A 117,383-nucleotide genomic window follows, 5' to 3' on the forward strand; every position below is an offset into this window, starting at 1 on the left:
AAATTTCAAAAAATTACTTTGTTGTATGTGAAGTGGGTCCCTTTATGTTACCAGTAATGTAATGTTTTTATTACCATTGTTTTAAGTCCCAACTCTTTGAATTATACAGGCTTTATCCCGCTTCTTGCACATATTCCATTAAGATATATGTAAATGGTTTATTAAGATATGAATGAGCACCAGGTTCGAGGTTTGGCACCTACACCATAATAGGGCCAAAAATCACGTTTTTTCATGGTTTAACTTTATTTCAATGGTCCACTTTAGACATTCTACTAACTATAAGTAACTGCAACTACATGTCAACATTAAAGTATTAGTAGAGACTGTTGGGTTATGGTTAGTGGACATTTACTTGCTAAGTTACTTATAGTCAGTAGAATGTCTATTTGGGAACCATCAAAATAAAGTGTTGGCAGATATTAAGCAGACAGTCTACTAATACTCTAATCATAATGACTGATGATAGTTGACATGTATTTGCAAAGTAACTTACAGTTAGTAGTATTCACAAACAGAATAACTATAAGATGGGGACCATAAAAACAAAGTGTTAGCAGATATTAAGCAGACAGTCTGTACTAATTTTCTACTGACTGGTAGTTGCAAGGTTACTTTTAGTTAGTAGATTGTTTAAAGTGGACATTGGCAGCCATTCAAAAGTACCTATGAAATCTGATGAAAAAATATTCAGCAAAAAAAAAAAAAACAGAAGTTGCAAATAATTAATTATATTATAGTATATATTTTGCCAGTGCCTGATTAATTTGAGACTGAGGACTTTCTTTTTTCCCTATCTGCTAGCTTTGCTATTAGCTCATGGTAATTGCTAGTCTATGATGTCTGTGTAGTCATGATGGCACTGCCTGAACAAGAGCAAAGATGGCATCAAGCACACCATGCACTGTACAAGGAATGGGAATGCTAAGGGTTATTTCTGTCCAGGTATTATCGACCTTGAAAACGGCACCTCTCTATTTGTTCTTCCATCTCTACAGGGACATGTGCGACCGTGTCGCCGCCTCCGGTCTAAGTTCGTCCGAACTTCCTCCATTTTAGCAAGGGAGAAGAGAAAGGACTAGTGCAAAGGGCTTGGCGGCAGATGTTCGGAGGATGAAATGTCCAGGGGCTGTGGCAACACATCAAACTCCTTTTCTTCCCCTTGTCAGTGTGAGGAGCTCCCATCATAGTGCGCAGTGTGTGTCCTGGCATGGGCGCTGGAACAGGGCTCACCCCCGCGCGGACACCAAGGACACGCTGCTTACCTTGGATGAAAGCTCGCACGGGCCTCTCGCATGCGGGCGCTGGAAGAAAATCCCTCAGCGGCGTGACCCCACCGTACTCCCCTAACCGACGGGTCCCATCCAGCGCTTATGAAATCATGGGTAACACGCAGGGTGGGGAGAAGCCCATAAAAAAGCAGCACACCCCAAATTAAAGCAAGGTTCAGTAATAATTGTTCAAGGTCATTTTGACCATTAGAGAACATTGGAAAGGAATCATGGGAAGCGTGTGAACGTCCTGCCCAGGTGAGGCAGTGTTCCCAGAGCTGCGGTTGCCCTGGTGATTCCCGGGGAACTGGGCGACCCTGCGGGATCGCTACGTGTTTATTTTCTTTCATTCTGAGGTGGAAAAATCCCACCTGGGGCCGCTGGACAGGCTCTCTCAGCTGGCAGCGCTTTTCCCAGTTCTGGCGTCAGCGCGTTGTAGCACCTTGTAACCACAATGTGGTTTTTAACGAGAGGAACACTAGAGTTCACGGAAAACACACACTATATGCTTTTAAAAACCAACGTCATTTTGGACAATCATAAAAATGTGTTGTGAAATTTATAACCTGATTATAATTTAATACTTTTTTTTAATTAAAATATCACACCAAAATAATACTTTTTTTTTTTTTTTTTTTTTATTGACTTTGGGGTTCATGTAGTCTTTTATTTTTGCTGCAGTTGACGTTCACACACATCGAGGTAAAGGCTTTATGAAGCCCAAGTGGCAAGTGTAATGGTTTTTCTCCATCAGGTGCACAACTCAACTAAAACCACTATAAAGCTCCCTGATGACTATAGATTCAGATGCAGATACTGACAAGGGGAAAGTCTTGTAGATGTTGATGACTTGATTTACATTCATACGTATTTTTATTTATTTATTGCATCTAAGTTATGGTATTCCGAAAATTCACACAGACAAGGACATGAATGCACCACTTTTATGGTAAATATGCTTGAATTAAAAGTCATTTTAATATTTTTGTGATATTTTAAAGTAAAAATGTCTAGGGGGTGTAACTTCACAAAGATTTTAAACAGATTTTTTCACAGATTTAAAAAATATTGTCAAAAACTTTGACAGTAGTTTGACGTTATTTCCTAAAGCGAGTTTAAATATTTTAAAACATATGATTATTATTTAAAAAAAGATTTGGTTCAGGTTTTCATATATTCATAATTCAAGATGTTTATGACATGCTTTGTAGTTAAGATGTGAAGTAATATTTATTAAGTGCAAGGAAAATATTTTATCATTAATATTTAATATATTACTTGACTGTTAAAATACTTTAAAGTAGAGTATATATGGTGCATGTGTTTTAAACGACTTTTTTTTTATATATATATATATCTTTGACATTCTTATTTGTCACTGATCCACAAGCAAAATTTTTGCCCAAATTAATAAAACATTTTAAAAGCTGAATGTTCCGCTTTGGGAAATAAACAAGAACTCTAAGGCCTGGGGCGGGTTGCATAAACCTCTAAGACTAGTCTTACAAGTTAGACATCAATTTATTTTCTTTAAGACGGTTCATAGCTTTTTTAAATCAGTTACATAAAACCGTAGATAAGCCTACTTTGATACCGAAAACTAAGACTGACTGCCCCTGACTAACTAGGTCATACTAGAACTTAAGACACTGTCTTAACATTATGGCTATGTTTATGCAACCGGCCGCTGGTTTCACAGCAGGGCTTAGATTAAGCCAGGGGTAGACTTTAGTTAAATTTGGACATTTAAGTATAGCTTTTTTAAACGTGCATTAGAAAAAAAAAAACATTACTAGATTGCATCTTGTGACAAAACAATAGAATATAAGACAGTTCAAACATGCATTTTAGCCTGGGACTAGGCTTAAATCGTGTCTGTGAAACCAGGTATATGCCTAATATATAACAAGTATATACCCAATAATTGTGTGTGTGTGTGTGTCTTCTGTTTGATGTGAAGAAGTCTTTGGTGCTAATGATAAGGTAAATAAAATGCCCAACATGTAAAGCAACTATTTGTCCAGACAATGTAAACGTGATAATTGGGGCTTTGTGAACAGCTCTACGGTGCGTCTGATTGGCTTTACAGAACATCCAAAACCAGCATGCGGCTGCTTATCATTGCAGGGATCTTATCATAACGGATTCGTCTGTAAGCGTATGCAGTCCTCAAAACCTCACGGCAGGTTGTATTTGAGCAATTAGCATTGACTTTTCCCTTGAGAGGAAAAAAGCATCTTTTCAAGTAATGAATCAATTAGTACACAAAGCATAATAGCTCTGAAGAATGGAATTGTGGAAGTTTTGGAGAATGTGGTGCTCAGAGGGAATCTAGTGTGACGAGAATCACCGCTGGAGGAACCATGACAAAGTCCTTTCGACATGGGAGTTAGACCCCTTTACTAGAGGATGGTTATCAGTGAATTATGATTTAAATTTCAGTCTGTTTTACACACAAAGCTGTCATATGACCTCACAAGGCTTTAAATATATATAAAGCATAATATTACATATTTAAAGCTACAATATGTAAGATTTTTGTAATAAAATATCCAAAAAAATCACTTGCACAGTGTGATATCGTGCAGTTGTGTACTTACAATATCCCAAAAGTTCCCAAAGATTTTTAATTTCAGAGAAATTCCAATTTTAAATAATGGCTCATCCCTGTCGCCCTGTCCCACTTGTCGCCTGTCAATGACGTAATATCCGCGTTATCCCTGGTTTCCGCTCGTACTGCCATAGTAACCATGGCGACAGACGTGGACAACTGCGTTACGTCTAGCGGCACGCTCACGTAGTGAGGATCGATCACGAGGAAACGAGGATCAATATCAGCGTGGCGTTTTCGAGATGCCGAGAGCTCCACGTCCGCGACAAACTTAGACTTGACAGAGACGCGAAAAAACAACAACTGACCTGTGGGAGTATTATTCTGCACTTGCGAGTAGTTCGGTAGAATTAAATGTCCTTATTTCTTTATATCCGCGCCCTGCTTCATACCACAGTCATGTTAAAAACATCAATGTATTCACTCATCTTTATAAAATTGTTTATTTATTTGATTTACTTTGATTTACTTATCTTCATGCTGTCCCAAACCAGATGACTTTTTTCTTCTATACCTCAAAAGAATACATTTTGAGTAGTAGTTTCGGTGCATTTGTGTCCACTGTAAAGCTCGAAATTCTCCATTCATTGCATTTGTATGAAAAAGTTTCTCCTTTTGGTTTTCACGGAAGCAATAAAGTCCTAGAGGTTTGGAACAACACAAAGGTGAGTAAATGATACCAAAAATGTTCATCTGTTTGTGAACTAACCGTTTAAGACTAACTAGCAGTCTGTCCGTGTCCGCACACCAGATCGGTGCTGTTCACGTTTTGACATTCTCCTGTAAGTGCCCACACGGGGCTCAGGAAGCCTCCACTTGTCTTTGGCCTCATTAACGGGGCAGAGTTGTTTTTCTGTGGCAGAGGGCAAAGAAAAGAAGCCGTAAATGTGAGCTGTACAGATGTTTTAACGTTCTGCAACAGCAACAGTGAGGCAGACTAAATCAGACATCTGCAATGCATTTGAGCTGGATCTCTAGCCTTCAGACAACCCTTCATCATCCACCGCTTCGCACCTGTGAAGGAGACTCACGCATATATATACACAGACCTGTGTGGGTGCATGATATAAATGATAACATACAGTAAGAGTTACTGATTCTGTGTCACAGATTTCTTTTGATGCTTAATTGGAAACAACAGGCTTGATTTCAACAAAATAGTGCAGCGCTGCATTGTGCAATAGACCCATTCATGTTCCCGAAAGAAGGGATCAGAACGAGGCCGATCACACAGCTGAGCTCCAGGCACATATGAAAGTGCTTTGAGTCAGTTATCTATACGGCCACATGGAATAAGAACTCCAAAGAAAGTTCCACAGATTTCCAAAGATTTGGAATTCCTGGCAAATTTCTGCACATACATATCTTTGTGTGTTTGTTTATTAAAGAGTCTTTCATCATGCTTTAAGCTATACCAAATAGAGTGTAGTCCTCTCAGCTCTGTATATAACATTTATCATATTTAAATATATCACATGAAATGGCTTGACGAGCCAGTTTTCTTTCCCATGATATAATTACCGTTCATCTGCAGGTGGCCATCTGATAAATTTATGATAATATAACGAAATATTTGCAATTATTTAATAATTATGAATATTATATGCTTTTTACCTCGGTGAAGTTCAAGCCTCGACTAGCAGGGAATAACTGAGCCATGCTAACCAGAGTGTGGTGTTGATGTATTTCCTATTGAAAAAAGAAGTCTGAGTGAGACATATCGTTTAAAAAAATAGCTAATAGCCACTAGCTTTGAGTTCAAATAGATACACCTACACCTAGCTACATCCTATCTTTCAAATGAGGTAAAATTTCTCAGTATCAAAAAAAAAATCCCAAACGTGCTAATTGTGTGATGAAGTTGTATGTTCTTAACAGAAAATAAAAGCAAATTACTATTAAAAACGTAACAAAACTTACCAAAGTCTGTGTCCTGTTGTTAAACTCTCTCACAGCAGGTGAAATAATAGCAAAGAGGACCTTCAGTGACAGCTGACTTGAAGCTGCCTGATTTTTTTAAATGTTTTCAGAAATTTCTGGCAGAAGTAGGAACGTGTGAAATCTTTTTTACATTTATAAAACTAACCTCTTCCTTCTGTCAGGGCACCAAAGTAATTTTTCTTTTAAAGTGTTTTTTTTTTTCTTTTCTTTTCTTAAATCTATATGAAGTACTGAGAGGCCTGAAGACATTAGAATCTAGGGATCATCTCAAAGTAGAAATGTTAAGATTTTCAAAACTACTTTGTGCCGTCAATGTCTGAAAGATATATTATGTAGAGGGGATACTGAGTCCCAAAATGTGTTAAAATAAGGGTTTCCTCTGCTGCTGTAAAAGCCCAAATTATGTATAAGCATAACTGTTGCCTTGTTTGAGAAAGGTTATTGCTAAGTGACTCTTGGCTTTGCTGTGCCCATTTCATTCCCTTTGCGTGCAAAACTTAATTAGCATTGGAATATCTTTTACCCTGTTAACACTGAAGAAACAGAAACCAGAAGAAAATATCAAGGAGCAGTTTAAAGGTGCACTCAGTACTTTTTTTCCTCATTAAAAATGTTTTACACATAAGTGCATGAATAATACTTTTGATTAATACCATTATAATGACGTTCACTCATATGAGATATGAATGATGCAGACGTTGGCTTCAATTAAAATGTTTAACATCCCAAAAATTACACACTTCAAATTTAAAGAATGACCAAATGAATGAAAAGGTATGTTTGTTAATCAGTTAATTTGGTTTAATGTAGAATAACAAATATTAAGTTAGTATGCAGTAACTCATTTCCATATTAAATGGACAAAATTATCATTATATGTGAATGACCGTGACCTTGAAATATTATCAGCATGTAATTGCGACTTGGACTGCACTGCACAACTCAAATTTGAAACATTTCCCAGATTTTTCACACACGTGTTTCTGATCACAGTTCATATTCATGAACGCAGACCCTACGGTGTGACAGGAAATGTCTAAAAAGGGAAAAAGAGACCCAAAAGGCCAGTTTCTCTTGTCAGCAGTTCTTTATGGTGTGATATATGGAGGTCAGTAAGTCTTTGATACTTTCTCACCATTCAGAAGTGCAGGGAGGTCCCGTCGAAGGGTCCGGGGACAGTTCTCATTGTCAGCGGTTCTGGACAGACTGCCCACATCAAATAGGCCTAGATCAATTTTAAGAGTTGTTCTGCTCAGCAATGTTCCCTAATTTTTTTTTTTTTTTATTGCTGAGCAAATCATATTTTTATTGGTAGCCTACTCTTCTAAGTACCAGACCCAAGCAGTTCGTGCTGTGCCAACTAAAGACTTTTGGAGAGTTTCAGAGCAATAACTTTTGTAACAAGATCTCAAATATATATACTTGTGTATTATTGTGTAGATGTGTATTATTTAACAACTAATTACATGAAAATTTTTATGTATTTAATATTTGTGTATTTTATTTATATTTCTATAACATAATATATAGTATATATCTGAGATCTTATTTTTTAAGTTATTGCTACTATATATATATAATTACACACACAATATCTATATATTCTTATAATTTTTACTTATAATGATTTATATAATGTTAATACATTTTATTTATATTTGTATAATATGTTATAATAATATTTTGTGTTGGAATAAGACCCAAAATATACATATATACATATATTTAATGGTAGACATGGTAAACATTTGAAGGTAGCTCTATCGCCCCCTCGAGTAACAATATGTTAAAACCAGAAGCATAGAGTAGTAGAGTATGTTTTGTAGAGTAAGTTTTGGGCCACAAGTGTTGTGTGTCTCCACATAAAACTTCTCACAGCTTAAATTCTATACTCAGAATAAATAAAAATGCAATATGGAACACTATAAACCCGAATAAGTTGACAAAACTCAACAAAACAAATTGAGGTAATCAGTTACATCAAATTTTTTAAGTAAAAAAAAAAATCAGAACTGGTAGAATTTTATTTTGTACTTTTAATTGCTCTTAACTTGAGTATAGAGTAAGAAACCTAAAATTATCATGTAATCTCAATTTAAATATTTTGAGTAGTGGAAACTTGGCTAGATTTAACTTGCTAATTCAGTAAATGCTAACTTGCTAATTGGTGACAGTGCTTTGGTAGCATTAGCATAGCATAGCAATTGCTGAATGAGTACTTCAGTATACAATGTATATATATATATATATATATATATATATATCTGTTTTCAAACCAAACTCATGCTCCACTTGTCACATGATGGTAACACCCCCCCCCCCCCCCCCCCCCAAAAAAAAACACCACATAACAGTAACTCTTCTAAATTAGCATAGTAAAACATTAAACACTACTAAATCTCCCAATTTAACATTAATCTTGCACAAAAAAACATTATATAACACTTAATTTTAGCATTTACTCTCCCTTTAATGTGCCATGGCAAAGCATGCTGGGAAATACTGTAGAAACCCAAGCCTAGTTTCAGGTCAGTTTAAGTTTGTCTAAATTAAAATAAACAAGTTCATAAAACTCAAAACAATAAAACAATTCAGATCACCTAAAATGTGTCAGTTTGGTGAACTCAAAAGAAAAAGAAAGTTCTAAGTGCTCATAAAAGTTAATTTGACCAAACTAATTTGTGTAATTTAAGTCTAAACCCTTCTCAAACCAAATAATTATTTTGAACATCAGGGTTTATAGTGAATTTAAATCCTGTCTATCCATTCAGAACTAGATTTTACAAAAAAAAAAGTATCTCCTTGCTGTGCAGATTTTCTTTTGGTCTACAGTATATGGAAGCAACATCAGATCATCGACTTAGAGGGATCACTTTTGCTCATCGTCATAAAATGAATTTATCAGCAATTCTTTCCCTTCTCATGAATAATGGATGTCAAACTGCTCAGTAATGGTGCGTAAGCTGATTTTAAATGGAGAAACTGTAGTCAGGCCTCACTGAAGTGCTCCTCTGGTAGTCATTACAGGCCTGTTTTGTGAAGTCAGTGATATGTTTTGGGGAAACTGGCCATCGGTTTGACGCAGGGCCAGATGCTGAATGAGCAGAGACGTCCCCCCCCCCCTCCCAGCAGCTCTAGAGAAACGGAAACAGGAGATTTACATTGCCGCTATGTTGTTTGATGGCTCCCACATGTCGCATAATTTCAACAAGTTAAAATATGAGGGCAGCAGGACAGACTGATTGTGGGAGCATTTCATTAGCCTCGGTTACAGTGGCTCTTACCATAAGATCCACAAGCCAAGACAGGCTGGTCAATTTATGTCACAATAAATAATCCATTTCATGTTAATTCTCCCATAAACCCCCTGCCTGTGATTACGACGACCCTTCACGTACATAAATTTGTTGCAGAGTAATTTTTCTTTGGCCAGCACATCCGACAGCATGACATAACATGGGTCAGCACTCACTGGATAGATTGCCTATAGCAGTGGCTCTCAAACCATGGGTCGCAGGTCTGTTCTGAGAAAGTCAAAAAAACTTTCTATTTGCGAATAATACATCTAACCAGATAATCATGATGATGTTGACACCAATGATGCATCCAATCAAAGCTAACATGGACAGGTGTGACACGCCCTCAACCACAAAAGCCATTAACAAGCCATATAATTCATAATTAATTCATATTATTTATGTATAATATATTTTAAAATATATTATTTTATATTAACAAAATAGGCAGAGGAAGTCATAAAAGTCACGATGAAACGGAAGTAGCGACAGATCTTATCTTCCATATTGTTATGTGTACTGAGTGTTACAGTTTATTATAAAAAGTAGGGCGGGGACTTGGTTTTATGTGTCAGTTATTGATTGGATGTTGAAATATGGGGGAAGATGAACATGAGCTTGCAGAGACTAAATGATTGGAGAAGTCCTGCATAAGTCACAAGAGAGAACTATTTTATATTTTGCTTAAACATTACGAGGTCAATTAATAAATAAATGAATAAATAGAAACTGAAACATCTGCATGGACGATTTGTTCACTGTAAAATCAATAACATGCATTTAGAGGGTGGAATTTCATTTAATGCCGACCAATGTTATTTCATTGATTTATATCTTTTCATTGTCATATATGATTGATAGCCTACTGTTGTTTTTGTTAATATGTTAAAATAGAATGTATTTTTATATTTTCACTTGAATTCTAGTTAGTTTTACTGATTTTGTTGTGTTTGTGTCATTTTTACAGTTTTTTTTTTATATATATTTTATATATGTATGTATGTATGTATATATATATATATATGTGTGTGTGTGTGTGTATATATATATATATATATAAATTAAAAACTTTTATGTTAGATGCGTTTAATCAATTTGACAGCACTAGTTTTTAGTACTTCAAGTTAAACTAAAGGAAAATGAGAATTTTTTTGCTGAAATAAAATAAAAATAATAAAAAAATTCTCTTTTTTTTTGGTTATATTTTAATTCAGTCAACATTTAGTTTCAAGTAAAAAAATAATTGTTATGGTTTTAGTTAATAATAAATACGTTGATGCCAACTTTAAACTTGAAAATGGTAAAGGCTACAAAGTTACGTTTTCTATAGAATAACGGGCACTGACGAATCATGCACAATAAGAGCAGGAACATGCATTACAAAAAGTAAACAGTGTCAAATACATTTCATGTTCCTTTAAAACTCTCTTACAGTATGTTTTTTTGTGGTATTTGTGGGCACTCTCTGTTGCAGTCTGTACCTGTGCTGGTGGACGTGGGGTCAGCAGCAGCTCTCAGGAGTGAGTCTGTAGGACTCTATTACTGTAGATTACGGGGCCCTATACTGACCCGCAGCATCGAGAAGCATAAACAGAGACTCTCTCTCTTTCCCTGACAGCAGGAATGCTTCACAAATCTAGTTTGGACTGGCTCCAGGTCTGCTCTCTATCCAGGGACCAATGGCCAAAGGAAGACGAGGGGAGTTTTCAGGTCAGGAAACCCGCTTGAAAACAGTCATTGTCTTTTTGTAATTCCCAAATGTGTTGTAGAAATTACACATTTTAACCTTAAATAAGTACAAATGGTCAGTTTTGATTTCAGAGCAGTCCGCAACCTCTTAATAAGGACGCTGTGACACTTGCGTGTAAATACAAATAAATACATGTCACACTCGAATAAGATTAAACATCTTTACTTGAACCGAAACACAGTGAAGAATTGTTCTCGTTTGTCTTGGAAGACAGAATGTCTGTTTACAGATCTAATGACATTGACAATGCATACAAATATAACATGGACATGTCATCAGCCAGATGTGTTTAACAACAGAGTTATAGACCGATGGACTCTGAAGCATTATGTACAGTTTGTAGCAGTTTCCATTGCATGACACTTTAAATGCAACGTCTTCCCAAGAATGACATTTAAGACCAAGCATATCTAAGAGAGAACAGAACTACAGGAATTATCACGTAAAATGCTTTATCTTTTTTTTTTTTTAAATGAACATCATTCAGAAAGCCCAACAGCTTGTTTTCGTCGTCCACGATAATGTTACACTCCTAGTCTTGGATCATCTTGATGTCTTTGTGCTTCTGCCAAAAGGATTCTCTCTCTCTTTCTTTCTCTCTCTCTCTCTCTCCGACCACACTGTTCATTGTTCTTCCGAAGAACGTTTAAACCTCCTGAGGGGGATATTCAGCGGAGCTGCTGTTCGTGATGAGAGTGTGTTTGTTGCCTTTGTACGCAGAGAGCATCATGTCAAAGCACACTGGCATCTCCGTGGCTCTCCACCTCGACGGCGCTAGAATAATATTCCTCCCTCCCGTTCATCCCTTCCCACTTTGATGGGCAAACGCTGCCCGACACTCGCCAACCCTTTCCCAACAAGTATACAAAGCAATGTCAAACCAACATTTTGTTTGTGCAAAGGCAACATTTTGTTTATGAGAATAGAACAACAATAAAACTTAAAGCAACAACTAAAAAAAAAAAAACAGTCTCAGCCAAAAATGAAAAACAAAACAAAAAAAAGTACAATAGTGCAATTTTTCAGATTCATGACCCTCTTCTCCTCCTCGGGCTTGTCCGTGTGGTTTTTCCGATGACAGTTAGTGGCGGCTCCGTCTCGTGTTGCTCCTGCCTGAGTTTGCTCGGCTCTGCTCACGCAAAAGCTGGTCCCAGCGCTGGCAAACACATAAAACATTAGTCACTTCCCATTGCCCTCTGCATCAGGGGCCTCTTTCCATACGCTCATTCAAAGGCTCTACAGTGTTATATTTTCTGTCAGCTGGTCAGAGGCATAGAACCCAGAAATTAACAATACTTTATTCCATGCCAAAGTTTGCAGAATAAAAACATATGTCCTATAAAATCTAGAAAGGAAATGTTTTTCTTCTGCAATCTTTGATTTCATTTTGAAAAGTATGTAAATATACTGTATATATATATATATATATATATATATATTCACATACAGTTTGTTAGATTTTAATAGATTTTTTTAAATAATTTTCAAAAAGAAGTCAAAGTTTGCAGAAGAAAAATATATTTACATGCTAGATATTGTGTCCACAAAAACTGCATATATGTAATACTTTGGTATGTATTTTTATGTATGTATGCATATATATGTATAGAGTCGAGAAATACATACATACATATATATTATAGTATATTTATTATATAATACATTATATTATATAAAAAATAAGTTTGTTAGGTTTGAAATTATAAAAGTATTTGGATATTTTTTGATATATTTTCTGGTTGTGAAATCTCTATACCTGTGGTTACTTTCTTAGGATACTTGAGTGACCTTGAGGAGAACTGACTTCACTCATCCACTAAAAATCACCTTCAGGCCGGTTGATTAAAATGTATTGAGCAAAACAAAGTATCAGCAAGCATCATTTGATTGCAGATCCTACATGCACTGACATTTCGATATTTCAAACTTAAGTATCTAAACAGTTTTTGGGCCGCTCTGTGTTTTGGCCGGCGTATGTTATTTCCATGCGTTCATATCATGTACCTTCACTTTCCGTCCCATTTTGTCTTTCCACTTCTGTGCAATGGATCCGTCAATGAGCAGCAGTCTGTTGGAGAAATGATTGATTGTGACAGCAGGAATATAATCCACAATATCCGATCAATCACATCAATCAAGCTTTACCTGGACCTTTCCTCGTTTTCATAACCCATGATGATGTATTCCTCATTGGCTGCTAGTGGAGGACACAGACACCCAGAGTTGTAATAAAGAGTGACGATGTCTCGAGGGATGTTGACCAGAGAAGACTTCAGAACGTCTTTGACCTCCACGATGGCGCTCAGGTCATGATTTCTAGTCTTTATTTCTTTCACTCTTGCCCGGATGACTGCAAAGAGAAACAGTGAAAGCGTGAAAGCGAAAACTTTTAACTTGCTGTTAAGGAAAGAAAGAGAATGTGTAAGAAATACAAAGCAAAAAAACAAAGCAGTTTGAGACTTTCGAGAAAGTCCTTACCATAATTGTAATTGTTCTTTGAATATGTCTTTTGAACAAGTCTCACAGACTTGCATTTGCACCGATCTGTAAAAGTAAAGGTATTATATTTATTTATTTTATATCTAAAGAGCAAAATAGACTATACAACACTTATATGCTATCTAATATTCATTCTGAATTATGCACTAAAACAAAAAAACAAAAAAAATATGCATATAAATACTGTAAACAGTAATGATGCTTAAATAGTATACCATTAGCTCCTTTGCAGTTGGCATTGTGTGAATCCATCGGGAAGTCTGGGTTTCCCTCTGTACAAGAACCAGAACTGAGTTTAGTGTTCAACTTGCATTTCATTCTTTTATCAAGTTTCTAGATATTTATTCTAAAATAAACCTCTTTAAATCTGCAATATTAAACACATTTTCAAAACAAAATATCAAAATAATTCTTACCAGGATTACATTTTGAAGGGTCTTGATAGTAAGGATTATCTTTAGGGAAGAAATGTTCAAGGATTATTTTCACGGAATTTCACTGATGGTAATGATTACAGATATTAGAAACAATAATACAGTAAATATTATAAACTATTCATACAATTAATAATCACTCAATTACTTAAATATAGGGTGAATCCATGTAAACCGAGCCACTCTGGAGACTGAGATGACTGCCAAAAGTGCTGAATTCACCTTTCAATGTATATAATATAATATAATATAATAAAGTATATAAATATAATATAAACTGGTCCACTTTTTGACATTGAAACTACAAACAAATGTGCTCCAATTTACCTGAGCTCATCCTATATATGAATAATAATAACAATTATCATAATATTTACACATTACATAGGCTACTATGCATACAATAAAATCTGTATCTACATTATATAAGTACATTTATAAAGGATAAATTTGTGTACATTTTGCCACTGAGATGACTGTCAAAAGAATCCCAATTTACCTGAATTTTCCGTATATAAAAATAATAATACATAGAATAAATAAATAAATAGCATAAATCATAAATGACCTGGCCCCTCTGCCTTGACTATGGCCTCAGGTGAGATGCAGACTCCTCGGTCGTACACGGGCAGCTCCTCGCAGGCCAGACTCTCCGGCCACGTATGGTTGTACTTCTTCATGACCGGCTCGCAGCCGCACTTGGCCCGCTCGCACACGGACTTGCAGGGCTTGATGGGGTCGTGCTGGAAATCGATGGTGCATATGGGCGCGTACATGGCGCATAGGAAGAACAGCAGGTCCGGGCTGCACTGGGTGCCCAGGAGCCCTTCAAACTGCTCGATGGCGAGCACGGCGTTGGCCTGCGTGCTGTGATGAAGGTGGTTGGGCATCTTGGTCATGTTCCACGGCATGGACCTGCACATGGGGATGCGGATGGGCTCGCAGGACGCGGCCGAGGTGCCTCGGGGGATCTCCAGAAGACAGGCGATGGCCAGGACGCAGATGAACATCTCGTAGGAAAACATCTTTTTGTGTGTGTGTGTGTGTGATAAAAAAAAAAACACAATTGAGAGAAGAAGCTAGTTATGATTCACCAAGGACATGCGGAGATCTTCTGGAGAGCTGGAGACTCTTGCGCGTAAAAGCTCCCCAAAACAAAGTTTCTCAAACTAACTTCGCCATACTGAAGTATTGCATCAAAAACACGGATAAGGGGATCTCATCGTTTTAAACTCTCGCTGAAATGGAGGTGAAAAAAATATATTTAAAAAATTCTCTCGTGGAAACGGTGACGAGATGAGTCGAGCTAGGCTACTGGATGAGTCGTTGGGTTCCTCGCTTCAGGAGCGCGCGCTGGTGAACTGATCTCTCCTCCAGCTCCTGCTGACAGAAAGCGACTGGAGGAGGAGGAATAAGAGGGGAGGAGGTGGGCTGGGGACAAGAAGAAGCACCTCCTTCTCCATCACTTCAGTCTCCTGTTGCGCCATTAAACATACGACTGTTGACTTACTGCTGCCGTAAATTACTTTAGCCACGATAAAAGCGCTATTTGAACAAGTAAAATAGTACACAAATAGAGTTGTGGACATAAGGTGGTGTTAATTTAAAGGCAGACTTCTAATAAACATCGGGCTGTGTTTATTATAGGGAACTACAATAAGGTAAAAGCAATTAGAACTCACACTTTGCATGTTCTTGTAGTCCATTTACAAAAGTAGGCTACGTGCTGATAACGTTAGGCTTAATGAACTGATGTTTTCGCATATGTAAGCCATAGGAATGTTTGACATAATAAAATATGGAGACATTTCTAAAGCGCCAATAAAATTGCATCATGATAAAAATATTAAGGGCACAAATTTTCATTAAAATCTTATTCATCCGTTTAATCAACTCGTTGGCTATAACCTACCTGAAGGCTAATTTGCCAAGGAATGTTTTTAGCAAAGCAGTGTTTGTTTTCTGAGTACAATGAGTGTGTTGCTAATGTGTTGTGATTGTTTAACATTCATTTCGCGTTTTATAACATAAAGTACACATTCATACCTCAGACATGATTTTTGAAAAATTCTAGTTGCTAGCAAGTTCCTAACGTTACAGAAAAACTACAACTACCATAAGGATGTGAGTACATGATCAGACAGCCGTTTATAGTCTTTTTTAGCAGCATCTCTGTATATGACTGATGTTGCGCAACAAAATGAGAAAGAATCTTCAAGAAATGTTAATTTACTAAAATCGAAAAACTGCTATGCTAAACAATTTTTTTTTAGAAACTCCTGAGGGAACTCATCGCGCGAAAGTACCTTGCTAAGTCTCTTCTAGGTTTTAGGCTTGTAAAGAGCTCTATTAAGCAAATTAACGAAGTGATATCTATCCACCAGAAGATATAACCCCTGACATAGTGTCACTGTGCACCAAATATATCAAAATGTTATGCGAGGTAGACAATCTACTAGAAAAGCTTTAGCAAATCGTTATGCATGCACAGCGCTTAATTAAAAATGTACTGTCATCACACCCGAGGAAATATGATTTTTTTTCCCCCTCAGCAGCAACATAATAATTTGGTTTTATCTCTACGCCAAAAAGGGTCACATACAATTTAAATGTGAAGCTAAAAAGCCTAAACAAAAGGTGGAAACAAGTCCTTAAAAGTAAATATACAGCCTTTTAAAACATCTGCACAAACCCTGTGCCCTTTGCCTCAAGTTTATGTGAGAAGATTTAGATGAGCAGCCTGTGATCAAAGAATTTCAGCAATGTTCTTACAGCTTGGGCAAAAACAGAATAGTAAAATGCTGGTTTTAGAAGCCATTTTTCATTTTCCTGCATAATACGTCAAAAATCACACATGCTACTGGTTTCAGGGTTCCCACTCTGTTCACACATCAAGAAGAATCTGTTAAATAACTTATATTATAAAATTATTATAAAAAGTATCGACTCTGATATTTCATCAGAAACCTGCTGGCTGTAATTATGATATAAAAAAAATATATACATTTATATCACTAAACAGCATTAAAGTGGACCAGTCAAACGGCATATGACCTGATGTTTATTCATGTTATGGAAGATACATTGTCATTTCCAAAAAATCCAAAACATATAAAACCAGTTAAGGGAGAGGAAGGGGAAACAACTGATAAACATTCAATAAATATGTAAGAATGTTTATTATAGCTCACAGACAGGTACAATGGAGTGTCAATGAAAGTTAGTTAAAAAATTATACTATGCTTTGTACAAACAACACTAGGTTGCTTTTATACCATGTAGTTATGCACAATTCTGCCTTTTCAATCCAAATGAGATGTTATATCTATTAATTTGGCAAGTATGTCAAAGGAACACAAAGTGTAATGAAAATCAATGCAAATTCACAGGGAGGGAGAGAGAGAGAAAGCACGCAGTAACCCACACAGATTAGATCTAGAACAACATCAAAAAAAGAATCACTGTTTCATAGAGGCATCTGTCATCGTAACAAGCATTTAGCATGATGTATGAGTTTTTAACAATTCACCCCTGCCCTCCCCCCACATCCCACCACACACAATTCACTATTTAATGTGTTTGTTTCCATGTTTAACCATTGCAAATTAAAACACAAACCAAAAAAAAAAAAAAAAAAAAGAAGAAAAAAAAAGAAGAAAAAAGGTAATTAGTGTCACTAGTCCCTGGGATCAAATTTGATTACTGTAAGTGGACAATAATCAAATAATTTTTTCCTTTTTTTTTCCTTAATTCAGTGTTATAAAAGATTTGATCCCATTAAAAGTCTTGAACTGGTAAGACTATAACATTGGAGAATCCTACGGAGGAATATGGAATGAGGGTTGAAGTATCCGCCCCTCGAGTGCTCTTCGCACAGGAACTCTTATGCAGAAGACGACACAGACTGCTTGTATACGGCATGGTAGGCGTTCCGGAGCAGGACGTATGGGAAGCAGGATTCCAAGAGGTCCATGGTGAGGAATGGTGATTCTTGAACGATCTAGACAAAAACAATCACTTTCAGAACAGATCTCAGGGTGATTGGGATGTTCTGCTGAAACTGACACATGTGGGCTCAGTCTGATAAAAAAAAAAAAAAAAAAAAAACTCCTAGCTTTCCATTACAGCCTAATTCAGTGCATCCTGCAGATTACGCTTCAAAGAGTGAAGAATCCCACGGACAAATCCCACACAAGCCTTACAGATCAAAAGAGCTGTGTGACTCTCACATACAAACAACAGAAACAGCCCTTAGCACATTTTCCCAGTCATCAGATGCTTATGGACTAAAGATGGAAATATGGAGCGCAACAAAGTTGCTGCCCACTTTTTCAGTTGGCTTGGTTCTCTGAAGTATTTTTCCCCATAAATTTTTTCCATCGGGATTTCAAAACAATCTTTAGTTCTAAGCCTTGAACCAAACCAATTCGCTGTGAGATCAATCATAATATTACAGCATTTGGTTCAAACCAACAAAGTATATGAAAACAAGACAGACAAGACTGTTCTTCATATCATTTCTGAGGGAATGAACTACTTATCCCACAAAGCACTGCAACTTTACGATATAAAACTAGCGACTTTAGTCACTGATAAGCATAAAAACTATTTCAATTTACTGAATTTTTTTTTAAAGCTTCTTATGCTCAACAAGGCTGCATTTATTTGATTAAAAATAATAATAATAGTGTTAAATATTATTAAAATCGTATTTTTCTATTTGAATACATTTTAAAATGTAATTAATTCCTGTGATGCAAAGCTGATTTTCAGTATCATTACTCCAGTCTTCAGTGTCACATGATCCTCCAGAAATGCTCCATTCTATTATGCTAAGAAACATTTATTATTTTATTAATACTGAAAACAGTTCTGCAACTTAATATTTTCCTGGAAACTGTGATATATTTTTCCAGGATTCTTTGATGAATAGAAACAACAGCATTTTTGAAATAGATTATTTTCCCCCAAATGAATGTAGTTTGAAGTGTAGGGAAAACCGACTTAATCCCATCATTTGTCAGGCTGTGATTTCTGTTTAGTTGGTAACATAAATGGGTGCGTTTCCAGAAAGCATCATTAGCCAACTATGGTCGCAAGTTCTGTCGTCACAAACAGTTCAGCGATTTGCCATTTCTCAAAACCATAGTTTCCAACGAACATTCCCAAACCGTGTTACTACAGTTTCGGGAAACAGTTGAGACTAGATGCCTCTTCAACATCTATGCATTTCTGCATCGTACTATGGTAGTTAATCAGCGAGTTACATCGGAGAGTGGAATTCTCTTTAGGATTATGGCCAGTGTAATTCTTCACCATGAATTTGGCAATTAATTATTATTTTTTTAATTACACTGCACAATTACAGACGTATATATCACATATCATTGAAAAGTCTGTCTTGAAAGATTAATACGTGATCATTAAAAATGTATGTTTCTGTCTATGGAGAAAATGATTTTCACTTCTGCAACTCCACTGTTGCACACCATCATGAAGCGCTCTCTCTTTAGGATTCACTCACCATATCCAGAAGCAGGTAAACAGACTCCCTGTTCCGTGTAGTGGTTTTATCCGTCTCCTGTCCAATCTTCAGCAGGCTGGAGGAGGCGAGCTGGGGAAGAATTACAGGATTTTATTTAGCTGCAAAATCCCACAGTGAGTATTTATTGTTGACATGTTAATGTAAATGGCATGTTGTAGAGTAAAAGTATTGAACAGAAACACCTTTAAGCCAGGATTTAGGACAATTACAGCTAATACTGTTACTTACGGCAAGGAACTCTTTTAGGCGATCCTCTATGCTGCCCTTGTGGATAGTGAACAGAGCAGCGGCAATCTGGTTTATCGCTTTAGCCAGACAGTGAATGTTGTTGCAGTGACCTTAAAAGATTTATAGAGAGTTAACACACACGATAAATGTCATGCACATTAAAACGCGTCGTTCCAGCGGACCGCAGTTCAAACAGCACAGATATAATCTGATTTCATTCGCAGCGGTTCAGCGCGAGTCTGAAATGCAAAAATTGGTACCTTCTATTGCGGGACTGTACTGTGACATCACGTTGCTGGCCAGGGTCGGCATGGAAACGGCCACGAAGACCATCAACAGGCAGGCGATCTTGTACTCTTCCTCTGGGCTAATATTTTCTGTTACAAACAAGAAGAATCGAGTTCATGAATTTTCCTTAAGGTAACCTCGGGAGGAGTACTGATGTGTTGCCATTGCGAGACAGCAGGGAAATTGCAGCGATTACATTTCTCTCTTTGGACGGTGTCTGAAAATCTCCGTGAAGAGCCAAGACAAACGGCACTAATGTCCAAAAAGTGAACTCTTATTTATGTTATTAGCGCAACAGCATTTGTGTGTGATTCAATTAAGTCTAGTTTTAGTTGACTCGCTATTTAGATAGTAAACAGAAGACGTTTGGATTTAACCATCAGGGGAATAGAACAACAACATCGGAGCTGGCCAAGAGGCCCTGGAGGCTCTGGGCTGCTCTGAGAAAATGAAAGCTGTTCACCGGAGAGCTTTGCTCAATTGGAGAGACTGCTGTGCGGTATGAGGTGTTTAAAGTGCACAAGGCCCTTCTCAGGAAGCGGATTCCTCGAACGGGCTCTAATGCCTGATGAAGGTTTGATAAGCAATGCTGGACAAATGCATCTGAAAACAGTAGTGTGACTGAAGCTACTTGACAATATGACAAGATAATTTTAAGTATAACATAATATATAATAAGTTTAATATACGAGTTTAATGATAACTTTAGTGCAATGTAGTGCAATTATAATTTTACATTTGCTCCTATTCAAAAGTTTGGGCTTGGTAAGATTTTATAATATTTTAATTGTTTTTATATTTTATTGTTATTTGATCAAAAATACAGTAAAAAAAAAAAAAAAAGACCTGTGAATTATTATTGCAATTTAAAACTACATTTTTAAATATATTAAAATAGAAAACTGTTATCTATTCCTGTGATGCAAAGCTGAATTTTTAGCATCATAACTCCAGTCTTATGAAGGGTCACATGATGCTTCAGAAATCATTCTAATATGCTGATTTCTTATTATTTCATTATCGATGATGGCTTGTGCTGCTTGATATTTTTGTGTAAACCGTAAAACAGTGTTTTTTTCCAGCTTTGATGAATAGAAAGTTCAAAAGAATTTAATTGAGATACAAATCTTTTTGTAAAATTATAAATGACTTAAGTGTCACTTTTGTTCAATTTAATGCATCCTTGCTAAATAAAATGATTAATTTTAATAAAATTACTAATTAATAAAAAAAAAATATTACTGATCTCAAACTTCCAGATGGTAGTGTATACCTAATACCTTTTTGAACAAATTAATAATAGTTCATGTATTAAGAACAAGCATGGAAAACCAATTGCACATAAGTATATTTAGACAAAATAAACGAACAAAAACTAAAAACATCCTAATTCATAGAACCGAGTCAAAAACAATAGTGACAAACAGCAGCATTTATCTAAATATTTCCCATTAAACAACAAATCAATACATTTTTCAATCAATACATGTCACAAACTGACATTGCCTCAGTTTGCTTGGCTGTAAAGCTGCATTAGTAAACCAAAAAACACATATTTACACAAAAAAAGGAGCGTTTCTGGTAAAGTGACGCTGTTTCGAAAAGAGCTGAGTACTGTCACATGTCACTTTTAGTTAGCTACTCCTCAACACTGAAAACAGCTCTCATGAGACACTAAAGGGCAGATCTGCTATGCACATATATTTTTTATTATTTTTAACTCTTGAGGTTATGGTTAAGATAGGCCTGGCCATGTGAGGTTTTAAACTTTCTTGTGAAATCATTCACCGCAGAAATAATAAGACATGGTGAACTGATACTGTGACCAACGTGAACATGGGTGTGGATGTAATGCATGTTTTTGAGTGTGTATTATAGTGTGAGGTTACACCGTAATCACAGTGCAAGCGAGCATCCTAACGCTGAAGTACTTGACCAGATTGATATAAAGCATGTGATACCACTTAACGTTTCAGCACAAACCAAACAATTTTTTTTTTTTTTTTTTTTTTTTACAGCCAGCTAGCTTGCATCCAAGGTCTTAATACAGGGATTTCTGGTAAATCATTTGGCATAAAATGGTCTTTAGATGTGAGCACCAAAGTGCACTTTGGAAAAAGAATTCCTGTTCAACTTTTCTTTCAAGTGTGCGCACACCGACGTCACACTTTGCTAACTACGTATTTTGTGGCAAATGCTGATGAAAGGAGCAATCCAAAAGTGGACGTTCACTGTTCAAACAAATCTAGAACAAAAACACCTGATGCATATCTACACTTTCTTAAGAGGCCAAAACCAAAGAACTTCCCTTGGTAAAGGGATTTAACAGTTGCAATCTGGGATCAAAATGGCCTGATGTGCATTGCCATTTTGAATGGTCTGAAATAAATGATTTGTGCGCTATATTCAAAGTAGTGAAGAATAATTTAGTCGAAGACCTTTTTTTCCACGACTAAGACGAGAAGACACCAACGTCATTAAACGAAAACTGTGACAATATCGTTGTCGAAAAAAGACGTGACTTAAATGTAGTTAAAAAATAAAAACTTCAATCAAAATCACTTTGTTTTTGTCAAATAAAAGAGATGACAAAACATCACAGACCGTTTTTAACAAGCCGCTACGAGCTTTCATGCTTACGACTGCCAGATTTCAAGAATTTAAATCCCCCAATCAGAGCTTTTTTATTAAAAGAACACGTTTTCTACCCGGTGTTTTAATTAATATTTGCAATCTGGCAACCACGCACACGCTCTCTTTCTACACTGCGAAAGAAGCATGGATGATCTGAAAACACAAACCAGTTAGCTGCTTTTAGCGAGCTCCAATTAATATTTCCTGCTTAAATGAAACCTCTGTCTGACAATACAGTCTTTTTTGCTGTTATTTTAATAGAAAAAACATTAACATAATTTGGAATAATTGGACTACTAGGAATTTCACTGTTTTAATTTTTGAGACCAGTAGGCCTATAGGCTATGAAAAATAACCTAATAAATGAGGAAACTAGATGAGGTAAAATAAACGATGCGTATGGGTTGACATTCTCTTGATTTGTGCTTATAGGTGAGAGTGCAATAATCCTACTGAAATGTAAAAGTACATTTCTATTTATTATAATAGATTATAATGTTGAGCAAAATTATTGGGATTATCAATTTAAACATTATGCGGCTTGACGAAAAGGTGACTAGGATTATAGTGACTAAAACTAGACTAAAATGCTCAGACATTTAGTCAACTAAAACTAGACTAAACAAAAACCGGAGAAGGTTGACTAAATATGATAAAAAAGTGACTAAATTGAAAATAGCTGACAAAATTAACACTAATTCCCAGCCTTTAAAAGCCATTTGATATACATGAACAAATGATTGTGTGAGTAAATGGGTTGAAATTTCAATTATCATTCACTGAGAATAATTTTTCACATAAACGTTCTTACTGACCCCAAACTTTTGAAAGCTATATTGATGCAAAAAAAAAAAAAGAAAAGAAAAAAAGGATTGCATCTGGGATCAAAATGGCCTGATGTGCATTGCCATTTCAAATGGTCTTAAACAACTTACCAGACTTCTGGGAAGACAGAGCCACTACAAGAGCAGGGTCGATCTCACAGGGCAGGCCTGCGGCAGAAGACAGCTCATACACGTTCATGGCAACCTGAGAAAAAGGAGAATTTCAGGTCCAGCGGCCCATTGTTACTGCCAACAGCAAGCCTCAAAGTCACCTACCTTCATGTCAGTTTCACGAGGAATGTGGTCTTTGAAGTCTTCCACGGAGCTCACCAGGAAGGGAATGTGGCAGGACAGCACCTGGAGAAAAGGACACATCTGTGATTAGAGCTCATTTGTGCAACAACCTTTCCAAACAAAGGAATAGCTAACTGTCGACCTCAACCTCATTCCAGTGCCATATTATTTTCTGTCTTCCTTCAAACACGAAAGTCAGAAGAATGTCTGAGCTGCTTGTTTCCTTACAATAAAAGTTGATAGTGATTTATGCCGCCAAGCTCCAAAAAGTACACAAAAACATAAATTATACTCTATATTACTATATTCCAACAAGTCTTCTAAAATCATATGATATATATGAACATATGATTGTAAATGGGCAAAAAAAATTCAATTATCTTTTAACATCTCATTGATTCAAACTACACATTCAAACTTGTCATGTGACACGTGACAACCAAACCTGATGCATCTTCAGGTGACATTTGAATCATTGTAATTTTAGCATAATTTATACACTATTATAGAATTTATTAATATTATAAATTAGCTTTCATTTTAATATTTTTCATTTTAATTTAATTTTAAATTAGTTTAGTTTTTAATTTTTTAATAATTATATTATGGGCTTTATATATATATATATATATATATATATATATATATATATATATATATATATATATATATATATACACACACACACATACACACATACATATACATACATATATATATATATATATATATATATACACACACATATACATATACATACATACATATATTTCTAAAGCCCATAATATAATTATTAAAAAATGATATATAATATATATAATTATATATATAAAACTAATAAAATGGTCTGTAATAAAATTTTGCTTTAATTTATTTTATTTTAGTTTTAGTTTGTTTAATGGTAGTACTTAGTTAGTTAGCTGCAAAGGCAACATTTCTAATTTTCATTCAAGTTTTTCAACTAATAATACATTTCGTTTTATTTCAGCTTTATTTGTATGGACAAAAATTATTTTTAATAGTGTTAGTTTAAGTTAATAACACTGATTTGAATATATAAGAATGCAAATGAAATTTGAGAACTTCAAGAAGCTCTGTTCATCACACAAAGACATCACATGACATCAAAAGTCTTTGAGTTTAGTCATATGGACTACTTAGAGTGTACTCACACTAGGCACGGTTGCCTTGTGCGCGATTGTCCCCCCTCCCCCCTCCCTCGCTGGCCTGCACTCACAAATTAATTAAGTTCATTTGAAAGTGTACTGTCCAAGTTGTAATAGAAGATGTTTGCTGTCGTAATGATGACAGTAGTGCACAGCTGTTGCATGCTCCGTCGCTATTAGCGATCGGTACCGCACCCGAGCCCAACTGAACCGTGCTCTGGTCCACCTCGTCCAAGCAGGCCATGGAAGGTTAAATGAACTGCGCCCGGGCACGGTATGGAGCGATCAGACCAGGAGCGAACGAACCAGACTTTGGGGGTCAAACGCGCACGGGCACGGTTCAGATCACCTAGTGTGAGCACACCCTTATATGCTGCTTTTTTGTCCTTTTTGGAGCTTGGTTGTACAAATCACTACCTGCATTATGGAAAAATAGCAGCTTGAACATTTTACTTAACATCTCCTTCTGTGTTTCATGGTAGAAAAAAGTAATACAGCTTTGGAATTAGCAAGATCTCAGCTCTGAGATGTACACCATCCCTCCGTTGAATTGAAGTGCTGCCCACGTGAGCGTGAGAGAAACAAGACGAGACATCTGCATTACAACTCACATCTCTGAGAGCTTCCTGAGCCAGAGAGCGGAACGACAAAATCACACCGATGATGGTCATCCGTTTCAGCACGCTGTCAACCGCTACAGAAATAGAAGACAAGTCTTATTAATAACTTCCAAAAATAGGACATTTTGGTCCTTTAGAACCACTAAAAATAGGTCTGCAGGTGGTGTGTATATGGGCCACATTCCTCAGACGGGATTTTTAAATTCCTGCTCACATTTGAGCTTAGTAATACATGATTGTATGAGGATAAGCCATAACAAATACCATAAATAGCTCTCTGTAGAGGGTCCTGTCTGCCATGGGGAGTGCTGGGTGGGTGTTATTACAAATCATACCATGAAATTCCAAACAGCTATTGTCTAATACAGTGCTTCTCAATCTGTGGTAAGTGGACATGACTGGAAATGTATTTTTTCATTTTTTATATTCTAATAAAAATGCCCTCTTTTTTTTCTGACCTTGCCTCACAATATTATGACTCTAAAACTATGTCAAAATGTAAGTCTTCTCTTATTCAAATTAATTCTGGCCAAAAACTGCCACTCTGACAGAGAGAAAAGTGACATACAAAGTGACCAAACACAGTTTGCTTTGTTTTTACATGCTGTTCATGGGCAGATTCACCTGAACTGGATCAGCGAAAAAAAATAAAGGAATTTAGTTTTCTATTGCATTTAGTGTTGAAATTATTTATTTACAAAAATGTAATGTGATGCATTTTTTTCAGGATGCTTTTATTTTCACTATTGACCAATTTATTGCATCCTTGCTGAATAAAAGTATGAATTACAAAAAATATAGTCTTACTGACCCTAAGCTTTTGAAGTTAGTGTATATAATTAAAAGTCCCACAATGGATACTCACATGAGAGCCGCTTAAAGAGTGCTGCCATATGGTCCGGCTTGTCGAAACTGGTCCTCATCTGGGTCAGAACCTCCACATTGTCCACCACAAGTTTCTGTAATGGCAACAAAAGACGTATGATGAATAAGGAACCTACATGCATCTTAAAAGGCATTGCAATCTAACAACAGCATTTATGACCATGTTGATTACCAGAAAATATTTTGAATGTGATAGTTGGCACAAACTGTCGATTTAACTTAACTCTGAACCCAGAACATTACTTTTAACACCAAAGCCGAACAATTTTGAACAGTAGCTGCATGAAATCACCTGAGATGGGAACTGTGAAGAAATGCAAGAGCACGAGTTTGCATGTCAACAAACGATTTGCGTAATTTGAGCTCTAAGAGAAAACATATTTCACGTTAAAGTCCTTTGGTGAACATGGCGCAGAATAGAAATGCAAAATAAACCATTTCACTCCCCAGCTGATTGTGAGTCAGATAGGAAACTTGGTTCTTTTTCCTCCAAATTACTTTCAGCTGAGGGAGAGAAGTTTGCAAGTTAAAAACCTGTGTTCACACACTTTGGTTGGCTCTTGTTTCTCAAGAAACTTTTATAAATGCAGAAGGCTGTTTCAATTACATACATCATGCATTTGCAAACCTGCTACCATTATTGAAGAAAATATATTGGAAAAAAAAAGAAAAGAAAAAAACTAAGAGGAAAAAAAAAAGTTCATTCCTACATCATTATGTCAGGGAGTGCAAACAATACACCATTCATACTTCATGAGGAAGGCTTTGCCTTCAATGTAATCAAAGTAGGATTTGGTTCAGGTTTGATCATAGTTGCAGTTAATCCATCATTGCTGACAGCTCTTAGTTGTCGTTGTCTAAATGTTATCCAATAACTGAGGGGAAGTGCTACCTAAACACTGTTCCCGGTAAGCAGGCCCACATGGAATCTGTGGCTGCAGAAATCCATAGAAAGCTCTTCAGATTTATGTAATATTGGAACATCCATCATTCACAAAGAAAAGTAACTATCTTTTTGTACGACCAATAAAACCATTATTTTTGCAGCTTCAGCACATTAGAGATGGGGTCGGCAACCTATTGATGGCACGTGAGCAAAAGCAAGAGAGGTGTTTGTATTTCATTCAGATAAAGTACCTCATACCTACATACAGATCTACATTTTGAGGTAATCATGCCTCATAGTAACACAGCTTGTTATATTAAAGTAGGAGTTATACATACTATTAAAGTATGAGAATTAAACTGCGCAAGTCAATGAAAGCGCGCAGCTCTGACACACCATTAGCGTGACTGTGCATCACGTGCACACAAGTTACTGACTGACAGCACATGTCAAGTCAAGTCAAGTCATCTTCATTTATATAGCGCTTTTAACAACGTAGATTGTTTCAAAGCAGCTTCACAGAGATAAGCGTATAATTTAAGGTAACAGAGATTGTTTTGGCTTTATAGCAGAGTTAAGTTATTTTCCATCTAAAGTTAGTTTTGATTGATTTGCTTCCGTCGCGACGATCATTTGTTATTAAATGAACATAGTCAATGCTGTAAATTTCGGAGATATTCAACCAAGTATACTGAGTCCACATTACATTATTATATGTTCCACACACATTGAAATGACTGTGATGCATGTGGAAACACCGTTCATGTGTACCTGGTCACTTCATGTGTTTTCTCTGACAGAAATAGAGAGCATTTTTTCACATTCCAGATGAAATTGGACAAAATGCATCTGGTTGTTGAAGCCACAAATGTATATTTTATTCCTCCTAATATGGTAAAAGCTAGACATGCGAGAGCGTGTTATAACGGCTCCCGGTACCCGGTATTGCGGTCTTTGATCTTAAAATTAGCTGATGATAAATAAATTAAGCTAATTTCTTGCTTAAATTGCCATGAACTCTGTTAAATTTGCATATAGCGGGGGGAATTGAAGATTAGATTTATATTAGTTCTGCGGACACACAAGTTACGTTGCCTAATGTAAATGGAAAAACACATGAATGACCAGGTGCAAATAGGCCCATTGGAAATCTGTTCTTCAAAGTCTAATTTAAACCTGAAAACAAACAAACTATAGAATTTTGAAAAAAGGAAAAAAATTTATGAAAAATTGCTTCAGAAATATTTAAGGTTCAGCACTGTTTCTATGTAAGCCATTACGAATATTTAAAATATGTTTATGTGGGGTGGGGGGTTGTGGGCACAGTGATCAACTCAGAAACTTGAAAATGGCACTTCATGACAAAAAGGATGCCAACCCTATTAATATTAAATAAATAACTTTATTAAATAAATTAATACAATTCCACAAATTCAGTCTGGGCATGCCGGTGAGTCAAAGTGACTGTGGGAATCACTGTTTAACATGTTGTTGAAAAGAGGATCAGGCAGTCTTCAACAGAGAACTGTGCTTCTGAACACTTTCAGAGGAAGGCAAACAAGTTGGAACAGTGACAAGCCTAATGATGTGACCTTTCACCTCAGAGACCCCTATCGCTCACCTTGAGTTCGGCCACCTGGGAAGAGATGTGCCACATGAGGCTCTCGCTGAGAAACTTCATCCCGTATGGACCCAGCAGCTCAGACAGTGAGCGCATTTCTGAGAGACAAAGTCAAGAACGTTTAGATGTGCTATGGCAGTTTGAGTGTGAAAATAATCACATCCATCTGAAGAAAACATTGTGGAATGTTTCTAAACAAGGAAATCTTTTATTCAATGTGGCATGTTTTTTTCCCCTCACCAGATATGTCGGAATACTCCTCTGCATTGAAGGTGAGCTCATTCTCTGTGGGCAAGTTGACGAAGGCCTTCATGGCAGGAAAGTAAGCGATGTGACCGTTGCTAACCTGCCGCAGTAGAGTCTCCAGATACCTGTGCACAGATTAAGACCAAACCAATGTTTCACTTTAAGGTAGTGGTCTCACACTCAGCTCTTGAGAGGGCCACTGTCCTGTAGAGTTTAGCTCCCATGCTAATTAAACACACCTGAACCAGCTAATCAAGGTCTTCAGGATCACTAGAAACTTTCAGGCAGGTGAGTTGGAGCTGGTTGGAGCTGAAAGGCCCAGATATACTCACAGCGAAGGTCTTTTTTGTTCTTCGTTTAAGGGTAAAAAGAAGTTCAAAATACCTTTGCAGCGGTATACTGTTAGCGAACATCCCGACGCTGCCTACGCTGCTGAGAGCGGCATTTAGATGAATTTGTAAATGTGCAGCGCGCTTTCGTCACAATAACCAAATAAACACAACAAAAATGACAGAAGTAAAAAACAGCAGTTTAGAAAACATCTGTTCATAGATGCCTGCACAAGCTCTGTAATTTGGCACTCCAGTCAAGTAAAGTCATGTTTATTTATATGGCACCTAATACAATAGATTGCTTTAAACCAAACAGCTTTACAGTATTTAAGATGAAAAACATGAAATGAACCGGAAAAGATAATTTAAAAAAAGGCGGAGCCCCAAAGCGCATCTACCTATTACGCAATCCCCACGGAACAATGGTAGTTCAAGGTATTTACCAGTCGGAGCAATCTTTTCCGGAAAGAGGAAAAGTTCAGTTCACTCTTCGACTTCGCTTGAAGCATATCGGGGCCTCGTGTCTGACCTCGACGGATTGAACGAGGAGGAGCCCCAGAGCACACCTATTTATAACTTAATCGCCACGGACCAATGGTATTTACCAGCCAGAGCGGACTTTTCCAGAAATTTCGATTTGGCAAGTCATTTCAAAACTTTGTTTTGGCCTAATTTTGTTCGAAATGACACCACACCAATTCAATTTCACTTGAAGTATACTGGGGCCTTTAGAGCATCATGTTGTTAGCTTGACAACATGCTAATGTCAAATCTCTGTTTAAATTAAGTCAAAGCATTGAGTTAGGGTTGCCATTTGTTTCTGCCTATGTAGAGTGCTCTAAATCGGTCACTTAAGAGGTTCTATTTCAGTTGAGATGCTGTCTAAGCAGCAGCCTATGTAGGCAGTATACTTGGTTTTGGAACAGAGCCATTCATCCTAAAAGCAAAAGTTAAAGGGGTGGTATAATGCCCTTTTCACAAGATGTAAAAAGTATTTGATGTCCCCAGAGTGTGTATGTGAAGTTTTAGCTCAAAATACCCCACAAATATTTTTATATAGCATGTTAAAATTGTCAATTTTTGAGGGTGAGCAAAAACGCACCGTTTTGTGTCTGTTACTTTAAATGCAAATGAGCTGCTGCTCCCAGCACAGAGGGCGGAGCTTCAACAGCTTGTGTGCTTTTACCTCACACAGACATGCACTAAAAATTTCTACAACTTTTAGCCTTTTATGTTCAAACCGGATTCAGACAATGATGGAGAGACTCGAGAAGAAGTGACAACATGTAGAATGCAACAGGACGTTTCTGAATGGTTAGTTGATGAATTTATGTAGCTTATGTGTAGTTATCTTCTAGTCATTGATTAGCATATTCTGTCATGATAATCTATAAATTGTGTTCTGGGGGCGGGGTTTATGTAAATTTTAGGGTTGGTGATGTCACTAACCCGGGAGGAATGTTGTGTAGTCTCTACCAGCCGTTTGTTGTAGTCCTTAAAAAGCGATTTCTTTAAAAACAAATATCTCCCTTTGCTTTGAACTTTGAGCATTGTAACTTTGCAGATGTTGTCTATGCTCAAACAGCAACTTTGCACACTAACTAAAAAAGTGAATTTTCAAGCATTCAAGCATTGACATAGTCTCACCAGTTGGTGTAGAGGCTGGTGATGGTTGGTTCTCCATGGCTGTCCAGGTGTTGAGTCTGCTGCAGCAGCACATTGTTGAATACTCTGGTGATGTCAATCTGCACATAATTCTCAATGGATTGCAACACTGTCATGTAGGCCCGCACGCTGGTGAGCAGCTCTGATGGTTTGGCGATCTCCTGTGTGGCCTGGTTGTACATGGTCATCCCAACTATGGACCTGAGTGACAGTTACAGACACAGAACGAAAGTTAAAAAATCTGGTTTTATTGTGCATGATTAATCGATGCATGTAATTCTAAAGGAACAAAGTGTTTGTTCTCTTAATGTTTTATCAAAACGTATCTTGCGTCGGAAACAACATTAATGCTGATGTATACAAGACCAAGCAGGAAGAAAACAAAATAATAGCCTAATAATAATCATTTAAAAACAATAAATCAATACAATCGAATGAACAATCAAATAATAAAAAAATCCAATGGATAAAATCCTGCCTTACAAAATTTCCTACTAAATATGCAGTTATAAATAATAAACAATAATACAACATAAGTAGAATATTTCCAAACAAAATAGGATATTATATTACAAAAAATGTAGAGAAAATACAAAGAACAAAGAAATCTGTGGCAGCTGGTTTCTTTGGAATAACATGCACCAATTAATCATGCGCAGTAAGACCTGGAATATACTGTATGTTAAGAAAGTAAACGGGGTCAATTTGGACTTGGTTATGTGGTGTTGTTTGGAGAGCAATGGTGGCCACCATAAACAGATCCATAACAACAACATATTCTTTTAATGCTTTGACCTGAATCAAGGCTATTTACCCAATCAGATGGAAATGGGTAATAACAGCACATGGTTGGGTGGTGAGATCTGCTAACAGGGCCTCTCATTGCTGAGAAGCACGGCCACATGAGGGGTTCACAGCCCGGGAGAGAGGGGCCAGCCAATGCATCGGCGTCAGAGTTTTGAGTCCAACAGTGGAAAATACCTGTTTTTCCTCTGCCCAATGTTTATTTAGTTGGACAAGCTCTATTCTGGAACAGTGTCAAATATCATGCTAACCCAAACTCTCAACGCTAGTCCAATAAATTACACAAATCGAACAATAAACCCAAGAGGCTCTTTAAGCCGTTGAGTTCTCAGCTTAATTAATAAGGGAGAGTTGGAAGACAATTTTCCCTCACATAAAACGCAACAGTAACTCTCCCCTATGAGGCAAATCAATATGATTGATGCTAGTACGGAACGAGTGCGGACAGACCTCATCGCGAAGGGTTGACTGTGGGTAACGTAATAGATAAAACGAGCAGTGATGTGTTTATGTAGGTAGCAGCCAAATTCAGTTCAGGCTGTTGTGATCTTTAAACCCACATGATTCAGAAAAAAGATTGATCAGCAATCAGCATTATATAATTTAATATTGCAAGAGAAAATGTAAGTAAAGTACTTAAATAATTAAAAAAAATTACACATACATGCATACATACATACATGCATGCATCTAATTTGATATATTTTAAAATATATTTAATTCCTCAGTTGATTTTAATATGAATCATTTTGTGGAAACTGATACATAACCATTCAAACCATTCAGTTTGGGGTAAGTAAGGTTTTTTATCTCTAAAGAATTTAATAGTTCTATTCTGCAGGGATGCATTCAATTGATCAAAAGTGGTGTGTTGTATGAAAGTCTGACTTACTTGGTGAAGCGGATCTCCAGGTGGGAGGTCAGGTACTCGCGTGGGGTGAAGGTGTGCTCCCAGACCATCATGTTAGGGACGTAGTTAATGGAGAAGCAGAGCTCTGAGAGAGCAGTGTGCAGTTTGTCCAGACTGTAAAAACCAGACGACAGCCTTAAAAACTAATTTCCTTCAGATTATACAGTCCGCACAACAGTACTGCTCACCATGGGGCCGCACCGCTCCCATACTGTTACTACTGCTCATGTGTGTCCATATCAGGCTTTAGGATAAATCCATTTTATATTATATGGAGGATCTGTTTGAATGTCTGCCGTATGGGAGGATAATAGGTAAAAGCCTCCAGCTGGGTTTTGTTCAACACAGTGATTCTCTACTGGTGAGTTCTAATAGGTACGCAGACATGCCCTCATCGACAAAAACCATCAATTACATAAACTAGAACAAAGTAAAAGACAAAATGACCCAGACTACATTCAATACAGTATGAGCAACAAGGATTGACTCAGTTTGTGCTGACTAGATATAGAAGAAGAGTAAGTTTCATCCTTACTTGGTGACCAGGAGTCTGTTCTTCCTCATGCTCTCAACACCAGGTTTCTCTCTTTCCGGTTCACCTTTCTTCCCTGTCTGCTTTTTCGACTTCTTGTTCACGGCCTGACTGATGGTTTTGGCACAATGTTTTGGCAGTAGCTGCACAGAAGAACAACAGGAATAAGCCCCTTTTTAAAGTCAACATGAAATCAAAATTGACCCTACTTTCTTTCCCAATACAAGTTCCTGGTCATATTGTGCACAATTCATCAGTGCAGGTTATTTCAAATAATAAAAAATAAGTGTGTATAGACTTGGGAATTGTTACATTTTTCTTAAAATACCAGAACCAAATGATTTATGACATAATAAAATACAGCACCATGGCAAAAGAAATTTTGAGCTTGAGTTGTGAGCTTGCAGCCTGAACTGGATGTAATGACAGATTATGTGTAATAAAATATAGGCAATTAATAGATATATATCTGTTGCATTATCCTCGCTGGTTGCACGCAATAACATGCACCGTGGCCAGTATAGTCCACCTCATGCACAAATTACTCTTAAGAGTTTATTTTAGTGAATAACTCAAAAAGACTTAATCATTTAAGTCTCAAAATCATGGGATTTTCAGAATCAATGAATTTGTCACCGATGTTCTTAACTGACTTACTGAACCACTCGTCTTGAAATTAACTGAGAACCATTTCTGCGATACATACATATTTGTTTGATATATCAAACAGTTTTGTATATTGTAAATATATATAAAGAACAATAACTCGAAAATTGTCAGAGGCACAACAGGTTATTGAATTTATTGTTCTTTTTAATTGACACAAATCCAAATTCCTCTTACTTTTCAACACCCCTCCTCCAACCACCTGTAACATCCACTTTTCACCATCCAATCAATTCCTGATGAATAAAATCAAGTCCTACCCCAAGTCTTTACCAAATAAATATCTTTGTTTCACTTGGAGATATGTCAGATTAGAGAAGTAAAATAGGTTTCATGTTGACCTTAAGACTGTAATTCCTTAAGACAAATGTGCCTTCCAGACATGAGCAAAGCGGGAAGTTACTTATGAGCTGCTGTCCTGTTTGCGTGCAACATGACAGTTACATTCACCAGAGGGGGGTGAGAATAAGTTTATTCATTAAAGCTGACTGTATGTGTTCGAATCAGTGCTGCCAACTGTGTCCAGCGAATCAATCACCGCTTAATTTCATTGCGATCATATTGCAAGGAATGGAACATTCCTGGTGAATTTGCAGAACTCTTTGTAAACCCAGTTAAGTTTCTTAAAATCCCAGATATGACATGGAAAATTCCAGAACTCCCAAAAGTCCCTCTGTGTTTTGGCAGCGCTGAAAGCATGTGTGCGTCACTGACCTGGTCGCTCAGGGTGCACTGCTCTGTGCATATGTCTGTGATGAGGTTGCGGGCTTGCTTGGCCATCTCGTCCAGGAACATGTTGCAAAGGGACAGGCTGCGGTCTCCAATGTGGTGCCTCTGCAGGGAGGGACAGACATGGAGACATTAGTGGAGACTTCCCTTAGCACAACCCGAATGTTAAGCGAGACATTTGATTTTCAGCATAAAGTACGTTCCACTCTGTAGCATTCATTTAGTGCTTCATACAGGTGTAAAGTGTCATTTTTGCACCAAATGGAATTGCAATGCTATCTGGTTCTGCTATAGGCACAGGAAATACATCCTTAACCTTTATTATCAACAGTAAATAATTAGGCTCAGCTGGTCACCTGGAAAAATATCTGTGAACAGGGCCTAATACTGGCCAAGAACCACCCAATAATACAGGACGGGGCCAACCAATGGATGTATAAATGGACCAGCCACAGTTTTTAAGTGGCGTTTAGTGACATTTTAATCAAATAAATGCAGCCTGGGTGAGTATAAGAGACCTTAAAAAGAAAATTGATCCCAAACGTTTACCCATATATTCATTTTAATAAATTAATTACCTAGAATTAATTGGACCAGGGTGGAAAAACACCTTATTTCTCACCATGCCATTAACTGGCATGAATTTATCTGAAAATGGTCCAGTTAGAGGCTGAAACTACTCCAACATAAGCTGCTCAGGTGGATTTGGCCAACAGTGAGGTGCTGTTTGTGACCATGTGTAAGTGAGGCTTTTCTGTTATGGCCCAGCTGGTCTTGTCGCCTCAACTTCCTCCCTAGAGCAAACAGCACATACTCTCTAAATTACTAATGCAAAACAACCTTTGCCCCTGTGCGTTTTGACGAAACCCATACAAGATGGAGGAGGCCGGTCATTCTTCGTGACAAACAAAGTGTGTCAGTTAAAGCTTCGTTGGTTCAACTCCAATTTGACGAGGACCAAATATTCTGCCTCGCTCCTCATGGGCATCTGAGGGCAGAGTCTGAGACGGTGCAGGTTGGAAATAACACATCTATCCGACGTGATGCAGAGGCTAACCTCTGCTGAAGCGCCGTGATCTTTTGTTGTTTCTCTAAACCGCTGTAAAAAGTTTTCTGTGCGAGGATGGAAATATTCTTGGAAACTTTTAGTGCTTTTCCAACATAAATAAAGCTTGCAGCTGTCCAAAGCTGTGTGGAGTGGACATAGGAGGAAGACCATTTCAGAGACATGCTGAGAGAGGGAGTTTCATGTTTAAATAAGGGAAACCCAAGCCTTCTATGGCTCAATAAATCTCTTTTATTCCTCTAAGTGCTCTCAGACAGCTCAATGTTCAGGCCCTGCAATGACATGAGAACTCTCATTGTGCTGTTTGTTTGGGTGCCGTTTGTCCACCAATTAGGAGTGAAAATGTGGGTTTATTTACCAAATTAAATTGGATATTGGAGGGCACGATGTTTGGCAGGAACAAACACTTGGTGAATGTGCTGGCCATATACCAGCGGGGGGGAACAGGAATCTGTTGTGCTCCTCGTGTGTGCGGAGGGGCTTCCATATGCCCCCGGGGAGCCTGGGTAGCTGCACTGGTGTATGGTTCAATTACAGATTTAATAAATCATGCTTTTCAGCATTTGGTTTTCTGTACACATCCTGATACATGGACCACAGTGCTCAATGCTGCGTGTTGGGACATTCCAGCTCTAGTTAACTCATGGAGCTTTCCGGATTCACAGTACGACTCCATCCTGAACCCTCGCATGGGTCGCGGCTAAGCCGTGGCGAGACCCGACAGAGAAAAGAAAGATCTTTTCCAAACTCCTTTTCTCAAAAGTAACACTGGCCATATTCACTAGGGGACATTCACAGACACATAAAACAGTTTTTTTCCCCCAAAACACAGAGTCTGCATTTAGGCTAAACCAGAGATTTCAGGACAAGTCAAATGGAATATATAATCTGACCAAATTAAATAAATTAGGTGTCAACTGATTTATAATAGTCAAAGAAAGCAAGTACATGAGGCTAAAATTATCATTTCATTACAGACTATGGCTGGATGATATACTGAAAATTCACAAAATATTTGTGATGATATTACTGATTGTTTAAATTAACATCATGAATATCACAATGACAGAAGTTAAGAACGTCTGATTTATACTTCAATATCAAAAACTGTTATACCTGGTAAGTATAATTTATTTGAATGAATTCTTTGAAACGATTCACTTAAGTGCAAAAATGTTTGCAGAATCACATATGGCATTTTTTATAAGTTGAAATACTTCAGTAAAAATACATGTAGGTAAATATTGTTCTTATATATATAATATATAATTATTTATTTATTGTGTTAGCTTACTTAAAAACTGCGGAAAACTTTTGTTTTACTGCATTTTACTTGCATTAAACATTCTAAATCTACAAATGGCCATTTCAGAGAAAAATAAATAAATTTTGAGATAACAATCATGTAATCATTTCACAAATACAAATTCACAATACTACTCTCAGTGATGCCTACAAAAAATGTCATAAAGCACTGTTTTCAGATAAGGTTACTGAAGTCAGGGTTCGTACAGATTTTTAAGAGTGAAATTCAAGCACTTTTCAAGCAATTTTAAGCAGTGGAAGCAGTGCTTTACAAGGGTGGGTACAGGTGAATTATCAAGGGTTCAGTAAATATAATGGGGTGTACATTATACGCTAAACAGCTGAGAAGTAAACTACCGTAGGAACTGCTATATAAATGGGAGACTATATGTGTTTCCATTTGCTCCAACAGCAATAGGAAAAATTGCTTTCCATTTCCAAAAGAAGAAAATATACAATATACAAATATACAATATACAATAAGCAATTGCAAAACATTGTTACACGAAAATCAAAACGAATATGAAGGTAACACTTTATTTTACAGTGTCCTTGTTACATTTGTTACATGTAGTTACTATAGTAATAACTATAAATTATGCATAATTACATGCAACCAAATCCTAATCCTACCCTAACCCTACAGTAAGTACATGTTGTTAATTATTATTACTCGGTACTTAAATATATAATTACAGTGTAACAACGACACCTTAAAATAAAGTGTAACCATTCTGAATCTGAACGAGACAAATTCAGAGCCGTACAGTAGAGGGCGCAACATGAACGCGACCTTCAGCTGCGCTGCCAATCCGGATATTAAAACTAAAGAACGTAGGAAAAGAAATTAAACACTCCAATTTCTAGAGCTGTGAATCTTCACTTGCCTCATGATTCGATTACGATTCAGAGGGCAACAATTTGATTATAAAATGATTCCCAATGCATTATGATGCACCACTAATTCTTTATATTAATAATAATTACTATATTAACAATCACAATATAGTTATTTTTGTTATTTTATCTTTGTTATTAAAAATTAACAAACAGTATAACAAATACAATATAAGAAAGAAACAAATGAAATTAACAACGATTTACTTTTTTTAGTAAGAAATAATAAAGAAATTAAATAAATCTAAAAATAATCACTGCATAATCTTTAGTGTAATAATTGCAAATAAACTGATTATTGTTAAAGCTACAAAAGTTATTCAGTCAAGAGCAGTGAGAGATTCCCTCTTTTCTTTTGTTGTTTTGATTAACAATAATAGCAGCAGTTTTATTAAAGGCACACAATGCAAGATTTGTACCTTAATATAACAGCTTTGAAATCATTTCGATGGTAAACAAACTCGTAGTAGGGCGAATCACCCCGATAGCAAAGCAGGGGGGGGACGCCGCTGGCAAAACCAGCAATGCAAGTTTGAGATGTGGCGCCCCGACAAATCTCGCGAGAATCACGACTTGCTGTACGGCACGACGTCACATTCATCAACAACATATGAAGCAGCCTCTATGGAAGACACTAGCACGCATTTCAGACGTGAATCATGGCAGAGTCGACGAAGAAAACGCGGTCGGAAGAGTGCAGAGACGGCTCTGCCTGAGTGGTAATTACGACAGTGACGTTAAATACAAGTACTCCACAGCGACTCTAAGGGGTCGCTGTTTGAGAAAAACGGAAACTGCATAGTGTGCCTTTAAGACCTAATGCACAGGTCTAACATAATGTTACGCATCAGATCCCCCCCCCCCCAATGTTTTCATTCACTTAAGACATAACCGACTGCGTTTACGAGAATACTACGCATCTACTCGTATAAAGAATATGACAGTTCAAGTGCAATATGCCGCTAAAGAGAACTGTATTCGGGAAAGCATGCTCGCGTGACAAACGCAATGATGCGCAAATGATCCACGACTCGATCTTTAAAGGTTATTTGCTCTAGTTTAGTTTTCTTTCTTTTTTAACGAGATGTTCTAAGAAAAAATATCAAGCATTTTTAAGGATGATAATCAAAATTCAAGCACATTTCAAACATAACGGTTAAAATCAAGCATTTTTCAAACTTTCAAAACTCTGTACGAACCCTGTGAAGTGAATCTGACATTTGTGCTCCTCTTGGGGCCTGTTGGACTGATTCCAGGTCAGTGCGACTCACCTCTTCAGGGCAGAGCTCATGGGTGCAGCTCATAAAGTGGGTGCAGAGCAGAGGGAAGGAGATGGAGTATCGAGACTGGGACGGCAGTTCGAGACACTGCTGGAACATCTTTTCAAAGGCGCGGCTGTAAAAGCTATCAAAGAGAGAGAAAATGAGTTGCCAGTTCACTTCACCGTCTGGTACAGTCATATCTAATCAGTTGAAACGCCCCTGTCCGCTTTCCACCAAGCATGAAAAAGAAATATCTAAAAACAAGAGGCACAACAGACAGTTGCTATGGGATTCTGTGAACAGATATGGCTTCTGCCAATTGTGGAGCTGGCGTTGAATCAACAGAGTCACGGCAAAAAGGAATCATATTTTGCCCAAGTTGTGAGCTTGCAGTGACTTAAAATGTAGTTCGTAAAAAAGGCAGGGTACAATTTTGCATTGTCTTTGCTGGCTACAATAGACAATTAAATGAATAAAATACACAAATAAATTAAAATATATTGGTAAAAAAAATTCAAACTCAAGTTTGAATGCAAATAACAGATCATTCAATGAACCTTTCAGAGCAGCTGCAGAATTAACTGAATCGCAAGTCAACATTTTTCAGTTCTAAAGCCACTTTTTGTCTATTCAGTGTTCTACTCTACACATTAATGTAATTTCTTTGAATGACCTTTTCTTTGATGTGAGGTCATACCAGAAAATGGAAAGGTCAGAAGTCTCCACAAGCATCTCCACCAGAGAGTCCACCATCTTGGTGTGGAAGATGATGGTGTTCATCATCTTTCCCAACTCCCTGTGATCTGCCAGTCCTAGTGAGGCCTTGGACACGCTGGTGTAAGCCTAAGCACAGAGAAAAACATCATCATTAGAGTTAATCTGGAATCAAATGAAAGTGCATTAATTATCCTGACAACTCAAAGGCTAAGCTTGGTGGGCTTGATTTCCATGAGCAAATCCTCAGGCAAATGAAGAGCAACGAATCAAGATTGGAAACTGGACCAGGGCAGAGTCTGAAGAAAAGTGTGGTTTGATGTTTTACCATATCATTAACTTCTGAGAAGGCTTTCTGGGAAATATTTTTGTAAACTTGATACTTTTGAACCAGACAATGTCCAACCAACACAATTTCCTCTCTAGCATACATGATCAAATGAAGACTGTATGCAAAACAGATTCTCTTTGGTGTTTAAGTCAAAACCCTTCTTTTTCCCCCAGCGAAACAGCTGTGCCAGCCAGTGCGATCAAGTCGAACATAAGAAGTGTGAGAAAACTCAACCAAAACACGGATTGCACTCGCCCTGCGCTGGCTTTCATCATCTAAAGATCGGCCAATTCAAAGAGCGCGGCATGCCAGGATGATGCCACATGACATTCAGCAGGTGCTAAACTCACAAAGCTTGTGGTTATGGAGTCCGGGGAACGACAATAAACATATCGTACCGCACTGAAGTCCACTGCGGAGCAGAAAAAGTATTGAAAAACAGGGCTTATTTTTAGATGAACATTTGCAGACTGCTGCTGGTAGTTTAATCGGCCATAGCGATAAATAGGACCGCACCTTTGGAAACGAAGAGGCCAAATGCAGACGAGCAGACATGAACTGAGTGAACCGTTAGTTGTTATATACTGGCAAATGTTAGCTCAACAACAGGTCCATTAAACAAGAAGAAAGCATGCTAAATTTAAGGAGAGAACGGGGCATCCCTGCTTAGAGAGCAGAGTCAGGGCAGCTCTTTAGAGTAACTCACTGCTGTCAAACTTGGAGTAGTGACTGATTCTAGTGCCTACAGAGACTTTTTCTACACATCTGTGCACACATTTTAGTCTGCCTGGTTTCATTCACCAAAACAGTCATATTTAAATTTTGATGACCAGTTACCCATCTCTTTTTTCTTGCTACTATACATTTATGACACTGCCGTTCAATTTTTTTATATTATAAATCTAAAAAAAAAAAAAAAACGTCTCATGCTTATTACCAAGGCTGCATTAATTTGATCAAAAATACAGTAAAAATAACATTATTGTGAAATATTATTACAATTTAAAATAACATTGCATCTTTTTTTAATATAAATGTCTTTACTGGCACTATGGATCAATTTAATGTGTACTCTCTGAATAAAAGTATCATTTTTTCAATTAAAGTTAGGGGTGGACCAACTGTTTTGAAAAACAATGAAAGACAGATGGAAAAGGTCATTCTGAAAAAATGTATTACAGTAATACAGTATAAAAAAAAAAAAATTTTTTTACAGCAATAAGAATCTAAAAATAACCACCAATAATTAAAAATACAAATATTTTTTTTTATTAAAAATACATTTCTGATTTAAAAAAAAATATTTTTTATAATTTCATTATATAATTTTTTCTTTCTTCCGGTTTTTGGGGTAAGGCGACCTGGACATATTTTCATGTAATTCACCTACATAGCTGAACATACACATCCACACACCCACAACTGTCAACAGCCTCAAACACACTCCGCTGCTCTATAGCTGACGTTTTAAATCCTTGAATTTGCTTTGTCCTGGCAAACTGAGAGCAGTCAGAGCTCAAGGCTGCGCAGTGAATAAACGCTGCTGTTATTGGGGACGATTTGTTTTTGTTGCAACTCTGGCTGCGAAAAGAGTGATGAAGAGTGGGAAAAGGTCCAAACACAGACAACAGTTGTTCAGCTGAGAGAAATGTTCGCATTCCACTGATAGCAGCTTCTCCTGCTGAAGAGGTGAACTGAAACCCTCCTGTGTGAAGAGGTTGAGGCCTGCTCTTGAAGGTATGTTCTGGGTTCAAGGCAAATAAGTACTTTTTGTGGAATCTGTGGCATTACCACAGAAAATAGTCTGTCTGATAAAGCAAAAAATTGTGGTAACTGCATAATGGAAGAAGTGAGAAAATCATTTGCTGACCATGTCTGTGTAAAGTTATTTGCAATTTTAGTTTTTAAAAACATCTTTTTTTAGTTATTCCATTTGGTCATGACCACATAACGTCGCTAAACCAGGTAACTTTAACATGACAATGTTATCAGAAAGGAACTATTCAAATAGAGCAAAGTCCACCGACAGAAATTACATCAGTAATGCACAACAAATTCATCCAAAATGAATGATTAAATGTAAAAGGTTCCCAACAATGTTGGAAAAATACATTCCCAATACTTTAGTCATTCCTAAGTATAGAGACAGGACTCACAGACAGCAATTTAATAAATTAAAATATATATTCACTTCTATAAAAATGGTAAGATTTCCAACAAATCTCATAGACTTATTTATATAGCATTTTCACAATAAATTGTTTCAAAGCAGCTTTACAGGAAATCATGTTGATGTTTATAATATCTTAATATCTTCATGCCTTAGTCGCATTTAGCAGATTAGAGCAGGATGATAATATAGTTTACATTTTGCGATGATTCAATCAATCAACCAAGTTGAGATATGATATATAGTATATATTGCCCTACGTGAGTATACTGTATGTTAATTCAGTATACTGTATGCATATTCATGTCCATTATTTTTCCAGACCTGCAAATCATAATTTAGAAATTTTGATATTTTCAGGTTTTCCATGATCATAAAGACCCTGAATATAAGTGCTTTAACTGTTACAGTACATACAAGGGACATAGGGGGAAAAAGTTCTGTGGTATCATGGTATTATATCAAAATCATGCCTCAAATTCTGTGGATAAAGTTTTTGAACCCAGAACATTCTTTTAGGGAAGAGGTCAAATGGCTTCTCTCTTGTGGGACTGGGCAGGCCAAAACACAGGAAACGCATTTGAGAGCAGACTGGACAATCCCAAAGACTGCAATCCAGATCCATGGGCTTTTGAGGTCCACGCACACTCACACAGATCCTCAAAAACACATGAACAAGCTTGTCTCTCCATCTCTGCTTCCATTTCCACCCACCCACATGTACTGTTACTTGATGAAAAAAATGTGCTGTATTCCACAGGGACGAAGTCTGATTTATTTGAGCCTGGATGAAAGGCGCAGGCTCTTCTTGAATAATCAGAGCTTCAAAAGAACAGCATGCACTGTGGTTCATTTCTAAGTAATTCAAAATTAAGTCATTTTTCATACAGCTTGTAAAAAATATTGCTTTCATTCGAAAAGACAAAGGATAAGCAAATATCTGCAAGAAACATTTGTCGGCATGAAACTTTTTGTTGTGCTGTACCTCAAACTGTGAGAGCATTAGTTGCGTTACGTTAACCAGCATCTGCTAATTAGTAAGGGGGAAGCAAAGATAAGAGCTGTAAATTATGCCTGATTAGATCATAGGAAACAAACACCATGTATTGACCCGGCTCAGACGACTGAGATCATCTTACCTGCAGTCTAAACCAGTCTAGCCTCATCCCTCTGAAATCAAACACTTCACCATCTTCGACTGCAACACACACCCATACAAAGTTAGTTATTTTGAGACAGAGTACAAACAACAACAGACAATTTTATATCACAAAATAAAAGATAAGTAATAAGTACATCAGTCCCAGTATCATACTACAGCAAACCTATGAATATATAAAATATAATTAAATGACGAGCTGTTTTTGCATGATGCCAGTCAGACTTACTTTTATTATTTTATCTTTTAATTTGCGTCCATTTCGCTGAAGTATGCATTACTTCTGCATTACCTTTCATATGTGTAGTACTGAATTTTGTTCATGTTTGCTGGATTATATAATGATTCTTTAATATATAAACAATTTTTGTTGAATTTTAAGCAAAAATTGTGATCCATGCTCTTACCATGAATACAATTACATGATCCACATACGTTGCAGTTTATAAAACAAACCAATGAATCTGATAAATAAGACCAGGGACATCAATTTTGATTTCATGATGTCTTTTTAGCACATTACAAATGTTTAAATAAGAAGAGAGGTTCTCTACCTTGTTTAACACTGAGAGAGGTCATAGTGTTCACGAAAGATGACATAATAATGGACTCGTCCTCTGGGCAGACGGACAGGTTCTACAAGAGAAGAAGACATGATTATTTTACCAATTGTGTGTGCATTTTAAAATTAAAACACCATGACGAGCAAGTCTCTCTGCTGATTGCAGTCTCAGAACTGAATGACAATACTAGTTCTCCATCTAGTGGTGAAGTTCATGTATTTCTTCTAGACGCCCTATGTGAGATCCTGTGAATGATTCATAATGTGACTAATGTTCATGTCTGAACCACCCAGCTGCACATGACTGTTCCTCATCTCATGAGAGCACTACAAATAGCAATTGCTCTCCAAAGACTGTGTAACTGTTCTATGTCCTTTCCGTGCAGTAGAAAGGAAAACTGGAGAATCCACAGAGCAGATAGTCTCACCTGCACAAGCTCATTGAGCACCACAGCGTCAAAGCCAGACAGGTACTGCACGTAGTATCTCTGCATCACCGGCCCGTACTTCCGTACGTGTGCCCTCAACTCTTCCATGTAAAAGATCAGCTCTGCAATGTGCCTGAGAAAACGAGGAGGAATTAATTAAAATATAAATATTAGATGGAAAAACTTTGGCAACTGAAATGTTTAAAGTACTAAAATGACTAAAAACTGAAATTAAATGACAAAATAAAAATGACTAAAATATATTAAAGCTGAATAGAATTATAAAAAAAAAAATATATATATATATATATATATATATATATTGAAAATAGAAAAAATAGAAACTAATTCAAAATATTAATAAATACTATAACAGTAAAATACATAATACTGAAATAACATGTGTAATGCAATATGGGAGCAAATTGCAGTGAATCACACAAACAAAAAATAACTCAGAATCATGGAATTTTTTGGTGAAATTAAAAAATACAAAAGCTTAGCATAAGGCCTCATTAAAGCATAAATTAAAAAACATATCAAAATTGAGCGTTGAGGTGTAAGAATTGGATTTACTTGTCAATGAAGTCATCTGTGCTTTTCTTCTGGATGTTGTCGGCATGTCTGAGCAGCCAAATGATCTCATCACGGGCGAAGGAGAGAGCCATGAACACAAACAGAGCCTTGGGACCCAGTAAACCTGGCTGATCCGCTAGAACTGTGGCGAGCTCTTTTAAGGCAGATCTCAAGAACTTGCGACGCTCTCTGTGCATCGAGCCCCTGGATCAAATGATTAAAGAAAAATAGATATTGCAAATAAAAGGCAACACTGCTGCTGCTACACTTATTTGCTAACTGGGTTGTGAGCTTAGCAACATGCTAATAACATCAATCTACTGGAGTCAATAGAGAGCATCTTCAGAAATACCAAGAGGCCACTTACGCATGCGACAGAGCAGACTCTTTGCATTCACGGATGTCATTGACACGCTTGTTGTAACTGTAGAAGATAGAGAAAACAAACAAAAACACAATCAACAACATAATATATATCTACACAACACAAAGACACGCTATATATGCATGAACCACATTATGATAATTTAAATCTTTTATATAAACAATACACACAATATGCAAATTAATTACAGAAAACTTGAGAATGTGTGTGCCGGTAGAAATTGCTGACCCGCGAATGTTTACAAAGAGATCCTCGGCAGCTTTGTGAATGTGAAAGACCTCGTCCCTGAACAGACAGAGACAGGAACTGCTCTGAAGAGCCAACTTCCACAAACTGAGAGCAGCAGGATCACTGTTCAGAGCTGCATGACACAAGATGAACCCGACTAGGACACAGAACAGAGAGAGACTGTTACAAACCACATACACTCCTGTTACATTTGTAAAAACCCAGGCCCATGCAGGATCTGTGTTCACCGATTTCGACAACTGGAAAGAGTGTCGTTTATATAAATCATGAAATAATGTGGTTTATTTGATGATCCTTTCCACAGAGAATGAATCTTGTTCTCAGATTTAACACCTTTCACCAAATTTAAATACATTATGCAGATTCCTCAAAATAAGCACAGAAAGTGTGTGAAAAAAGCACTCCATCTGGACCTGCTAAATATTAAACCACATCATGTAAATGGTACACTACTATACAAAAAGACTAGAAAATAATAAAACAAATGTTCAAACAATTACCAGTATTGCTTCTCTCAATCTGAGGCATAACGATCATGAAACGGCATTCACAAGAAATTTTACGTAACAATGTATTATCCAGAAAAAAAGTAATTTCAGAGGTTTTGAAATATTTGAAATTGAAAAAAATTCAATTTGAAATATTACCATATAATCTGGTAAAAAAAAATCTGGTACCATATAACCTCTGAAAAAAAAATTCAGAGGTTATATGCAATAAATAATCATACACAGTACGAATTTATTAAGAAAGGAAAAAAGTGTACATTATAAATTTCACGTTGTCTTAAATAACACACTTACAGACGATCCATTTCTCCATGGCGTCCAAGGATAGATATTCACAGGGCATCTGAAAAATACGGGTCAACAAATTATATTTGGTCAAATGCTCAATGTTCACATGCTCCTGCCTATGAGGAATATACACTATGATAATAATCCTATATCACAGTATGAGACATTCTATATCAATAGTTGTATCTGTGATGTTTAGCTGGAATGCTAATATATTAAATAACCATGTGTTAATGCCTATAGTTGGGCAATCAATAATCGACTATGAGCAATGTTTGTTTACACTGTGTTCTTACTAGGGCTGCACGATATTGGAAAAAAAATTACATTGCGATATTTTTCCCCCAACGATATATATCGCGATATTGCGAGCCATCAATCCAGGCTAAAGTCAATAATTACCATTCCATGTTATTAATAATTTCACTAATAAGCAAGCTTCATTACAAGTAACAAAAAGGCCACTTAATATTTTATTCCAGAAACATATTTCTCTCAGAATTCGGTGAACGTTCTACACAGGACCTAACGTTCTTCGGGTTCTAGGACCTGAAAAATTATGTTTTCTGTGCTGATTCAGTGACGCGTTCATGTAAACGCCACCTATACCCAGCAAAAGTAATGATTCATAATATGTAAAATATTACAATGAGACATTTTAATTGTTTATTAATAAACAAGTGTTTTCTGTAAAGCTGAAGTTGACAATATACTGACTCGCGATCTTCGCAGCAGTGATCGGGAGAAATGCACTTTTCATACAGATTAAATATAGCTATATATTTTTTTTTAATGGTTCTGTTTAAAAGTAGAGATTTCTGTAGATAATAGATATATTTCTTTTTTTTTTCTTTTTTTTTTAGGTGTGTGAGGCGAGTATGCTACCTTTTACGCTGAGTTTCGGTTCATGGATGATAGCTTAATCTCCGGTTAAGGCGCTGGCTGCTATTTTTAATTATTATTAATCATTATTAAATCCAGGAAATTGGATAATGAAATACTGATTAAAATTAAGATACAATTAATACAAAACGAAATTCGTTTTAAAGAAAGGCTTTGTGCTTTCTGTTTGAGGTTTCTGTGAAAGTTTTAAAGCAGTCTTTTAGTGCCGCTTTCATAACGGTCGCGTCCGTAATGTCACGTAACATTGTTTTTTCCTCATAAATGCGAACACGAAAAATAAACGAATGTTTAAAAAAGACAACCATCCACAACTTTATAACACTCCAGCAAAGTAGCCTACCTCTTTTTGGTCAACATCCTCCTTTTTGTAGACGAAATAGGCTAGTCCCAAATAGCTGATTTTGACTTTTTTTGCGGCAGATCCTCTTCGTCGCGCATTTTTGAATGTTGGCTGTGAGCGCGGTGAGCTGCGGCACAGCGAACCAATCACTGTGCAGGCACGCAGAACGCGTATGTCACCCCAGCAAAAAGCCATACAACAAACTCGTGTTTACTGTGTGCTACCGTTCTCTTATGGGTACTACTAACGTTACCCTTCACATCGCATGTTCCGGCGATGTGACTATCGCTCATTCGCACATCGCGATGTCGATGTTAAAACAGAATATCGTTCAGCCCTAGTTCTTACACCTAGTGATTTTAGTATTATTTATCTATTATACGAATATTTATTACAATTTTGAATAAGCATTTTTATATTTAGCTTTATTTTATTTGAGTTATATTTTTAGTAATTTTAGTACTTTAACTTATTTCTGTTAGATGCAAAGGCAATATTTTCAAGTTTTTCATCTAATATTTACATTTTATTTAAACTATATTTCAATTACTGAAAATTATTTTTAATAGCAATAATCATTATTTATTTATTTTTTATGATTGGAAAACTTGTAACCCTTAATTTTAGGCATAAGACAATGTGGAGGCTCTTTTAAACAGTTTGAGGATACCTATGATACAACCTATGACTAACAGAATTAGTGTGTACCAAATGGTAGTATGTTAAAATGCGTATCCCAAAGATACCTGGATGATCTACTATTTCCGGTTAGGATCCGAAGTGCAGATCCATGCACACTCTAACGGCTAATATTGCCCACAACCCATTGCACGTCTGACTAGGATTCAATTAGAACTACAAACATCCATAAAAGTGTTAAAAAATAGCTGTGCGAGACTGACGGTTAAGTAGAGCAGTTTAGAAAAATGGATTTGACTGATTAATAATCAGCATCTAACCTGATGAAAAATATTTACTAAGTGTTATCCACATTGCATTTCATCTACAACAACATTGTGAACTATTATGAAGATAAATTTGGTCATTAACTATTAAATGCAACATTATGCAAACACACGAGGAGAGTTCTCCGCATGAAAGGTTTCTAAATTCTCTCTAATATGGTAGGAAAATCAATAAAATTAAATGTGGAGGATGATGACTGTGACAAGATGATTGACAGGGCAGTTTAAACTGTCATGATGAACGTAACTAAGCGACAGACTGGAAGACACAGTTATGACGAAGTAGTATGTCCCACATCTTCCCTATTCTCCAGCTACACACTCAAAAGTACATACTTTTTCTTTAAAATAAAAATTACATACTTTTAGGGCATAGTATAAGTAGGTGAATTGGGATGCAGGCAACAAAATAAAAGGCAACACTACTGCTGTTGTACACTTATTTGCTAACTGGGTTGTGATGCTAACATCAATCTACTGGAGTTAATAGAGAGCATAATTTAAACTTGTGTGCCTCTTGAGGAGCGCCATTTGTGTGGTGTGCATGAGTGACTGTTAGCGGACTTGCTACTGCTATAAAGAAAGTTTCAAATCAGTCTTTTATAAGGTGCCATGACGGTTAGTGTGCTGCCTTAAAAGGTAACTGTGTATGATGACAGAGTTCACAAAACTAATTAAAGACTATAGCGAAGCCTGACCGTGTCAGATTGAGCCGGGTTGAGCATGGTACTAGGAGCACTAATCAAACTGAGCAGCTGAGCGTTCCTCCACTGATCTGCAGACAGATTCCGGCGTGGGTAGACCATCTGCAGGGAGACCAGTGCATCTGACAGCGACTGTCATAGCAGAGAGAGAAAGAGAAGAGAAAAACAAATGGCAGAGAGCTCAGATTAAACCATGTTCTCCTTATGAGATGGGAAACAAGAGTAATGTGATTTTCTGATCTCAATGTAGCATGCAGATTTTACTTTTCCATGGGGGACAAACTCCTCCATCATCTTTTTCAACGGGTTCTCATAGTCCACAATCATCTGTCCAAGCCTGGGGTATTCTCGATCACTGAACACACAATCATGACCCCAGACACATCTCTGTCATTGGTAATATCCACACTATAGTAGAATGAAACCTTACAGTGTGTGGCTCTAGGTGAGATATAGATTACCTCATATATGCATTACCTTGAACCGTGTGTCATTTCGTGGGCGTAGTTGTAGAGGCCGATTATCGCTTTGCGCTCCTCAATTCGAGAAAGCAGCATCATCAGAGTAGTGTACGTCACCACCAAATCCAAGTAGTTCTTTGTGAGGTCAAAATTTACAGTCTGCATTGTGGAAAAAAAAGACACTTTGTTATACATCTGCCATTTCATTGAACAAAAATCAATAATTCAAAAGACATATTCTGTTGATTGCCATTATTTCAACTCACAATGTCAAAGAAAACTTGACAGACGTCAATAGTGTTCAGCAGTTCACAGACATGGTCCTGGAAGAACAGAAAATCACAAACATATTGCTTTATAAAAAGACTATCAATTTGTCTTTTACCAAGAAAAAAAAAGAAAAAAAAAAGATATAATTATGTATTATTTTATATTATGTATTATTTTACAGTATGCTTTATATTAAATCATATTATGAAATCAGATATCAGAGTTATTATTGTTAATTAAAACAAAGTATTACAAATAATTTATGTTGATTGAAAAATATTAAATACAATAAAATATTAATATTAGACATTAGAATATTAGATAATAAACTTACATATGGCAACTGAAATGTTAGTTTAGTTAACCTTGAAGTACTAAAATTACTGAACTGAAATAAAATGTTCTACATAAAATGACTAAAGCTAAATAGAAATGGATAAAAAAAACAAGAACATTTAAAATAAGTTACACTATAACAGTACATCAATAATAATAAAATGCTCCAATATGTAAACTAAACAATTTACATAAGAATGTTTTTATGAACAATTTACATTCAATCATTCTGTTAGTGTTTCATGACTGAGGCCCATATAGAGTGGGACTGCTTCTCATACCTTAAATTCCATAACGTCCACAAAGGTGAAGTAATATAGAGCTAAATTCTTCAGTATTTCTGACTTTTCTTTTTGTAGTTGTGCAAGCTGTTGCTGTAATGTAAAAGACAAGTGCATAAATTAAACACTATCACATTAAGCAAGGTCACATAATTGTGATATCTGACCAGGAAACTTATCAGCAGGGTTCACGTTAGATCATTTATGGCTGAGAACTGTACTACTATATTAATTCTAATAACCTCAGTAAAAGGCACGTAAAGGAGTTATGAATTCAGTTTGTGCCCTAAACTCTGTAAGCTTGACTAAAACAGAATCTTAGGGTAGAGGTCTGACCCGACGAAACCTTTTGAATTATCAAGTGCGGGTGTGGAAGTAAGAAATCACTCAAATATCTAAAAATATCTACTTATCTAAGATATTAAGACTTATCTAAATATCTTACACTTAAATATCTAAAAGTTACTCAAATTAAGGCCAATTCAAGAAAAATATTTGTCAATGATTTCGCGTTCTCTCGCAAATATTTTGTGTTCCGCCGAGAAACTTTGCCTTCCATCGCAAAAACGTTTGTGTTCCGCCGAGAAACTTTGCGTTTGCTCACAAAGAGCTCAAAAGATTTTGCGAGGGAACGCAAAGTTTCTCAGGTAATGCAAAACTTGTTTTTGGGGTACATTTAAATAGCCTTAGGGAATGTGTACATGAAAACGATACCCGTTCACATAGCTCTGTGAAAATGATAAAAAAAAACACTGTATTATCCATGCCAGCCCAGTAGTTGGCGATGTCACTTTGTAAAGAAACGCTACGCATCTATAAACTGAACACGTAATACATATGCGCATGACGTCACTGTTTTCGCAAATTCACGTTTTTGTAATTTACACGAAGTCAATAACAGTATCGTTTTTAAAAACTTGCACTTTGAAACCCATTTTCAAAAGATTGCCTGTTCAGGCCCCCAAAACGCCATTGTCGTGTAAATAAATGGCCAAACGGTGCTGTCTAAACGCCCCCCTAAACACCAGAGCGAGACAGAATCTTACTGTAACAGGACTAAAATTGTATTGATCTCTACCTGCAGGATTTTTTGGGCAGGAATGGGAAGAAAAATAACTTATTTTTTAGCGTCAGTGGGAGCAGACCTCTTAGTGTAACAAAACAAAATTCAGAAACTGGCTAAAATTGGTCAAAATAGCCACCAAATACAAAATAAAACGTCTCAGAGCAGGGATCAACAATAAGGATGTGAGAGATCTCATAACATTTGACTGAATTTTCTTGCTCTATCAGGCTAGTTCTGCACGGTCACTTATGTTCACTGATCATGTACATCTATTTTAAGCCTAGGCAAACTTCAACATTTGAATTTCAATGATGCATTGCTGCTGCCAATTGTGTCAATTACCTAAGGTGATTGTATATCAATGAGAATTTGTTGAAATGTTGAAAGATAATGACCTAATCGTGTAAATAATAGTATGGGTTGAATAAAATCAGTAATGTTTGCTGCATATGCCACTGTTTTCCAGCAAACTTGTGTTTATGAATATATATATTTCTGTCATGGAGTTACATCATGTATAAAAAAAAAAAATGAATATATAAATTAGGATATCAATTCAGAACATACAAAATAGGTTCCTAAAAATAGCTATTTATCATTTACGTTGCAGAGCCAGTGAAATGTTGACAGGACAAGTAAAACCAACCAGTGCCGCAGAAAATAATCCTTATTGTTGAGCACGGTCAAAGAGAGCATTTCTCAGTTTTTATTTTTGACAGTCAAACTAGTGAATGAACCCTGCATCAAGTCCTGACACGCACAGGCCTTTACCCTTTGGTTGTCTTTACAGTATTTGCAACTCTAGAGCAAAAATGCATTACCGCTACACCTGGGAAGTATTCTGACCTCATTTCAGGCATGCACACCTATATTACATTGCATTAATTCGCTAATATAATTGTCTTTTAGTTAAGTTTGGATAATATTGCATACTTGTTCAAAAGAGCATGGAAAAACTGCATGATGTGGGAAGACTTTTGTCATTTCAGCAGTTTTATCTAGAGCGACGGGTAGTGCAAATGTGCTCTAGAATCAAGTTAGTGACAGAATCCTTATTATCTATCAGGATTTCCAGAAAACCAGGTTAGAGCTAACTGAGTTAATGATGCACTGAAGATACCCATAAAGCCCATTATCAGAGAAACTACGTATAGGCAGAAAACACAAATTCCATCAAACCACACCATCCCCACCTTACATACTTTATATTCACCTCATATCCTACTAAAGTATATAATTCCACAAGATCAAAAAATTAGTCTGATAATTAATACTGTAGACCTATATTAGACATGATGTCATGAAAAACAGCAGAGAGGGAGATTAAACTGTGATAAATGTAGGATCTTACAAAAACATGTTTAGGCCACATTGCACTTCAAAATCAAAAGATAAAAAAAGAGAGGAAATTTGAATCTGCATAAAGAAAATGAAGCCTATTTTTAGGACTACTAAGATTTTTGGTATCTTGACAATATATTTACTTGAATAACCAGAAATGGGTATTTTTTATTTATTTAGACTTCTATATTCCCATTATTAAGTAGATTATTTTTATTACCTATAAAACATTTCAATTCAATTATTTTTTATAATGCTTAATAACTCTTTATCAATTCAAATAAACCCAGTAGAACAAATAATATCATTTAAATAGTGTACCACTGTGTACCCGTCTCTCCCTCCCACAGACAATATTATTGGATTACAGTCATGAGGATTGGTGGAAAATGTCCTTAATTCTCATGAAAATAATATTACAAAACAAAAATAGGCTTTATTTCCTTTAATCCAATATATTATTATTATGTATTTATTTATTTTTATTCTGGGGTACTACAACCTGGACATGTTCTTGCAGGTTTCATGAGATTCTTTCACAAAACCAAGTGAACTGTATATCAAAGATACATCTTTTTTTTTTTTTTTAAATGGCATAGTTTGAAGTTCAAAACGATTCCTGATCACCATCTCCGCTCTTTTCAAATGAAAGTGTGTTGGGGCAAAACTACGTGATGCTGTGCACAAAGGGCTCAACCTCACTATACATATATTTTTTAATAGAGTGGATAAATATACTGAAGAAAGCATGTAACCATGCAGTAACAGGCTGAAAGGAAGCTCAGAGCACATCCCAATTAGTAGTCACATATTACATCACAGCTACTCCAAATGAACATTCACAGGCTTTGAATTTTGAGAGTTATTTGAAGGGCACATCTGAGATTCCTTTTGTCCATGTAGGTTACTGAAATACTGACATATACATGTGAGTACAACTGAAATGTTAAACTACATATACATAAGAGCAGGAACTAAATAAAGCAAATAGGACTCCACATGGAGTCCAAACTTACCAAAAGAATAATCCAGAAAATAGCCATGTTAAGCATGCAAAAAATGCAAAAAACAAAAAAGGAAATATAAAACAACACTAAAAGGCAACTCAAACACAGTTAAACATGACACAGCTCCACATCATTGCGAGAAGCAGTTAAACATCTTTAACACAAAGTAGAAGGCAAAGCAGCATCTGAAATATACAACACTTCAAAAGGACATGGTGGTTGGTTATTAACAGTGGGACCAAAATGAAGAAAATGAACACAAAACACATTTGACATGAAATGCATATATACAAAAAAATAATATTTAATAGCACACATGAAAAAGAGTTTGGTTAATTTGTTATGAGACAATCCCATTAAATAAATTAAATGATCGATGTCATGATGCTGATGATTTTCCTCTGTTTTCCCCAAAACATCTTTACCTTCCGGCTTATAAACAAAAATCCAGGCTAAATGTCATCTTTACCTCTTTTCCTCCAAAATTGTGCTGGCTGTAAAGAGCTTGCACTCAGGACAAGCACGATTTTTCATTTACTTGAGTGTCAATCTATGATGTATCTGATCTGTCTTTACCATCACATGCTTTGATTTAGCATCAGAAGTTATGTAAATATAAAACATATTTCTTAGCACCAAATTCACACAAATTAAATTAAAAATTTTCAACTGAATGTGCATCAAGAAGCAACAATTGGGTGATTTCAATGTAGGCAACTTTGTGGATTATAATACGAGTGGTCTAGTTTTGTTTGGTGCTTTAAAAATAGTACCTATTATTATCCCACTCCCTATGTTCTAACATTAGTGGCCAAGATCATCAGGGGTTAAAGGAGCAAATTTTCCAATGTGCAGAACGGTGTCAGAATACACACTGGCTCTGGCACCAGGATCTTGTTGGTGGAAAAGGGGTATTTGAGACAAATAACCAAGGGCAAAAATGTATTTTTTTTTTTTACACCCCAAAGTGGTCATTAGAGCTGTGCACAGAGATCAGAGACTGTGATAGCAGAAATGCAGGACCAAAACCAGTAGAGGTGTGAAACTACGACACACCTACATTCCTAAAGCAACACGGGCTGAACGGATGTCACTTCCTGATCTGATAAACACACAACAAAGAACTGGTGACTGCATCTCCTCTCTGGGTTATATGGATTGATCCACACAAAAATGATTCCACAGTAAGAATAAATCATATTTGTGGTGTTGTGGTCAAGTTAAGGGTGGCCAAAGGTTCCTGGAAAGAAAGACAGATCTGGGAAAGCCCCTCTCATGAGGACATCACATCATGTTCGATGACTTAATAAAGCTGACACTACATCAAGCCTTTGAAAAAAAAATTGGGCTGCATGACAAAACATAGTGTTTTTACAATGACCTCAAACTAAACCTCCATATTCCACGACCATAAGGAGTGATGTTTGAATCACTCTCTGATGGTTGAGGAATGAGCACCATGGGAACCCATGAACCAAGCATGGTAAACATGCTTCAGAGATGTTCAGGGTTGTGGCAATGGCAACAAGCAATTAAAAGAAAGGACTGGGCTTGGTGACTGTGGTGTTGGAGGGGATATGATGGTAATCAGAAGGGAGACTAAAAGTGCTGAAACACAGAAAACTAAATATTGAGCATTGATTTCACTACTACAGCACCATCTCCACTTAATATCAGCTCAGATGATGTTTGCAAAGCTGTATATTTGCTAAAAGATCTATAGTCAATAGAACAGCAGTTCTCAACCAGGGGGCCGGGGCTCACTTGGGAGCCTCAGGGGAGAGCAGGATGATTTAGAAGTAATTTAATCATATATTTATTAGGGATTTATGTGGCATTTATGTGATTACAGTTGAGTCAACGTCGACTAGTCGCTGATGACGTCATTAATGTACAAATAAGCCAGAACCTCAAGGTTGCCTTGTGCACAGCTATGGCATATGACACAGCGCTGCCCACAAGGCTATCGCTCCTACATAACAGCTTATTTTTAATCAGTTCTTTTGTCTTTGGGTCGTTATATTTCTCACAAATTTCTGCTCGTTCTAAATCAGATACAGATAAAAGTAGCACAGTAAAGATTACATTTATATAAATGCATTAGTGAGAGAGCGATTGTACGTGAATTAATTCTACCTGTCTATGCAGCATCTCTCTACTAATAGTATGACGCTGTGGGTTTTAGTTCCCAAGAAATATTGTATATGCTAGAACTTTTCAGTTTCTAAGCTATTTCATTCATAAATCACAGAACAGTGTTGACAATACGTTTCTGCGCTACTGAATGTTTCTATGTGCACGTGATCTGCTTGTTATATGTGAGCTACTGTCTGTATGTGTGTGCGTAATAATGCAGGAGTGCATTCGTTTAGAATGTGATTAACTTACCTGTACAATAAGCTGTGTAAAACATGAATTCACCCGATAAATTGAGCATTTATTTGTCATTTTAACTGTTGGAAACAGAGCGTAAAAGTGGACTTCAAAGATTTCTTATCCTGTTGAACCCTCTATAGGCCATGATCAGCGACTAGTCGACATCAAGCTTAAAGCGTCATGGCAGAGCAATAAAAGTAGTAAGTGCCATCTGATATTTTCTTCTAGAATGATCATTTTTATCAAGCCCGTATATTTAGGTTCAGTAATTTCACTTAAATGACAATTAATAGGTAATTTTCATTATCATTTAAGTGAAATTACTGAATTTAAATACACAAGCTTGATAAAAATGATCATTCTAGAAGAAAAGTTCAGATGGCACTTAGAGGCTTTTGCATCTGAACTCTTCATTTTTATTTATATATATATATATATATATATATATATATATATATATATATATACACACATACACACACATACATTAATACTAGGAAATATAATTACTATTAATTACATTTAAAAATATGATTATTTATGAATAATCCAGCTCTAATTTACATTAAATGCTAGAAAATAAACACATGGTGAGTTGAGAACCATTAATAGAGAGGAACTAGTTTGCTGTTGAACAACCACTAACATCAGATACAGTAAATATGTACTTCTATAATCAAAAATCAGAGTTTAATGCCATTAAAGAACCCCTTACAGGGTCCTGCACAATAGCTGATGTGATCCGGGCCATGGCACCAGATTTAAATAGAGGGGTATATTCTGATCCGATATAATGACAGAAATTATGGAGTGGAAAAAAACGTTTCGCTGATAGCTGAAACACTGGGATGTTCCTTGGAAACCATGGTTAACAAAACCTCATTTACTGATGCACCACTGGAAACGGGAGAAAACATGCAGTATTATCTCTCGACAAATATCTTGCCTGATTAAAGCTGTTGTAAATGGTTTTAGCCATTTTGCAAAGTGCAAAAAAAACAAACACCACAACAACAACAAAAAGCAAAACCACTTGCAGCACCTTTAATACATCAAACATTGGAATTATAGTCTATTAGATGAGTAAAACATTATATCAGCATCAACATCATAACATTCACCGCAGTCATTACAAAATACTTGATTCATAAGGTGAAACTTACGTTGTTGTTACGCGTCTCAACGGCTGGGAATTTTCTTACGATGAATTTCACGGCTGACTCCAGGTTTTTGTCAATTAGGTAGGAAGGTTTTGCCTTGGGATCTCCACAGGCCTACAATGAACAGGGGGGGAAAAAAAACATCACTGCTAAAAGTGCAACAGCTTGAACAGCACCACTGTGAACATGTGCAGAAAACTAACTGATACTCCACTGATCATGAAACAAAGATTCAAACCGTTTGAGACAGATCAGAGAGGAAGAACAGTGAGGTAAAGTGCAGGGATTTGATCACAGTTAGAAAATGCAGTGGATGGAAAAAAGAAAAAGAAAAGAGAAAAGGCCAGAATATGTTGAAGAGACTGAAAGAGAATAAAGGACAGAAAGAATGGAAGGTTGGAATGGGAATCGTAAGGAACTTAGTTATTTCAGTTTTATAATGATTCTTAGAAACTTTTAGGAAGCACAAAATAATTGATTCACGATATCATATTTACTTGCAATTAGGGATGCTATGAGTTATGTTCGGGACCATTTTACGTTAAAAGGCTAGAGTTACACCTTCATGACTACACGTTTGCGTGTGCATTCGCAGCCTTGTTGTTTTGTGCAAATGTAAGCTGTAATATTGTGTTTATTTTCTGTAGGCCTATGATTATCTTATATAGGATGCATTTGGTTAAGAATTGATGCGGTAGTAAAATGCGCCGGTGGTCAGCTTCAGAGCGCACAGCTCAAACAGCAATGCATGACTAATATTAACTGTGACTGGAACTGTCATATTACATAACATTATAAAGAGAAAAATATAGTAATAAAACATGAATTATTTGAGCTTAGTTGCCTTGTTTATGCATGTTGCTCCAGGAAGAGCGTGTCCACAACACGAGGAGTCACACATTCTGAATAACACGTAACTTCGTTCAAGTTCACTTGTACATTTGTGTTATTTTGTGCAGATAATTTGTAATATTATGTTTATTTTGTATATATCTGATTATTACACGGCTCAACACGATTCTGACTGGTCAATATAGCGCCATCCAGCAGTAAGTTATTCTGCTCAAAACAGATAACGCAGGCTCATCCGGGTTACTGAAGTCAGCAGTGCTATACGCCTGCTAGGAACGGGTTTTCTTCGTGGAAGTTTTGCGTTTGGTGAGCTAATAAAATATTAAAACTCAGTCGAATCAATATTTTGTGTACAGTTATTTAATTATCCCATCCAGAATCGTGGACTCGCTCTCTCTTGTTTCATACAAACGCAGCTGCTGCCATTTTTTTGACTATTGTTTTGTACACTGTTGGATTATGAGATACAAACAGGTACGATTTTAAAACAGTTTAATCTGAAATCAATATATCTTATCCCCATAATTATTTATGTGGCGAAATGCTGTGTAATAAGTGATATGAATGACTGTATACCATATCTTTTAAATGTCCGTTTAGTTTGAACTTGCCACGCTGCACCTGCTCTCTGCGCGGAAGCTTTGCGTTTAAAGACGTAGCCTAATAAAATATTTCAACTCAGATCAATATTTCGTGTCTAATTATTTACTTATGTGGCAAGTAGCCGAGTAATAAGCGAGATTTGGCTTATTACACGGCTTCGCGTCGGGGTCCTCATCATCCTGTCGGGGGTTATTTTGAGAGAACCACCGGCTGGATGTACATTATCCCTTACTTAATCTCATATAGGATGCGTGTTCGTTGAGTTAAATAACCCGCTAGCAAAGTGCTTCAGTTTCATTCAGCTTCATTTTCAAACAGCAATTATTTTTTTGTATCGTATTATTTCATTGAGCAATGAGCATAGTCTTTCTCGTCACATTCAATAAAGACCAAAAAACTATTTAGGTTTTTCCCCATGGCACTGTATTTTAGTACATTGATCCAGTTTTGTTTAAAATACTTTTTGTTTTTATACAGATTTAATACAGATATTATACCGGTTCTGGATTCCCAACCCTAATCAACAAAAAAGGGAAAAGGGGAAAAGAGAGAGAGAGGAAAGAATTGAAAATGCTCTTCAAATGGACAAGGTGCTGCGTGAGAAGTTGGAGAGCAGTTAGTGGAACACAGACAGCAGTGTATGATCAGAAACAGTCCTGGAGAGAGAGAGAGAGAGAGAGAGAGAGAGAGAGCGAGAGCAACAGAGAGATGGTGGGTTTGCTGGACAGTGAGTCTGATTGGCTGGCTGTTCTGTAAGAGGTGAGTGTCTTACAGAGTGAAGGAGCTGGAACGCGTCAGTGGACGTGCAGCTGAGGCAGGGCAGTGTATATGGTCACATGACACGTTACATGATGCTTTACATGCACCTACAGCTAACACAGCATCAAACCTCAAGACCATTCCAGTGTGCACGGCAACACACAGAGGCTCTGGGTGCTGTAAGACAACATGTGTTTTTTATACAAAGCCCATTAGGTCGTTCCCAAAAAAAAGACACCGCATGGCTAGCAAACTGACGGGAGTTACACGCAGGCCCTGGAAATGATGCAAACCGGCAATCAGCTCGAAGCACACTAACATTAAATTTACATTAGCTAAATTACTCCTGTGCCCACTGATAATTTAACACAGCCAATCACAGAGGAGTAAATAAATAAACCCACAGAGATTCTATACTATGCTTCAAAAATGGCTGGCTGTGGCTGGTTTTGTTCTTCTTTGTTTATCAGACTACTGACATCCAACTTGTGCTTTGCAGTTAAAAGCAAACTTACTGAAAATAAAGAGGATGGTAAAAATAAAACAAACAAATAAGGGAAAAAATGGAAAATTAAAATAAGCCTCATGCATTAACAATATTTATTACCCTAACAAATGTAAGCAAAGGATTGTAACATACTTGGCTGGGCGATATTCGTGAATCGGCCTATATTAGTGATTTTTTATTTGATTTGATTTGATTGGAATCGGCACATTACTTTTGCTGTCAAATAGTGCTAAATTGAACGGATAGTGCTAGAAAACAGCAAAGATTTACTACTTTTTAGAGCACAATTTCTTAAAGAGCGACTGACTATCTATTCAAACTTTTCGTAAACCAATCATCTAAAGCACAATGTATCAATATTTTATATTGTATATTATGATGCATGAAGAAATTTGTGCATCATAAACAGTGTTGGGTGTAACTTTCCCCTTGAGAAAATAAACTAAGGGATTACTCTTAATTTTTAATTACAGTTACTTCTGATGTAATTGCATTAAATACTGTATAGACTATATAACGATTCTATGTAAAACAATAGTGGATTTAACATAAAAATGTAAAGTCTAAAGTCAAAATGTATGTTTTAAATGTAACCTCATTTTTAAATACTTTGGTCATTTCAAGAATAATTTATGCAATTTTATATTTTTTTACTTGAAAGAATTAAAAGAGCAGTTTCATGTCTATCCTTGTATTGTTCAACTGGTTGAGGTTGATATGGGATTTAGAAAGTAATAAGTAATGCAATACATTTTAGAGAGAGTAATTAGTACAGTAATTAATTAATTACGTACCCAACACTGATCATAACATAAAAATGTAAAGTAAAAATATGGATAACTGATTTACAAATACTATTTTTGTTTCCAGTATTGAACAAAAAATGTTAAATCTGTATTATACTAATTGCAATAAATTTTTTGAAGTGAAGGCTGTCAAAATGATGGCTCCTCTGCTCACAAAACTTTTTAAGCCATTTCAGAAGAACACATCCATAAATATAGACATATGTCAAAATGCAGCTAAAAATATTAAGATCTAATTGAGAATTATTAGATTTTTGTTTACCGCCCAGCTCTAATCACTCAACATCTGTAAGACTGCCATAAATTTAGGTTCGCAAAACAACAAATCAAAATCACTCCGCTGAAGAAACAGAAATAAATCTGTTTAAAGAAAGATTAAACAGAAGAGTCCTGCTGGTGCTACAGTTTGGGAAGGGCCTTTTTTTGTGAGTTGCGTACAGAAAGATCATGGGACATGAGACTGAGAGCAGGGGGAAGGGGGGTGGGGGGGGGGAAACTGAGATTTTAGGAAGGTGAAAAGCTGTGCAAACCTTCCAAACTTGTCCTTGCTGGGGGAAGCATTGTAACAGAAAGAGAGAAAATTACACATAAACACAGGTTCCAATGTCTACCATGCATGTTCACTTCAAAACAAATTAGCTTTGGGAACTAAATGTAAGTCGTTCCAGTTAGTGTGTTGTTTCGGGTCCTAAGGAGGGACGCAAGGGGTCAGTTGGGTCACACAGTGCAGTCGTTCCCAGAGCTAACATTGACACCATGCAGAATTCACTCCTCCGGGAGCAGGAACACTGTGGGCTGAGTTCAGAGAATTCACGTCCATGTTCAAGAAAAGACTAGGAAGTTTGTGATTAGTCAAAGAAACATAATCCATGCAAGTAAAAGGGAACCAAGGTCAACATGTTCACAAAATGACTGAAAACAGATCTGAACTTAAAGAATGACGAACAGAATCACACTGCAAACATAGAGCGCGCAAACAAACAAAACAGACAAACAAACAAACAAACAAAAAGGTCATTATTATCTGCTCACTTGCATCAAATCATCTCATGCACAGAATTATAAAAGCAAAGAGCTGACCACTGATCTCAGACTGAACTTTGACTATCCATGTCATTTCAATCAGAAGTAATATCAGGTAAGAGTACTAGATGGTATAGCCTAGCACTTAAGGCTGGGTATTGACACAAATTTCACAATTCGATTCGATTTCGATTCACAAGCTTGCAATTCGATTCGATTTCGATTCAATATAGATTACTTTGGATATCAGGTACAATACATGCCAAATTTTCTCAAGGAAAACAAATCTCTTAAACTATGGGAGTCAGTCGAGCCTACTAGGCTTCATTAGCCTATGATATTGAAGGTAAAAATGAACTGATTTGTATACAAACACTTAAATTATACTTTTATTTATTTTTATAAAAATAAAGTTATATGAAATATAAACATTTAAATGGTGTCTGTCAAAAAAACTTGCCAGATTTATTCAAACATGCATTAAATATTGAAGAACATTAAAAATTATAAAGAATATGGTGCATATGTTTAGGAAAATGCTCCTCTCTAGAGTTAATTTTTCTAGCTGACTAACGAGTTTATGGTCACTGGATATGGTTTTTTTTTTGATGTAAATGTGACGCTACATGACATTGTTTACAAGCTGTTTTACTGACGTCTTTCCACGGTTGAAACACTGATTGAGCGATTCCATGTGACATGATACGAATTTCGATAAGTTGTACTCTATCTTTTAACACACTTTCCGATGCTCATTCATGTTTATTTCGCGCTGTAACTGGTATTATTAAGGCGGAAGAGAAGATCATGTGCGCTCCACGCTGCTGCTTCTCTTGAGTTGAGCTGCGCCAGAGCGATCTCACGGCACAGCGCCAAAACGGTATTTATGTTTTTGAAATTCGTAATAAAATGATTTGAAATCTGAGAGTTTGTTTCATATCAATAGTAACAAAGCACAAAGATTATGTAAGGGATAATGTAGAGCGAGGCGGTTGTTATAGCGAATACAACCCCGACAGGCTCGCGGAGGGGTCTTGAATCAGCCTGAAGGGGTTGTATTCGCTATAACAACCGCCTCGCTCTACATTATCCTGCTTATTACATGGCTACCTACCAAATAAATCAATAATTTGACACAAAATCTTGATTTAAAAAGGAGTTTATTGATTTAAAAACGATTGTATTGCTTCCGCTAAAGAAAATAGTCCGTTCCGTCTCTACGGTTAGGATCCTGCGTCCATAGCAACGCTCTGTTTTTCATGGCAACGGTGTGCTATACTTAGCAGCGGTCTGTTATCAAGAAATAACATTCTAATCTACATTAGAATTCAACCAAGCCATGTAATAATGTGATTTATTGGATGGGATGCGCGCTACAATGTTCCATTCATACATCAGCTGAAAACAGGATGACTAGCCTAATCGATTCTTGGGATTTAAGAATCGATATCGGTTCGTAAAAACGAGATTTTTTACCCAGCCCTAATAGCACTTCATCGAATAGTGCACTAATGCCTCGTTTCCACAGAGCAGTACAGGACAGTACAGTACAGTTCCGTACAATTCGGGAAGGTAAACCCTGATACGGCTTGCGTTTCCACCTCCAACAGTACTACTCCATGATGTATGTATGCCGGAAAGTAGCGATCAATGTAATTCTTGCGTGAAGAAGAAATCTTGTTCTTGCTTGTCGGCATGTGTCATTCCCCTTGTGGCACGCGCAAGTGACGATTCTCTGTCAACCAATCAACGTTCAGCAGTGAGTCTAGCTCCACCTTTTAGTACCGGACTACTGTGCTTGGTTCCCCAACGGAAGGGTCCCAAAAAAGTGGTACGGTTCGAATTAGGGTAACATTCACAACTTTTGACAATGGAAACGGCAAACATTGTGTGCCGTACTGAACTGTACGGTACTGTACTGTACTGTACCACTTGGTGGAAACGAGGCATAAATGTGCTTGATCATTTGAACTCAGTTAAACTGTTATTTCAAGAGAAGTAGCTTTAAAGAGGGTGTAGCTCTATATTGTTTCTTACCCCTTTTCCACCAAAATGATGTTGGTGCCAATACAGCTACACAGAATGCAACGTTAAGTAGGAAAGGGTTGAACATACTGATTTCTTGATTTTAATCGATTCTCATTTTGATTAAACGATACTGATTCTTAAAAATCTTATTTGAAGCGCGCCATCCATCCATTAGCCTAACTTGCAATAAGCTTTGTGCTTTGATACTTTTGATATGAGCTAAGTTTCAGCTTTCAAATTCAGCTAGAAAAACTCGAAAGGTGCATTTTGATAAATATACTTACTCGTTTAGCTATATTTTTACTTAACCTGTTGTTCAGTTTTTCTTGAACGTGTGAATAAATCCATCATGAAAACAAGTTATGCAGCCTCAATTTAAATGTTTATATTTTAGAGATGCACTGGTTTGACTGGCAATAAATCTGAACTGGTTTTTAGTTTTATTTTGGCAGATAACAGAGACGAGACACACCAAAGACGGACGCAAAGAGGAGAACAGAGTCGTGCTTTTCCTCTTACCTCTATAAGTGCAGCGCTGCTTTGGTTACAGCGGGAACCAAGACAACGCTATATCTCTGCTGTTCCATAAGCGCCACCTACTGTCGAAAAACTAGTCCTGTCTGAATAGGGCTTTTGTTTGGATCATGAATGCAGTGGTTGCCTTTAATTTCAAATGGCTATAGATATTTTTGTGAAAGGCCAGTTTGGCCTGTAATAGAGCAAATAAACAACAAATAAATTTACTTAAAGAAAAAAAGAAATATAAGCAGTCAGATTTGGAATTGGCCATGAAAATCCCTATTGCATTTCAAAAAAACGAATTGAGTATAAACACAATTATGTCATTAAAAAGTTATTATTATATCATAATAAAAAAAAATAAAAAAATAAAAAAATTAAATTTGATATATAAATAATTTGTTAATTTAAACCTTCAATATTATAGTAATGTACCAATTGACAGGGTTCCCTGTATATTTACTGCATTAGTTCAGAGATTTAATTGACATGTAGTGTACCTGATTTATATCCAAATGAATCGATACTGAAGTGAATGGAATCAAAATCAGAATTAAATCACATGTTTGTGAATCAAAATTGAATTTGTGTCAATGCCCAGCCCTTATGTAGCCTAAAGGAAGAGAAAGCATGGGGTCTTAAGAATTAGTATTATTTTTTAAATTCACATGCCAAATCAAACATGTAAAACTTTTGGTAGGATGCAAAAGATATTTCTCTTTTGTGTGTATAACATATCTATAGATGATGAAAAAAAAAAAAATCTAGATTAACTAGTCAACCTCACTAATCGACTAGCTGGTTGTTGGATTTAAGTCTGGTTGAGCTAGTGGTCAACATTGTGAAAACTATGTAGGTTATATTCCTGCTGTGGAACCCATTTGTCCTGCTTTCGGTGGAAGTGCACAGAATTGCTACTGGTTTGGGTAATGGCTTTGGCACCAGCACTATTTTGGTGAAAAAGGGGTCTCTGAGGATTTCGTGTCGAGCTAAACACTGTGAGATAAGAGCGCACTTCCTGAGGCTGTCTCCATGGAAGGATTCTGCTGTCATTTCCTGTGACACAGTTTTGCTACCAACCTATATGCTACTGGCAGCTAAATCCAACAAATTCCAAACTGCATTTAGCACAACTTGTGTTTAAGACAAAAGTCAGTGTCAGTTATCATTCTATGCTTAAATTGCACAAGCACAGGAAAGATGTCTACTTAAGGTTTAAACTTATATGAAAAACAAGCATCAAATCCTATTCGCTTAGATAGTAGGCTAAACATTACAAAGCAGAAAGAACAACTGAATGTCAGTTTCAGGAATTCAGAATCAAACCAGCATCAAATGCCATCTAAAATCTTAACTCCCTCTCTGTACCCACCAGAAAGCAACGTAGATCTTACAGCACTCAATGCAATGCCTGCCAGTTGCTAGGCAACAGGACTACCAAAAGCATGTATTCCAATTTCTAGTCTTGTGGAAAAGCAATCCTTCAACTAAATTTGACAGAAAAAAATGCTATATGAAATAATGGGCAATAACACTGAACTGGTACAGTCAAGTTTCCCACAGTGCACTCAACTGTGTTGTATTCCGAATGGATATGGTGCATGGGGGGTACACAAGAATATGACAGAATATGACTAATATTGGGTTGACCCCCGACTTGTCTGAATGAGCGAGGTCAGACATACACAAGAGTGACATCAGTGGGCATGGAGAGACAGGCGGCACTCCAGAGACCTTCTTGCGCTCTAAACGGGCATCACACACACTGATGAATTCCCATCACATATCTGAGAGAGTTCACAGCCAGAGGGAGGAAAAAAATGCTAACGCCGATGGTCCTCCACTAGCCCACTTTCTGCTGCGATCTGGACTGCTGCCATTACGGCTAGCATCAATGCCAAGCCTTTCTCAAAAACCTTAGAAGTGGCTTTAATGGCAAAGGGTGAGAAAACATTTATTTTGAAAGAACCGACTAGAATTGACAGGCTTTACTTCGTGTGTGATGCTAGCACGATATTGCAAGCCGTCTGATTGCTGAAAGTGTAATATGGGAGGATCTCATGAAAACATGTCCAGCTCACATTTCAAACCAACAATAAGAGAAAAAATATGTTGCATACCTAAAAATAAAGACCATTATTTCTTGATATTTAAGCATTTCCCTGTAATTATCACAATAGTGTGATCTGTGTCTGGACATTTTAGTTCCTGGAAGGATTTTTTTTTAAGTGATAGGCCAATATACCAGCCAGACAAATGAATAATTTGTCCTTATTCAGATTATCAGCATCAGTTTGTTTGTTTATCAGACATGTTATCTGTCAAAATCTATTTTTTTCCCCAGTGAATATTACGTTAAAGTCCCCCTGTGGTGAAAATCAAGTTTTTAAATGTTGTTTATATGTCTATGTGGTGTTTTTTAATATGCTTTAAGACAAACCATGTGCAAAGTCACAAGTCAACACCATTCCGGAGTATTTTCTCCCTAAAACTGCAGTGAAAAAAGACGGTGTGAAATCGCTGGTGTTTCTGACGTCACAAACTAACTAGTAACCAATCACGTCAACGTGCCGGCGGGCTTTGGCAAATTAACTATGCTGTGAAGCAGGGGAGTCTCAAGAGAAGCCAGGTTATGCCGGTATATTTTTCTGTTGATATGAAAAATCAGGCATTTAGCAATATAGCGGGTGAATTATGTACATGATGTATATTACGATGAACTATAGCCTATGCCCTTCTCCACTGGCTTTCTAAGTTGTTCAAAGCGTTTTAAGGTTGCTGATTTTCAGTCTGACTCTGAGATGGTGAATGGAAACATGGTTTGTGTAACATTATCAACATTATTAGCTGTTTGACAACATAGTCAAGCAAAAGGCTAATCATATTAACTACCGTTATACATACCGAGCGATACATAAAACGCATTACCATTCTGATACATCGACTTAAGATGACGAGTAGATTTCTGAGCTGATGTGATTGAATGGAGGCAGGGCTAATTTGCATTTTAATGGTCTGCGTATACTAAATGAAGAAAGGGTGTGGTTACATTCAAGCTATTTTAAGGCATGAATAAAAAAAATATTCACAGGAAAAAACATTTAAATTATGTCATTTTGGTGATCAAAGATGAGTTAAATTATTGACTACAGGGGGACTTTAAATAAGCACTCAAATTTAATTCACAATCAAATTTTTTCACAAATTCACTTGTCACTAAAATCTAACCTAGTTATGAAACAATGTTACAATTACAGACATATTTTAAATCAGAATTAAATAATTTAAACAATGCTTTCATTATGTATAGCCTAAATCATTTAAATTATACATATAAATGGGTCAAAACACAATACTGGTCTCGGCTTGTTGGTAAAATATTAATAACAAGCCGAGACCTAATTGTGGGTCAAAAGTAGGGATGCTCCGATTGATTTGCCGCAGATTGTTATCAGCCGATAATCACATTCTATTACTTGATCAGGAGTCACTAAAATAGGCAGATCTCACCAAACGATCGCAGATTGATGTCGCCAGACTTCAGTGCCGCGGTCATGTCAGTGTGGAGTTATTACGCGGTATCAAGAAACACGTTCAGTTGTAATTATGTTCAGTTTGACATTAAGTCTTGTAGGCTCTGTCTTTAATAAGCCAGAGAATCCTAATATGGATAATGTTTTGCATAAACCATGTTTTTAAAAGGCCTATTAAAATTTTAATTTTAAAATTGCTTAATCTGATTATTTATTTGATTCTCAATTAAAACAACAATCTACATCATTACTGTAAATAACAATCCTGATCGGAGCATCACTAGTCAAAAGTGGAATATTTTTATTCTACCACTTTTGACCCATTTATATAGGCATTTACTGCTCAATTGCCATGAAAATAATGTCACAATGCAAAAGATTTTTAAGCAAAATATCCTTTTGATTTTAGGGTGAAATGTGACCCAGACATGTTCTTGAGTGGTTCTGTGATATTTACCCAAATATGTTTATGAGTCATCTAATAATTTTTTCAAACTGATTTAAATAAAAATGTATTAGTTGTAAATGTTGACTACAGCAACTAACATTTTGTCAGAACCTCAAGTAAATAACATGTTATTTTGTTTAGATGTCTATTCAGAATCTTAATCTCTATTAAAATAATAATAATAATAATAATTCTCAATTTATCCACAATCGTGCAGCTCAAATCCCAAGATACTAGGCATAACCAGTTTGTGCCTCTGATTCTTAAATCACAGATCAATTATTTCTAATTACAGCTAAGCAAAATCAAACTACTTTTACAATTAAATCCAGCTTTTGATAAAGGGAGATTATGAAAAATCAATACTGCAAGACACAACTGTCAAACCACCACTTCAGAATCCTACATATCTGACATCTGTCAAACATGCTCTGGACTTCAGGTTATGACAGATGAACGATTGAAAGGGCTTTGGATGAGATAATTTCAACACACCCACTGAGATATCAAACTGGAAGATTCAAATTGACCAGGACTGCCAAGCTGCTACCAACTACCCACAATTAGATCTTTGTAGAAACTACAGCTTTCAGGGCTGTGGTGCCAGGATTGGATTATCCTCTTCTATAGATGGGTCATTATCAGTGCTTTAAAAGCTGGGTCACGATGAGGTTCTGGTCTGGACACACAATGTTCACAGGCCCTCTCAATCACAGCTTTGTGCCGTTAACCCTGAGTATACAGTGCCAGTATATAGATATGCTAGCATGATATCTGCTTTTAAGATCGTAGGGGGTGTAACGTTAAAACTAGGACATTAGCCACCCTCATCCTAATCTCAACATTATAACCATCGTTATTTTTATAGGTTAGATCGACCCCCTAGAAATTCACTAACCTGTACTAAATCTCAATCAAATGAGACATTAATGCACTATACAACGTAAACATTGATTTATGGCTGTGTCGCGCGCATACACACGCACGCACACACTCACTCACTCAATCAGGGCCTGGCCACATCAACCCCGTGTGTGTGTATGTGGTTGTGTATTTGTATGGGTTTACTGCAGTCCTCTGCTACACACATGCATGAAGCGCTTATTCTCACCTTCTTTATGTTGTAGATGCGCGTGAGCATCCCGATGCCGCGGTCGTTGAGGATCGTCAGTTTCTCCGCCAGCTTCTGCTGGCTCGGCTGCAGCGCGCTCCGAGACATGGCTCAAACGACCGTTAAAACGAGCTAAATCTCAACCGAACGGATTCCTCTTGTAGTGTTAAAGGGTAAAGTGCCAAAACGAGTTGGTTTTTAGTGTTAAAATTCGCCCATATTACGGGCTTCAGGCGCGTCGTCGGGATGTATTTTTTTTCTAGGTGTTGCCCTGACGGCCAGAACGAGGCTGCTTCCGGCAACGTCACTGCGTCACGTGACCGGAGCACTCCGCAGGACCGCCGCCCCCATCATGCTGATGATAGTTGTTGCAAAAATGTTTTTGTCTGAATTATTTTCAGCGGGTTTTATAGTTTTAAGCTTAAAATGTATTTGATACATGTATACACATATGTAAATACATTCCAATATATATATATAAAAACATAATTTAATGCATCATACATTTTTTAGATAATAAACCAAGATAAAATACCCCTCCTTTTTGAGCTGTTTTAACTGAAAGCAACTTGCACTGACATCTTAACACATGTCAGTGCCATTGTTTTGCACACCAGTTATTTTTTTTGTTATTTTTTTCTAAGACACATTTATAAAAGCTACTTAAATGCCCTAATTGAACTAAGGTCTAATCCTGGCTCAATCTAAACCCTCTCTGTGAAACCAGGCCTAAGAGTTGAATAACTGAAGATTCAGAAATGCTGTTATTAGTGATGCGAGACTCTGAATAAATTGAACCGATTCCTTCGCTAAAGATTTAAATTCAAAGTGCTTGAAACATCGCACTGTGGAGAAATATGCAGGTAAAAGTTGTGCAAATCATCTGAAGCCATACGTATTATGCTACTTATGTACTTTTTGTGTAGGCTAAGTGTAATTTACTAAATGTAATTACAAATAATTGAATAGCCTTTAATATGAAGTGTCTGCATAATTTGTTCTTGTAGCCTAATTTTATAGTGTCTGTTTTACCTATAGCCTATGTTTGGGCAGGTTTTGGTTTTTAGGCCAATTAGAAACAATTAGGCTATCACTCTCAATTTTCTTTATAGCCTACGCATGTTTATTAAAATGTATTAAAATCATCATGACTTCACCAACATTGCCCTGTATCAACAAACTGGACAAAGGTGATTTTTTTCTTTTACTATAGCTCCAGCTAGGAGTGATTGTAATTTGGGCCTAATGGGTGGAGCTAGAATATCCAACCACACCCTAACCCTACCCAAAACTCTATCCCTCTCCACTCCCTTAGAGCTCCAGAGAGGAGGAGCTGCATGGACTATTCCCACCCTATTGGAGAGAGGAGGAGCTGGTCGTCATTTGACTCTGCACTGCAGTCTGCAGTGAGTATAGCCTACTTGAATTTGATCAATACGCGCTCCGAACCAATGATTCGAAACAAATTATTCACAAAGGTTTCGAAGCTTCATGAAGCAGTGATTTGTCATTCAATCTGTCATTAATTTATTCATTTGTATTAAAAAATATATAGCCTACTCTTTTTTTTTTTTTTTTTATAGGTAGCCTCTTCAACAGCGTTTTCAAACCAGTTTTCACTGAATAATAATAATAAAAAAAATTAGCCTAAATTGTTTGTAATTTGCTACAGCTAGCCTACATGAATGGCTACATGGGTCATTGACAAATCGTGCGGTTATTGACAAAACACACGTAGGCTACTGTTGTTATTTAACATCACTTAAGATTTTCACAAATATATGGCAAAAATCGTATAGCCTAAAAAAAACAACCTCTTTAGGATTATTAGATATCCTAATAATTGCAGTGTCTGCTCCAAAGACGTTCGCGCGAGACGAACGTAAACCGACTGCACCCAGAAAATTGCTGACATTATAAATTATTTTATAAAGTTGCCTGCCCTGAAAATGCGTGAATCATTTGCGCATTGGGAACAGGTTCACTAACGCAGGCAAACATATGCAGTTATATTTCTCTCCTTTAGGTGTCACTGTTGTTTTGATCTTCCCCAGGTAATTATGCTGAGGTGCGCTAATGAATCTTCTCAGTTTTCAGGTAGTATCAAGGTCACCGAAGTTTAGACGGGCATTCATTTACTAGGGAGGGAGCAAAGCACAGTCTCACAGCACAAACTAAGATTAGGAGCCTTTACATTTCTGCTTGGGACATCCTCGCCGCAAATGTGATGCAGTCGCTTGCACAAGAAATAAAATCCTTCTCCAAAACTAAATTGCGAAAACAATGCACCAGAGTAACGACTTTGAGCGGCAGGCGGATTATTGAGACATGGAGAGGTTCCACTGTACAGGTGGTTGAGGAAACAGCACAGCCTGAAACTGCATGTGGATATGTTCAGGATAATAACTGGGATCTTCAGGTTGGATATATTAAACCATATATGTTGCTTGGTGAGTATAGGCTAGTTGATCTTCTCATTTGACACTGTAACAAAAATACGTAAAACCTCACGTGATGGCCTGTTTTAGTCATTATAAAATGTTATGTATAGAATTATATGATTAAAAACTTTGTATTGTATCATTTTAATGTTGTACATTGTGTTCGTAATGAATGCATTAAATATAAATTATATTTCAGGTTATAAAGTAAAATGATAAAAGCCTATAAATGATTTTAAAAAAAAACGCTATTACAAATTATTCTAATAATGTCATATATTCTAGATTTTTAGGTGTCATTGTTACAGTGTAATTATATATTTAAGTACTGAGTAATATTATTTAACAACATATAATTACTATTAGGGTTAGGGTAGGATTAGGGATTGGTTGAGGCTTAGTTGCATGTAATTATGCATAATTTACTGTTATTTTGATATATCCTAATAGTAATGAATGATTTTTAATTATGTTTATTTCATAGGGTCACAAGATGCCGCTCATGACTTTGGTACTTTGAGGAAATATAAGGTAATGTGCTTGACTGATTTCTTATTTACTTGAGTTTATTATTATTATTATTGTAGCATTTTATTATAATTTATAATGTAACTTTACTTGATGACGTATAATGTGTTTCCATTGATTTCAGGTCACACATATATTAAATGTTGCGTATGGTGTGGAAAATGCCTTCCCAGACTTGTTCATCTATAAGACACTGAGCATAATGGATCTGCCTGACACTAATATCATATCATATATCAAGGAGTGTGCACAGTTTATAGACCAGGCTAAAGCTGAGGTAACATTTGCCTTTTGTTTCTTTGCATAGTCATATAAAATATACATTTGGTTAATATATTGGGATTTCTAAGAATGATCTTGCACAAAATCATTAGGGTTTGCTCAAATCCTTGCATTTTGCATAATGTAACACCAATGTATGGAGGTCTGGCAGCATTAAAATATGGATATTTCATTCTCTCAGTGTAATTTCCTGAGTGTTGGGCTTTAGCGCCTGGCCTATGTGATACTGCATCGGTCATCCAATGGCTAACTCTCTTATTCTAGGTGACCATGCGGAGTGCTGAATAATGGATGCTGAGTTTTCACAATGCATTATTCAGCAAGTTGTAGAAAGATCATATCACTAACGGGCCATTGTTTGTCATACAACCTCTTTACTAAATAGTGTCGCCAGTCACCCTTAACCTGACACTGCCTCATGATTCAAATTCACTAAGGTTTATGATTACAATGGCTGCTGGAAATAAGTTTCCATTCCTTTGTAAAATGAGCGTAGCACCTCCCGCCACCTAATTTACTATGTCGTCTATGATGCAAAGGGAAACAACGGCTCAGTTAATCAATTGTTCTTCTCAACTCGACGGAATGTGGTTCTCTCACCCGTAACTTGCAATTTTGTAATTCCTTGCAATTAGCATAGGATTAATTACATGCTTTATAATGGAGTATGTAATGATGTGAAATTAAATGCCTCCATAGAGGGATTCTGGTAGGTTTGACTGAACAGTTGTTTTCTCTCTCCAGAAAGGAGTTGTACTTGTCCACTGCAATTCCGGAGTTTCACGTTCGGTCTCAGTTGTCATTGGATATCTGATGTTGAAGGAAAATCAGGCATTTGGTGACACGTTTGCACTGGTGAAATCTGCTCGACCGGCCTCTTGTCCAAATCCAGGTTTCATGGAACAGCTGAAAAACTTCAGACCACAAGACGCTACACAAGCAAATGGTTTGGGTCATGATTGAACATTATACTATGGCTGCATCCACTCAATGGTAAAGGGATAATTCACCTCATAATTAAAATTCTGCCCTCATTTTCTCATCCTCACATCTTTTTTTAAGCTTTAGGACTTTCTTGGTCCCACTTTATATTAGGTGTCTTAAACTACTATGTACTAACATTAGATACAATGCACTTATTAAGTGCATACATGTTTTTACATTGTACTTGCATTTTATAAATACCTGCATGTAATTACATCCACAATTACACTGTTGACCCTTCCTCTACCTCAAACCTACCCATACCACCTAACCTGTCCCTTACCTTACCCGAATCGTTTTTGCAACACAACATAAACACAATAGGTAGATTGGAATTATTTTTTTATGTAAGTATAATAGTAGTTAAAGACACCTAATATAAAGTGTGACCACTTTCTTTCTTCTGTAGAACATAAATGGTGATATAGAAATGTCTAAGCTGCTCTTTTCCTCAAAGTGAATAGAGCCAATGGCTGTCAAGGCAAGGCAAGTTTAGTAAATAACTTAAATTTCAGTCTGTGGACTACTTCTATGGAATTTTATGTTGTTGTCTTTTTTGTAAAAAAAACTAATAAAAGTAATATATGATATGAGGGTGAGTAAATATAGGCAGAATATAGATTTTGGGGTGAACTGCTCTTTTAAAGCCACCAGTGCTTCCATTGCAGTCTCATATATGACTTTGATTTAACACTTATAGGTGCTAAACCAGCTAACAGGGAACATTCTCAGAGTGTTCTGGCACGGTTCTCTCAAAGTTATGAACAAATGTTCTTCCAGTAACATTAATAGAACATTCATTCAAAGTTATCTGGTCTTTAATAATGCTCTTAAAATGCTAGCACAAAAACATTATCTATAAATCATTCATGAAACACTTTTTTTTTCTTCTAAAATGTTAGTTTTTAACCTTTTTAACTGTTACTACTTGTTTCAGAATATTCAGAGAACATTCAATAGTAACAATCCCATAATGTTTGCAAAATGGAATGTTCACATAACCAAGTTTTTTTTTTTTTTTTAAATCAACATACGAATGTTCAGAGAACAGTCAGAAATAATGTTGTCATAACTTTATGGGAACATAAGCAATACATTCTTAGAACATTTTATTGTTAGCTGGGAATATGACTAAATGGACAAGTGAGTACAGCCACAGGCATTACAACAACACACTGTAAAAAATGGCCTGGTAATTTTTTGTCAGGACATTATCTATTAATTTTACTGACATTTCTGTTAACCTTAAAACACAATGTAATGCATAATTCAACATACAGGTAAAACACCTGTAAAAAAAATCTTTCATATTAATACAGTATATACATTGTGTCCTATTACAGACTTTGAGGAATTTACTGAATTGCAGTACAAAGAAATTAACTACAATAACAGATGAGATTGCATTAGTTCCCATTTCCAATACACTGTATTATTTTTCATTCTGTAAATTCAGTTACAGTTCAATTTCAGGAATTCACATTTAAAGGCCATTCACACCCATACACTCATTTTAGTAGCTTCTATGGGGTATACATTTCTTATCATAATAAATCAGCAAAACAAGAGTGGTATCCTTTCAGATGCAGTTATCATCCTGTTCCGCTAAATTCATCAGGCGTTTAGAAACTGATAGTGACATCTTGTGGTCACAGCTCACGTTTAGCTTTTTCATCTGTTTAGTAAAATGGTTAGATCCAATTCAGTTAAAAAAAAAATAAAAAAATAAAGATTAACATTCTGCTCTTAAACCAGCTTCTTATACTCATTAACTTGGTCTTTGATAGTAACACTAGGCATTTTGTCGTCATTTAACTTCCTTGGTTTGCGGCTGGGATGTTAAGCTATATTTGTGCAATAAAGTAACTTAAATATCAACCAGAAGAAAGGGACTAGTTGAAGAAGTATTCCTGTTACAACAAATCTAAGTTCAGTTTTCTTTTGTAATTTTGTAATTTTCATTAGGCCTATATATTTTGATGTTTTTGTTCATAGATTGCATAGTAATATAGTTTTTTTTTTTTTTTATCTTAAAATACTTGTTTAAACCTGTTGTGATTTTCTGAAGATAGTAATTTGTCATCATATATATATTTTTTATTAGAACTTCTTGGATTTTGTGGTGTAGACCGAGCCTGTTTCTGACGTTAAAGTATGAATGTGTGGAATGGATTATACTGAATAAAATATGTATATTAAGATACTTTACATGTCTGTATATTTGTATTTTTTTTACAAACCATGTTTTTGTCAGTGCCTTTAACTAGATTTAAATTTAAGTCAAATTAAATGTAATTCAATCTATAAACTACACTGGCCTCATAAACATAACATATTAAATGGAAAATATTTGGAATTGCTTATTAACTTATCAAAGGTAAGTGTTATTTAGATGTTTGCTAAAAACATTTTTTAACTAGATAAAGAGACTAACTTGCTTCAAATTAATCTGCTTCTGCTCAATATATTGTTTGAAACGGTATTGTTTATAAAAGGTCTCCACTCAGAACAGGCGGGGTTGTAGCGCCCTCTGTGTTAGTTGATAGAAATACATATTGGCAGGGAGAGGGCGTGCATGCTGCCTACATGAGAATATTACGAGTGAACTGAGATGACTTATCTCGAAAACATAGGGAAACTCTTTGTGCAGTTGTCGTCACTTCAGCTCTATCTCCTATGTTGTTGATAAACTCGGGGATTTGCTTTTCCACATGGGCACTTTCTCATCCAAGCTCTCCAGGAGAAACATTGTGACCGTGAAGCCCAAAGAGTCCGATGACGGCAGAGCGAACCGGGACCCGAGCAAGAGCCAGACTCGGGTCATTAAAAATTCAGTTCAGAAGGTCAGCCGGGAAGTTCAGAGGGAGTCTGTCATCACTGAGGGAGGCAAGTGATGAGAGTTTCATTGCTGTTTTCAACTCTGTCCGTGCTGAGGAAAAGTTCGACATGGTCCAATGACGGGTTTGTTTGTTAACTTTCAAGGCGGGTAAAATGATGTCAGGCATTTGGTTACAGCTTAATTTTTAGTGACAGTTATATCAAAGCTATGTTTTTATATCAGACAATAATTAATTCACAATTAATTACAGGGGATTTGTCACTTATGAGGTGCGAATTAAGGTTTGAATTCCCTCAAGGGAGGTCTAAAATATGGCAACGTTAGTTGCAACAAAACATCGACAAAATATCATAGTAATTATTCATATTGTTATTATAGATGTACACAACACAAAAATATAACAGAAATCATTAGTGTTAGTTTACTCATTAAGAAACATTAAGTCACCATGAAGTCAAATTTGACAATTTCTATATATTTTTTTATGGAATATTGCAGTAGCCTATTTATTATAAATTATTTATTCATGACCCTCATAATCTTTTCTCATAATAACTTTACCAACTCTACTCTGATGATGTGTTTACTGGCTCTAGGGCGGGACAACCTGTCACTCACATGAGATCAACCAATAGCAAACCACAACCGTCCAACAATCCAATCGATTCTCAATGGACAAAATCAAGTCCCACCCTGTTTTTTTCTTTTTTCTTTCCTGTTCAAGAAGCTGGCAGCATCCAAAATCGCATACTCTCTTGAGTAGGTACTTATTTTGAATAAGTAGGCCTACTTACTTACTCACACGACCGCTAAAAAAGTACGTTCTATATAGTACGAGTGTGTGTAGTATAAATGCAATCCAGACATACTACATTCGCCATGTTGTCAGACATGTGACCAACCAGTGTCAGTTAGGTTACTGTCATTCACAAATCCTCTCCCTTGGGATTGTGAAGTGTCCATTTTATGCACACTTCAGAATCTCGCCTGAAGAAGTAGGTCATCTGGGTACTTTTTGCCTTCTTTTTTATGAGTACTGAGTTGACATACTTCTTTTGTCACAAAATGTTTTTCGCCTACTATATAGTAGGGAAGTATGCGATTGCGGTTGCAGCCGTTGTTTCACTCAGATATAAGTCACAATAGGGAAGAAAACACTATCACAACTTCTGTTTCACGTCGACTTTAAAACCTCATATTGGGTTAGCTAACTGACTGGAAAATTACTTACAGGAATTCCTTTTAATAGTTGACCCCTCTAAAATTCATTGAATAAGCATCATGCGTAATATTTTGCCAGATATGAAGTCTTTCCTTTAGACCTCATCTATCACCAGGGATTTCTTCAGCAAAAGCCGAATTCAATATTTACAGTGTTATCTGTTCCAAGCACATTTATAGACAATATTACCAAAATAGTCAAAGTGGAAAACATACAGATACAATTGTTTTGGTGGAAATGTATGGCAGAATTTGTCATAGTTTTTGCATGCATCCTCACAATGAACTGTTGGCTTGGGAACCAATATTAGTTTTTTTAACTAATGTTAAAAGGTACAGTTGGTCAATTTATTAGAAAATGTAAAAATGGTTGATATAAGATTTTATAGACTAGTGTACCAGCAGAGATACATTTTTGACCAATTTATTGGTCTTGTTCAACAAGTTAATTTTATTTGTAATGTGTAACATACAGTACATGTACTCAAACTTCATGTTGAACAGGTTTCATATATACATGTGATGTGGCCACATGGGCCACTCACGCAAAACACTAGGTGAGCAATATGAATATTAATGCACTTCCAAGAATGACATGACATGGCCAGTATTTCACTGCTGTCTTTGTCATGGCAACCCCTGTACAGTATTAAATAGAGTGTCATTGGAGGTCTTGTTTCTTTAGAGAATGCATTATAATGATTTGAATCTTACTATTTTATTTCAAGCCTCTTGGACGTAAAGGGGTTGAGTGGGCAGAACAAAGGCGGTGGAATTCATTACGAGGCCTCTCTGCCGCGTCGATTGGGATGCTGCGATTGGGGGCTAATTTGCTCGCCGTTGTTTTGGTTGCCAACCGTGCTGGATGGCTGTGAGGAAAGCAATTAAAGATTTTGTCTTATGGCCAAATGAAGAGCAATTAAGAGGAATGAATTCAGCCTCTTTATTTCACAATCACACTGAAGAGCTGTTGGTGGTTAGATTAGCATAAGTGCTGGCAGCGTTCTTTGTTCCCGGTGTTTTTTTGACCCCTAGTAACTTGCACACAAATCTACTGTTATCCATAAAAGTGGAGCTCACAAAAAGTATTTTCAAATTCAGTATTGCACATTTTAGGGGCTATATGTAGAATTCAGAAACCCTTGTTATTAGCGACACCAGTGGCCATTAGGTGAACTGCAGGTGACCTTCTCGCACTCGTGCACACATAACGTACAAGAGACTGAACGTGATTTAATGCATCGATATACTCGGCAAATGTATTTCTCATTCTTTGCTTAGAAGTAAAAATAAGTTTATAGAAAGGGATGCTGAAAGTGATGTATAGAAGAATATGTAAATATGTAAATAACAAAATAAACACACAACAAAAAAGACAGCGGTGAGAAAGCAGCAGTTAAGAAATCATCACCAACTCTTCACCGGAGTATATTTGAGACTACGGACTATGTAGATCTGGCTATGTAAGACTATAGTTTGAATTAATCCCTTTTCTGTGCATGACACATACAGTAGACTTTATACAACATAATAACTCTTTCGCCATTATCCTAAACATTGTATAAGCATTCATTTCATGTGTCTTTGAACGGAAGAGAGGCTCTCGGGAGGGCACGTAAACATCACATCCTTTTGATTTTTTTCTGGCAGAACGAGTCCTTCACTTAAAAATCAGTCTACAGGCTTTCATAGACAACCTAGGAAGTTGGAGAAGGTCTTGTTTTTCATGTTTCTTTACAAGCTGTTCACACATTGGCAACAAAAAAGCGATTAATACATGAAAATTATTACATATAGCCCCTTAACTATATCTTTAATTTATGATCTGCAGAGAATTATCTCAGGTCATATGGCGCCACCAGCCAAAACAAGTTTTCCCTCCGCAACTGCGTAAGAAGAACTGAGGTTAAGTTACGCCAGTGGTTGTGTTAATTGGTGTAGTGATCTATATTTTAAAGCCCATAATTAAGTCTTTGAGTTCCCGTAGTAATGACTCGCCCTTGCCTTGTCAAATGTGTCTGAAGACGAGTGTTCCTATGTAATGAAGAAGGTTTCCAAATGCCTTCCGTCCATTTGAGACTCAGGCTTGCTGTTGCATATCAGTTCTAGATTTAATACTCTGTCGCTGGACCAGCCGAAGAACCTTCCTGTGACGTGCCTGCACTGTCAACCTGGGAGAATAGGAGTGTTGATTTAGTGGAAGTGCAAAGACTATTTCCTGTTCATTGTTGCTGATAATTAGATGACCTTGAGCATGGCCAGGGCAGTTTCATTATATGAATTTACATGTTCATATCTGATAAACATGCACATTATATTAAAGGGGCCCTATTACGCTTTCCCACTTTTTCAGCTTTAGTTAGTGTGTAATGTTGCTGTTTGAGCATAAAAAAGGTCTGCAAGGTTACAAAGCTCAAAGTCCACCCCAAAGGGAGATATTTTATTCAACATAATCCCCTTTTCAAGAACTACAATGAATGGCTTGTTTGGACTACAACGCGATCTTATTCAGTCACAATGGTACTCATTTGAATGATAAAAAGTGTTGTCGCTATGTTAAAAGAGACACTGTCTTTTTCCACAACATTTCCAAAAACTCATTTGTTTGACCTTCCTACTGACAAACTTAGAGTGGTTAAAAACTGTCTAACTGTTCCTGAACATTATAACCTCAAATTTGCACTCTGTGCACTGCACATTTTATTGAGAACAGCTTGTTTTGTTAGCTCTTGCTTTTTTAAGACTGCTCACTGCTCCTTAGGAAAACTTAACCATGGTTTTGTGATCCATTACTGTTTGTATTACCTTAGTTTTTCAACAAATATCACGATTAAATGGTGGATAACATTGTATCTTTAATGTATAAGATAATTACAAAAAAAATACCACTCTGAAACGTGCTTGAAAAGTCTGTGATGAAATCCGTTCTCCACAGGTTTGAATTGGTTTGAAATTGATACAATCCTCAATATTTACACTAGAGAAGAGCTTGCAGTTACGAAGGGGCGGGACATTTCCCAAACATGCGCTAAGCTCTGCCAATCACAACTCAATGGGCCAGCAAACCAATCACAGCACATTTCATATTTCGGAAGGATTCGTATCTTCATCGATATCGGTGTGTTTGAGCCAGACTAGGGAGAGAGGTGCTGTAATAATGTATAAAATGTGTTTTTTGAAAAATAAAGCATGAAAACATATTCTAGTACACCCCAAAAACAAAATCAAGACTTTGTGAAAGGGCCACTTTAAGAAACAAACTGAGCTGTGGAAAGTGACAGATATATTACTGAGAATCATCTACCGCCTCACACCGTGTATAAGTCGTATCCGGTGTAGACACGGCGTCACTTGTTATGATAAAAAGTGTCCTTGCAAAACAGACAGTGTAATTGTGATTCGCCAGAATCGCCACCATGTTGTTTAGCCTTACAGTGATACATAAAAGGATGCTAGATTTGTTTATTGTGAGACTTCTCTAGCTTTACATCCTGCTTGAACCTACGTAGGTTTGTAGCAAATTTGCATAATGGTTGCCTATGGTCTTCATTGGCTACACGCGTTCAATGTCTATTCTGACTCACCCTCAAACAGTGCAGTTGTAGTAGAGGCCTGGAAGTGTTTGGTTTGTGTTGTCGACATGTCGAGAAGATGCTGTTTTCTGCACTGCGAAAGCAAATCCACTTTCATGCTCTTCCAAAGGAGGAGGTCTTGTGCTTGAATTGATGTGGTAAAACCGATGCAATCATTACTGTTCAAATTACCGTGTATACAAGTGCAGAGGAAGCCTCCAGAGCTGAAATTCAAATATAGTAATGGGCATTTAATTTCTGACACGCACTGTATGCAGTAGGCCAGTCACAACAGACCGTCTGGGCCGTCTGACCAATCAGAGCAGAGTAGGCTCACAGAAGAGGGGTTTAGAGGGTGCGGATCCTTTATCGAACAGTTTAAGACAAGAGGTGCAATATATATATAGTATGAGAAAATAATTCAAGTGTTTTTTGTCCTAAGATGCATGCATATAAACCTACTGTAGGAGACCTCCAAAAACTAAATTAGGAACCTTTAAAATAGCAAAATGGTACACTTTAAAGGGGTTGTGAGTAAATTATTTGGAATAGCACACATAAACTATCCAAACAACCTGACAGATATCACTGAAATATGTGTCCTAAGAAATCACAAGGTCTCTACATCTTAACCAGCTTTTTGCCTGCCTGGCATTGAGTGCATTCAGATGCTCAGATCCTGGAATGACCCCCTGAAAGGATGTGACCTGCTTCCAGAAATATAGGCACAGATAAAACATACAATATAATATAATATAATATATTTAATATAATATATTATAATAATACACTATGATATAATATAAGTTTTTCAGTCACTAGAAAAAAGGTGGCATACTCCCTTGGTAATTTTGAAATAAAATTCCATTTAAATAATGAATCTTTAGCAATTACTTGTTGCCTCTGTTTTCTGTTTGCACATTGCACATAATTACAGTTACTCCCATAGTTTAAAAACAATAGGCCTAGCACTTGAACTACATTTAAATAAAAATCTCACGATGGCATATTTACATTACAAGATGAGATTGTTGTCACTAGAGGGCTCCCTTTACCCATACAATTCCTGAGAGAGTGCAAGAAATAAAAGGCCATCAGTTTTGTGTTTTGAAAAATGCGATGCATCTGAAAAGTATTATCAGTATTATCAGTAAGGCTTATGTGAAGAGTGATGCTTTGTTTGAAGAATGTTCCCACATAAATGTAAATCTAGGGTAACGATGATGCAGTGCCGAGTCTGCCGACAAACTCAAAGTGTTGGAAATGATTGTTTGAAAAACAGATAATGAATAACAGAAGAAGGAGGATCTAGAAAACCCTGCAATTTTCTTTGCATATAGTATGTGTTTACCCAACTTGGACGGACATGACAGCATTGGTTGGCTCAACCAACAATGCAAGATTAGGGTGGGACTACATGTTTGACTATACAATAGAACAGAGATGGCATCTGAAAACAGTCAAATTTGTTGCCACTGTAGTGGACGTTTTCAGCCGTTTTGCTAACTTCCAGCACTAATTTACCCATTTATTATACCACTCAAATTGCTTCAATTACATGCCCTATTAACAAAACCCTGCCCTCCAGAGACATGATGCCATGTCAGCAAATCAGAACATGTAAAAGTCAGTGAGCAAGAGAGCATTTCTGATTGTCTTAAAAGGTTAAGTGGTTATTATTTGCCGTTTACAGAGTCTAGCGCTGTCACAGAGACATATGCTACATCTTTTAGTCAGTTAGGTGTGCTAAAATAGGGCCTGCAGCGCGTCCAATTCAGTGAGCACAATTCACACAGAATGCATATTTTTTTGCAGGGTTTATATAGTCAAAGGGTTAGTTCACACAAAAATGAAAATACTGTCATTAATTACTCACCCTCGCGAGAATGATGAACCTCATTGGTTCTTGCTGAAGCTCAAACGTGCTGCTTAACACGAGAATGAACCTCATTGGTTCTTACAGAAGCTCAAACGTGCTGCGTAACACGAGAATGAACCTCATTGGTTCTTACAGAAGCTCAAACGTGCTGCGTAACACGAGAATGAACCTCATTGGTTCTTACAGAAGCTCAAACGTGCTGTGTAACAATAGAATGAACCTCATTGGTTCTTACAGAAGCTCAAACGTGCTGTGTAACAATAGAATGAACCTCATTGGTCCTTACAGAAGCTCAAACGTGCTGCGTAACAAGAGAATGAACCTCATTGGTTCTTACAGAAGCTCAAACGTGCTGTGTAACAATAGAATGAACCTCATTGGTTCTTACAGAAGCTCAAACGTGCTGCGTAACAAGAGAATGAACCTCATTGGTTCTTACAGAAGCTCAAACGTGCTGCGTAACACGAGAATGAACCTCATTGGTTCTCGCACGTCAAGCGAACATGCTTGAGCTTCTGTTTACCACAACTGATGTGTGTGTTGATGAATGTTTGAATGTGGGTAAAAGCCTAAATTAAATCTGTTCATCATAAAAAGCGACCGAGTCTCTTCAGAAAATTTTGACTAAACCGCTAATTCATATGGATTAGTTTTATGATCTCTTTATGAACTTTTTTAAGCATCAAAGTGGTAGTTGCTTAGCTGTCAATGGAGGGACAGAAAGCTCTCATTTGTGTTCTGAAGATGAACGGAAGTCATACGGGTTTGGAACGACGTGAGGGTGAGTAATTTATGACAGAATTTTCTTTTTTTGGGTGAACTAACCCTTTAACTAAAACTTAAGCCCCAAAAATCTTTTGTTACTTGAAATAAAATAAACTTTAAGTTTTTATATTTTTTATATAAGTTAAAGTTTATTTTATTTCAGCTAGTTGCAAAGGCAACATTTTTCACCAAGAAAGGTAACTATAATGATAACTACTAGCATCCACAGAGCACACTATTATTCTGTGCATTATTATTTTTGTTGTCTGCTGGTTTAAATTCTCCACCTTTTTAAAGCGTGATGGATTCTGATTGGCTGTCAATGTTTTTGTCAATCATCAGCTGGAAAAAAACATCCTGAAAGTGATTTTGACAATATCATTCGACTGTGTTGTTATCGTTATAGTTGTGGTGTGGTGTGGTGTGGTGTGGTGTGGACAGCTTTTCTTTTTTATTTAGAATGATATTTAGAATTATATCTTTATCGTCATTGTTACATTTGTTGTGAACTCTTAAGTGTTTTGGAAATGGAAAGAAATACAGAAATGATTAAATGGCTGAGCTAACCCTATATTTATCTGTCAAACAACTTACTGGCCACCATGAGAGCAGCTCTAGGCTTTGGGCCAGGTCAGATCCATCCCCCTTTCCTCAGTGTATAGTCTGTCATTGCTCTAAAGATGGGAGTGTTACTCACGAATCGTGCTAGATATAGCATTTGACATTTGAGCTTATCAAATCAAGAGAGGAACATATACTCACCTTGAGATGATCCATGATAATGCATTCATTAAATTGATCTTATTGTTTTTCCTCCCTTTTCCAGACTTTTGTTGTATCGTTTTCCTTGAAGGATGTGTGATTTAAGAGCAAAGATTTTTTTTTAAACATAGAAATGGATTAAGGCAAAGGTCCATCAGTCCAACAATAGAAAGATAGACAGACAGGAATGATAGCACAAGGTGAAGCCCAATCAACAGCATAAAGGCTGCCTATCCATCCATATGAGGATGATTAATCCTTTCAGGAAGAGGAAATTGGGCTCATTGTAGCGTGTGTAAATCCGGATTTATTTCCTCGATGAACCGCTGAGGTATAATGAAACACTCTGTGAGTTGATTAATATCTGCCTCCAAATGCCAGGTGTCAATCTCAGATATTCGAAGTTAAAAAACAGCGTTTTCTTTTGAGTGCAGCACTTGCATGCTGCTTTCACTGTTTAATCACAGGTGTGTAAGCATGATTCATGCCTTTTGTCGCAATAACTCGTGCCAGCATTTAAAAATAGTTATGTAATGGTTATGCAATGCTTAATTTTTATGTAATCCAGACACACTTGGTCCAGGCTCGTGCATTTTTTTTCTTCTAAAACAATTTGAAACTGTTGTCATATTTCTCTTTCATGATAAATAGGTTTCTGTTTAATATTTCTGTTAAGCTTTCTTGCCAGAGTGGCTTATATGAATGTGCCAATTAGGACTAGTCTATATATTGAATATTTACAATATACTATAGTATATATTCAAAATACTCAGAATAACTTTGCTGTCAATATAAAATTAAGCAACATGAATATCCAATGATTGTAATGATGTTTATTTGGCCATGAAGTGAAAGTTTGTATCATTAGAATAAAATAAGTGGTAATGAGAAAATGACAGAAAACAGAAATAGTTAAAGGAGTATAGAGTTTCTACATTAATTGATCCAAGTAAATATGTTTTTTTGTGTGTTTGTTTAAGACAATCAGTTTGCATGTTTTATTTATTTATTATTTATTTATTTTTAGTAAGAGCAACTAACAAATCAACATCTATCCATCCATCCATCCATGTCCTAATAATAACCCTGAACATTTTAGCAACTTAGAAACCATTCAAGCATACCTACTCTATGCAACAGCATAGCAACACCTTAGCAACCTCCTTGAAACACTCCAGCAACCACACAAACTAAGCTGGCTGAGCGTTGTCCGTCAGGCCAGGCGGATGCATAGATGTCTAGTGCCAGAGTTTGTCACATGACTTTGAGTCTGTGTCAGTGAGCAATGAGGCCCATGATTATAATGACAATAGATGAGCTTTCCAATTAGAGCTCTATTTTTGCACTGGCAGAAGTGAGGTATTACATCCCTAATGTGTCATATTTTATTCAAGACCTATAACTTCTCTGATAGATACTTTCAGCAGAAATGTAGTTTAGCTTCAATTTGAGAGCGGATGCTATTAATCAGACATTTGACAAGGTGTAGTATATTTAGACAATTATATTCCAGTCCTGTTCTATTAACAAAGAGAACCTGGTCTTCATCAATCAAGGGTCCTTTGAGGTCTTCAGTGTTTGAAAGCATTTTTGGTCTGAGTCTGTGTCATGTCTTTCTGTGTTTACAGATTACAGTTCTGTTGTAACTGTCCTGTTCCCTGTAGCTTCACTATGTGGTGCTAATGATGGCCATTAACACATGCCACAGCAGCTACACACACACACACACACACACACACACACACACACACACACACACACACACACAGTCTCAAACGCACAAAGGCCTACAGAAAGCATTGACAATCTTTAGCTTGGAGATCTGTCTGTTATATAAGAACTTATAAGAATGACCTTTGTATTACTGACAGGGCATTGGACATGACATCTACAGAGAATAGTGTAATCAATGTCTTTGGAAGAACTTTGACCCTGAGGAAATAGAGGAAAGATGTATTTAGTTATTTTTTTAATAAAGATAACTAGATCTGTACATATTTTCGGAAGAAAAGGCGACCACCACATTGAAATGTTGCATGATTTAAGAATCATGTTTTTTTATTGAAATAAAAATGTGTTCCCTCGTTTTAGTAAATCGTGGCCATGTTAAACTAATTAGTTCCCTCGTGTTGATCTAACTTAAACAACGGAACGATTATTATTACAACGTGGCCACGATGTAGTAAACCGAGGGAATTTATTATTATATCGAGCACACAATTTACTTAAAACGAGGGAACAAATTAGTAAAATGGGCTGATGTATTTTTAAGTTGAGGGAACAAATTGTTAATTCGTAACCGTGATATAAAAATTGTTTCCCCTGCATGTCATGTGCGGTGCTCTGTACTATACAAACACATGTAGAACTGAATTGAAAATTATTATTTTCAGGTTTATACATTCTACCTAACGTTACTCTATTAGTGGGTAGCAAAAAGATAAACTTCACAGGCAATCCTTTAATTTTTTTTAATATACTTTCTATTTTCTATTTAAAAATGTAATTTATTAATGTGAGGCACATGATCATTCAGAAATCATTCTAATATGCTGATTTACTGGTCAATTATGATTGGTTCTCAGTTATTAATGGTTCTTATTATTATCAATGTTGAAAAACATACATCAATCCACAAATTCACCCAGAAATTTTAGTTAAGAAATTTCTCTATAGCATGTGTACTGAATGGACTCATACTGTGAGTAACAGGCGTGATGTTTCTATCTAATCCACTGAAGTGTAACCATCTGGCCGTAGCAGAGAGACTCACACACCTCAAATCACCCAGGCTGAGAACTGCAGGAAATGAGCTCGCAGTCCGACTGATGGCTGACGTTTCATGAAAAAGTGCATGAACATTTCTGAATTCCTTTCATTCCATCAATGAATTATTGAATGTTCTCTTTCAGAGAATGATAAGGAGCCACTCTTTCTGGAATGTGTACGTCATTTACTTTTATACAGTGTCTTTTTAAGCACAAGCCCCTTATAGATTTCTCTGCTTAAGAGCACATAGGGCTGTTGAGCCTTTATTTAGGTAATTTTTTGGGGTTATTTTTTCAGTATTTGGGTAGTTTTTGTGTTACCCAGCTCCTGGGTCAGACGTAACAACCCATTGTTTGGGTAGTTTTCTTGTGTTACCCAGATCTTGGGTCAGACATAACAACCCAGAGATTGAGTTATTTATCGCGGGCTTTTTGCGACCTCTTCAGGATAGAGCAATGCAGCTCCGTCAAAATTGTGCATATCTTCGGTAAAATACAGGTTTGCGTAATTTTATGATTTTATTAAGAAAGATACAGAATCTAAATACGTATTATGTTAAAATATGTTCTCAGAACTGTACACTGATTGTTTATGGACAGGTTATGGAGCCTGTTGACTCATATTTTGGCTACGAGTGAAACACAGGGTGGCGGTCTGAAGTTAGAAGTTCCCCCGCTGAACATGCACAAGTTACGGTGGAAACGGGACAACAGAGACTGGTCGATTACACTTCAATTACTTCCAAATGTTGAATTTTTATTTCTAATATTTGTTAAACTAGCTTAAATGTTGGCAATATGTATTAAAAAATGATATAAAATATACTATACTATAAAATATGATTGAAACAACCCAATTTGCTGGGTAAAATTAAGTGTACACAAATGAGATTTGAGAATTACGATGAAGGGCAGGATTTCTAGTGAATTTTCATTTATGGGTGTTTTCAGAATTTTTGATGCCAAGGAACTTCAGATATGATTATCCCCATGTGAAGGATAACCTTCCTAGCTATATATGTCATTCTACTGTGTAAAATATATATAACATGATATTATAAAGACAGCATGTTGTTTTACATTTTTAAAAAAGTGTTTGGCTTTAATAGTCATTGAATTAAAGCTAAAATAAGTGTTTAAAATGTACATATAAACATGAAAAACATTTTATTTAAAATGTTGAAATTGGCCAGTCTTTAGAAAGCATAATGAAATAGTAATAATATCAAATTCACACCTCACACTCACACACCTTGCTTTATTACAATATAATTTAATAATAATTATCTTTAAAAAAAAATTAGCAGCACATGGTTAATTTGTACAGACAGAAATATGCCTGGTGCAGCACTAGGATGTTAAGAGATGTAAAGTAAACTAAGCAAGTTTAGTTAAGCAATATTATAAGTTAATATTGACATTACATTTCTTTACATTCTTGCCAGTTAGCTTTAACGTAAATAGTTTGAAAATAGTTTGTCTCTTCAAACAACACACAATAGGTTGTTCCACTACTGAATGAATCAGTGTTTGAACAAATCATTTGAGTGAATGATTCAATGACTCACTCATAAAAGCACTGGCTGTGTCTGAAATAACATACTCTCATGAGTAGGTACTTATTTTGAATAAGTAATTACTTAGCAACCACTTCTATAGAGTATGAATGTATATAGCATGAATGTGATCCAGACGTACAAAACTTGCTATGTTGTCATTATCATGTTGTAACAGTTCTAGGTTCTACAAAGACGCCCCTTGATGGCTTTCCTATGCCACAAGTACATGATATTCTCACTTCTCTGTATGGGGCTACCGTTTTCAGTACGTTGGATTTAAGAAGTGGCTATTGGCAAGTAGGTATGGATGAGGCCAGCATTGCTAAAACTGCTTTTGTGACCAAAAAGGCCCAATATGAATTTTTACGTCTACCTTTCGGTTTGAAAAATGCCGCAGCCACTTTTCAACGACTGATGAATTCTATTCTGCGAGACTTCATTGGCAAGTTTTGCTTTGTCTATATCAACAATATTGGGCCCTATCTTGCACCCAGCGCAATTGACTTTGTACACGGACGCATGTATCATTCCTATTTTGCACCAGCGCAAAGCGGACTTTTCCCTCCACAGAAGCACGTCGGTTAACTAAGAAATACACTTGCGCTCCCCGGGGCGGTTCAGCGCAAAGAGGAGTCGTGTTCCGGCGCAAACGTTCCCTCATGCTATTTTACAGGTTTAGAAAACAACTGCGCCACTAACCGCGTTGCGCATGTTATGCTATTTTAAGGGCGCATGCTTGGCCTTAATCAATGTAGCGTGTGCACAACGCACATACACTTTGATTCTCTCATCTACACACAGACGCAGCAGTTATAATTTTTGCAAATCATACATTATTACGAAAGATAAATAGATAGATAGATAGATAGATAGATAGATAGATAGACAGTTTATTATAAAAGCATACATCTAGCTTACACATTTACCCAAATTATCATACGCCTGTTTAACCGAAGTTAATTTGGGTGTGTTTCTCCATCCCCAACGTCCCTGACGGGAACGTCGGTCTCCTCGGCTGTGAACCGCTCCTCGCGTGCGCCTGGCAAATCCGCCGTTATAATAGGAATCCGCTTTAGAACAAGCGCGCCTGCTCTTAAAGGGAATGTGAGATGTCGCTCTGATTGGTTTATTTCACGTTACGCCCAAACCACACCTATGAATTCAGAACAACCCCTTTTAGATTTGCGCCAGGCGCAAGAGTCATTTATCCCGCCGGGAAAATAGCAACAGCGCCAAGACCCGCCCACTAAGTTACTTGCGCTTTGCGCTTTGACACTTGCGTTTCAGATCGTTAAAATAGGGCCCATTGTGTTCTATTCCTCCAGTGTTCAGGAACATTTTGGGCATCTTTGTCGATTGCTTGCTGAGCTGGAGACTGCAGGTCTGAAACTGAATTTGAAGAAGTGTAATCTTCTGCAAAAATCCTTGACTTTCCTTGGGCATGTTGTATCAGAAGGAGGAGTGAGGACAGAACCTACGAAGGTTGAAGCCATAAAAAACGTCCCTGTTCCTAAGTCAGTGAAAGAATTCCAGCGCTTTCTAGGACTAACAGGATGGTATCATCGCTTTATTTCACATTTTTCTGAGCAAGCTGCACCTCTTCACGCTCTGACGAAAAAAGGTTCTAGGTGGGAATGGATGGCCAAATGTCAGCACGCCTTTGAAACCCTTAAAGAAGCTCTTCAGACTGCTCCAATACTGCAACCTCCTGACTTTAGTCGAGACTTTCAAGTGCAGACTGATGCTAATAATATAGGACTTGGAGCTGTGCTTACTCAAGAGACTAAGCAAGGGTAGAATGTAGTTGCATACGCTTCGAGGCTTTTGCAAGGGGCTGAAAAGCATTATTCTGCAGCAGAGAAAGAGTGCATGGCAGTCGTGTGGGCAGTGTAGAAATGGCGTGAGTACCTAGAGGGGCGTCGTTTTGAGGTAGTGACCATTCTGTGCTGACCTGGGTTTTTAATTACCCCCAACCTTCCCGTCAAGATGGCCGATCAGACTGCAGAGCTTTGAGTTTATTGTAAAGTATCGAAAGTTCCAGATACGTTATCAAGGGGAGTGGAGGAAGAAAGTCAAGGCACTATAGCTCTATCTCATGCAAACAGTGTACCCTATGACTTACTGGTGAGCTGGGAAGATACTGGCCGTGAACAAAAGGAAGATGCTACTCTCCAGCCACTGTGGGGTGAGGTAAAGGATGGTGATGCGAAAACTCCTAGCCAAGTAAATTATGTTAACCTAAATGCCTACCTTTTCAGAAGTACTATGGACAAGAACGGAGGCCAGAATTTGCGGGTTGTCATTCCAACCAAGTTTCGTGAACAGTGTTTGCAATACGTACACGCAGGGGTTAAATTGGGATTTATTATGTGGGGGCGCTCTCCCTAGGGGGGTCCGGGGGTATGCCCCCCCGTAATTTTTTTTTTTAAAATAAACTATTAAATGGCATTTTCTGGAGAGTTTTGTGCAAAGAAATGGAGAAATTGAGTCTTACATGATATGTGAAAAACTGCAAGGTTAAGAGCATATTTGCATTGTTGTAGTATCAACAGGTATTAGGACATTTAGCATTTACATTACTGTTAATCAGCAGTGGTGGAATGTAACGAAGTACAAATACTTCGTTTCTGTAGGCTTTACTTAAGTAGAATCAATAGTGCATACGTTTGACTTTTACTTCGTTACATTTTGCAGCAATTATTATACTTTCTACTCCACTACATTTCTACAACGTTTCGTTACATTTTCTGATCAGTTTTCCCCCTGCCAAAACAGGGATTGAAAAAAATGTCCTGTTTTCGGTGCTGATGCGGTGGTGACGCGTTCATGTAAGGGTGGCGCTGCCAATAAAGCACCTAAAAGCTGTCACAAAGAACCATCAAAAGTAATGATTATGAATATGTAAAATATAGCAAGGAGACATTTTAATTGTTTATTAATAAACAAGTGTTTTCTGTGTCAGTGCCCTGCATAGATGAAGTTGACGATGCAATCTTCGCAGTAGTAAACTCGCCAGAGAGAAATGCACATTTCATACGGATTAGGCTACACAAGCAGCGGTCTGTTTTCTTTCGTTTTGAAAAGAAGACCTTCCAAGCTTTCTATAGATATATTTATCAGGTCTGTCAGGCAAGTAGGCTCCCTTATACGCTGAGTTTCGGTTCATTTATGAGACGAGAGTCCAGTTCACTCGCCGGCGCGTCCGTGTCGTGATTAGCCTATCTATTGTCTATATACTATATTTACTTCTTATTTTTGAAATGAAACATTGATTAAAATTAAGATACAATTAATACAAAACGAAATTAATTTTAAAGAAAGGCTTTGTGCTTTCTGTTTGAGGTCTCAGTGAAAGTTTCAAACAGTCTTTTAGTGCCACATTCAGAGCGGTCCCGTCCGTAACATGTTTTTTTTCCTCATAAATGCGAACATGAAAAATAAAATAAAATGAATATGTTATGTTCTGTGGAGAGCCAACCCTTCTTCATCCGGTGGGTAGTACTTTGGTTTGCAGTGTAATTCACAGAATTACAAAAAAATATTTTGCCACCTAAAAGTTAAAGATTTTTTGTGTCACGTCCACGGCATGTGTAGCCTATTTCCCTCATATTAAATATAAAACGCTTGATTACACATTGTATTACCTTGTTATGATATAGTGACCCATACAATGTGCCAAACATTTTTTCCTTACCTTGTTATTCAAGGCCAGGGCACTTTTTGTACAACCAACGTTGTGCTGAACTTGACAAAACTGATCTGTTGCTGCAGCGGCGGCCAGCAGCTCGGGTTTTTTTTTTTTTTTTTTTTTCAAGGCAGTAGAAGGTTCTGGAACTTTTGCGCGCTTCCACATCCCGCGCAACTACGGATCTCCCAGGAACATTCATTATTGCTGCGTACATTTATCCATGTCGGAGTTCTGAGCCTACCTAGATGCGCATGGCATGCGCGAGCGGTGCGCGATCATGGTCGACTGACAACGAGATTAAGCAGCTGAACAAGAGTACGGGCACGGCCGTGTTCCGATTGTTCTCATCTCAGCTCCGCCGAGACAAAATAGACATGCCATTTCAAAATCTTTCATTTATAATCAGAAATATGTTTTCAAAAGCATCACTTTTATAAAATTTTATGTGACATAATTTCCTATAGGCAACTGACTGCAAACGAGCAGGCTTATGTGCCGGGGCTGAGCCCCGGAGAGCCCCGGCCCAATTTAACCACTGCGTACACGCCAACCCATTAAGTGGTCATCTTGGACGTATGAAGAGATTGAGGAGGCTATTGGAAGTAACATACTGGACTGAGATTCGTAAAGATGTTTGGAGGATATGTAAGGAAGGTAGTTGACTACTGTAGCAAGTGGGTAGAAATGTTGAGATCGGCAAAGACCCCTTTTATAGCCAACATCTTAATCAAAGACATCTTCACAAGGTGTGGGACACCCATGTATCTGGTGTCAGTGCAGTTCACTTCCCAACTGTTAAATGAGACCTGTAAACAGTGGGGAGTGGTACAGAAACTTACCACCGCCTACCATCCCCAGACCAATCTTATTGAGCGTGTCAACAAGGTCCTTAAAACGATGATTGCCTCTTACATCCATGATAGTCACAAACAATGGGACAGATGGATTGCCGAGTTTCGATATGCCATCAATTCCGCCTGGCAGGAGAGTACTGGCCATACTCCAGCTGAGATTGCCTTAGGCCAGAAATTGAAAGGGCCATTAGAACGCCTGGTGCGGAAACCTCCAAACCCTGACCAGCCGGCATATACTTAGATCGGCAAAAAAGCAATGCTAGAAAGAGTAAAGGAGAATGTGAGTAAAGCGCAAGAACGACAAGCCTGATATTCTGATCTACGTAGGAGATCAGTACAGTATCAAGTAGGAGACTTAGTTTGGATACTCACTTACCCATTGTCTTGTGCAGGGAACGCTTTCATGGCAAAGTTAGCGGCCAAATGTCAAGGCCCTGCTGAAATCGTGGCACAGGTTAACAGGGTAAAATATAAGGTAAAATTGCTCGACGATCCTGGTAATATTGACACATATCATGTTGAAAATTTGAAACCCTTTTAATGGGCTGTCCAGCCTTCTCCTAAAGGGGTGGGAGTGTAACAGTTCTAGGTTGAATTCACTGTTACTAGTGCTTTTCCGCTACACTAGGGGGCGATGTCCCCAGTTCTGAGGGGGGAGGATGCGGATATAAGCAGAGAAGAAGTGAAGTTAAGGGAGAGGCAGAGCCCGTCTACGGAGAGCCTGCCCACTCCCTATTAAGTCCTATTGTACCGAATTTTGGTTGTAGTTCCACCAGAGTTCCACTGGGGGCGATCGCCATGAGTGCAAAATGAATGGGAGTCTATGGGGCTAAACGGCTAAATTTGTCTCTTTCACCGATTGCCGTTGAGAAATCTCAGATTCGATAGTAGGTTTTGCAAGTTCAACATGGGTTATAGGTCGAAAGTTGAATGAACGAGTACTTATGTCCTTTCGATTTCTCACAGGTTGAGTTGTTGTTGCCCATAACACGCTAGCATTCTGCTAATGAACGCTGATTGGTCAGTGAAGGACTGATTACGACCAGAGATACCGCTTGATGGCATCGTGGCATCCGAAGTGGGACCAGAAACAAACAAAACAAAAACTCGTCTAGCACGTGTATTTACCTGTGTCACCTGTGTTGTCGATGCCTCGAGAGAAAAGAAAGTGCAGAGCGCGAAAGCACCAAAGTGACTGAAGGATTGCCGTAAAGCAGTATCTCTGGTCGTACGATGTGTATGACGTCATTGACACTTTAAAAGACTTTTTAAAGCAAATAAGTGACTCTAAAAAATCTAACACCCAGCAATGTGTAATTTCTTTGCATCTCCTTTCGAATACAATATTCAAATTACTAGACAAAAAATTATATCCTGAGAAAAGTGGATTTTGATGGGTATACTCCCATAGACCTCCATTCATTCTGCACTCGTCCTGTGAGCGCCCTCATATGAAATCAAAGTGGAACTGCAACCATTTCAGAAGCCGGTAGTGTACTGTCGCCTTATTAGACATTCTCTGGGAGAGGTGACAAAAACCATGGATGTGAGCTGTAGCTCAGGGTATTCATCTGTGGTTTGGTTTTGAGGAGAAAAGTTATTTTCTTTGCTACTCATTTAAGCCTTATGTTCTAATTGAGCACATGTTAAATAAGTCTTGAGACAAGTTTCTCTATTGGACTGTTTTATGCTAAGTTTGACCGCTTAATGCGCGTGGGAATTATCAATGAATTATTGACTGAGTTTGTCGTCTTCGAACTGCTTAAACCTGTGGAACTTCCTGTGGATGTTTATTGACTGAAATCATTGTGCCATCATTGGCTTTGAGAAAGCTGGACTTGTGACAAGCTGCGTTGGAAACTCATGTTTTTCTATCATACAAACGATTGAACTGATATGTAAATATGGTATGTGTTTGCGTGGAGGGTGAATGCGTTTGATGTTACTTGTTTGGCACTTAAATATAATCACTGCAAAAACTCAACGGATGGTACACGCCAAATGGCCCTTGTTGCTTTTTAGTAAACTGCATAATACAAGTCTTTAATAAATATTTACATTTAATAATAATAATTACAATTTTCCCACCAAGTAATACATTTAATTAGCCTACCATTAGGCTGTTTAAAGTTGCCATTCTATTGACAGAATATGTGGCCACATGTGTATTTTTAAAATGGCTTTGAACATCAATGACAGTTTAGAGAAACTATCCATTTTATAAATGAGGTTTTGCAGTATGTTTTTATCACCTGCAGGCTTCAGTACAGTTTTCCTGTGAGATGTCAAGCCATTGACCTCAGCTGCAAAAGCTCACTTGGACACAGTTGTTTCTGCAAACGAGAAGTGAAATTTTAATCGAGGCGATCATGGTCACACCTGCCGCTCGTATGCTGCCACATATACACCTTAAATAATGCCCAAACATCGACAACACTTGTGCATGTAGGCTATTTAGGATGGACCCATGTTATTGTTTACATTTGCAAATCTTCCGCTCTTCTGATCAGTGGTGTGCATCAGCCTCCACTGAAGAGAAATTGTGGGCAATAACATTTGATATTATGGATGAATAGCTTTGCAGGGATTTTTCAGAATGTATCTCTATGGCAACCTGTAAAACCCAATTTCACTGACACTGAATCATAAATTAGGCCGTAATTGTCGTGTCCACCCAACTGCTCTCTCTCACCATATTTAGTCACACATGCTACCACATTCTCACGCTTGTCTCTGTCTTCTCTCTTTCACTTTCCCGTTTTTTTTTTTTTTTTTTTTTTGGTGTACTGCCATAAACACTTCAAGCGTAATTAGAGGGGAATTCACTAATAAAATGTTCTTGCTGATAGCAACATTTATTTGAAAGCAATGTCTCCATAGTTTTAGCAACTGTTTCAGTAAAGGAAATATGCAAATAAGATAATAGACCCTTAAAATCTATACTAAACACAATTTGCATGCAAATTCCCAGTCTTGCAGTCCTAAGCGCACAGTTGTGGAGGATGCAGTAGACTGTTGCAGTATGCTGTACTGTAAAGGGGACCTATTATGCAAAACTCACCTTTACATGGTGTTTGAACATAAATGTGTCGGCAGTGTTTGTACTCAATCACCCTATAATGGTAAAAATCCACCCACTCCTTTTTTTAATCCCCATAAAACATAAGCAGTGACTCAGAATAAGCAGTTTGCAGTTTCTAGCAATGTGATGTCACATTGCTTTGGCCCCGCCTTCGACTGCTGATGAACTCCGCCTTATTAGCATAGACCCCGCCCTGAGTGAGCTGTACACAGTCCGCCATGTATATCTCCTCGCCAGAGCATTTAACAAGTAAGTAAGAAATGTATTCTTATTAAAGCTACAAAAGTTATTTAAGAGCAGCAGTGTTGGGCAGTAACACATTAGTAACGTGTTACTGTAATTTGATTAATTTTTTTGTAACAGAGAAATGTAATGCGTTATAATTTTCAAAATGGTAATTAGAGTATAGTTCCAAGCCCAAGTTACTATATGTTACAGCTGTGTTGTATCACTGTCGACAGAATGCTGTGTTTTATTATCTACATTGTAAAAAGAGAAATAGCTTTTCAGATGCCTGGCTGTCGCACACGCAGTGAGCTGGCCATCTACCCGAGACCTGCTTTGACTGGTAAGAGCTTGCGCGGCGGGTGAACCGGCAGTTTTCTTCATCGGTCGGTTGCCGCACAGAGCTCCCGGATGAGCTCTGGGTCAGAACCACCCTCGTGCATGTCCATGAGCGCCTGGGCCTGGTGGACCTGCAGGAGCGCCATGGCATGGAGGGCAGAAGCAGCCTGTCCACAGGCTCTGTAAGCCTTTGCCATTAGATCGGACGAAAACGTACAGGCCCTGGACGGGAGGTGAGGATTACCCCGCCAAGAGACACTGGACGCCGGACACAGTTGCATCGCGATGGCACGCTCCACTGGCGGGATATCCTCATACCCCTTAGCTGCTCCGCCATCAAGGCCGGTGAGGAGGGGAGGACCCACTAGGACGGCTTCTGACACTATACGTCGCAGTCCACATCCTAGTAAGCTCCTCATGCACCTCCAGGAAGAATGGCACAGAGAAACCAATCGTCCAATCGGGAGGGTTCGGGACGTGGTGGAGGGTTCCACACAAGCCCCACCTTCTCGGAGGCCCGGGAAAGCATGGCCATTCTGGATCGCAGCCGAAATCTTCATCTCCAGTGGACTGAAGCTCCCCCTCCGATGCTGCGACTGACATCTGATCATCAGCTGGAGCCCCAAAGGAAACGACAAAGGAACGAGCGCTCCTTTGCAGGCTCCACCGGCTGCTGTGTTTGAGAGGCGCGAGGGGCCCACGGAGACTGGCTCGGCGGGGAAGCCCTCACCGTAATCTTCAGATCAACCTTACTACACGCCAAAGTAGCTCTATTCTGGGGACCAGAATTGACACTAGAACCTCCCTTGACGTAAGCGAGTCTTGATCTTAACACAGCCATAGTCATGTTCCCGCAATGAGAACATGAACTATTCACAAAAGCAGCCTCAGCGTGCTGAATGCCCAAACTCGAGAGGCAGCTATTGTGGCCGTCTGCTGGCGCCAGGGAACGACCGCATCCAGAAACGCACAGGCGGAATGACATCCTGAAAAGGACGCAGTGTCATGTCTGTTTTAGTAGAAAATAAGAAAGAAAAAAGAAAAACTCTTTCAGTGCTGAGGCACCCAGGGATAGCCGTGGTGTAACGAGGTGTTACACACTCAATGGAACGCCCACCAAAACCGTCACACACAGAAATGTGATGCTGTGAAAACAGCAGTTTTTGAGCTGTAATGCTCGTGGCCACGCCACGCGCCAACACTGGAACAGAGGTCTTCTTGATTTCCAAACTTGCAGGTTGTCTATTGCAGCACTCATGAAGTCAAGTGAAACCACTCGGCTCCTCAGCGAGAAACAAAGGTGCGTGCACCCGCCTTCGTGCTTATACCCACGCTGCGGGGCGCGTGACACGATTTACGTACGCCAACGTTCATTGGCTCATTCTGTAGACACTCGAAGATGATAGGGCTCCCTGAAGTGATCCCAATTACGTCGTCACGTCAACGTAACGTTGAACGTGAGCGACTGATAGGGAACTGCAAACAGCTTATTCTGAGACACTGCTTATGATTTATGGGGATTAAAAAAAGGAGTGGGTGGATTTTTACCATTATAGGGACAAGGATGGTTGTGTACACACACTGCCGACACACATTTATGTTCAAACACCATGTAAAAGTGAATTTTGCATAATAGGTCCCCTTTAATTTAGCATCTGGTTAAACTGGATTATGGCTGGTTTGTGATTTAAAAAACAGTGCGTGTGGGTGTGTAGTCAGGTTTTCCCTATGTTATGGGGACAAAATGTCACCACAAAGATAGTAATACCAGAAATTTTGATAATTTTTTTTTCCCCATTAAGGAAAAGAGCTTTTCTTGAAAATGTAAAAATGCAGAACGTTTTCTGTGAGGGTTTTGTTAAGTGGTATTTTTAGGGTTAGGGGAAATAATATACAGTTTGTACAGTAAAGAAATCATTATGTCTATGGAAAGTCCCCATAAAACAAACCCTTCATTTGTGTGTGTGTGTGTGTGTGTGTGTGTGTGTGTGTGTGTGTGTGTGCGCGCACTGTATAATAGAATATACAGTTTTTACAATATAAAAATCATTATGTCTATGGAAATTCCCCATTAAACATGAAAGCCAAACGTGTGTGTGTGTGTGTTTGGCACAATACCACGGGCAAAAGTGCTGCAATGGTTTAGTGAATTTGTCCTTTAGCTGTTTTTGTACAATTACTAAATGGAGAAAAGGAAAGGTACTGCACAGTGAAACAAAGTTTAGTAGAATTAATTTCTCCTATCTGGAGCTTCAGGCACACTGAACCTTGAGAGTGTGTCTGAAATAATTCTCTGGGAGATTAATGAAGTCCACATCTAAATGCCAATGGAGGGTAATAATTAGAAACTTCAGCATGACAATTATACATTCTAATTCTAATAGAACACCAAATCGTCATATTTCTCCACCGGCAACGAGGAAATGAGCAGAAGTCTTGTTGGAGAGCTTTTAAATACCTTCTGATCACGGTTTGAATTATTGCCTTTAATTTTAACTTCTCACACAAGCTGTGTGAGTTATGATGAGCTAAAAACTAATTTGGTGAAGGCACTTTCAAGAAAAATTAAACTGAGTTATTATCACAACACCAAAATTTCAGTATTTGATAATACTATTGAAATTCAACACTAACATAATGTTATGTTCGCTTTAACATAAATATGATCAAAATAGATTTTAAATGTTAAATATTAATATAAATATTAAGAAAATGTATTTATTGCATGCAGCTTTCAAGTGTTTATCAATTAAATAAACATTCCTTTATCAGGTTTATAAAAGTGATAAAATAAAGAGCAAAGACCATTAATATAAAAGCACAGTTAAAAAATCTAATGTTAAACAAATTATATTAGATTAGATTAGATTAGAAAAATAAACTCTAAATATCAATACAAGTCAATGCAACTAATACTGTTAAAAGACTGGTATCTTACTAAAAGTACTAAAAGTACATTTAACACCCCTTGAACTAATATCATCTGTAATAAGGTGTGTTCATGAACATGAAAATGGTTCACGATTGTGGAAATGATTAATGTTTTACGTCAGTCTCCCTTCATGAGAATAATCTAGAACATACTGTGTCTCCCTGCAGGCGACTCTGTGCACTCCATGATTGCGACGCAGCCTGGCTCTCGGGCCCTCAGGCACAGGTGGGGCTCAGTGAGGGGCCAAAGCCGAGGACTGGCTGGAAGGGACGTGCCTGTGGCCAAAGATCCCAGAATTAGGTAAGAGTCCCCTGAAGTGACCAACTGCCACCAGACGTACATGGCTTGTGTGTTCCCTTACTACCTCACGCTCAAACTGCCATGCCAACCCATCTTCAAGTTTCTTGCATGGACACCATATGTTGCCTTTGGACAAGTTAATACTCACTTAAGGCAAATCACACATAACTTATTTGCTACATTTTCTTTCAACTTAAACAGTTACATGGAACTCATACATGCATATCTGTTATTTGCACAGAAATGACACACTACATCTTGAATGCTATACAGACCACAGCAAGTCATATTACCCAGAACAGTAATTACATCTTGAGAGTTATTGCGGTTTTATGGATTGTGGGCGTTTGATGTGTACAGCGCCGCAGTTTCTCCATGGTGAAACATTTCAGGTTGCCATAGCAACCCAAAAGACCTCTTAACACCTGACGATGCGCAGAATGTTGACATTGAACAGGGTTTTGTCAATCTCTGCAAATGCAAATAGGGTTTGGACTGAAGACTCAAGACATGAGGAAATCCTTCTTTATCAATCAGTATGCTATTTTAAAAGCAAATTAGTTTTTGTGTGAACCTCAAAAAAACAGAAAAAAAAAACCAGTAATATTGTAAAATATTATTACAACTTAAAATAACTGTTTTCTATTTTAATATGCTTATATACAGTTGTCAACATCACAAATCTAGTACATTTGTTTATATTAGAATTTTTCATACACATTTAGAACACTATACTTTGTGTTATATTACCTTGGCAGTAAATGACAAAAAACTATTACAATGATTTCTAATACAACGGCTGAGGGAGTGATGACAAATTTGGCATCTCTCTCTCTTCTGACCAATGTAACCAATCACAATAGAATCTACATATTTGTCGCCTCTGTTTGAAAGACGTGGAAATGCTATCGCAGATTTTTTTCTTTTGCTGTTAGAGCAAATGGGAATATAATAATTATATTTGCTGTCGTCTCCCATTCACCGCTATAAAGTTTGCCGCTAGAAGTTTACCCAAATATGACGACTTCCGCTTCTGAGAATCCCAGAAATGTGAAAAGAGTCCATACTCTTATTTTACATTTCTTCATATTATTATCAATGTTGAAAAACATTATGCTTAGAAAATTGTAGCATTATGTAAGGGAGCCACTGGAGGCAAGCTTATTGAGAACCCAAGTGCAGTTTATTTAAACAAAACAAAATTAAATTAAACATAAAACAAAGGCATGGCATGAAACAAAACCGTGAACATAAACGCGAACATAGCAGTGGACTACAGGAAACAATACTTGACAAAACACATGGCAAACATGAGGGCTTAAATACACTAATGATCTGACAAGGGACACCTGTGAACAATGAAACAATGAACCAATGACAATATGACACATCAGACAAGGGAACACATGGCAGGATCACATGACTTTGAACAGGGGATCACATGACAGACATGAAACATGACAAAGACGAGACCAAATCGTGACACATTATACATGTCTTTACTGTCACTTTTGATCAATTTAATGCATCCTTGCTGAATAAAAGTATTCATTTTTGTCAATTTTTTGTACTGACCCTAAACTTTTGCATGATAATGTATGTATTTGTATTTAACCGAAAAATCGATAAATCTGCCATAAATCTCATACTTTTAGAAAAGGAGAGATCATGAAATTAGTCTAATGACACACTCTTTAAGGCGAGACACGGCAGGCAAAAACATCTTTTTTTTTTTTACTGGTCAATTTTGAGATTTTGGGATATTTGTCCTCAATAACATGTCTTCTTTCAGACTTGTGGTGAAAAAAAGTCCGAAATACACATTTAGGTCTTTATTATGACCGCCGCTAGCGTAGCTAGCGAAAGCGGTCATATAGGGATTGTCAAAGTTTTTTTTTTTTTTTTTCGTCAATCTACTGAATTTTCCGTCAACGATACCAGGGACACCGAAACACCAGGGAACATGAAATTTGGTGAGCATGTAGCCCCACTAGACTTTTACGGAAAAATTTCGTTTGGTTCCCGGGGGCCACTCCCCCCCCGCGCTGGGCCCCCCCAAACCCAAAAAATGCAGTTTTTCCTAAATAACTACCTGAACCGTGGCACCGAGGATGAAGAAATTTGCAAAGTATGTTGGTCTTAAGGGCCCACATCAACCTAGCCCATAATCGATTGTCAAAGTTTTTTAGTTTTTTTTTCCCGTCAATCTACTGAATTTTCCGTCAACGATACCAGGGACACCGAAACACCGGGGAACATGAAATTTGGTGGGCATGTAGCCCCACTAGACTTTTACGGAAAAATTTCGTTTGGTCCCCGGGGGCCACTCCCCCCCCCCCCGCGCTGGGCCCCCTCAAACCCAAAAAATGCAGTTTTTCCTAAATAACTACTTGAACCGTGGAACCGAGGATGAAGAAATGTTTATGGTATGTTGGTCTTAAGGGCCCACATCAACCTAGCCCATAATCACTCATTTGTGATTTGCGCCCCTCCCATAAAAAATGAAAATGCAATATTATTCTGCTTTAATCGCCCCTATCTTCAGTGGAGATGTTCAGAACTGCACCATATTTCATGTGTATGATTAACTTGACATCCTCTGGGGGTATGCTAAGTTTCGTAGAATTTCATCCATGGGGGGGTATAAAATAAATTCATTTATGTGCACATTTAGTGACTACACTCATCGGCCTGTAGATGGTGCTGTTGAGCGAAGGGTTGCTGGTTTAGGATGATACTGTCACACACACACATGCAGGAATACAAACAAACGCAAGCATGCACACACACTGACATCCAGACGCACAGACACACACCCATACACACACATACAAATCCACATGCACAGACACACACACACAAACACACATGCGCACACACAAACACACACACACAGACAGACATGCACATTTTTGTGGAAAGCCAGTGCAGGCCTGAGCGGCGGTCATATTTTGTACACTTTTATTACACTTTGTCTGTTTGCGTCTGTAGATTTCTCATAAATTCAACAAAAGTTGGCGTTCTTAATCAACACGCTGCTCCGCGATCTCTGCCGTCACCCTGTCATCACATGCACCGTTAGGAAGCTCTCTCTCTCCTGTACAATCCCGTCGGATCCAAATATGGTCATTTCCTTTTTATCAGCAACCAGTCGTGAAAGTAAAAGGGCTGAATGCGCAATCTCATTGGCTGATGATAAATCTTTAAAGCCCGTTTTCTCAAAATGACTTTTCTCTCATACTCCAAGTCCAAAATCTCCACTTCAGTAGCACCTACAGTATATACACCAAACTTTCCAGTCTTGTACCTAGTTATATTATCAAGACATTTACAGAGGGATTTGTAAATATATTATTCCTAGCCTGATTTATATAACATTTTATTCCAAAAAACATGGCGAAAATCTTTTTTTTAAGGCTATTGACAGTATTTTCTAATTTACAGGATAACAAAAGTAGATATCCATAAATCCCTCTGTAATTTTTTTCCCATCTAATATGTGTGAACACAATGACACAATGAAAAAATCATTTTTAACCTGGCTTTATCCAATACTCAGATTTCGTTTTTTTTTTATATATGCAAATTAGCACGTATTTAATTAGATATGGCCTAATTTGCATATTTAAACATTAAATTACAGAAAACTTGTAATACTTTTTTTACCCTATTCACCTGTAGTGTCTCGCCTTAAGATAATTTAATGACCAAATAAAAAGAATATTACAATCATGTTGGTTATTTATTTATTTATTTATTAAAATCATAGTACAAATATTGTGAATATTCAATAAATTGCCTTAATATATAATAATAATAATAATAATACAAAATTCTCCCAACTTTAGACTATTAGGCTTCGTTTATCTCTTCTTTGACAAGTTCATGCATACACAATGATTTCAGAGAAGTTCTTTACCCGATTGTTGAGTGTCCTGTATAGGACCGGCTCAAAGTCACGTCCCTCATCTCGTTAGAGCATTAATCATGCATCGAGATGAAACCTGGCCAGAGCTCAAGTGTGAACCGCCTCTGTTTGCATGTTTCTCTCTGCCTATAGAGAAAATCTCTGGATGAGTCACTGAAATGACATAAATTACCATTGCAAATACAAGAGCTTAAAAATCACAATAATGGGTAACATTAAGCACTCCAGAAGCAAAGAACAGATACATTCATAAACTGTTTTCATAACAGTGGATACGAACAGCCCAAGAAAGAGAAACCTGCTCAGTGTGCCTACACAGATAATTTAATTGTCTATTAGGGAAATGGTTGGGAGTAATGACACATCATTACAGACATTAGTGTTTCTGATCTTCCAGGCTTTGCAAGAATTCAAGTTTTGTGTTCAGACAGAAATAGAAAGAAAGAGAAATAGAGAGGATGAGTAAAGTGTTATTCTTCCGCTTTGTTTGTGGTCTGGCTAAAGTCAGACTGCTGTGGTTCTGACAGAATCAGATTACAACCATGCTAATTAAAGTCAGTACAGGCTAAATTAGCCGAGCTGGGCTTGAGTGGCCACAGAACTGACCGTTCCCCTGTGCACTGGATAACCTCACAACATGCTATTGCTAATATAGGACAAATTAAGAGGTTGTGAAAGTCTATCCTAAATTACCCATGCTGCGTTAGGTCCCTGCACAATGTGGTGTGTGCATGACCTAATGAATGACATCATCCATTTGGGTGACATCATTATAGTTTGAGATTCCGCTCAGTTAGGCTGACCAGATGTCCTGATAATTACTAAAAGGAAGAAAATTGTGGGGGGAAAAAATGTATTTTATTTTATTTTATTTTATTTTATTTTCACTGTAAAAAAGATTTTTTGGAAGTTGTAAATAAAACAAAGATTACTGGAGTATGTTTTACAAAAAAATACTGGTTTAGGTTTTCTACTTCAAAATGTCAAGTTTTGTATTACTTGCCTTTTCTTTATAATTATTTGTGAAATTTACTAGCAAGGTAAATCCTATTTTTAATTAACAATACTTTTAAAACCATAATTATTTATAATAATTATGTTTTAAGTGATTATACTTATTTTAAATCATTATATATTGTTTACAATCATATAGCCGATGAGGAAAGGCGGGTAGATATGCACTCTTATGGATGTTTGACGGAACTGAGACGAGATAGACATGGCCAGTTCGCACATCACAAAGCCTTTTATTGCGTATCTGGTAATTTTGTTCAAATAAGGGCAGCAGTTGTCCAGAGGTTTAGTGTGTCATTTGGAAGAGGGCCTCAATCAATAACTGATGAGACAGAGGTGGAGTCTTCCTGTCTCTTGTTCAATGTGACACAGATCAGACAAGCATTGAATTTGTGGAGTGACACACAAAAAGCATCTAACAATAACACAAGGTTCATCAGTGCACCATTTCAGCCTTGACCTTGGAAAAACGGAAAAAACAACTTAGCATTTGAAGCTGTCATTATAACCTTTTGTCCTGCCTCTGGTGCTTTCAATATGTGTGTGTTGGCTTTAATTTGTTTTCCATTGACTTTTTTCGAACTCTTTCTAAATCTTCAAACTGCGCCTGTAACCGACGGTGCCGATCGTGTCATTTGCATGCTCCTGTGAGATTCTGCCGAATGCCCCCACATTCGTGACAATAAGGGTATTTGTTTTTCACTCTTGCTTGTCTCCATGTGAGGTATCCATGGTGACAGTCTTTGGCCTCTGCATTAGGCGGTCGGAATAAAGATGTATCATCAGTATCATCGGTTTAATAGTCTCCTGAGACTAGACTGATAAAGTTCCTCTGTGCGTGCTGCTGGAACACTACAAAAGAGATTTACTGCATATTACTGGCCTTTATTATCTTTTCCTTATCCTTATAGTGGACTCATTGGTCATTTTTATGCTGTAATTACATTACATTCATTTATATTACATTTAAATGAATCATTTAGCTGACACTTTTATCTGAAGTGACTTAGAATTGAGGAAAACACAAGCAATGCATCAATGTCATAAACAATATTAGCAGTATCACAATATTGCTCTGAATTTTAAGAGCAAACCAGAGCAGTAGTTTAAGCAAAATTAACATGAATTTCCATACCATATGACTTTTCTTTTTGGCTACACTTTATTTTGATAGTCCACTGTAGACATACACTTAAGGCCCGTTCATGCACCAAGATTGATAACTATATTAGCGTCCAGACCAGCAGACAATATCGCTCTGTTTATAAGCACGCGATTGTCTGTCACTTTAAGTAATCTGGCTCGTTACAGCAGGATGGATTCTGATTGGCTGTCAATGTTTTTATCGTTCATCAGCTGGATAAAATCGTTCTACAAGAGATTCCGACAATATCGTTTCTTTGTGCTGTTATCGTTATAGATGAACTTTGCTATTATTTAATATTGAGAATGATTTTTAAACCTATATCTTTATTGTTATCTTTATAGTCATCGTCCTGGTTGTGAATGTGAACGGGCCTTTAGACTTAATTATAAGAAACTTTGCAACTACATGCCAACTAACTCTCATTAGTGTATTAGTTGACTGTATAGACTGTTGGGTTAGGGTTCGGGTTAGTAGTCGCAAAGTTACTTATAGTCAGTTGAATATCTGTTGGGGGAGTATCAAAATAAAGTGTCAGCAGATATTAAGCAGACAGTCTACTAATACTCTAATGAGAGTTAGTTGACGTGTAGTTGCAAAGTTACTTATAGTCAGTAGAATGTCTAAAGTGGACCATCAAAATAAAGTGTTACCTTTTTTTCATAAAACACAAAATGAAATGTTAGGCAGAGTATCTGAGCTGCTGTGATGTATACTTTTAAGCTCAGAAAAGGTACCATAAAAATATTATAAAAGGTCCGAAGTTCTTCTCAATGTCATATGAGCTTTTTTTGGCCTTTTATTTTGTTTGACCTTTTAACAGAAATAATCACTATCTCCTTTAGTCTTTCACAGAAGGTACATAATGCTGTTGGAATGACATTGGGGTGAGTAAATGATGTCAAATGTTTTGTATGAACTATCACTTTAAATGCTACATACATGTGGGTGCGATCATGTATAGCTGAATATACAAACAACCTGTCTACGGTTTGATGTTACATTGATTGACGTCTTTATAGCCAATTGACATCTTTATAGAGCATCAGTTCAGTTTAATTGTATGCTATATTCATTAATTGTTCCCTTGTGGTTTTCTTACTGTAATGGCTTGTGTATTGATTGAAATGAAGTGACCTTTCAAGACATGATGTTAAACGTAATTAATACTGAATGTTTTGTAATGTTCTACTACAGGGTAGGAAAGAGGGCTCACACAGCACACATGATGGATCCATAATTATCCCCTGATCTTTACAAAACCTTTCGTAATGTAAACCATAATTGGGAAATGGCTTTAAAGATTGATAAGGCATGAACCTAAATATTTATTAACTGAGCAGTTAGGAAGGTCATAGTAATGGAATAATTTAACCTTTACTAAGCTCCGCCCCTTTGATTTCTGTTGCTTACTCAGACGAGCTTTGGAGAACACCCCATAGGAATGAACTGGAGATTTTCAGAAGTGTTATTTTAGTATTATTTATGGATTTTTGGACTATTTTTTTTGAAGTGATAGTTTACCCTAAAATGAACATGAAGTCATTATTTACGCACCCTGGTGTTGTTCTAATGCAGGATGCAATTCTTCTTCTTTTTCGACCAAAAAATTTGAAATTTAAAGGTATGGATGTTTTGACTGCACTAAAGCACAAAAATGCCATAATGTGTTTTCAGAGATTTAGGAAACATGCTAAGTTCACATACTTGTTTCTCTGAAAAACAATGTTACAACCAATTATTCTTCGTTGAAATGTGCGTTTCGTGTCAAAATGTGTGATCCTGCCCGCTGCCAATTTACCCAATAGTATTTCGACACCCCCGGTTGCCAGTTGGTGGAAAACACACCGTATTACAGTCACGGAGGCCAGCAAACAAACGAGGTCAGAGATTGCAAATTCTACCCGACCTAAAAATCCTCGGCACACATCTAAAAAGCTACAGAGGCATATTAAACACGAGTAAATCAACTCATCAACTTACAATGTAAGGCTTGTCACCTTCCATCGCGTTGCCACATTAAACAAGCAGCCGCGAGTGAAAATTATTATTGTTAAAGTCTAATTTGCACTTTAAGCCTCTGCTCCTAGCACTTTCAAAGCGAAAGTTGGCCCATTATCGCGTTATCCACTTAATTGCAAGACCGAAACAGCTGTACTCACTCAAGCGGTGAAAGCATTTTTCTGTATATCTGTGTATTTTGCGCGCTGTCGCGGAAGCGTCAGTGGAAGCGTTCAGCTCTCGTGTTCAGCCTCCTCGTGTTCAGACCGACTCGGGTAAAGACCATCGACTCTACCTGCGCGACTCCACCGAGCAGGGACACCAGAAAGGCACTTAAAATTCGCCTTTTCCCTTTCCACTTCTTATCTTATCTTTCTCCCGAATCAGCATGTGTTTTCAACACATTCCTGTTATCGTTCGACAACGCCCTTTCATCACGCGCACAAGGTAGCGCGATACTGCTAATCTGCGTCCCATTCTCTCATCCTCACACACTCCTCTCTCTCTTTCCGTGGGTCTATGGAATTGTCAGTCAGCAGTCAACAAAGCTGACTTCATTCCAGCCTTTGCATCTCATTCTACTCTCAGTATCCTGGGCTTGACTGAGACCTGGATTCGTCCTGAAGACTCAGCAACCCCCGCTGCTCTCTCTAGCAATTTCTCCTTTTCTCACTCCCCTCGCCAGTCTGGGAGGGGTGGCGGGACAGGGCTTCTCGTTTCCAACAATTGGAAATACTCAGCGCTCTCTTCTCTATGCAACAACAATTCATTTGAATATCATGCTATCACACTTACAACTCCCAGTAAGATCCATATTGTAGTAATTTATCGCCCCCCAGGTCAGCTGGGTAACTTCGTAGAGGAGCTGGATGTGCTGCTGTCCTCTTTCCCTGAGGACGGCACCCCACTTCTAGTCTTCGGTGACTTCAACATTCATCTCGAAAAACCACATGCAACAGACTTCACCTCTCTACTAGCCTCCTTCGATCTCAAACGACACATCACCACAGGTACTCACAAATCAGGCAACCAACTGGACCTGGTTTACACACGCAACTGCATCACAGACAACATTTTGGTGAGGCCTCTCCATGTTTCAGATCATTTCCTCATCACCTTCAGTCTTCAACTCGCTACCCCTGCGCCACCAACCCCACCACCAGTCACCCTCAGGCAAAACCTACGCTCACTTTCCCCCTCCCATCTCTCCTCTGCCGTGTCATCTTCTCTTCCCCCACCCTCACAATTCTCATCTCTGGATGTGAATACTGCAACGGATACCCTATGCTCCACACTAACCTCTACTCTAGACAAAATCTGCCCTCTCTCCTCCAGGCCAGCACGCGCTACTCCTTCTAACCCCTGGCTATCTGAGGTTCTTCGTGAACACCGGACCGAACTCAGGGCAGCGGAGAGGAAATGGCGCAAATCAAAAGACTCATCTGACCTGAGTATGTATAAATCTCTCCTCTCGTCCTTTTCTGCTGATGTTCATGCTGCAAAATCTTCATATTTCCACAACAAGATCAACAGCTCCTCCAACGCACGACTACTCTTCAAGACATTCAACTCACTCCTCTGTCCACCTCCACCACCACCCTCCTCCTCCTTAACTGCCGATGATTTTGCAAACTTCTTCACCAACAAAACAACAACTATCAGCAGTCAATTCTCAGCTCCACACACACAGGAACCCAGACCGACCCCTCCCACAGCCAATACCCCTCTGTCCTCCTTTTCGCCGCTAACAGAGGAAGAAGTATCTACACTTCTCCTCTCCAGTCACCCTACCACCTGCCCTCTAGACCCCATCCCCTCACACCTTCTACAAGCCATCTCTCCCACACTTCTACCAGCACTCACACACATCATCAACTCATCCCTCCATACTGGCACCTTCCCTACAGCATTCAAGCAGGCTCGGGTCACTCCACTGCTTAAAAAACCAACGCTAAACACATCTTTTGTAGAGAATTACAGACCCATCTCTCTCCTACCATTCATTGCAAAAACACTTGAAAGAGCTGTTTTCAACCAAGTAACATCCTTCTTGTCTCTAAACAACCAGCTGGATGTCAACCAATCTGGCTTCAAGAAAGGGCATTCAACTGAGACTGCATTACTGTCGGTCACAGAAGCCCTACGGATTGCAAAAGCTGCTTCCAAATCTTCACTCCTCATTCTCCTTGATCTGTCTGCTGCCTTCGACACCGTGAACCATCAGATCCTTATGTCCAGCCTCTCATCACTGGGCATCACAGGAACTTCACTCGACTGGTTTGAATCTCACAGGTAGGTCCTTCAAAGTCGCATGGAGAGGCGAGGTATCCAGAGCACATCAACTGACCACAGGGGTTCCCCAGGGTTCAGTTCTTGGTCCCCTCCTCTTCTCCATCTACACTACATCACTGGGACACATCATACAGGCACACGGTTTTTCCTACCACTGCTATGCTGATGACACACAACTCTTCCTCTCATTTCGACCAGATGATCCCACAGTAGCTGCACGGGTCTCGAGCTGTCTGGCAGACATCTCCACATGGATGAAGGAACATCACCTGCAGCTCAACCTGGCAAAGACTGAGCTGCTCGTCCTCCCTGCCAATCCGTCTCTACAGCACGACTTCACCATCCAGCTTGATTCATCATCAATCACCCCATCAAGGTCGGTCAGAAATCTGGGAGTAACGTTTGATGACCAGCTGACCTTCACAGATCACATTTCAAAGACAGCTCGATCATGCAGGTTTGCGCTGCACAACATCAGGAAGATCAGGCCTTTCCTAACTGAGCACGCAACACAACTCCTCGTCCAGGCCCTGGTCATTTCTAGGCTTGACTACTGCAATGCTCTTCTGGCCGGACTTCCAGCATGTGCTACCAAACCTCTTCAGATGATCCAGAATGCTGCAGCTCGTCTTGTCTTCAACGAGCCCAAGAGGGCCCACGTCACCCCTCTGTTAATCTCTCTGCACTGGCTACCTCTCGCTGCTCGCATCAAGTTCAAGGCATTGACGCTTGCTTACAGATCTATCACACGCTCAGCTCCCTCCTACCTTCACTCACTCCTACGAGCTTACATCCCCACCAGACGCCTACGATCAATCAACGAGCGACGTCTCGTGGTTCCATCACAGAAAGCCACAAAATCACTTTCCAGATCATTCTCATTCACAGTTCCATGCTGGTGGAACACTCTCCCCACCCTCATCCGGAATGCAGAATCCCTGACAACATTCAAAAAACAGCTGAAAACCCATCTCTTCCATGAGCACCTAAACTCATAAAAAAAAATAATAAAAAAAAACAAAAAAAAAACCTTTCCCTTAAAATCCCACTTATCATGCTTATGCTACTCTGAATAATGCATGAACTTCGTATTCTGAACACTTCTTGCGTTGTTGTTGTCTTTTGCCTCTTCATGATGACTCGCTTAATTTAGTCCTGATTTGTAAGTCGCTTTGGATAAAAGCGTCTGCTAAATGACTAAATGTAAATGTAAATGTAAATCGTCAATTGCGCTCACTCCTGTTGCGTGCCCTCAATCTGGCAACCCGAGCTAGAGTCGAGTCAGAGGAGGAGAGGGCGGGAGAAACAACTCTCTCCAATATTTTGAATTTGGACTGCAGTACCCATTTTAACGACTAGCTGTCAATATAACATACTGCACCTTTAAAAAATTATGTCCTGCTCACACTTGTCCATATAATGACACTGAATAGCAACCAGCATCATAAAAAAAGATGCAAAAGTGTAACAGAATGAACCCATGCAACACAATTCCAAGTGTTGGGTATATGTTTGGTGAAAAATAAGCAGAAATTTTATATATTTAACAAAAATCCTGACCTTGGCCCATGTTGCATGAGATTATTCTGTAAAACTTTTGCGTCTTTTTAAAAAGCTTGATACGGGTCACTATTCACTGCCATCATATGGAAACGGGACATTTTTTATGTTCCTTTTGTGGTCCAAAAAAGAAAGAACGGCATATGGCATTAGAACAACACCGTGGTGAGTAAATGATGACTTACTTTTCATTTTAGGATGAACTAACCCTTTAAGGTTTTAAATAGGCTTTTATTTTTTATATTTTCAGTTGTCATTGTAACAAATTTGATGTGCCTTTGTAATTTTGTATTAGTTTTGTTTCCTATTTTTTCTATGTTCTGTTTGTATTCTCCACATAATAATATTCAGTATTACTATACTGACACTATTGGATGCGAAGAAAACTTGAACTGAATTAAGCTGGATGATGTCATCACTGTTTTCTGCAGAGCTGCTCTATAGCTAATTTGATTTTGTTCCATAATTTACGAATTTTGCAACATCGACACTGTTATTGAACTGAATCAAATCGACAACTCAACAATTCAACGGACTCAAAATGAATAACGCCACTTTTTTTTTTTTTTTTTTTTTTTGTAGAACTGCTTAGCTGAATCGAACAAATTTCATAACTAATGGACTGTACATTGAACTGAACTGAATCAACACTGAACTGAATTGAGGTGAACAGTGACTCTATTGTCTTTTTATTTTTATTTTTATTTATTTTTATTTTTTGGGGCATTTATATAGCGCTTTCATATGTACTACTGTACACCCAAAGCGCTTTACAATCATGTCAGGGGATCTCTCCTCAACCACCACCAGAGCTGGAGCTGCTTTACAGCATAATTGAATTCTGAATCATTAATCCTAACTTTCCTGTGTCTCACTGCAAAGCTCCTTTGAAAAAATCAAGTGCGATATAAATTAAGGCGACTTGACTTGACTTCAGCTTTAGCACATATTTTTTTCAGTAAGTTGCCAAGTCAGCATTTCTAATTTCCATTTAAGGTTTTTAAGTTTAGGTTTTTAGGTTTTATTTCAATTCAGCTTGAATTCAATTAACGGAAATGATTTTGATTAGTTTTAGTAAACAATAACAACACTGATTTTCAGTAAAATGTGCGTTAAAATTTACTTGAAACCGCATAGACAAATCAGAAACCATTTCCCGAAGATGGTCAGTAGTGTTTTTAAGGCAGTGCTTTGCGAAGGGTCATTTGTCAGATCTAAGTATCATCATTTAGATGTTTTCTGGGATGCTTAAAACATCTGTGGCACAATATAAAAAGCCATTGTGCTCACATGGATGTGGTTTTAATCTGTCACATTCAAGCCCACTTTGCTTTCCTGTCATCTTCAGTAAATATCAATCAATAATTCTGAATAATATTTGCAGTGCAGGGAAAGTGTCTTTCAATCTTTCACATCTTTCAAAGACTACATTCATGCCACATTTTCTTTGTCACATGTATAAGAACTCTTCACATCCAAAGAAATCCAGGACATTTATTAGTTTTAAGCTGTCATAAGTAAGTAAAAGCCAAGCTTGTGAGGAGTTATCCGAATTAAACACGAGCCGCCCATGTATTTAAAGTGTCAAATGTATTATACATCATATGTCGTGCTGTCCGTGGGGATAAACGTTGTCTAAGCTATTGGCTTTTAAAACTCCATTTAATTAAGAGGCACAACCAAAAGGAAAACACCCACTCTCACATTATAACAATTACCTGCTTGATGATGATTGTTCTCTGACGTCAAAGCATGTTCGTCCGTGAACTGAGAGCTGTCAAGATTAAAAACAAATGTTTGTAAATGACAAAACGGGGTCATTGGGTGAATCTCAATTTACAACATGCTCAGAGTCAGGTCTCATTTCACCACAAAATGAAATGAAATGTATGAAGCTTATTGTATTGTTATTTTAATGACAAATTAAGCACAATTTGCCCTTAAATTATTATTACCGTAATACGTCTACATATTTACTTTTGAGTTTTTATTTTAAATAATTCTCATTATTCTCAATGGTGAATCTCATTTTTATCACCTTATTGTAATACAATGATTGGCATAAATAAAGTATCAAGGCATAAAGTATAAAAAATGCTGATGTGATCTATAACTTTAGTACTTTTATTTATATGTGTGTGTGTGTGTCTGTCTAGATCCTTAAAATAGGCTCCATATTCTCTACACAGAATATAATTTCTTTATATGGATATGAATATGAGCCAGACATGTTTTATGAGATTCACCCCATTATTCTCTATAATATTATAGGTATAACGTTTCATATTTTAATGCTGCAGCTATTAACACACGTGACTGATGGCTGTTTACATCCATGGACAGATGACCCGTATCCAACCCCGTATCAGATGTGAGGTTCTGCCAAGCCCTGAATGAAAGAGTGATGAACTCTGAAACACTAGAGTTCATCAACAGAACAGTGGCTATGTTCCAAAACATAGTGATTTCACTTCATAGGCAGCATTTTGCTTGATCAATAATGGTAGCATGATCATGCTGCCTCCTAAGATCCCTTTTCAGCATCACATATATCTTTGGCAGAAAAGAATCCCACAATGCATTGCTACCAGCTCGGCAAAAAAATAAAAAAATAAATAAAAATGTCAGATGAAACAAGAAAATGTGTGATTAGAAATGTAATTAATTCAATACAGTGTTATTGTATTACTATTTATAAACTATTATAGTATTTAATATGTTTAAAATATTTTTTATTTAATTTTTGCTTTTTATATTTATTATTTGTATTTAGGTTTCATTTATTTTTATAAAGTTATTTATAGTGATTTTAGTATTTAAACTTATTTTATTTAAGTTAATTTCCAAGCTAACATTTCTTTTTCATAAAGTTTTTTTTAAGTTGAAGTTTTTAATCTAATATTCACATTTTATTTTCAGTTAACCAAATCGATTTTTAATAGTTTTAGTTGTAATATTGATTCAATACAAAAAAAGACAATTTTACATAATGCATTACTATAAGATCAGTGATAAAACATCAAAGATGGCGGCTAAAGCGGGAAAAAAATCAGAATATAGAAAAATATTCAATACAAATAGAGACTGTTTTACCTCTTATTTTTGTGTGACTATAGACTTTATGCGTCAGAGAAACAAGCGCACAGCAATCTTTAGAATTTTGTCTTTGAACTTCTGTTTTTGCGGTAGCTCTGTATATTTATAGCTAGTGAAGTGGATTTACTTATTGTAGAGTTGCCGAAATTCTCAGGAGCATTGTAATGTTTGAAGCGGATGTCGAATGTCAGTAGACAGGGAAGATTTTAAAACGAGCGGTTCATTCATAAATCCGTAAGATCTTACCTCATGCTTTGGAAATACAAACCGGAAGACAGAACAAAACGAGCGCAGTGCTGAAAAGGGGCGGGGCTACATAATGTTTGCATAGCAACATGCTAACAGTAACTCTTGAAATAAATCAGTCAAGTCTTCCATGTGCTTTGCATATGAAGCGATGTTGGCATGACACAAATCATTTCTGCAGATGTAGAGCAATCCAAATCAATCACTTGCAAGGTTTCATTTTATTTAGAATGCTGCCTTAAAAGGCAGTAGACAGCAAGACGGCTCGATAGCAGTTATGTTTGGTTAATGGAGTTCTGTGCACCGTCTAACCATTGACACTTCTCTGACTTAACAAAACGCAGCAGTACGACACGTCAGGAGGTCCTGGAAGTGTTTGTCACAACCAGAACCTCTTAGGTGATCATACTGTACAGGTCTAGATCGTGCCTGAGCAATCTTCACTTGTTGTTCAGTAGCTGGCAAGCACAAAAAGCTTCCCTGATGTGCTTTGAATCAAACTGCACCTTCTTACTCTTGTCCTACTTGATCTTTTCAGTCGATAATCACCATCATCATGACGACAATCATACGGGATAAGTGGACCTAGATAACCGAGCACAGTTTTTATTTGTATTCTTTGTTGCAGCTCTTTTCTGTCTCGGTTTGTCTGTCTGTGAGCCTGTCTCTACGTGAGACCTTCAAGTCATTCTTTTACAGCCGTAATCATTCCCTCCAAAGCCATTTGTATGGCAGTGTGTTGCCATGGCAACGTATTTCACCATTTTAGTGCAGAAAGTGAATATGAATGTTTTATTTACACACACACGTTGTCCCATTTTATGCATTTCTATATATCAGAACTGTTTTGTATGAAACAAATGGCTGAATCAACAATCCCGACTGTCAGCCAACATGCTAATGTAAAATCTCATTAAACGGAAAAAATAAAAATAGAGTTGAGAGGCTGTTTTTCCACTTAATGCAATTTTAACAAAATGTGGTTATCTTATTAGAGAAAAAGGCATGCATGTAGCAACCAATCAAAATCACTTTTACCTGAAACAAAGAAAGATTTAGAGTAATCAGAGCCCAGAAATAATCTGTCATTCTCAGAATGCACTA

General features: G+C 37.3%; 4 protein-coding genes across 16 annotated transcripts; 2 read left to right on the top strand and 2 right to left on the bottom strand.

Moving 5' to 3' along the window:
* Positions 1–11,016: 11,016 nt before the first annotated feature.
* Positions 11,017–15,190, bottom strand: frzb (frizzled related protein). The gene is made up of 7 exons (XM_084420796.1): positions 14,371–15,190; positions 13,785–13,823; positions 13,584–13,640; positions 13,348–13,413; positions 13,015–13,219; positions 12,874–12,937; positions 11,017–12,025 (listed from the first exon to the last, which is right to left on the bottom strand). Exons 1-7 carry the CDS (start codon positions 14,825–14,827, stop codon positions 11,951–11,953), a joined length of 963 nt encoding a protein of 320 aa, XP_084276922.1. The 5' UTR covers positions 14,828–15,190; the 3' UTR covers positions 11,017–11,950.
* A 1,650-nt stretch (positions 15,191–16,840) lies between these two features.
* nckap1 (NCK-associated protein 1) lies at positions 16,841–70,318 on the bottom strand. 13 transcript variants are annotated; one of them, XM_084421966.1, is made up of 31 exons: positions 69,979–70,269; positions 61,847–61,864; positions 57,792–57,902; positions 50,839–50,925; positions 50,218–50,274; positions 49,968–50,110; positions 49,755–49,845; positions 49,485–49,622; positions 46,585–46,633; positions 45,761–45,917; positions 45,515–45,571; positions 45,148–45,351; positions 44,572–44,704; positions 44,136–44,217; positions 43,562–43,620; positions 39,905–40,050; positions 39,217–39,349; positions 34,663–34,782; positions 33,286–33,425; positions 32,733–32,864; positions 31,019–31,237; positions 29,034–29,164; positions 28,794–28,891; positions 26,267–26,360; positions 25,393–25,475; positions 23,598–23,678; positions 23,433–23,526; positions 19,836–19,952; positions 19,576–19,685; positions 19,327–19,416; positions 16,841–17,802 (listed from the first exon to the last, which is right to left on the bottom strand). In XM_084421966.1, the coding sequence occupies exons 1-31, from the start codon at positions 70,084–70,086 to the stop codon at positions 17,686–17,688; spliced, it is 3,399 nt and encodes a 1,132-aa protein (XP_084278092.1). In that variant the 5' UTR covers positions 70,087–70,269; the 3' UTR covers positions 16,841–17,685. The 13 variants fall into 13 exon arrangements, with proteins under 13 accessions (XP_084278092.1, XP_084278099.1, XP_084278102.1 ...); XM_084421973.1 differs by having other exon boundaries at positions 39,145–39,349; positions 69,979–70,260; XM_084421976.1 differs by having other exon boundaries at positions 50,839–50,931; positions 69,979–70,254.
* A 1,878-nt stretch (positions 70,319–72,196) lies between these two features.
* Positions 72,197–76,534, top strand: dusp19a (dual specificity phosphatase 19a). Its single transcript, XM_084422389.1, has 4 exons — positions 72,197–72,428; positions 72,904–72,950; positions 73,072–73,224; positions 73,974–76,534. Exons 1-4 carry the CDS (start codon positions 72,206–72,208, stop codon positions 74,190–74,192), a joined length of 642 nt encoding a protein of 213 aa, XP_084278515.1. The 5' UTR covers positions 72,197–72,205; the 3' UTR covers positions 74,193–76,534.
* A 199-nt stretch (positions 76,535–76,733) lies between these two features.
* Positions 76,734–101,002, top strand: LOC311298924 (uncharacterized protein; the record flags this gene model as incomplete). The annotated part of the gene is made up of 2 exons (XM_084422245.1): positions 76,734–77,099; positions 100,866–101,002. Exons 1-2 carry the CDS (start codon positions 76,925–76,927, stop codon positions 101,000–101,002), a joined length of 312 nt encoding a protein of 103 aa, XP_084278371.1. The 5' UTR covers positions 76,734–76,924.
* Positions 101,003–117,383: the final 16,381 nt, after the last annotated feature.

This window comes from Rutilus rutilus (genome assembly GCF_951802725.1).
Source record: "Rutilus rutilus genome assembly, chromosome: 10".
NCBI classification, from domain to species: domain Eukaryota; kingdom Metazoa; phylum Chordata; class Actinopteri; order Cypriniformes; family Leuciscidae; genus Rutilus; species Rutilus rutilus.

Excerpts from the sequence above, each read along its gene's own strand:
- dusp19a (XM_084422389.1), top strand. The coding sequence starts at position 72,206 with ATGCAGTCGCTTGCACAAGAAATAAAATCCTTCTCCAAAACTAAATTG. Across the intron at positions 72,429-72,903 it reads TAAACCATATATGTTGCTTG|GGTCACAAGATGCCGCTCAT; the intron begins GTGAGTATAGGC and ends TTTATTTCATAG. Across the intron at positions 72,951-73,071 it reads GTACTTTGAGGAAATATAAG|GTCACACATATATTAAATGT; the intron begins GTAATGTGCTTG and ends CATTGATTTCAG.
- nckap1 (XM_084421964.1), bottom strand. The coding sequence starts at position 70,086 with ATGTCTCGGAGCGCGCTGCAGCCGAGCCAGCAGAAGCTGGCGGAGAAA. Across the intron at positions 43,621-44,135 it reads CTCTCTCAGTGTTAAACAAG|TCGAAGATGGTGAAGTGTTT; the intron begins GTAGAGAACCTC and ends TGTGTGTTGCAG. Across the intron at positions 28,892-29,033 it reads GGAGTATTCCGACATATCTG|AAATGCGCTCACTGTCTGAG; the intron begins GTGAGGGGAAAA and ends TTTGTCTCTCAG.
- frzb (XM_084420796.1), bottom strand. The coding sequence starts at position 14,827 with ATGTTTTCCTACGAGATGTTCATCTGCGTCCTGGCCATCGCCTGTCTT. Across the intron at positions 13,414-13,583 it reads CAACTGCAAAGGAGCTAATG|ATCGGTGCAAATGCAAGTCT; the intron begins GTATACTATTTA and ends TTACTTTTACAG. Across the intron at positions 12,938-13,014 it reads GAAAACGAGGAAAGGTCCAG|ACTGCTGCTCATTGACGGAT; the intron begins GTAAAGCTTGAT and ends TTTCTCCAACAG.